Source organism: Phragmites australis, chromosome 16 (genome assembly GCF_958298935.1).
Source record: "Phragmites australis chromosome 16, lpPhrAust1.1, whole genome shotgun sequence".
In the NCBI taxonomy this organism is placed as follows: domain Eukaryota; kingdom Viridiplantae; phylum Streptophyta; class Magnoliopsida; order Poales; family Poaceae; genus Phragmites; species Phragmites australis.
This window is the reverse complement of record NC_084936.1, coordinates 15,295,262-15,439,440: the sequence shown is the minus strand read 5'-3', so window position 1 is coordinate 15,439,440 and position 144,179 is coordinate 15,295,262. Positions and strand designations below refer to the sequence as shown.

The 144,179-nt window shown below is 43.9% G+C and overlaps 6 protein-coding genes across 9 annotated transcripts in view; 2 read left to right on the top strand and 4 right to left on the bottom strand.

The window, feature by feature from the left end:
• Positions 1 to 33,662: 33,662 nt before the first annotated feature.
• On the top strand, positions 33,663 to 47,135 carry LOC133895741 (zinc finger CCCH domain-containing protein 43-like). 2 transcript variants are annotated; one of them, XM_062336243.1, is made up of 5 exons: positions 33,663 to 34,467; positions 34,862 to 35,191; positions 43,750 to 43,827; positions 43,933 to 44,199; positions 46,526 to 47,135. In XM_062336243.1, the coding sequence occupies exons 1-5, from the start codon at positions 33,886 to 33,888 to the stop codon at positions 47,057 to 47,059; spliced, it is 1,791 nt and encodes a 596-aa protein (XP_062192227.1). In that variant the 5' UTR covers positions 33,663 to 33,885; the 3' UTR covers positions 47,060 to 47,135. The 2 variants fall into 2 exon arrangements, with proteins under 2 accessions (XP_062192227.1, XP_062192226.1); XM_062336242.1 differs by having other exon boundaries at positions 43,723 to 43,827.
• A 3,388-nt stretch (positions 47,136 to 50,523) lies between these two features.
• LOC133895084 (uncharacterized) lies at positions 50,524 to 51,912 on the bottom strand. The gene has a single exon (XM_062335284.1). The coding sequence runs from the start codon at positions 51,910 to 51,912 to the stop codon at positions 50,524 to 50,526; it is 1,389 nt and encodes a 462-aa protein (XP_062191268.1).
• A 19,842-nt stretch (positions 51,913 to 71,754) lies between these two features.
• On the top strand, positions 71,755 to 75,124 carry LOC133896188 (uncharacterized). Its single transcript, XM_062336739.1, has 8 exons — positions 71,755 to 72,205; positions 72,321 to 73,007; positions 73,377 to 73,493; positions 73,568 to 73,746; positions 73,851 to 73,944; positions 74,048 to 74,125; positions 74,237 to 74,338; positions 74,635 to 75,124. Exons 2-8 carry the CDS (start codon positions 72,459 to 72,461, stop codon positions 74,764 to 74,766), a joined length of 1,251 nt encoding a protein of 416 aa, XP_062192723.1. The 5' UTR covers positions 71,755 to 72,205; positions 72,321 to 72,458; the 3' UTR covers positions 74,767 to 75,124.
• Positions 75,125 to 76,037: 913 nt separating this feature from the next.
• LOC133895260 (protein ENHANCED DOWNY MILDEW 2-like) lies at positions 76,038 to 92,899 on the bottom strand. Of its 3 annotated transcripts, none has more exons than XM_062335420.1 (19): positions 92,775 to 92,899; positions 91,967 to 92,396; positions 91,738 to 91,834; positions 90,887 to 90,934; positions 90,616 to 90,797; positions 89,191 to 89,287; positions 89,000 to 89,095; positions 87,751 to 87,998; positions 87,576 to 87,659; positions 87,035 to 87,415; positions 85,631 to 85,775; positions 85,440 to 85,541; positions 84,646 to 84,738; positions 83,138 to 83,179; positions 82,658 to 82,768; positions 81,707 to 81,778; positions 77,961 to 78,079; positions 77,796 to 77,859; positions 76,038 to 77,725 (listed from the first exon to the last, which is right to left on the bottom strand). In XM_062335420.1, the coding sequence occupies exons 2-19, from the start codon at positions 92,374 to 92,376 to the stop codon at positions 76,298 to 76,300; spliced, it is 3,819 nt and encodes a 1,272-aa protein (XP_062191404.1). In that variant the 5' UTR covers positions 92,377 to 92,396; positions 92,775 to 92,899; the 3' UTR covers positions 76,038 to 76,297. The 3 variants fall into 3 exon arrangements, with proteins under 3 accessions (XP_062191404.1, XP_062191406.1, XP_062191405.1); XM_062335422.1 differs by having other exon boundaries at positions 90,616 to 90,746; XM_062335421.1 differs by lacking the exon at positions 90,887 to 90,934.
• A 30,496-nt stretch (positions 92,900 to 123,395) lies between these two features.
• Positions 123,396 to 130,819, bottom strand: LOC133895083 (uncharacterized). Its single transcript, XM_062335283.1, has 8 exons — positions 130,711 to 130,819; positions 130,294 to 130,368; positions 127,826 to 127,886; positions 126,667 to 127,352; positions 125,843 to 125,951; positions 125,555 to 125,747; positions 125,317 to 125,453; positions 123,396 to 123,661 (listed from the first exon to the last, which is right to left on the bottom strand). Exons 1-8 carry the CDS (start codon positions 130,817 to 130,819, stop codon positions 123,649 to 123,651), a joined length of 1,383 nt encoding a protein of 460 aa, XP_062191267.1. The 3' UTR covers positions 123,396 to 123,648.
• Positions 130,820 to 131,452: 633 nt separating this feature from the next.
• The window catches only part of LOC133895776 (uncharacterized), a 17,214-nt gene continuing 4,487 nt past the window's right edge, over positions 131,453 to 144,179 (bottom strand). Inside the window, exons 5-12 of the mRNA XM_062336282.1 lie at positions 137,970 to 138,160; positions 135,669 to 135,765; positions 135,483 to 135,578; positions 134,984 to 135,231; positions 134,810 to 134,890; positions 134,193 to 134,729; positions 133,833 to 133,938; positions 131,453 to 132,298 (exon numbers count right to left, since the gene is read on the bottom strand). Coding sequence (XP_062192266.1) covers positions 131,453 to 132,298; positions 133,833 to 133,938; positions 134,193 to 134,729; positions 134,810 to 134,890; positions 134,984 to 135,231; positions 135,483 to 135,578; positions 135,669 to 135,765; positions 137,970 to 138,160 — 2,202 coding nt within the window. The remainder of the gene's footprint in view (positions 132,299 to 133,832; positions 133,939 to 134,192; positions 134,730 to 134,809; positions 134,891 to 134,983; positions 135,232 to 135,482; positions 135,579 to 135,668; positions 135,766 to 137,969; positions 138,161 to 144,179) is intronic.

The window sequence follows — 144,179 nt, the reverse complement described above, 5'->3', positions numbered from 1 at the left end:
TCGGTAGATTACAAAAGTATTTTGCTCAATAAAACTCTCACCTAAGTACATAGGCTAAGCACTCTTCTCACCTTTCCAAACCCTAGCTTATAACTCTAAAATGGCTAGCTCAAGCCTCTTCTACAACCCTACCCCCTATTTATAGGGAGGTTCCTTAGGCCTTAAGTTTTCTTGTTCCCAAAATACCCTTCACTTCCAATGCACTCCTACCTACCACCAAGGCATTTTGGTCCAAACTCTTCTCCATCCATCGAACGGCCATGGCTCCTTCACAACTTAGCTTCACCTCGATGCAAGCTTTGCGATGATGCCAAGTGCACTCCATCCTTCCACGGTTTTAAGGCCAAACCGCGAAACCACCTTTCACGCTTCTCAAAGAGTGACTCATCACCCCTTGCTTACACCTTAAGGAAGTGTGATCTTGACCGCTGGTAAGTCTCTCTAGCTCCCAATCCCTCAGGCCACCTTTTTCACTTATACCGGGATCCCTTTCGCTTGACTTTGTCAACACATCATCTTCATCCGTCTTCTCACACTCCACTTGCCCTCCATGTGTACAACAAGGATCACCCTTTGTTGGAGCAAGAGATCGTCTTACCCCCAGCAAGTACAGTGAGAGTTTCTTCTAAGGAGGAGACTCAAGCTTGGAGACAAAGTTTGAGAGGAAGGAACACCATAAATGTATTGATACTAGAAAATATGGATCAGTCTGGGGGGAGTATCACAGCGTGATTTTGTGTTTGGGCACCTCCGTGTCCTGTGTTTGCTTTGAGCGTTCTTCTTGTGACCTCTCTCCTCCCCAGATGACCACAACCCCCTATTTATAGGGTGGTATGTAGCTTAGTGTATAAGTTATCACGATGTACAAATATCTAGGATCTGACCGAATTACTGGGCTTCATACTGGATAACTACTTTTTACCTTGCATGATAAATGTCTACCATAGTAACTACTGTGGTGCCTACACCCTGAGGGGTGAGCCGGTCGCCAATTGTGACCTGGCACCACGGTGTCAGGGGTGTCAGGATAACCTCCATTGTACTGGTGTGTCAGGACGCCGTCCACTAGCCTAGATATTCAACGCCGGTCACTTCTTTGCAAGCAAAGGATGACCGGCGTTTCCCTTCTGGCCGATCTTTCTTGAGGCTTGATGACTAACTCCGTAGCATCTGGGAAGCCAGTCCGAGCCCCGAAGATGGGGGCTCCGGGGGAGGCATGGCTCCAGGAGATGGAGGCTTCGGGAGGCATGGTTCCGAGAGATGGAGGCTACGGGAGGCATGGCTCCTGGAGATGGAGACTTCAGGATGCTTGGCTCTGGGAGATGGAGGCTTCGGGAGGCATGGCCCCGGAAGATGGAGGCTTCAGGAGGCATGGCTCCATGGGCATGGGCTGGCTGAGTCATGGGGTCATCAGGGGTCCTTAACAGCGACCCCTAACAGAAGCCCCTCACAAGGGAGGCCAGCGGAGCGGTCGGGCCTGCGGTTCTTTCGGAGCAGAGCCTCTGGCAATCCCTGGCTTTGCTGTTGATGTTCATGGTCCCTAGTATCGCTTGGCTTGTCTAGAGGACTCAATCCACTTGATCTAGACTGTCCATTTGATGACGTTGGTGATAAGGGGCATTTAATGCGCCCTGTGAAGAAAGGCACGATTACGTCTTGTCAGGCGGACATGGGACGCGTGGTGTCTTGTAGTTGGGGGTCGCAGGGGGCGGTTCCGCTCCACCATGATTGTGGCCTGGTAGGCAAACGGACAGGGCATTCACCTGCTTTTCTAGGGGAGGTAATCTCTCCCTTATCTTTATAAGCAGAAGGATTACCCTGAGCGGCCTTTTTGCCTACGCCTCATTCTCGTCTGCCCTTTGCATCCAGTTGTTCTTGCTTTGCACGTGCATCCATCGGTTGCTGTTCTTCTTTCTTCTTGCCATCCAGTGCCTTCCGCCATCCTACTGCGATCCGTAAGGCTAGCTTGAGTGCCCTGGACAGAGCTGGAACTCAGGCGGCAAGCGAAGCTGCTAGTTCAGTCGCAACAGGGGGCCCTCAGGTGGTGTTGGTTCCTCCATTGTTGATGGGGCCGTCGCCAGGGGTGGAGCTCCCCCAACAGACCACCGTGCTAGGAGTGTCTGCTATCAATGATGGGGATCTTGACCAGATGGTTAGGGAAGGGAAGATTCGCTCTAGAGCCATGGCTTGGTCCCCGCTCGACGAGGAGGTCTCGGAGCCTCTAACCCATGAGGTTATGGTGTTCGAGGCTTTCTTCAAAGCTGGCGTAGGTTTTTCGTCGGTGCCGCTGCTCGAGGAGGTGTTGTGCCACTACTACGAGGAGCTCCCACAGCTCCATGCCAATGCCATCGCCCGCCTGGCCACCTTCGAGTGGCCCATACAGGCCGAGCGATGTGAAGGGAGGGCAGATTTCTTTGCGGCCCTCCACTTTGCCAGCTATCACCCGAAGGTGATCAAGGGCGATGGGACGAAGAGGCCCCTTAGCTTTGGCAATGTTAACTTCCAGATACGGCCGCAGTATCGCAATGCCTTCCCGGTGAAGGCTATTAATGGCCGGTGGTATAACGACTGGTTACAGCGATGGTTTTACTATGACATAGGCTTCTTAACCTCCCTTCGCTCCACAAAATGGGATATCACGTATGTCCTGGAGCTGGAGACGGGAATCACAAATGACTAGTTCGCTCCACGACTGGCCCTTCTTCGGAGGGTGGCTAAAAAGATGAGCATGCATGACCTCGTGGAGGAGTTCACCATGTTGCGTATTCGGCCCCTTCAGATGGGCAGGGACTACGCCTTCAAGCAAGGTGTGGAAGAGTGGCCAAAGGTGCACTCTGGCCCCCTCGTCAGCTCTGGTGAGTCCTCTTTGTTTGTATGGTTTTCGAATCATACATGTGAGCCTCCTTTTTCTTTCAGAGAGCTTCCTTCCACTGGAGTGTGCGGTGGAGATCGCGTAGGTGACCCTGGGCCCACCTACTCACGCGGAGAGGGAGCGGCGGGTGGCTTTGACACAAAGCTGGGAGTGGTACAACCGCGTTTGCTTTTATCTTGGACTGGAGGCTCCAACATGGCGAGATCCGTCAGAGCGTAAGGCTGCTAGGAAACAAGCGCGCGCCGCTCCTGTGATCTGTGTGAGGCCACTCCAGGCCCGACGACCTTCTGTCTTTGAAGGTTTGCATACCGGCTCAATGGCTGAGTCGTCCGAGGTGCCGCTGGCCCGTAGAAAGAATCAGAGGCAGGTCGGGAGCGCGGGTGACCTGTCCGGAGGTGAGGGTCAGCTTGGTGGTTGTGACCGGGGGAAGGACCTGGCCTCTTTGGATATTGCCAGCCATGGCCAAAGCCAGAGAGGAGGCATGGCCTCCGTGGAATATGATTTTGGGTTTGTTGGTTCAGACGTTGAGGACATTACGGGCCGTTCTATGAGAGGTTTTGAGGGACTTGGTGAGGCATTGTTGCTTCGTTTGCTATATCCTGTTTTGGTCGTGCACCAGGATCTTGATTTGTGTTTCTTGGTATTTTGCAGTGACCATCGAGGTGGATGTGTCTTCGTCTCCTCCCCAGAGGCTTCGAAGCCCAGGCAGGGGTCGGGGACTCCTTCGGAGGTGCCCCTAAAGGCCACCTCGTGGTACGTGGCCTTGTTTCTGTGGAGCCCCGAGTCGGCTTGTGACTTGGCCCTAGCGGCCGGTGCTGGGGGCACTGTGCCCTCCGTCGGGGCTCCCTTCGCGGCAACTGAGGGGGGCCCTGGCCTCGTGGTCTTAACTTTGGACAACTTTTCACTGCACCTGGAGGCGTCAAGGGCCTTCGTTGAGGCCTCCTCCCTTCTCTGGAGTGGAGAGGTCGAGCGATCATTGGCCCAACGTCCTTTGGAGGAAGTGGAGACATGTCTGGTAGCGGTGGCCCTGCAGGTCAGTAGTTTTAGTCATAATTTGCCGGGTTCGGAGTTGGGTCCTGAGTAGCTCATCTGGTCCTTTTTCTACTTCTATTGTGCCTCGTAGCAAGTAATTTTGATGAGGGCACCGGGACATGGGGGGCGTCAGGCCTTTGCCATGGCTCGTGACGAGGTTGAAGGCCTTCGTCAGGACTTGGAGGAGGCCCAGAAGCAGGTGGAGTCTTTAGAAGGTCGCCTTAAGGGGGAGACGACGCTATGCAAGTGTGAGGAGGGTCTCCAGTGGGAGGAGGTTTTGAAGCGAGAGGGTGCAGAGGTTGAGGCGCGGAAGGCTATTGAAGATCTCTAGGAGGCGAGGGAGTCCGCCGATGCAGCCAACGGAGCCCGTGTGTTAGCCGAAGGTGATGTTGAGACCTTTCAGGCTGCGGTGGGTGAGGTGGAGCGAGAGCTAAAGGAGGCTCAGGCATCGGAGGTGGCACTACACTTGGAGTGCTAGCAGATAGCTGCTCTTGCGTCGGACATCGCCCAGATCAACTCTGATGATATGAGCGGTCTTGGGGCCAGGTGTCCGCCACTACCCTCCGACTCAGAGGCGTCAGTTATGCCGCTTTTCTGGCTTTGATCTGCTGCGAAGGTCATGGTTAGAGCCACGGAGACCTACATGAGGTCCACCGCAAGTGTGGCTGCGGTGCTCCAGCTGACCCTGCTGCACCGAGCGAGGGTTGGTCCCTTCAAGGTACTAGAGCAGCAGGTACCAGACTCCGTGATCGAGGGTTTTCAGGCAGAGGCACCTCTGGTGGAGATTCTTGTGGCTCTGGAGAACTTCCGTCATAACTTATGGGCGTGGCATGGCCGGAGCAAGACGTTGTGCTATATGGCAGGTCAGGTGACTCCAGGCGCCCCGGGGTGTCTTTGTTGGGTTCTTCATCAGGAGGTTCGGTCCTTTATCCAGAGCCTGCTAACGCACCGCGGCCCTCTGAAGGCTTTTCGCTTTGCACTGTTGCTCTGCGGGAGCAGTCTCCGCGTATGGATGCCCCGAAGGTGTAGCTCTATCATAGGCTCTCTGTTTTTTTTTTTGGCTTTCTTTTCTTTCTGAAGGGGGTCAAAGTATTAGTATGTTAACTACCCCCTTCAATTTTATGTACTTGGGCTTTTCCTTATTTAATAGAGCCATGTCTGTCTTCATGTGGTTCGCCAAAGTTGTTCTGGAATGTTCGTTCCTTTGAGGCTAACTGGAGTCCGATCTGTGTATATAGGTGCGGTGGCCCGAAGCCGGAGGGGACCTTGCTCGTATCTAGGATGGTGCCTCCGGGGAGGGATCAAGTGCGTCCAGAGTGTCTGGGGCTATTCCGTCCATCCGACGGTGTTGTCGTTTTGTTATGCCCCGCGATTCTGAGGGACGCGTGGATCCGAAGGTGGCCGTCAATGTCTTCGTCAAGATCAAGCTAGAGGGCCCCCTTGCATCTGCTTCAGATGTCTATTTTGTTGTAGAGGACGACTGGTGTGCAGCCTGAACAGCCCGGGAGGTTGCCGACTCATGCTTCTTCCAATGCCTTGTCCACCCCCGGGATTTTGATGGAAGGGTGCCTTCGAAAATCCTTGAGCCTATTCTGGCCGAGGTGAAGATGGAGGTGGTACAGGCTGCTGAGTCCCAACTGGAGGAGCAGGGGGAAGAGCTGGATTTCTCGGCCTTCGACTTGTATCCCTTCCCAGCGGATCCTTCACTTTTCCAAGGTCAAGGGGGCTTCATTTTAGGCAGTAGCTCCCTCAATGGAGGGGATTCGTGTCGACCCCCTGTGCGCAGTTACCGGGGTCAATTCTCCAGGTCCCGCGGCATTTCTAGGAGGCGTGCCGGTCAAGTGCCATCATCCTCCTGTAGTACTTCAGGGAGGCGTAACAGGCTAGCAAGTTTGTTTGGCATAGATTCGATGTACAGTGGTTAGCTGAATGCAAACTCTTTGTATGTATTGTATGAATAAACTTGCGTTTGTGTTAGCTTTGTTTTTTGGCATTTATAATTTATCGTATCGATGCTTCATTATCGTATCAATGCTTCGCCTGTGCCCTCTATCCCAGCCCCTTCACATTCTGCGGGTGTTAGCTGTCGCAGGGTGCAAGATCCAAGGGGTACTGCATTGCATTAGGCGTGAGTAGGGAAGAACATATCATTTACTAACGTTTCTATGTGTGACGCCTTGTAGTACGGAGGCTAGGCCTTCAAGATACCAGAGGGGTCAGCTGATTTTGGCACGTAGGCTTTTAGTCTTCAAGGTGCTGGAGGATCCTTACTTTGTATGAATCCTTTTTGGCACGGAGGCTAGGCCTTCAAGATGCTGGGGAGGTTATCCCTCCGCCACGTAGGTCATCCAGGCCTTAAAGATTACAGAGGATCTTATGCCTATCCGGCACGGAGGCAATGCCTTCAAGATGCCAGAGCGGTCTGTGCCTCTCTACCACGTAGGTTAGCTAGACCTTTAGACCTTAAAGATGGCGGAGGGATATATGCTTGTCTAGCACGGATGCTAAGCCTTCAAGATGCTGGAGCGGTCTTTGCCTCTCCGCCAAGTAGGTCAGCCATACCTTAAAGATGGTGGAGGGATATACTTCTCCGGTATGGAGGCATTGCCTTCAAGATCCCGGAGGTTTTTACCTCTCCGGCACAGAGGTAATGCCTTCAACATGCCAGAGGGTCTTCATAGGTTATGTGTGGGGTTGTTTTGTAGGGTAAGGGCGTTTTTTTAGGAGGTAATACCTCTAGGTTTGGTGGATATTTGTGGGTGTGTAAACCTATTGTTTTTTGTTGTTCTGGATCCTCGCAGAGGACTAAGGCTGGGGTTGTCTACACATAGTATTTGTGGAGGGTCTCTGTGTTCCAACTGTGTTTGAGGGGGGTCCCTTCTGTATCAGCCAGGCGGTAGGAGCCGAGCCTGTTAGACTTGAGGAATGGTATGGGCCCTCCCATTTTTTGCGTAGTTTTCCCGGAGCTAGGGCACGTCGAAGTACTAGGTCGCCAGGCTCCAAGCTTCGTGGTGCAACCTTAGGATCTTACGAGGCCTTGGTTTTCTTGATGTAGTGATCGAGATTTTGGATGGCATGGAGCCACGTGCCTTGGTGAGATCGAGGGAGAGCTCTCTTTCTCTGGTAGTTTGTGGAAGTTGCACCCTGAGTGAGCATCCCTTGATCTCGGTGGGGGTCATGGCCTTGTCTCCATATAGGAGGCGGAAGGGGGTGAACCCGGTGGCTCGTGTGACAGTGGTGCGTGAGGACCATAAAACCTTAGGATGTTGCCGTTGGCCCGTTCGACGGCCCCGTTGGACTGAGGATGTTGAACTATGGTGAAGCATAATTCGATGCTAAGGTTGTCGCAGAATTGCCTAAAAGGCCTGGAGTCGAATTGCATGTCGTTGTCGACTGTGAGCTATTGTGGAACGCCAAAGTGGCAAATTATGTTCTTCCAGAAGAATTTATGGACATTTTTTGATGTGATCTTCGTGAGGGGCTCGTCCTCGACCCGTTTGGAGAAGTATTCCAATGATACCACCACGTACTGAAGGTTGCCTTTGGCACGGGGGAATTGTTCGATGAGGTCCATGCCCCAATGAGCCAAGGGCCAGACGGGAGCGATTGGTTGTAGGGGAGCACGGGCCGGTGCCTTTGGTGTCCCATCCACTTTTATCCTTGGCAGGAGTGGACGAGGTCTGCTGCATCTGACATGATTGTAGGCCAATGGAGCCCCTGGCGAAGTGCCTTGCCGACTAGGGCATGAGGCACCAAATGATTGCCGCAAAGGCCTTCATGTATCTCCCGGAGGAGGTTGGCCCCTTCTTGTCTGGTAATGCAGCGAATGAGGGGAGCGCAAACACCAGTCTTGGAAAGGGCACCTTCTATGAGATGGTAGCACCTAGTGCGATGCTGAATGCGGCGAAGCGCGATCGGGTCTTCTGGCTCTTCTGTTCCAGTGAGGAAGGATAAGAGGGGAGCTCTCCAGTCGGTGGTTTCGATGGGGAGGATGGTGGCGGCCGTCTCGTTAAGGGTTTTAGCAGCCGGTTGGTGTAGAGTTTTGAGGAAGGCGCCCAATGGTGGGTCTTTGCCCGTGGTGGCAGGTTTTGCTAAGGGATCTACCTGGCTGTTGTCCATTCGCGGTATGCTCCATATTGATACACCGCAGAAGTGTGCTTCGGCCTTGCGGATGGCTTTGTATTCGGCTATGTTGTTGGTCGTCTTGAAATCCAGGCGAGCAGTGAATTGGACTTGCTGGCCTGTGGGGGAGATGAGGACTGCACCGGCTCTAGCACTGTCAGTATAGATAGTCCAGATGTCTTGGGGAGGCGTAGCGGCGGGTTCAACGGGCGTTGGAGTCCATTCGGCAATAAAGTCTACCAAGATTTAGGATTTGATGGCGGTGCGGGCCACAAACCTTACCACGAAGGGGGCTAGTTCTACTGCCCATTTGTCAATGCGTCCCGTCGTCTCCCGATGGCCTCACGCAAGGGAGGTTGGGAGCTTGCGTGAGGCCATCAGCAGGGCGTATGCTATCTTTTTGAGCTCGGTGTAGCATGTCTTGGCTCCTGCTAAGGCCTCCAAGACATAGTATACAACCCTTTGAGTAGAGTGACTGTCACTTTTCTCCTCCCTTACCAGGGCGGTGCTGATAGTAGAGGTAGAGACGAACAAGTATAAGAGCAGCCCTTTGCCGGGGAGGGGCATCACGAGTGTTTTGAGATAGGAAAGGTGGGCCTTGGGGGCCTCGAATGCTGCCTAACACGCCAGAGTCCAGTTGAATTGTTTGGAGCCCCTCAGCATTTTGAAGAAGGGGAGGCTGTGCTCAGTAGATTTGCCGAGGAAGCGGCTGAGGGCTGTGAGGCAGCCGACCAAGCGTTGTACTTCCTTTGGATTGGTGGGAGGTGAAATTTCTGTGATGGCATGAACCTTGCCTGGATTGACCTCAATACCTCTTTGGGAGACGAAATATCCCAGCATCTTTCCAGCCTTAGCGCCGAATACACACTTCTCCGGGTTCAGCCGCACGCCTGCAACCTGGAGGCTATTAAATGTTTCTTGCAGGTCGGCCACATGGTTGTCTTTGAGCTGGCTTTTTACCACGATATCATCCACGTGGGCTTCAGCATTGTGGCCCAGTTGCTGCTATAGTACTTTGTGCACTAGGCGAGAGAAGATGGCCCCAGCATTCTGAAGATCGAAGGGCATCCAGACATAACAGTATACACTGAAGGGTGTAATGAAGCTGGTCTTGCTCTCATCCTCCAACGCCATCCACACCTGGTGGTACCCAAAGTAGGCGTCCAGGAAACTTAGCAACTCGCAGCCGGCGGTGGAATCCACTAGCTAGTCGATTCGAGGAAGGGGGTATGGATCCCAAGGGCATACTTTGTTCAACGATGTGAAATCGATGCACATACGCCACTTTCTACTGTGTTTCTTGACCAGGACGGCGTTGGAGAGCCAATTGGAGTGGATGACCTCTCGGATACACCGGCCCTTAGTAGCTTCTGGGCCTCCTCTTTTTTGGCTTCTGCCTGCTCTGGGGACAGCTTGCGAAGCCCCTAGCATACGAGCCTAGCCTTCGAGTCGACCTAAAGAGAGTGTTCGATAATGGAGCGGTTGACTCCTGGGAGATCCTGCGGGGACCATGCGAATGTGTCGAGGTTACCCCGTAGGACGGTTAGAAGCTAGGCTACCTGCCCGGAGGTGAGGTCCGCCCCTATTTGGAAGGTCCGGTCGGGTTGTTTGGATGTACAGTGACACGCTTTATGTCCCCCTCCGGTTGTGGCCTTGTAGGGCAGCAATGCCCGGGATGCGCCGACGGGGGGTCCTCGGAGCCCTCCTGGGTCACGGCATGGATGTGGTGGCTGGGGAGGAGAGCAGAGTGCTCGTACTCGATGCGCCTAGCCAGGTCTTGGTTGCCATGGATGGTTATTAGCCCCTGGGGTCCATGCATCTTCAAGCAGAGCTAATAGTGTTGGGGTAGAGCTCCGAATCTGTTCAGAGTTTCTCGTCCCAGAATGGCATTGTAGGCGTAAGGTACGTCCACAACGTCGAAGGTGATTACTTCGGTCCGTGCTATAGAGCCCTCGCCGATGATGCTCGGGTGTTCTATCTGGCCTAGGGCGTTGATGGGGGCCCCATTGAATCCTTGGAGGGGTCTGTGGCCAGGTGAGAGACGGCTTCGTGGAATTTGGAGCAGGTCGAAGGCATGTATGAAGAAGAGGTCCACCAAGCTACCTCCGTCGATCAATATTCCCCGGACCTCGACTTCGGCGATGTTGGCTGAGATGACCAGGGCATCAGAGTGGGGAAATTTCACCCCTTTGGAATCATCACTAGTGAATGTCACGGGAGCGTCGGCACATTCGTAGGCCTGCCGATGGATGCTGGTTTCTCCAATGTGGTGCACACCACGTGCATAGTCTTGCCGCTGCCATTTTGAAGTGCAGCCAGTGCTCCCTCCGCCAGTTATAGTGAGGATGATTTGTCTACCCCGTGTCCCTTCGTTGTTGTAGCGTTCTGTGAATGATTAGGGTCGAGAAGGTAGGGCCATCTACAGAGGGTTCTCCAAGGCCAGATGATCGACCCACCGGCTAGCCGATGGCCTGCGATCTTCGAATCACTCCTTGGTGGCCCCCTTAGTCAAGATGAAGGCTGCCTGCCTCCTGAGGTACTCTTCTTGAAAGGTGGTGAGGGTCCAGCAATTGTCAGTGTTATGTCCTCGTCATGTGCCATGTAGAGTGCACCAGGATTCCTCCTCGGAACACTGGTTCCGAGCGCGGCTTCGCTCTGGGAGGGGGCGTGTGATGATCCTGCATGTGAGTGTGATTTCTCAAGGTTGACACGTGAAGTTTCGGCTCGCGCATATTCCTCGAACTTGCTCATGAGGACTTTCACTATGCGTATTGGACGCCAGTTCAGCTGATCGTATAGGGTGCCTTCGACCAGGCCCTGGGTCGTGGCATCGATGACCAAAGAGTCCGATATGCCCTTAATCTGGGCCTTGGTCTGGGAGAACCTTCGGAAGTAATCGCAGAGGGTTTCGTTCGGCTCCTACCTGATAGTGAACAGGCTTCCAGAGGTTACTAGCTCGATAAAGGTGCCCTGGAAGTTGCTGCGGAAGAGGTCTCGGAGTTGGGACAAGTCCTGAATGTAGCTAGGGTCCAGTGCCCAGAACCAGCGTATGGCCACCCCTTCTAAGGAGAGAGGGAAGCATTTAGCCATGGTGGCCAGTCCGCCCCCGATGGCCTCTATGGCGAGGGCATAGGGACGGATGAACTCATTAGGGTCCAAATCGCCCTTGAACTTAAGTAGCTTTGAGGTCCGAAAGCCCTATTTGTAGGGTGGTATGTAGCTTAGTATACAAGTTATTATGATATACAAATATCTAGGATCTGACCGAATTACTGGACCTTATCCCGGATAACTACTTTTTACCTTACATAGAAAATAAATATCTACCATAGTAACTATTGTGATGCCTGCACCCTGAGGGGTAAGCCGGTCGCTAATTGCAGCCCAGCACCATGTTGTCAGGGGTGTCAGGATAACCTCCATTGTACTGGGGTGTCCTTCACTCCGCCTGACCTCCTTAATTGTTCAGCACCAAGTACCCATTTAGCCCCGATCATTCTGCCGTCAGTCGACAAGTTGCATCCATTACCTACATATCATGAGACAAGAAAACATGTATCTCCAACTACATAGATAAGCACAAAGTCCAGTTAGCCATCGTCGCAATCCCTGTTGAAACACATCACATAGAAAACATGAACACTAGATGATCTGGTGTTACCACCAGTACAAGCACCGGACCATCTGGTATGTACATTTCTCTTCTACTATGAAGACCTCCTAGAAAACCCTCCAATGAATCATCTGGTGTGTACACTATCCATAACCAGGCCATCCGATGTGTGCAACTGCACCAGACATCCCATGTTGCAACCTCTCTTGAACAAATACTCTGGTGTAGCCTACCGTGTATACACTTCTCATCATTGGACCATCCGGTGTGTGAAACAGCACCAGACATGCTTTGCAACCTCCTTAGAACAAATGGTCCAGTGAAGCATCTGGTGTTCACATTGCTCATATCACCGGACCACCCGGTGTACACATAATTTTTTTTCTTCTGCATTGAAATGAAACCTTCTAAACACTGGACCATCTGATGAGTTCACTTTTCTTAACACCAGATCATCTGGTGAGGCAAATTTTTCTGGACTCAGAGACAAAGATGACAACTCTATTTTTTCTACAACTTTAGTTAGTCATGATCGTAATTGCAATACATAAACATGCTCATGCAACCAAAATAACAACCTTGTCAATCACTCATCACATATAAACTAAGGCACATTTCAACTTGGTTTCTCAGTAGCTATCGACGAGCTCCACGTGGGGAAGTGTAGGTTTTTGGCCACCGTACGCCTCATATTCAGGCCAATGAATCTTCATCTGAAGCTGGTGTTCCATTAGTCGAGGGTGCCCCAAAAGAGTGTGGGCTACGATGATGTCCCAACAAAACCAGTATACCAAAATACCTCATCAGTGCCGGTTCAAAATCGTCATCAGTGACGGGTTTTGAACCGACACAGATTACTCGGCACTGATAGTCACTGACTATCAGTGCCGGGTATGGAACCGGTACTGAAAATCACTATCAGTGCAGGTTGGTGGCTCCGACCGTCACTGATAGTCAGTCTCGATTCAACGTTTTTCGGGTCGAAAAAGTTTCAAATTTTTTTTTTACCAGAGGCTGCGCACCCGACCACACCCAATATTCGTAAAGTCACATGATATTCGCTCGCATATAGCAACAAAGACTCAAACTCAAGACCTCACAACCTGTGTGTACGTATGATCCCTCTAACCATCTCAGCTATCATCTGTTGGTGAGTATAGAAGCAAAATAAATCATTTTGACATCTTCTGACAGAACATTTAAATAGCTATTTGGATATCTAAATGATCTCAAATAAAAAAGTGATAAACTACAAAGTTGTAGATATCTTCGAGAGCTACAATTTTCATATAAAGTTTTTCCCCATCCGACTTCGTGTGAAAAAGTTATGAATTTGTTAATGTGAGCTGTCATCGATAACTCCTGCAACTTTATTATAATTATTTGAGCATTTAAATGACCTCAAATTAAAAAGGTTTCAACTATAAAGTGGTAGATCTCATCGAGAACTATAATTTTCATATAAAATTTTTCCCTATCTGACTTCGTGTGAAAAAATTATGAATTTTTTAAGATAAGATGTGACAGTATTAATTATCAGTGTCGGTTCGTGTCTAGAACCGGCACTGATACACCTTCAGTACCAATTACTATCGAATCGACACTGATAGAGTATTATATTATATGGTGTTATATATATATATATATATATATATATATATATATATATATATATATATATATATATATGGTGTTATGTAGTAGTGAAATCGAGCAGCCCTTTGCACCCTGCTTTCCCATCCGAGCCGACTATGCAAGGAGCCGGACCCTGTGGAATTCCTTTACCTCAGACGCATGCCACACCTGCGGATAAGCGGTGTGGCCGAGAGTCTCCGGTGCTATCGATTGCCATGTCCCTGCAGCATCCGAGCGGTTCTCACCTAGGTGTTTGGAAGTCTATGCAACGTCTACCGATGGCGCGGCCTGGGCAGCTGCCGCGTCCCAATGCATGGCTATCTCTAGCACCTGACCAGCAGCCGCATACAGAGGCACTATTGTAGTTTGAAGCCTCTCTCTGCAGGCTCCCACAGAGCCGCGAGCGCAAGAAGACATCCTATGCGAAGTGTCGATGCCTGAACAGCTCGCTACATGAGAGAGCAGGGCGCAGCCGATCGGGGCCACTACGAGATACGACCCGGTGTGTTTGGTTGTCTCCCAGGCCTGTGAAAGTCCTTTTAATGTTTGTCGAAGGCACGACTAGAGCAGCGACAGTGCCCCAGTACTCTGCAACCACCGGCAAGACAACATCTACCACCATCTAGACGCCCTCACCCTCACCTACGGGAGCAGACAAAGGCACGACCGGTTTCTGTAGCACCTCCCTGCAGTAGGCCATGGCGTTTCCTTGCGAGACCGCAACACCCGATCCCTACGCAACCAAGGAGCCACCAACATTAGGCATTTCCCTAGCTGGGTAGCTGCCGCTCAGAGGACCATGTCCACCAGGATTGCCACCCGATGACAAAGTGCCTGTGCGCAGGTGTGGTGTTATCACATCACTGTGACCACTAAAGCCATCGAATCTGGAAGGCGTATGATCTAGTCCTGCTACCGCAGCTCCTATCTCTAGAACCAGGGCCTGCAAAGGAGTCGCATGCTGCGTGGCCCCAGCATTGGTAAGGGCATGACTCCTCGACGCCTACTAAAGGGCATGACTGCAATGAGTCGGGACCCAGCGTCAGCGCCCTCAAGGCGAGAATTGTCCAAAACCCCATGTGACCTGTCTAAGTTGAATAGTCCACTTGCATTGAGTAAACTTCTTTGTATTCTACTAATTATTTCTAACATTGGTGTTTTTTTAGTTCTTGTTGAATTGTTCGTCATGATGATCTTGATTGTCCTTTTCATTGGACAAGTCATCCTCATCAAAATCATGGTCTGAGCTTGGGGGCAGGGACCTGGTACATCTTGGACCTTGAAACCAGGATCTTCCAGAGTGAAGGTAATGTCATAACCTGCTAAGCTGAACATGACGTCTGATCTGAGAAGGAGAACTTTAGTGTCCAACACTGCGACTTGAAGATGAACGATGCCTTTCAGATGAAGACACTGCATATCTATTTCTTGCGGGGCATCTATAATTGTGCCAATAGCCCAAATTCCCAGATGCTGTCAGAGGACCGATGGAATACCTGAAATATGCACCCACAAATTATCCAAATTAAAAGAGGGGACAGGTTCATCCGTCACCACCCATTCACATATCGAAATACGTGCACCATGGGCTCTAAAGTGGAAATCGATATCAACCATCTTGTGAAGCTCCTCCATTGATGGGAAAGCCACAAGAACCTTATTGTCCCCATACAGATTCTCTTACCAGTTTCAGTCTAAAAGGGTGAGATATTGTAACTTAGATTGTACAATATCAACCGTTAGTTTTGCACTTGAGATTTTTACTGAAGTCGTAGGTCCGGCTGATGGAACAATGTGCTGGCCAATGAGATGTGGGATTTGTAGGAACCCTAGCTTACTTTTTCCAAAATCGAAGAGAGAAGCATTCGGCTAGGGAAATTTGACAATAGGGCATCTTACCGGTAGATTATCATCTTTCTTATCACATATGACGCAATAGAGCGCCGCTGCACACATGTCTTGCGTGTGACCCTTTGTTTTGCACCTGAAGCAATAGGGTGTTCTTGGCACTTTTGGCTTTGGATCTTTTTGTTGGGCAGCCGACTATAAAGAGTGAAAGTTTGATGATGGAGGATGATAAGGTCCCTGGTTTGAATGTTGGGAATTTGACCTGGGGCATCGACCATGCCCACGACCTTGGTCGCCAGCTCTATGCCCAGGTCCCACCCCTCACCCTCCAATCTGTTGCCTTCTTTGGTCTGCACCCTGGGGATGTCCCATTCTTTGATGCACATTAAACCTGCAATGAGAGCCGGCTTCACCAAAGGATTGGAAGACTGACACGTGCTTGCCGGCCCACCAACTTGGGGGTCACCTCCGGTACCCGTCTTTTTTGTGTTAGTTAAGCTGAAGGTAGCTCTGGCAGCTCAAGAACTGAAGCCACCATGCCTAGTGGCTCCTACTTTCTGAGGGCCAAAGGCCATGGAGAAAGGGGTGCCGGAGTGACGCCTAGCACCCCCTTGAACTTGCGCCTGGCCTGGAGCCCAGATCCTCTTCCCTTGAGTTAGCGACTCTAGAGCTGCCACCTGACATGAGAGCTTCAGCTTATTAGCAGCGATCGCAAGATGGCAGCCTACAGCGACTGTTATTAATGGGTCCAATGCCACCACCTATGGAAAGAGAGGAATTGAGCTCCTGGATGGATGTAACACCCCCAATTTCAATTTTTTGCAATAGATTAAAATTTTGTTAGAAGTTAATAGGAGTTACAATTTTGTTCAATAGAAAGAAATTAATTTCTAAATTTAATTTGGCCATAGGTTATATAAGTTTGATGCATTCATGCCGTCATAGTTGCAATAGGTTTTTATGCGTGGTAAAAAAAATTTGCAAAAATTCGCTAGAAGTCGCTTAAAACTCCTTTTGAAATTTGTTCAAAATCTAAAAAGAAAAGCATTTTCAAAATTGGAAAACTCTCCTTGGGCCGAATCTCCTTCCCGGGCCCACTTCCTCCTCCCTCCCCTCTCTCCTTTCCCACACCCGAGTGGGCTGCCTCCCTTCCCCAGCGCTGGGCCGCGGCCCCGAGCTGGCCTACCTCAGCGTCGAGTTGCCCCCTCCCGTCTCTCTCCCTACCAGTGGGCCCGGCTGGAGCCGCTGAGCCACGCCGCAGCCAAGGCGCGCCCCAAGCTGGCTGCCCTTCTTCCACCTCCCGCCGACGGCCGAAACGCCACAAAATCGCACGTCGTTTCAAAATCACCACCATCCTACACCATTAATCATCGATTAAAGTGCGTGGTCGAGATCCCCGCCCCTCCATCACTCAATCCTAACCATTTCCCCCCTCATTTAACCCTCTCAAATGCAAAAACCGCTGCATTTATTCCCATTTGGGCCACCGGCCATTTCTCTTCGAATCCGGCCGATTGCCTTCCCATCTCGTGTATATAAGCCTCCCTCCTCCTTCCTTGCGATGTTCCGCACCCATTTCACACACTTCCCCCTCGTTTTTCTCCATCACCGGTGAGAGCTCCCCGCCACCACAATTCTCTGTGTTTGAGCCGTCTTTGATCCTTTTTCTTCCCTCTTCGGCTTCAAAGGGACACCGATGGTAATATGAACAAGGGTTCCCGATCTTCCGAAAGGTTCTGGTAACTCTCGATTTGGTGGAAACGAGACACAAGTCGATCCGGCTTCCGAACAACACGATCCGAAACCCCGCAATCGCAGCACCACGTCTCCTCTGGTTATCAACCGGCGTTGCACGGTTGACCTCGCCAAGAAGGCTAAAATCCTTGCCTGCGAATCGAAGAACACAAGCAAGAACAAGGAAGAATGCAACCAAATTGCAGATGAATGATTAATCTCACGAGTTGGGGTCTCACAAACCGACGAAACGGCGAAACTGTTCTTGACAGAATAATCTAAGCAAAACCCAATCCTAATTAGGGTGGCGGCTACTGTATATAAAGGATTAGGGTCGGCCAAGGACCCCTGGACGCGTCCCTAATGGACTCCAACACGATACATGGCCCAACGGACCAAAAACGGTGACGCAGCACCGGGACAGATTCTGGATGCTGACTTGTTTCGACGTTTCCTGTTGACTCAGAAGGAATTTGGACCTCAAACCAACTCCATTGGTTTCCTTATGAAATTATCTTTCCAACCATATGTGAATCGTCGAAAACGGAGTCCGGATGCGTCCTGGGCGTCCGTTTTACTGCTCGCTGGTCCTGGAGGTCGAGGCTGATTCGGATTCGAGTTGGACTGGACCTCCTGCTGTTGTTGGACGTCCTAGCTGCTCCTCCACGCCTCCAAGCCTTCCTCTATGTGTCTCCTTGTCCTCTCCATGATTCCTAAGCAACACATAATCATTAGGTAGTAATCTATTCTCAAAATTATATAAAGAGTTGCTTAGGAACGAGCTCACCTCTAAATTTAATTGTCGTGCGCGAGCCCTTGTGATTGGACCTTGAAAGTTCAATGGAGGATCATTGTATGTATCCGAGGGAGTGATGTCCTCATCATCCTCCCCCTCTTGAATTGGAGTCGTCCTCGACTCAAGCTCATCATCGGCTCCCAAGTAAGGTTTCAAATCTGCAATGTTAAAAGAAGGACTAACCCCGAACTCTGGTGGCAACTCAAGTTTATATACATTATCATTTATTTTCTCAATTATCTTATAAGGACCAGTACCTCTTGGCATTAATTTAGACTTACGCAGCTCTGGAAACCTATCTTTTCTTAAATGTAACCACACTAAATCACCCGGTTCAAGTTTGACTTCTTTCCTACCTTCACTACCAGCAATTCTATACTTTTCATTCATCTTTTCGATATTTATTTTAGTTGTTTCATGCAACTTATGAATAAAATCAGCACGTGCACTAGCATCACTATGTGTTCTTTCAGTGGTAGATAAAGGCAAAAGATCAATAGGAACGCGAGGGGTAAAACCATATACTACCTGAAAAGGACTTACCTTGGTGGTAGAATGTATTGCCCGATTATAAGCAAACTCCACGTGGGGCAAACATTCTTCCCACATCTTCAAATTTTTCTTCAAAATAGCTCTCAACATGGTACCAAAGTGCAGTTCACTACCTCCGTTTGGCCATCAGTTTGTGGGTGGCAAGTAGTAGAAAACAATAGTTTTGTACCCAACTTATTCCATAGAGTGCGCCAAAAGTGACTCAAAAATTTAGCGTCGCGATCTGAAACAATAGTAGAAGGCATACCATGCAAGCGAACAATCTCTTTGAAAAAGAGGTCAGCAATATAAACGGCATCATCACTTTTATGACAAGGTATAAAATGTGCCATCTTAGAAAAACGATCCACAACAACAAAAATGCTATCCCTCCCCCTCTTAATCCTAGGCAATCCCAAAACAAAGTCCATCGAAATATCTTCCCAAGGAATAGAAGGAACAGGAAGAGGCATATACAAACCATGTGGATTCAAGCGAGACTTAGCCTTTTGACATGTGGTACAGCGTGCCACGAACCGCTCAACATCTCTCCTCATCTTTGGCCAAAAGAAATGTGTGGCCAACGTATCCTCCGTCTTCTTAGCACCAAAATGTCCCATCAATCCTACTCCATGTGCTTCCTGCAACAACAAAAGACGAACGGAACCAACTGGAATGCATAGACGGTTAGCTCTAAACACAAATCCATCATTGATCACAAACTTGTTCCACGTACGTCCCTCTTTACAGTTCAGCAATACATCTTTAAAATCAGGATCAAGTACATATTGTTCTTTTATTGAGTCAAGTCCAAAAATTCTATAATCAAGTTGGGACAACAAAGCATATCGTCTAGACAAAGTATCAGCAATTATATTATCCTTCCCTTTCTTGTGTTTGATAACATAAGGAAAAGATTAAATAAATTCAACCCACTTAGCATGTCTACGATTCAGATTATGTTGAGAACGAAGATACTTAAGCGATTCATGATCTGAATGTATAACAAATTCTTTAGGCCACAAATAATGACGCCACGTCTCTAAAGAACGTACAAGTGCATACAATTCCTTATCATACGTAGAGTAATTAAGAACAGGGCCATGCAATTTTTCGCTAAAGTATGCAACGGGCTTACCTTCTTGCATCAAAACACCTCCAATGCCAACTCCACTAGCATCACATTCTAGCTCAAAGGTCTTACCAAAATTTGGAAGTTGCAGCAATGGCGCGTGCGTAAGCTTGTCCTTCAAAGTGTCAAAGGACTCCTCTTGTGCCTTACCCCAATGGAACACCACACCTTTCTTTGTCAACTCGTGTAAGGGGGCAGCAATGGCGCTGAAATCCTTCACGAAACGACGATAAAAACCTACAAGTCCAAGAAAACTTCTCACCTGTTTGATGGTTTGGGGCACCGGCCAACTCTTTATGGCTTCAATTTTCATCTCATCCACCTCAATTCCCTGTGGAGTAATAACATAGCTAAGAAAAGAGACTCGATCCGTGCAAAAGATGCACTTCTCAAGGTTACCAAATAAACGTGCATCACGTAAAGCATTAAAAACAGCACGTAAGTGATCCATATGTTCATCCAAAGACTTGCTATAAATCAATATATCATCAAAGTAAACCACCACAAATCGTCCAATAAAAGCTCTTAAAACCTCATTCATCAAACGCATGAAAGTGCTAGGTGCATTAGTTAAACCAAAAGGCATTACTAACCACTCATATAATCCGAATTTAGTTTTGAAAGCTGTTTTCCATTCATCTCCAAGTTTCATTCTAATTTGGTGGTAACCACTACGCAAGTCGATCTTTGTAAAAATTACAGAGCCACACAACTCATCAAGCATATCATCAAGTCTAGGAATAGGATGGCGATATCGAATAGTAATGTTATTGATGGCTCTACAATCAACACACATACGCCAAGTACCATCTTTCTTAGAAACCAAAATCACAGGAACAGCACAAGGACTAAGGCTCTCACGTACATACCCGCGGTCCAAAAGCTCTTGGACTTGCCGATGAATTTCCTTAGTCTCCTCGGGATTGGCTCGATACGCAGCACGATTTGGCAATGTTGCTCCCGGGATCAAATCGATTTGATGCTCTATCCCTCTCATAGGTGGTAGTCCCGGGGGTATCTCAGCTGGGAAAACATCCTCATACTCCTGCAAAAGGTTAGTGGCAGCAGGAGGTATCGAACTAATAACATCATCAAGCGAATACAAAACTCGTTTGCAAACCAAGGTGTAGCAAATATCATTATTAGAAATTTCAGCAAGGTCACTTTTTAGTGCAAGCATAACACCACCCTTCAATTTTATGCCCTCTACCTTAGAACTAGGTGCAGACTTATCCTTTTTAGGTGGGTAAAGAGAATTAGCAACTTGCTGATTTTCAGATTTAGTATCACGCAAATTAGCAGCTCGTTTTTTATCAGCTTGTACAATTTCAGCAGGGGTCATAGGAACCAAAGTAATTTTCTTTCCTTTATGCATAAAAGTATATGTATTACTTCTACCATGGTGTATAGCATCATTATCAAATTCCCAAGGTCGACCCAATAAAAGTGAGCAAGCTTCCATAGGTACCACATCACAGTCAACATAATCAGCATAGGAACCAATGGAAAAAGAAACTCTGCAAGTTTGTGTTACCTTAGCTTTTCCAGCATCATTAAACCACTAAAGGTTATATGGATGGGGGTGTTGGCGTGTGGTCAAGCCAAGCTTCTTGACCAAATCTGAACTCACCAAATTATTACAACTACCTCCATCGATGATGACTCGCCGATTTTGGATGACGAAGAAAATCTGGAACAAGTTATGGCGTTGCAGCTTCTCTGGTTGTTGTACCTTTGTGCTGAGCGCCCGCTGCACAATGATGCTCCTATAGGTCGCTGTGTCATCACTGCCCAAGATTTCGTTGCTCTCCTCAACAACTGGTTCTTCTTCTTCTTCTTCCTCAATGTTAGAGGCGCTGATGTACCCATCTTCCGTTGCAATGTATGCCCGCTGACTTGGGCAATCCTTCTGCACATGACCGAATCCATGGCAGCGACGGCACTGAATACCAGAGGTGCGTCCCGTTGATGCAACAGAGGAAGCACTCTTGGAAGGTCCCTGCAAAACAGAATTTTTACCTGAGCCTGAAGGTCGTGTAGTGACCGGATTTGGTGCCGTAGCTGCTTGTTGCTTGCTCGCTGGTGAGGGAGCCCTATAAGTGGATGGTTTGGACAGCCCAAGGGATGGTCCTGTGCGCGGCGTGTATGTGGTGCTGGCCTTGTACTTGCCCTGCTGCTCACGCCCCTGCAACTCCTTCTCTGCAAGCATAGCAAACTGAAACAACTGGTTGACATTGTTAAATTCTTTATAATCAATAATATCCTGGATTTCACGTCTCAAACCCGAATAAAATCGACAAATAGAATCTTCGTTTCCCTCTACTATGCCACAACGCATCAAGCCCTTTTGAAGCTCACCATAATAATCCTGCACAGATTTATCTCCCTATTCTAAGCGCATCAATTTCTTACGCAGGTCTCTATGATAAGATGGGGGAACAAATCTATCACGCATAGCAACCTTAAGCTCTTCCCATGTACGAGGTGTGGCACCATCTGCAGCTAAACCAGTCCACCAAATAATAGCAAAATCTTTAAACTCACTAGTGGCTTGTCTAACTCTATGTTGTTCAGGAACTTGGTGGACACTAAATTTTTGCTCTACTGTCATCTCCCAATCAAGATATCCCTCAGCATCATAATGTCCCGAAAAAGAAGGTATAGTAAATTTAACCTTAGCATAAGGATCTTCAGGAGCTCGATTATACATACCTCGATGGTGGTGGTGATGTGGAACGCCACCCATACCTGTGGTGTTAGTGCGAAGACGACGCCGTAATCTGTTTTGCAATATCGCCGCTGGATCAACATTAACATCGTCATCATACAACTCATCACCGGTGTTGCTTCCATTCACATCTTCGTTGTGCACAGGACGGTTTTCCAACGCATTTACCCTGTCGGTGAGCTCAGATAACCGTTTGTCCACCCGCTCAACCGCGTTTGCGAGTTTCATCTCAATTATCGCTTCAGTGACAGCCTTGATGACTGTCTCCTTCATCTCCTTCTGAGCATTGTCTACAACAGCTTGTAGCTGCTCTTGGCTGACACACTCCTTGAAGTCCTTTGGCGTTTTATCTCCTTCAACTGACATTGTGGAAAAAAAACACAACAACAAACAGTGAAGGTTATCCCTAATAATTGTACTACAAAGGTGGAGTGGTGCCTCTCAATCAAGATCAGCAAAGGTAGACACCTTACCAAGCTCTTACCAGGGTTCTTACCAGCAAAGCAAAGGATACCTGGAAGGCGTGCGAGCGATTGCAGGGATGCAAACCAGTGCTGTCCAGAAGAATCTGTGGAGCTTGGAAGGCACACAAAGAGAACAAATATGTATATGTGGAACACAAATCAGAAACAGATAGTAATGCTGAATTATAGTCCCAAGTACTTGTTCTCGTTGCTGGCCTAAAGTGTTGCAAGTACCAAGTATGTGTGATAAACAAGGTGGAGAAACAAGTATGATGGATAGCAAGAGCAACAGAAACAAAGAACTAAACAGCACACACTAACACAGCTCACTTTGCCCTTCTCTATGTGCTCCTCTAGATATTGTTCCTCTTTTACCCCTCTCTTTTTTCTATTTTTTTGGGCTGTCGTTGTTTTTTTGGGAAAATTCGACTTTTTCTTTTTATTTTTTTGATATTTTTTTTTCACTTAGGAGCACACAAGAGGGAACCACAGAAAATTTGAGCTTAAACAAGTGAAAGACGTGGCCTGTAGAATTTTCTGAAGTTCAGCCGGAAAATGAGAAAAATATTTGGAAATTGAAAACTCAAACTTCGGAGGCGAATTTGGGAATTCTGATTTCGCCGAACCCGACAAAGCGGGGACGAACGGATCCGAAACGCCGTTTCGATGCGAAAAACTCTGTGACTTTTCTGAAAACGGAGTTCGTACGCGAAAGTTATGCCCGATTTGAGAAATGACTCCGAATTAGAGGACAAAACGGAAAGAAAGTGGGGAAAATATGCGACGGAGGCTAGGGTTTGATGGAAACGGTGGGGGAAAACACACGAAATGGACTCTAACACGACCTAACCAGCAACAAGACCTTGACCAGGACACAAACTCAACACGACGAACTCTGAAACTGAAATATGCAAAAGCTAAAGGCGCGGAAGGGTTGTAGGACAGGAAAAAAAAACGATATGGCAGTGGACTATGGAACGAAGGCGAAAACACTCGAAACTAAGGGTAGATATGAACCTGACGGTATACCTGAAGCTCTGAATACCACTTAATATGAACAAGGGTTCCCGATCTTCCGAAAGGTTCTGGTAACTCTCGATTTGGTGGAAACGAGACACAAGTCGATCCGGCTTCCGAACAACACGATCCGAAACCCCGCAATCGCAGCACCACGTCTCCTCTGGTTATCAACCGGCGTTGCACGGTTGACCTCGCCAAGAAGGCTAAAATCCTTGCCTGCGAATCGAAGAACACAAGCAAGAACAAGGAAGAATGCAACCAAATTGCAGATGAATGATTAATCTCACGAGTTGGGGTCTCACAAACCGACGAAACGGCGAAACTGTTCTTGACAGAATAATCTAAGCAAAACCCAATCCTAATTAGGGTGGCGGCTACTGTATATAAAGGATTAGGGTCGGCCAAGGACCCCTGGACGCGTCCCTAATGGACTCCAACACGATACATGGCCCAACAGACCAAAAACGGTGACGCAGCACCGGGACAGATTCTGGACGCTGACTTGTTTCGACGTTTCCTGTTGACTCAGAAGGAATTTGGACCTCAAACCAACTCCATTGGTTTCCTTATGAAATTATCTTTCCAACCATATGTGAATCGTCGAAAACGGAGTCCGGATGCGTCCTGGGCGTCCGTTTTACTGCTCGCTGGTCCTGGAGGTCGTGGCTGATTCGGATTCGAGTTGGACTGGACCTCCTGCTGTTGTTGGACGTCCTAGCTGCTCCTCCACGCCTCCAAGCCTTCCTCTATGTGTCTCCTTGTCCTCTCCATGATTCCTAAGCAACACATAATCATTAGGTAGTAATCTATTCTCAAAATTATATAAAGAGTTGCTTAGGAACGAGCTCACCTCTAAATTTAATTGTCGTGCGCGAGCCCTTGTGATTGGACCTTGAAAGTTCAATGGAGGATCATTGTATGTATCCGAGGGAGTGATGTCCTCATCAGATGGACTTTTGGTCGCTTCTCGGTGTCGCCTGACCCCTGGAGCGACGCCCGCACCGTTTCGAGCTCCACCGATTGCCTCTCATTGTCGCCGGCCACCCACCACCCCTCTCCGCCGTCAAGAAGCTCATGGTTAGACTCCCCATGTGTTTCTCTCTCTTTTGCGAGTCCTCCCGTCGAGTTCCGTGGCTGGTTGCGCACTCTTGCGCAACTATGGCGAGGTCTCGACCGCGTGCCACCATCGGCCGGCCGTCACCTGTGTTCGCGATGCCCGATCCGAGCTCCTTTGATTCCCGATCGACGCATGTGGAAGATGGAAGCCCCTCTGGCGTTGGAGATCTCTTTTGTTCCACTGTGTTTTTGTTTAGACCCTCGGGTTCTTTTGTAATAAGTTAAATACTGTTGTAATAATGGCACTGTGATGATACACTAATGATGTAGCAAATGTATGGAAACTTGATCCTAGCATACATGTGTTGTGCCCGGTTTTGTTCCTTTAAAACTGGTTGTTACAGAAGTGGTATAAGAGCCGTATTGACCATAGAATGCAGCCTAGATAGAAAGGACGTGCAAAGGACCTATATTTGTACAAACTATTTTTTTAAAATTGTTTCCCTTTCAGTTTTTCCTTTCTCTATCTATTGCTCTTTATAAAATTGTTACTAATTTTTTTGTCTTTTTCAACATTTTAGATGGCCCGCACGAAGATCACCCCGCACAAGCGTATGCTGGTTCCTGAGCTAGAGGTCGCCGCTGGTGCTGTCTGGGCGCACCAACCCCCTGCTGAGTTCTACTGAGACGGACAGCTCGCTGGCTACTTCGCCCGCACGTTGTGGTACCTGCTTCAGGGTCCGGGCTACCATGACGCTCCACTCTACAAGGGAGTCAGAGTTCCGCATGGAGGCCGTGGTTATTCTGGTCAGTGGAGGTGACCATGTTCGAGAAGTGCACCGACAACGGTCTTCACCAAGTTCATCGAGTCCACACCGTCGTCGCTCTTAGAGCTACCTTCGATGTTAGGATCAAGGACGCCGCCCGCCAGGCTCTGGCTGTTCTCTGCTGGGAGAACAGACAAGACCTCTGCCTCACTCAGTTTGGGAAGTTCTTGTAATACCCGTTCGGCTGCCTGGAGGTCATCTTCGCGCCCGTCAACAACGAGCCAGATCTCCGACTGAGAGAGCAGGTCCGCCTAACCACTACCTTGTATGCCGAGCTCGACAGAGCGCTCAACGAGCTGGAGGATATGCATCAGCGTCATGCATAGTAGGAGCAGAGCATCCGCGAGCTGCAGATTCTGTTGGAGGACCCCGACCAGTTCCTCGAGGAGGCTCCCGTGGCACCCGTGGCTGCACCGCCCCATTCCCCTCCACGCAAGAAGCTTCATCTGGCAGACGCAACAGGTCATTTAGGCACAACAGGTGAGGAGTAGAGTCGAGCTAGGAGAATGTCCCTAGTTGAATAAGTCATTTAATCTCATGCGTTCTAGTTTTCTTGTGTCGTTTGTGCTAGTGTGAGCTTGCGCTTGAGTCTGTAGTGTAAACCTTGTAATGAGTTGAATCTTTGCTTGAGTGTTGGTGTGATATGTAGTGTAAACCTTGTAATGAGTTGGATCTTTGCTTGAGTGTTGGTGTGATGTGAGGGTTTTCCCTCTACATTGCATCAGTTAATATTATAATAATAGTTGGGAGTCCCTTTCCTTCTTTCGTGTTGTATCTGTTCTTTTCTGTTCTTGTCTTATTTATCCGCCCTTGCTTTTCCCTTATGTTCCCCACTCGTGCCTTGGTTACCAACACTTGGTGAACACCAGGCATGGCAGGAATAACAATGAAAACGTCAACAACACCAACGCCAACCAGCATGATCTTCCACCTCCGCCACCTCTCATGGATGCCAACCAAGTGATGACTATTCTCTAAGGTTTGGTTCAAGCTATCAATCAGTAACCCTAAGTTCAGCAAGCACCACCGTAGCAGCCATAGTCCAGGCTCAGAACGTTCTTGAGCACTCAGCCACCCACCTTCTCTCAGGTAGTGGAGCCCATGGAGGCTGATGACTGGCTGAAGACCATAGAAAGCAAGCTGTAGATAGCTCAGTGTAATGAAAGGGAGAAAGTTCTTTTCGCATCTCATCAATTGATTGGTCTAGCTCAAGAATGGTGGACAGCTTACACTGTCGCTCATGAGGATCCCCAGGAAATCACTTGGGCAGAGTTCTGGAATAACTTCTATGCACACCATGTCCCCATCAGTGAAGTGAAGTTGAAGAGGAGGGAGTTCCTCAGTCTGAAGCAAGGACCCATGTCAGTAAGGGAATACCTCACCAAGTTCACCCAGCTCTCCAGCTATGCCCCCAGTGATGTAGATACTAATGAAAAGAAACAAGATTGCTTCCTGGAGGGTCTCAACGTTGGCTTACAGTATGCCTTCTCAGCCAACGAGTACCCTAGTTTCTAGAAGCTGGTGGACAGAGCATTCATCATGGAGAAGAAACGTCAGAACCTGGGAGAAGAGCGCAAGCGCAGTCTCTAGGGTCAGTCTTCTAGTAGCAACACCCATCTCCGTTTCATCCCTCCTGCCACCGGTCCTATGTTCTGCCATGGAGGGCAGAATCAGCAATAGAGGCCACCATAGAAGATGCCTAATCAGGTTGCAGGGTCGTACAAGCCACCAGTGCAGCCAGTGCCGTAGCAACAGCAGCAGTCTGGCCCCAACCACCAACAGCAGCAACTCAACAACAACCAGCCCCAGCAACAAAATTGCACCGGTCAAGGATCGGGCAACATTGGGCAATGTTTCAGTTGTGGCAACTTCGGACACCTGGCCAATAAGTGCCCCAAGAAGCAGCAAGGCCAAGCATAGGCCTAGAGCAACAATTAGTAGCAGCAGCCCTGACATAATGCAATGCACGGTTGCGTCAATCATGTTGCAGTGGAGGAAGCCCAAGATGCTCCTAACATAGTGCTAGGTATGTTTTCTGCCAACTCTCACCCTGCTACAGTATTGTTTGATTATGGTGCTACGCATTCTTTCATATCATCTTAGTTTGTGAATGCAATTAAATTGCCAAGGGCATTAATGAAAAAATGGGTGCTAGTTAGTTCTCCTGGAGGAGAAATGGAATCAAGGCATGTATGCCCTAAAATAAGTATATGCATAAGGGGGGTAGACTTTCTTGCAAACCTCATCATTCTGGAATTCAAGGGAATTGATATCATACTAGGAATGGACTGGTTGACCAAGTACAATGGAGTCATTGGATGCGCCACAAAGTTAGTACAATTGAAACCTCACAGATGGAACAGGGTGAAATTTCAAGCCACAACAGAGTCAGCAATGCATTGGAAGATAGCAGAGTGGTCGGTGAATTTCCAGACGTCTTCCCAGAGGATTTACCAGGTATGTCATCTGATCACGAGATTGAGTTCATCATTGAATTAGTACCTGGAATGGCTCCTATATACAAGAGGCCATATAGAATGGATGCCAATCAGTTGGTTGAGTTCAAGGAGCAAATCCAAGAGCTACTAAACAAAGGGTTTATCCACCCCAGTTGTTCGCCCTGGGAAGCCCCAGTACTCTTCGTACCGAAGAAGGATGGAATCCAAAGGGTGTGTATAGATTATCAAGCCCTGAATGAAGTAACAATCAAGAACAAGTATCCTCTACCCTGCATTGAAGATTTGTTTAATCAGTTGAAAGGAGCATGTGTGTTCTCCAAGGTTGATCTTCGGTCTGGGTATCATCAACTGAAGATTCGTGCCTCGGATATTCCAAAGACAGCATTCGTTACTCGGTATGGTCTATACAAGTACACAGTAATGTCTTTCGGGTTCACCAATGCCCCAGCTTACTTCATGTATCTAATGAACAAGGTCTTCATGGAGTATTTGGATAAGTTTGTCGTGGTATTTATTGACGACATCCTAGTTTACTCCAAGAACAAGAAAGAGCACGAGGAACACCTAAGAATGTTATTGCAGAAGCTCAGAGAAAACCAACTGTATGCAAAACTGAGCAAATGTGAGTTTTGGTTCAAGGAAGTTCCCTTTCTTAGTCACATTATTTCAGCAGGAGGTGTGTCTATGGATCCATCCTAAGTAATGCATGTTCTGATCTGGAAACCACACAATTCGAAGATCCACAGTTTATTGGGTCTAGAAGGATACTATCGTCGGTTTATAGAAGGTTTCTCCAAGATAGCAAAGCCAATGACAGAACTGCTAAAGAAAGGAGCAGATTTCAAGTGGACAGCCGCTCGAGAAATTAGTTTTAATGAGTTAAAGAAAAGGCTGACCTCAGCTCCAGTTTTGATCATGCCAGATACTCAGAAGCCATTTTCTGTGTATTGCGATCCATCTCGTCAAGGTTTGGGTTGTGTGCTCATGCACGAGGGTCATGTTGTAGCATACGCCTCTAGGTAGTTAAGGAAGTATGAATAGCATGATTCGGAGCTAGCCGCAGTAGTCTATGCCCTCAAGATCTGGAGACATTATCTGATAGGCCAAAGATGTGAGATCTATTTAGATCATAAGAGCTTGAAGTATATCTTCACTCAACCGGATCTTAATCTCAGACAACACAGGTGGTTAGAGCTCATCAAGGACTACAATTTGGGAATCAACTATCACCCAAGAAAGGCAAATGTAGTGGTTGATGCCTTGAGCAAAAAATTTTATGTCAATGCTATAACTCTTCAAGAAATGGGTCCCGAGCTATGCAAGGAGTACGAGAAGTTGAATCTGGGAATGGTGTGTAACACTGAGGTAGTTGTAATGGAAATAGACTCAATGCTTGATCAAGATATAAAGAAGGGTCAGCTTGAGGATGAAAAGATTTTGGAAATCAAGCAGCTCATCAAAGTTGGCAAAGCCCCAGATTTCATTGAAGATGAGCAAGGTACATTGTGGTACAAGCACAAGATATGTGTTTCGGACATAAAGGCTATTTGGGATACAATCTTAAAAGAAGCTCATAGTTCAGCATATTCCATTCACCCAGGGAGTACCAAGATGTATCAGGATCTTAAAGATCAGTATTGGTGGTACGGAATGAAACGTGCGGTAGCAGAATATGTGGCTTTGTGTGATATCTATCAGGAAGTCAAAGCTAAGCATCAGAGGCCAGTAGGTCTGCTACAGCCATTGAAAGTACCTGAATGGAAGTGGGAACAAATCAGCATGGACTTCATAGTGGGTTTACCTCAAACTCAATTAGGATACGATTCCATATGTGTTGTAGTTGACCGATTGACAAAAGTAGCTCACTTCATTCTAGTCAAAGAATCTTATCGAAGTCCGAAAGTAGCTGAGTTGTATATGTCCAGGATTGTGTGTCTGCATGGAGTACCCAAGATAATTGTATCTAATTGGGGTAGTCAGCTTACCACACGGTTCTGACAATGCCTACATGAATCTATAGATACAAGGTTGAATTTTAGCTCAGCATATCACCCATAAACTGTTGGACAGATAAAAAGAGTAAATCAAATCCTTGAAGACATGTTGAGGGTATGTGCATTAAGGAATGATAATAGTTGGGACAAGAATCTTCCGTATGCGTAGAATTCTCGTACAATAACAGTTATCAAGCTAGTTTCAAGATGTCTCCTTTTGAAGCCTTATATGGAAGGAAGTGTAGAATCCCATTGTTCTGGAACCAGATCGGGGAAAGCCAAGTTCTCAGTCCAGAAGTTCTGAGAGAAGCAGAAAAACAAGTGCAAGAGATCAGAGATAATCTGAAGACTGCTCAATCAAGACAAAAGAGTTATGCAAATAATCGAAGTCAAGAACTGACTTTTGAAGTAGGAGACTTCATGTATCTCAAGGTATCACCGATCAGAGGTTTACGCAGATTCAAGGTCAAAGGAAAGCTTTCACCTCAGTTTATTGGTCTGTATAAGATATTGGGAATACGAGGAGAAGTAGCTTACCAGCTTGAGTTACCACCTCAACTCTCAGGAGTACATAATGTTTTCCATGCGTCACAGTTGAAAAAGTGCTTGAGAGTTCCCAAAGAACAAGTACCAGTGGAAGAACTAGATGTGCGAGAAGATCTCTCTTACTCTGAATATCCGGTCAAGATTCTCGACATGTTAGAACGGGTTACCCGGAAGAGGCAATTCCGTATGTGCAAAGTGCAGTGAAAGCATCACTCCGAAGAGAAAGCAATTTGGAAAAGAGAAGATGATCTGAAAGCAGAGTTTCCCCATCTCTTCTTCGATCCTTCTGAATCTCGAGGGTGAGATTCAACCTAAGGGGGGTAGGTTTGTAACACCCTAAATTTCAATTTTTTGCAATAGATTAAAATTTTGTTAGAAGTTAATAGGAGTTGCAATTTTGTTCAATAGAAATAAATTAATTTCTAAATTTAATTTGTCCATAGGTTATGTAAGTTTGATGCATTCATGTCATCATACATGCAATAGGTTTTTATGCGTGGTAAAATTTTGCAAAACTTCACTAGAAGTCGATCGTTTAAAATTCCTTTTGAAATTTGTTCAAAATATAAAAAGAAAAACATTTTCAAAATTGGAGAACTCCCCAGCCCACTTCCTCCTCCCTCCTCTCTCTCCTTTCCCCCACTCGAGCGGGCTGCCTCCCTTTCCTTGCGCTGGGCCGCGCCCTCGAGCCGACCTGCCTCAGCGCCGAGCCGCCCCCTCACGTCTCTCTCTCTCTCTCTCTCTCTCTCTCTCTCTCTCTCTCTCTGCCAACGAGCCCGGCTGGAGCCATTGAGCCGCCCACCAAGCTGGCTGCCCTTCTTCCACCTCCCGCCGCTGGCCGAAACGCCCCAAAATCTTGCACCATTTCAAAATTGTTGCCCTCCCGTGCCATTAATCATAGATTAAAGTGCGTGGCCGAGATCCCCGCCCCTCCATCACTCAATCCCGACCGTTTCCCACTCGTTTAACCCTCTCAAATGTGGAAACCACTGTATTTATTCCCATTTTGGCCATCAGCCATTTCTCTTTGAATCCGGCCAATTGCCTTCCCCTCTCGAGTATATAAGCCTCCCTCCTCCTTCCTTGCGATGTTCCACACCCATTTCACCTGCTTCCCCCTCATATTTCGCTCGAAATCAACCTCAACGCCGTCGTCTTCTCTATCACCAGTGAGAGCTCCCCGCCGCCGCAATTCTCTATGTTCGAGCCGTCTTTGACCCTTTCTCTTCCCTCTTCAGCTTCGTAGGGACACCGGTATACTTCCTGGCCACTTCTCAGCGTCGCGTGACCCCCAAAGTGACGCCCACACCATGTCCAAGCTCTGCCAATTGCCTCTCATCGTCACGGGTCACCCACCGCCCCTCTCCACCATCAAGAAGCTCGTGGTGAGACTCCCTGTTCGCTTCTCTCTCTTTTGCGAGTCCTCCAGTCGAGTTCTGTGGCCGGTTGCGCACTCTTGCACAACTCTGGCGAGGTCTCGGCTGCGCGCCGCCGTCGGTCGGCCGTCACCCTTGTTCTTGCCGCCTGGTCCGAGCTCCTTTGATTCCCGGTCGACGCTTGTGGAAGATGGAAGCTCCTCTGGCATTGAAGATCTCTTTTGTTCCTCTGTGTTTTCATTTAGACCATCGAGTCCTTTTGTAATAAGTTAAATACTGTTGTTATAATGGCACTGTGATGATATAGTGATGATGTAGCATATGTATGAGAACTTGATCCTAGCGTACATGTGTTGTGCCCGGTTTTCTTCCATTAAAATTGGGTGTTACAATGGATCAAAACCTGCCAAAGATGTCCTATCAACTCTTTCCAAATGAGTGGCTTAGGCTTCCATTCACCAGGACACCAGTACCCACTGAAATTGGAATTTGAGAAGCTACCTTATTTGCATCCTTGATTGGAGGGGAAACCGAATTGGAAATCAGCGGGTGGTGCACAGGCAAGTAGGCCATTGACTGGCGATTATGAACCTCAGCTTCAAGGGCATCTGATAAGGTAACTGGTTTTGATGATCATGATGATGAACGGATTTTCCTTCCCAGCCAGAATGATCACCCTCGATCCTTGGACCTGCGGTCACTAATGATTGCATTGCCCAGAGTGGTCGAAGGCGAAGTCCTAGGCTTGGGCAGGGGTCTCTTCCATGACTTTTGCTGGGTCTTTGTGACCGATGAAGATGGCGAGCGAGATGGGTAGTACATGCCTCATGCTTAGAAATGACGTCAGAGTAGATGTTGATCTACTGAGCAATATCATCCACTATTCATCTAGCCAACAAACAGTCGACATCGGCTCCTTCTTTGGCACATAAGATCTCATCAGTTGAGAACCCTGTGATGTGTGCTACATGGATGAACTTGTATTCGGAGTGCAAATCTCTAGACTTGGTGTCGATCCACTTCCTATGACTGGAGATCCATCAAACATTGGATGCCGCCCATGGAAGAGATCTAACAAATTATCGAATCAGGCACAGTTCCGTGCACCCATCACGCAGGATGCCGAGACGGCTTATGTAGCTCCGGTGAAGTGTGGCTAGAACAGGATCGCATGGAAGCTAGACGAACAGTTGGAGTCGCTTTGGGAATAGCCTCCTTGAAATATGGAATTCAAAATTCAAAAACCGCAATTATAGATGTTCTGTGAGGGGAAGGAGATAATGTGATTATGGATGGCTGAGGAAATGGCAAGAGCCATATGGGTCAAATGTAGGAAGTGGCAACAACGGGGTGGGTAGTGCAGGGAGGGGAAGCATAGGCAATGGTGCAGGAGGTAGGGGTGGCAATGGCATGGGGTGAGAAAGGGAGGAGTGAGGAAGGAGGTGGCGGCGGTAGGTGGCACTTAAGAATGAATGGCTTTTGAGTTATTCTAGAGTTCCTATGCGAGATGGAGGAAGAGGTGGCAGTGGCGAGAGTTGGACTAGGGGATGTGACCTGTGACCTAGGGAGAGAGAAGGATGGTGCAAATTGAGGGCTGGGGAAGCTATGATAGTAGCTGGCGAGGAGGAGGGAATGTAAAACTAACTACCAAAATGAGATGAAAATTAAAATCGGACTGCTCCTATTTTTTCAGGTGCTTTATCGAGACAAATATACCTAACCTGTACATTGCAACGCTCACAATTTCTTTTGTAGTAGAAGAGAAAATATCGGCTAATGAGACCTTGCAGCATTATGTGGGACTGCGCTTCGTCTCCCCCTTTCCCCTTTGTTTGCATGGACCAACGAGCCAGCGGCAGCACAGCCGGTACCTATAATGCAAAGAAGCAAGCTTGCCCTCTGCCCTAAGGAAAGAAAGCAGAACAGAAGGACGTTCATCTTTCGTCAAAAGACCTAGTTCGTACGTTTTCTTTTCCCCATTGTCAAAAGGCACCCATGCTCCTTCTGACTGCTTTTCACTGTGTTTTTCTATAGCATTATTTCACAATATAATTTCCCTCTCTGCTTGGCCGCACTCTCCTCCCCTAAGCAACGCAGAGGATGCGAATCACCCAGACAACATCACCCAGGCTCCATCACTGCTCCTACCACTACGTGACATTCGGGAGCTGCAAGCACGGGATGAACTGCATATCCTACCACCCTCCGAAGCTCTCTGAACCAGAACGGCGTGCCCCTTCCGGCGACCAGCAGGAACAGGTGCTGGAGTACCCGCAGCGACACGGGGAGCCCGACTGCTCCTACTACGTCAAGTTCGGCAGCTGCAAGTACGGGATGAACTGCATGTTCAACCACCCTCCGAACCCCTCCGTAGCTTTACTTCAAGCCCACGAGAAGCAGGAGCCGGAGCCGGAGTACCCACGGCGCCCTGGGGAGCCCGACTGCTCCCACTACGTCAAGTTCGGCAGCTGCAAGTACGGGATGAACTGCATATTCAACCACCCTCCGAACCCCTCTGGATGGCAACGGCAGTGGCATGCCCGTGCCGGCGACAAGCCGGAGCAGGAGACGGAGTACCCGCAGCGCCCCGGGGAGCCCGACTGCTCCTACTACGTCAAGTTCGGGAGCTGCAAGCATGGAATGAACTGCAGGTTCAACCATCCTCTCCGCAAGCTGGTGATGGTAAGTACGTTTGTCTTCGCACGAACGTAATTATTCTTTATGATAAGTACAACCTGTTGCTTTTTTTGCAATTATGTGTACGATGACTTTGTTTTACTCTTGTTGTAACTTGGTGTTTGAAATCTGCCGTTGCTGTTTTTGTCTAATTAGTGGGCAAGAGTACACTCTATGTATGAATATTGCTGAACTTATGGAACAACACATTAATCTTTGATAAATACCAATCTTTGTTCACAATGACTGGAATGTGAGCACTTCCTTTTTTTCAGAGGCCATCTTATTTTATTTCGTTTGTACTGCTATAATTTTCATTTGTGTTACCAGGTGTTATCTGTCACAGTTTGACATTCCAGTTTTTCTTTTCTTTACTATAACAATTTTGCATGTTGGTTAGGTACAAACTCAGTCATACAATCGCTATGATCTGGCGGACAGCCGTGAATGGCGTTCACATTCTCCACGAACTCAGTCATACAATCGCTATGATCGGGCAGACAGCCGTGAATGGCGTTCACGTTCTCCACAAACTCAGTCATACAAACGCTATGATCTGGCAGACAGCCGTGAATGGCGTTTACGTTCTGCACAAACTCCTGTGGCTGTTAGTGAAGAGAAATCTTCGAACAACATCCATGAAGCAGAAGAATCCAATGATTCAAGCGGGAAGCAAGAACAACTTTACAAGCATGGTCAATTGTGCTTCCAGCTTGAATCTAAAGCTCAGGTACCCTTACGACAAAAGCGTCAATATTTGTGCTATCAGAAGCTTCACTAGCTTTCTTGTTCTGTAGAGTTCTGTCATCATATATTTGTTGGATTGGTGTCCACTAGCGGGGGAGGGGGTTTGGTAACGAATAGGTACATTCAAATTTTCTTCGCTCTTAAGTGGTCTTCTTAAACTCTAGCATTGACCTCCATCTCTACGATGGGGACTGGGACGATCGAGTGTCTGGATGGTCCTTTGGTCTACCACCTTCGGTCTAGATGGTCCTTTGGTCTACCACCTTCGGCAGAAGCTCTATGAAAAACAACAAACAAAGACAACTTGTAAGAGGCAAGCCTACTACTTCCCGAAGAGCTACTCGATATCGATATCGAATTGGTACCTATCTCACCTTCTTGGGTCGGGTCCATCTCAGTCGCAAACTACCAAGCGCAAGAGATCCTCAACATCAGAGGGCTCAGGTGGCACTTGATGAAATCTATGGTGATGTCGTACACCGTCAACCCCTTCTCCTTCAGATACTGGACCTTGTTAATGAGGGTCCGATGGATGGCGGTCTCCTTTGGCTCCTCTGTCCATGCAAGCCCTTGTCAATAGAGTTAGGCCCGCAACCTTGCCCTGGAACCCCGTTAAGAGGTAAAAATACCTAAAGAGGTTGACGGATGGGTGCATGCCCAGGAAAGCCTTGCACAGATGTGCAAAAATACTAAGCATGATAATAGAGTTGGGGTTGAGATGGATGAGTTCAAGGCCATAGAAAGCAAGCATCTCAAGGAGAAAGCTGGAAGTGGGAAAGCGGAAACTGCAGCAGAAGAAATCAAGAAAAACAAGGATCCATGTGATGTTTGGACTTGGGATTATCTGCCCCACCACCAGTGCGCAAGTGATTAGGGCACGAGAGGGGATTACCTCATCATGCTCCGCCTTTTTAAAGATCGGTGACGTCCTAAGAAGGGGTGAATTAGGATACTTAAAACTATTCGGCTCCAAAAACTTCACAATAGAAATCTATATCAATTTCTATCAATATGCTCTAGGTTTATCTAGTGTACTTACTCTACCATTCAAAACGATTGCAACCTACTGTAGGAAGGTAAATTGCAAATATGTAAATACGAAAATGTAAATAATATAGAGAAAGCAAACATGGCACAAGGGATTTTTATCCCATAGTGTCAATGGCATGAATACCACACCTAATCCACGTTAGAGCTCCACCAAGGATATGCTCCCGGTCGCTAAGACTATTCTAGTCACGGCTCTAAAGCCACAAAAGCAAGGCTCATACCAAGCCTCTCTTCCGATCACTTATTGTCGTTTTCACTTCGGAGCTTGAGCCACTAAGACAAAGGTCTCCGCGTCCCTATACAAACTTCTTGCTGTCACTTTACACCAAGTCGAAGGGTCAACAAGCTTGAGCCACTAAGGCCCAAGGTGCCAGCGAGTCACCAAGACTCCAAGGTGCCGACGAGTCATCAAGACTCTAATTTGCTGGTGTACCTCAAGGTACATGGTAGGAACTCCCTGATCCACTCTCTAGGTAGCAACAACATCTAGCAACAACTCTCTTTAGGTCTATTAGTACTAATCACTCTCTAATTTTGTACTTAATTGCCTCATATGATCACTTTAAGCACTTTGATGGCTTAGATATCTTCTCAGGTGTATATGAGGTTATCTAGACTCTAGCCACTTCAAATGATTGAGTGAGTGGGTATTTATAGCCTCAAACACATAGACTAGCTATTGCCCCAACAGCTCACCATTTTTGTATACGCTAGATGATCCGGTGTAAACAGATTGCACTCACCGGAACATCCGGCGTGTACACCTTCTAAAAACTAGCCATTGGAACCCCACTCAAACCATCTGTGAACACCGGATGTTCTGACGTGTTCACCAGCTTCATCGCCGGACTATCCGGCGTGTACACTTGAGCCAAACCGTGACACTTCTCTCTGTGCAAAATACTCCAGTGTTGCCTTGTTTCATCACCGGACCATCTGGCGTGTTCAACCACACCAAACTGGACTTTGACATCTTCTCTGCAACAAATACTCTGGCGAAGCCTCCGACGTGCATACCATCAAGCACCGGACCGTCTGGTGTGTGTCTTCTTTGAACTTCAACTCTAGAATGCTCAAGCGTGCACATCTTCATATCACTGGATCATTCAGTGTAATCAAAATAGCCAGACAGAAATACTCCGATGTTCAAAACTCTTTTTCGTCGAACCTTCCGACATTAATAAAATTCCAAGGACTTGTCCATTTCAAGCGATCTTTGTCCCACCTGCAGCGACTTCTTCATGTATTGCATCCATGAGATCTACTAAAGCATATACTTGACATACATGTTAATCTCATTAACTATATTATCACTAATCACCAAAATCATATACATGCCCTAAAGTAAATTCTACAATCTCCCTAAGGGTATATTTTCTACAATCTCCCCTTTTTTTGGATTGATGATAACATAACTAAAGCAATTGGCAAATAATAAATGATACCAATTGTAAAGAGCATAAAGTGTTACCAGATTGCTTGGATGCAAGTTCTTACCACTTGGTCCCCATTTGTTGTGGTTCCCTATTTCTCCAATGCCACTATCTCCGATCCCTTGATCGACCCATGCAAGAGCTTCTTCATTTGCGCGATCTCGATACCATTTACAACCTTGTGGAGAAACCACTTGTGTCCTTGATACTACTTGTGGATGTCTTGAAATCCTTGGGCACTTCTTGCATCTTCTTCTCCCCCTTTGCATCCATAAGCTTCATGCTACTTACTTTGGTCGTCAAACTTCTCTCCCTTTGTTAACAATCTCAAAAAGGGTTATAAACACATGTTAAACTCCTAGAAGAACGTTAGAGCACATGGGAGAGAGCTTCATAAATCATGATCCAATAAATAATACCAATTGACGGATTTTAAAACAAGAATATGGTACCAATAGAGATGAAAGCATATGGATCACAACACATGAAACTCACATAATATGATTTAAACTCCTATATGTGTGCACACTTATGATGAGACTTAAACATATGCGCAACTAGACAATATGAGAGATAGAAAGTTTAAGCCATATTATGCACGGATATAGCTTAAATGAACAAATGAATTGATAATAATACCAATTGAAGCCTTTAAGCATTACATACATCCGAGGACTTGAGGATCACTCTATGAGACTACAAAAATATAACTTGCAACACATGTTAGTCTTGAAATCACAACTCATAGGCTATACACCCCCTAATTGTGTGCATACAAGTGTTGAATACTTGTGAAAGAAATACACTTGTTATTGATAACAGTGGGAAATTTATCCTATAGATTGGACTCATAGCACATAAAGGATATCAATTGAAGAACTATGCCATGAAAGGAACCTACAACTAATAAAACATGTAGATTGCTCATGGGTTAGAGAGAAGCACAAGGAACATACCATATGATAAACCTACACTAGGTGTTGCAATGAATAACAATAATTGTAAGCAATCCTTGGCAAGGAAAATAAGCTAGATACAAAACAAAATGTATGAACAAGAATCTAGCTACCATTACCTCTTTTATATTTGGATGGATGATTATAATATTCATCAATGCGCTCAATCTTGTACACTTGGCTTCTTTGCTTGAACCTTCACTTTATCCTGTTAGCCAAGTCTTCAAATCCCCCGAAGACTCATGGACTTCAAGTCTTTTTTGGAACTCAAACTGATTGAAACCCCTTCATGTTGGTGATGACTTTCTTGGGTACCCAAATGGATTAGTTTCACCTTCGGTCCTTTCTCCCAACCATATGTGCAACCATTTTGCCATTATCCTTCTTCTTGAGCTTGTAGTGGTTGATCTTGATCTTGATCTTATAGTTGGGCTTGGTGTAGAGGTTGGAGGTTTTGCTGGAGAGGTTTGTCATCTTCTTCTTCTCCTTGATCTCTTTCTTGATTTAGTTGCATTGGAAAGACTTATCGCCTTTTTGATGGCACTTGAAGCATGTCACGATGGACCCCTCTGCAAGCTTGTTCACCATGTTGATACAGTTATCTTGAAGAGGTTGGACATGTTCTTTGCCCTTTAATCTCGCCAAGTCCTTCATGAGCCTTTTTCATTCTTGCTTGAGCTCATAATTTTCTTGTGCAATGAGTTTGTTAGATAGTTCTACAACAATATTCTCAACACATGTCTCATTGCAAAGGGGTGAGCTAGATAAATCAATTAAATCATCACAAGTGGTGGAAGCATCTACCTTAAAATTTAAATTAAAGAGAGACATAGATTGCTTCAAATGGACCTTAGATTGAGATTCAACGCTCTCAAATTTTGCCTTAAGCTCTTCATGTTCATTCTTTAGCAATTCGAATTTGCTCAGTAATTGTTTATAATTAGACACAAAGGTAGTATGAACTTCATTTAGGCATTGAATTTCTTTAGTCCTTTAGCTTGTTTCTTTAAGGCTCTTTGTTGCTCATTGATAAAATTAAGAAGTTCTTCTTGGGAGGGCGAATCCTCATCGGATTCATCACCACTTACATCGCTTTACATACCTTTGTCCATAAGACACTTATGTAACTTGTGTGACGACTTTACTGATGCGGACATTGAGGAAAAGCTTTTTTTTATGAGTGGATGGTGATGCTCTCATCACTTGAGCTTGAATCATCTTCACTCATCCATCTTCCTATACTTGCGTAAACTTTGCCTTTTCCCCTTGTCTCCCTCTTGTTCTTGATCTTCTTCTCCTTCTTGATATGATCAATTATGTTGACTAAGTCTTTCATGAAGATTTGATGATCAATCTTAACCTTAATCCTCTTGATGTTCTTCTCTACTTGTGAGATGAGACCATGGGATCAATCTCTTCATCACTTGATTACCATCATCTTCGATTGAGCTTAACTCTTGCTCTTGCATCCTCATCTTCGCCTTCATATCTGGCATGGAGCTTGCTTGCTTGCTTGTGACAGCAAAGTTCTTGGCGTCGGATGAGGAAGAAGCTTCAACCCCATGTTCATGGTCATCTCATGGGCAATGATCTTACTGAGCACTTAATATGGAGTCATCTTCTTGATATCGTTGTTGTTATAGATGATGGAGACTATCAACTTGTACTTTGGAAGATGAGCTTAAACATGTCATTAGCACTTTTATAGAAAAGTTGTTTGATGCCATTGAGTTTAGTAACTAACACATAATATTTTTCATTGTACACATCCTTTGTGCCTTCATATATTTTAATGAGACTAGTTCAAATATCATGTGCATTGGTGAGAGAATAAACATGATTAAATGCATTAACATTTAAGGATGATAAAAGGATACTCTTCGCCAATGCATCAGATTGTCTCTCCTTGTTGGTGACGCATTGTCTCATCCCCTTCTCGGTGACTCTTCAAACATCTAAACTTCAGGCTTGCAAATAATAAAATATTAGAATTTTCCAATGGGAAAAGTAAGTGTCGTCAAAATGTGAAGCATTATGGGTATCCATCCCAACCCCGGACATTACAACTCAAGACGATTAAACCTATCAAGAGAACAAGGCTCTGATACTACTTGTAAGGATCAGTGACATCCTAAGAGGGAGGTAAATTAGGATACTTAAAACTACTCAGCTTAAAAAACTTAACAAGAAAAATATATATCAATTTTTATCTAAATATACTCTAGGTTTATCTAGTGTATATACTCTACCATTCAAAAGGATTACAACCTACTCTAGAAAGTTAAATTGCAAATATCTAAATGTGGAAACGTATATAAGGTAGAGAGAGTAAACTCGACACAATGGATTTTAATCCCGTAGTATCGATGGCATGAACGCCACCCCTAGTCTATGTTGGAGGTCCACCAAGGATATGCTCTCGATCGCCAAGACTACTTCGGTCAGAGCTCTTGAGCCATCAAGCCACAAAGGCAAGGCTCATGCCAAGCCCCTCTTCTGGTCACTTATCACCGTCTTCACTTCGGCGCTTGAGCCACTAAGTCAAGGGTCTCCACGTCCCTGTACAAATTTCTTGTTGCTACTCCACATCAAGTTAGAGGGTCAACAAGCTTGAGCCACCAAGGCCCAATGTGCCGGTGAGTCACCAAGACTCCAAGGTACCAGCGTACCTCTAGTTACACGGTAGGATCACTCCTTGATCCACTCTCTAGGCAACAACACCTAGCAACAAGTCTCTTTAGGCCTATTAGCACTAATCCCTCTCTAATTTTGTGCTTAATTGCCTTAGATGATCAGTTTTAACATTTTGATGGATTCAATGTCTTCTTAGGTGTGTATGAGGTTCTCTATACTCTAGCCACTTTGAATGATTGAGTGGGTGGGTATTTATAGGCTCAAACCCATGGATTAGCTGTTGCCCCCAATGACTCACCTTTTCTGTATACGCCGAATGATCCGATGTAAACAGATTATACTCACCGGAACATCTGGCGTGTACACCTTCCAAAAACTAGCCGAATGATCTGATGTTTTGGCATGTTCATCAGCTTCATCACCGGACCATCCGACATGTAAACTTGAGCCAAACCGTGCCACTTCTCTCTTTGCAAAATACTCCGGCGTTGCCTTACTTCATCGCCAAACCATCCGGCGTGTTCAACCATGCCAAATTGGACTTTGACATCAATACTCTGACGAAGCCTCTGGCATGCATAGCATCAAGCACCGGATCATCCGGTGTGTGTCTTCCTTGAACTTTAACTCAGGAATGCTCAGGCATGCACATCTTCATATCATCAAATCATCCGGCATATTCAAAATAGCTAGACATAAATACTCCGGTGTTCACAACTCTTCTGTGCCAGACCTTCCAACATTAACAAAATTCCTGTGACTTATCCAATTCAAGCGATCATTGTTCCGGATATAGCGGCTTCTTTATGTATTGCATCCATGAGATCTACTAAAGTATATACTTGACACACATGTTAGTCCTATTGAATATGTTGTCATTAGTCACCAAAATTACATGCATGCCCTAAAGTAAATTCTACAATCTCCCTAAGGGTATGTTTCCTACAGCCTTGACCAAGGCTTCCTTTGAAATAAATCCTATCTTCACTAGCCTTTCGCAAGAATGGGACGATATTTTTTCAAGCAACTTAGAAATCCTGCTCGGATGGAATACCTTCTCGAGTACTTGCTTGAGAACTTGGAGGCATTTCGAACCCCAAATAGATATTCTGAAGACCCTGAGAACCCAGTTGGATGTGCCATCTTAATTGGGGACCTGAGTCTTACCTGATGACGCGGTCTAACAAAATGCTTATCTTTGCTGACCAAGTGTTTTACCCATTGAAGCCTCATTTCACATATTGGTGGGAGGCTTGACAATGACTAATTGCAACTACCATATCTGGATACTCCAGCGTTTATGTTATTCTCGGGGTAAATCTCTATCTCCAGGAAAGTGATCTCTAGATGAATGGAAACAACATGTATGCACCTAGGATATCTTATAAACTGCTAAGTTTATCTCCAAGAAAAGGAGGAAAGACTTCAAAGGACGTACGATACTCCTCTCATACGGAGCCTAGGGACTATGCGGAGGACACGTCATTATGAGAGGCAACTGAGATTGAAGCCATTACACGCAAGGAAGTCGTCCGACTAGGTTAGATCTATCTAGACTAACCACGCACCCCCCTTGTATAAGTCTCAAAGATTAATACAAGACAAACTGGACATAGAGCTATTATCCTAATGGAGGCCTGAACCTGTATAAAACCTCCTATGTGTTCATCTACTCGAAGCATCCTCCATGCATCTCTTTTACAAATTTGTAAGATCGGCGGTTCACCAATCATCGACACCAAGAAAGTATCCATTTTGCAATGGTATTTGTCAACTTGAACACTTTATAATGGTAATTTTCAAGTTGCGTATGATTGCGATGGCAGTGTACAAATTTATTCTAAAACAACAATGTGGCTCAATATAATTCATATCATTTTAGTTGTTGGATTTATGAAATGAATTAATGTAGCGGTCATATTTATTAGTAATCATTTTCTTCTTTTCTCATATTCCTACCTCACCTCAAATTGGAGGGACAACAAAACAAGTACATGGGTAATTGAACAATATGTGCAATAAGAATTAAAGATTTGAAAGTGGAACTACCCTCGTAACAGTTTCATGGGTGATAGCATTTTTTATATTTGCCTTTGTTAAATGTGAGGAAAGAGAAATGATTTTGTATTTGAACAATTAACTTGTTCCTTTATTTTATGTGTTGATTCCTTTGTGCTATCTGAATTATGGAAAACGTGCTTTATTTTAGTGTAATCTTCCCTTGCATAACAAATTGGTCTTCACTGGGATGATATATGATTCCCTATAGAAGAGAACATGACACTCCTTTTTGGTTGCAGATATGTATGTTTCCCTGAGAGGTGCAGCACAATGTATTTTTATCTATCAATAACTGTTACTATTTTGTATTTATATCAAAACTTTTGTTTAATTCATTGTATGAACATTTTAATTCTCTTCCTACATGTTTCAATTATAAGGCTTCACAAACTGTTGATGTACCTGAGGACATCTTGGAACTCAAGAAAGACATTGATGTAGAACTTCATGATGAAGATCATAGATGGGCTCACAATGACTGGAATGTGAGAACTCTTCCTTTTTATCAGAGACCATCTTACGTTGTCTGTCACAGTTTGACCATTGCAGTTTTTATTTTCTTTACTATAACAGTTTTTCATGTTGGTTAGGTACAAACTAAGTCGTACAATCGCTATGATCTGGCAGACAGCCGTGAATGGCGTTCACGTTCTCCACAAACTCAGTCATATAAACGCTATGATCTAGCAGACCGCCGTGAATGGCGTTTACGTTCTGCACAAACACCTGCGGCTGTAAGGGAAGAGAAATCTTGGAATAACATCTGTGAAGCAGAAGAATCCAATGATTCAAGCGGGAAGCAAGAACAACTTTACAAGCATGGTCAATTGTGCTTCCAGTTTGAATCTAATGCTCAGGTACCCTTACCATAAAAACGTCCATATTTTTGCTATCAGAAGCTTCACTGAGCTTTCTTGTTCTGTAGAGTTTTGTCATCGTATATTTGTTGGATTGGTGCCGACTAGTTGGGGAGGGAGGTTTGGTAATGAATAGGCACTTTCAAATTTTCTCCGCTCCCAAGTGGTCTTCTTAAACTCTGGCTCATATAGCTATGGACAAGGAACTCAAAGTCTAGAACCCAAATTAAAAAAATAGCAGAAGCAAAGCACTCGAAAAACCAAGTTAGGAGGGCTTAAAACTCTTGTTATGTCAGGTGTTCAGCTAGACAACATTTTTGTGTTTCGCCAGGAAGGTCTGCCACCTATTCGTGAAAATATGCAACCCATTTTAGCATAAAAAATCATCATGACGAGAAGAGAGTACTTATACAATTATTGGTTGGTTCATAGCTCCATGTCCCTTGACATTTGAGCTTTTTTTTTTTTACCTTCCATGAGTACCAAGAGGTATCACTAATTATAACAGGGATGTGCCAAAAAACGGTAGCTTAGGTACCAAATTTTGGTATCTCCCAAGTTATAATTTTGGTACTACCTCTCAAGGACAATGAAAAAGCTCTGGATAAATCATATAAAAGTTGGGAGCTTTATTAGTTTTACTCCAAGATCAATAAAAACGGGGTTGAGACTAAAAAATTAGGATTGACTCATGAGATGGATCACAACCGGATCATATAAGATGAATTCTCACATGCCATCCCTCTAAAAGCTTTGAATACTTCAAAACTTTTGCCTTATTGGCAAGCTGCTGAAGCAAAAAAATGGTCACAGATCACATTGTTCAGATACATACGCAGTTTTTAGGACCCTTCAATTGGGAATACCAGAAAATTGAAAGCCATTGGTGCAAGATTACAGGCTGTATGAAAAAATGACAGGCTCAGATCTCTCAGGACATCAGTCACACCAACTCCAGTCCCTTGTCTTCATTACCATAGGATTCTCGCATTAGGCCATCTCCAGCAGAATCTGCATTTTTGAAGATCCGGCTGCTACAGTGATTTGCGGGGTACTGTAGCAGCACTGTAGCAACACTGTAGCAACACTGTAGCAGTACTGTTCACAGAGGCTGACAGCGGGTCCGGAGAGAGAAAAAGAGGAGTAGAAGGTAGAAAATAAGGTAGCTGCTGGAGATGAAAAAATAAGAGATGCTGTAATAGTGATATGGGATGCTGTAATAGTATTTTAGAGGATGAAAATTTGAGGTAGCTGCTGGAGATGGCCTTACCCGGGGCACTTGCCCATCTGCACGACCTCACAAGGCCCACAGCTCTACCTGAACTATTTATTACTCTTTGGTCATCTTGTTGCCGCTGGCCTATATTTCCTTCAAAACACCTACACACCATAGACAAAAACTATCATGTAGCACCGCATAATACAAAAATAACTCATAACTAGAATAAATGGACAACATGTATGAATAAATAAAATCTGATGTGTCAGCATCAAACCATTTGTTGGTCAAATTTATGAGACACATGATTTTTTTTCTATTTTTAAAAGCAGCTCAAATTAACTCTTCCATGTTGCCAAGTTACTCATCATTAGCATGTTACGCTCACATATGTGCCAACAAGTACATAGTTTTCGCTCGAACTAATATGAAATCCAATTTCACACCAAATCCTGCACCGTCTAGAATGGAACATCTCTGGGCGTTGACTGAATCTGTTGATAGTGAGCTTGATTTCTGAGGTATTTTTCCATGAAACCTGGTTCTTCATATTATTTTGGGTGTGTATATGCACACAAAATTGTTTTTTTTTTCTAAAAGAAAAACTCCACATTGAGTTCAAATCAGCTGTTCGAAATTAACCAGTGTGTATGAGCTCCATGGCATCCCAATATTTTATCCAAAATGTATATAAAAACCTTAAGTACAATTCATTGCTCAATAAAATTGTGTAACTTTATATGGATGAGAACAAGCAAGGAAAACTACACTGGATTCCTTTTGCCAATAAAGTTTTTTATGATATTTGTGACAATGAGGTTCAGATATTTGTGACAATGAGGTTTCAGCTGGAAATCGACCTACCAACCATTCGAATGTCATGGGGTATACAACTTATGTGCCAAATTCAATAAAAAAATCATGAGCAATACAAAAAATCAGGTGGGAGTTTTGAAGAAATACCTTCTACATTGAAGGAAGTAATAGTGAGCAAAATTGGTTGGATGGATCCTAAAAAAAATATCTGCAGTGGAAAAATATGAATGCATAAATTCGTTTTCATCTATAGCTTTACTGAGCCATGTTATCCTTACAATTTTTTTTCAGGCAATGATGGATTGCGAGAAGTTTCGCTTTACACCACTAGAGAATGTCCATGTGCCAAATATAATGTTTGAGGATATGCTGGATTCAAGTTCAACAGCGCCTGAAGCTAATTTGGCAATCAATACTACTATTGGAAGCAAGCAAGATTCCCGAGATGCAAGCTTTATTGGCACAAATGATAAGGATGTTCGTAAGAAATCTGAAGAGGCAATGTTAAGAAAATCTTCTAATCAAGAACCAAATTCAACGAAGCCCGAGAAAAATTACATGCATCAAGAATTCAATCATCCAGTTGACTTTGGTGATAATGTGAGCCCAAGAAATTCTTCGGCATTATTGAGGATCAATCAAGTCGGATGCAGTATTTCCGAGATTATGGAGTTAGTTATTGAAGCTGGAGCTGTGGAGGGCAGTGATGAACATTTTATTGCTACCCAATTATTTATTAGACCAGAATATAGGGAAATGTTTCTTACTCATACTACTAAAGGAAGACATGTGTGGCTTAAAAGGATGTGCCAATTGAAGAAATAACTATAGGATCTTCGTTCAACTGTACCTACTTCTACCCTAAAAGAAGTTGATGAGACCATCTAAAAGTGATGTATTCATTAATGCTACTTAATTTTATTTGCTTGGTAATTTATGATGCGGCTTATCAACCGACCTTTATGTTTGGTTTTGTTTGATGCATTGAGCTCTTACCCTTTGATTTGTGTTGCTAAAGAGGGTGTGTTGATATCCTTATTTACCGTGACTTGCCATATGTGGTATATTCAATAGTGTTGTGGTATTGATAAATAATTTTATTTGCTTGGTAATTTATGATTCAGCTTATCAACCGACCTTTATGTTTGGTTTTTTATGATGCATTGAGCTCTTACCCTTTGATTTGTGTTGCTAAAGAGGGTGTGTTGATATCCTTATTTACCGTGACTTGCCATATGTGGTATATTCAATATGTTATAAATAGCACTTGTATTCAACATAGGGGCTCTAGGCCCAAATATATACATGTACAGGTGGGGGCAAATATGCAGGAAACCCCTTATACAATGAGGAAAATACAAATACACATATACATCTAACACCCCCCCCCCCACAAACTCAGGGTGGATCAAGAACACTGAGTTTGGAGAGATAAAACCTGTGCTGAGCTCTCGTCTGTGCCTTCGTGAAGAAATCTGCCAACTGAAGCTCTGAAGGCATATACCGAAGAGCAATCACATCATCCTGTACCTGTGCTCGTGTATAAGAAGCATCAACACCAATATGCTTAGTGAGCTCATGCTTCACCGGATCATGAGCAATACTGATAGCACCTGTACTGTCAGACAAAAGAGGAGTCGGTATAGTAACAGAAACACCAAAATCCTCAAACAACCACCGTAGCCAAGTAACCTCTGCTGTCACAAGAGCCATAGCTCACAACTCAGCCTCTGCACTCGAACGAGAAACTGCTGTCTGCTTCTTAGTCTTCCAAGCAATGAGGGAACCACCAAGAAAAACATAATAGCCAGAAAGAGAATGACGATCAGAGGAATCACTAGCCCAAGTAGCATCTGAATAGGCCTGAAGGTGTAAAGAGCTGGAGCACGGAAAGAACAGACGATGAGAGATAGTCCCATGAAGATAACGCAGAACCCGAAGAAGATGACTATAGTGGAGCTGAGTGGGAGCTAAAACAAACTGACTGAGGATATGTACAGAGTACGAAATGTCAGGACGAGTAACACCAAGATACACAAGACTCCCTACAATGTGATGATAGCGTGTGGGGTCAGAAAGAGGCTCACCATCGGTGGCACGAAGATGAACATTAAGCTCCATGGGAGTCTCAACAGTACGCTGGTCAGTGAGAGAAGCACGATCAAGAAGTTCCTGAATGTACTTTTCTTGGGACAGATAGAAGCCCTCAGGCGTGGAAGAAACCTCAATTCTAAGGAAGTAATGAAGAGGACCTAGATCAGACATGAGAAACTGCTCACTGAGGCGTGCCTTCACAAAGGCAATGTACTGAGAATCATCTCCAGTAATGATCATATCATCAACATAAAGAAGGAGAAGTGTCCGACCACGAGACGAAGTGTGGACAAAAAGCGCCGGATCATGAGCACTGGCAGAAAAACCAGCAGCACTAACGATAGAAGCAAAGCGCTGAAACCAAGCACGAGGAGCTTGCTTAAGCCCATAAAGAGAGCGACGAAGGCGACAAACCATACCCTCAGGGACGGAATACCCAGGCGGAGGCTGCATATACACCTCCTCACGCAGCTCGCCATTAAGAAAGGCATTCTTGACATCAAGCTGAGAGATGGACCACGCACGAACAGAGGCCACAGCAAGAAGAGTGCGAACAGTGGTCATGTGAGCCACAGGAGCAAAGGTCTCATCATAGTCACGACCATGCTCCTGCTGAAAACCACGCGCCACAAGGCGAGCCTTGTAATGCTCAAGAGAACCATCAGATCGGGTCTTAACCTTGTAAACCCACTTGCACGTGATAGGACGAACATGTGCAGGAAGGGAAACAAGATCCCACATGCCAGTGCGCTCAAGAGCAGCAATCTCCTCTGCCATCGCATACTGCCATTCCTGATGATGAATAGCATCGCGGTAAGAGGTCGGCTCGGAAAGAACAGTGCTAGCAACAAACCGGTCTGGAGGTCGAATCGACCGACGATCACGAAGGGCATAGTGGTGAGACTCAGGAGAAGAATCCTCTGCAGAAGATGACTCACCAGAAGAAGACACATCAGACAAAGATGCATTAGGAGAAGGTGGCACATCAGAGGAAGGCATAGCAGAGGATGGATCTGCAACACGTCGGTCACGTGTGTAGAACTATGTCACAGGCGGCTTATGATCATAGATAGTACCAACTGGAGCCTGAGAAGAAGGCTCCAAAGACGGCACCACAGAAGGATCAGAAGAAGAGGGCACCAAGCATGAGGACTAAGCAGTGACAATAGGAGTATCAGGAAAAGTCAGGAAAGAAAGTGGCTCAACTACAGATGCATGAGAAGCATCTGAAGAAGGACGAGGATAGAAAGGACGAGACTCATCAAAAGTAACATCCCGAGAGATCCTAATCCGACGTCCAATAGGACCCCAACAACGATACCCCTTATGTTCAGCATATATCCCAGAAAGACACACTCAACAGACTGAGCGGTCAGCTTGGTGCGCTCTCAAGGTGCAAGGAGCACATAGCACACACAACCAAAAAGATGAAGGCTGGGGTAGTCAGGCGTCTTCCCACAAAGATGCTCATATGGAATCCCACCATGAAGAGCTGATGAAGGCTGGATGTTAGTCAAATAAGTGGCAGTAGAGGCAGCATCAGCCCAAAAATGAGGTGGAACAGAAGAGGCAATCATAAGAGCACGAGCAGTCTCAAGAAGATGACGATGCTTGCGCTTAGCAACACCGTTCTGAGCATGAGCACCAGGACAAGAGAATTGGGTAAGAGTGCCATGCTCCGAAAGAAACTGGTGAAGGGCTCCAGAAAGGTACTCCCCAGCAGAGTCAGCACGAAAAATCCTAATGGCAGTGTCAAACTGAGTACGAACCATGGTGGCAAATGTCTTATAGATAGATAAAGCCTCACTACGATGTGTCATGAAATAAACCCATGTATGGCGAGAAAACTCATCTATAAAAAGTATATAGTATCGATGGTCCCCTTTCGAAACGAAGGGAGCCGGACCCCATACATCAGAATGAACAAGATCAAAAGGACGCTTCGACACTGACTCACTAGAATGATAGGGAAGCTGAATCTACTTACCTAGCCTACATCCTTGACACTGATCCAACGATACATCACCAGAGACGGATCCCAAAAGACCACGACGAACTAATGTAGACAGACGCGAACCACAAAGATGGCCCAAACAATGATGCCACTGAGCAAAGGACGATGAAGACGAAACAGCAGAAGCAGAGCCCACGAGACTGGTAGAGGCAGCGGAAGGAAGACGAAGCCAGTCAAGCTCCTAAAGGCGCTGAGAATCACGTCGACGAGGGCTAGTACCAACCAGGAGACCCGTGCTATGATCCTGAACACAACAAGAGTCAGAGTCGAGAATGACACGACAACCATGATCAGTGAGCTGGCCAGCTGAGATAAGCTGCATGGTCAGTTTGGGAACATAAGAAACAGCAGGAACATGAAAAGAGTCGGACAAAAGAGTGCCTCGTCCTGCAACAGAAAGGGGTGATCCATCTGCAGTATGAACAGTGATAGGGATAGATGGAGTACTAATGGAAGAAAGATTGGTACGATCATGAGTCATATGAAAAGATGCACCAGAATCAAGAATCCATGGAAAAGTACCTAGAGCGGAAGTGGAAAGTGGTCCCTCAGTGGAAGACTGAGAAGCAGCAGCAGCAAGATTTGACGGTGCAGAGGCCGGAGTAATAGAACCAACAACTCCAGGAGGTGTAGAGGCAGCAAGGCGACGAAGCAACATGAGGATCTCCTGTGTCTCAGAACCAGCAGAACCCCTCTGAGAACCTCCAGTACCAGGACTACTAGCACTACTGCCACCCTGTGAAGTACGACCACCACGACGACCCTGAGCCTTCTTCTTCATGTAACAATAATCCTCCACATGTCCATCCTTATCACAATACTTGCAATGAAGACTGCCACTCCCTCCAACCCTAGAAGAGGGCACCATTGAAGAAGGCGCCGCGGGCGGAGGAGGAGGCGAACGAACAGCCAAGGCAGAAGGAGACTGTAGCAGGCCTGCAGTACGAAGACATGTCTCTTCATTATGAATAGCAGCAAGAGCATCCATCAGAGACACACATGGCTGACGAGCAAGCAGCTGAGCATGAAGTAGCTCAAACTCAGCACGAAGACGGGTCAAGAAGTCATATGTATGCCGTACAAACAAAGCATTCTTCTGACCCCTGCAGGACTCACAAGTGGCAACTGACAACTGAGGACTAAGAGAATCAAGCTGACGCCACACAGCAGACATATGTGCATAGAACTCCTCAACTGTGGCATCACCCTGCTGTAACAGCTGCTCCTGGCGTAAAGCATCAATATACAATGACTGACCAGATGGCTCATAAAGATCATGAAGAGAAGTCCACATCTGATGTGAAAAGTCAAAGTAAACAATATCTGCAGCAAGACACTCCTCCATACTGGCAACAAGAATAGAGGCAGCACGAGCATCCTCATCCAACCAAGTCCTGTATGCAACAAAATCTGTATCATAAGCTAACAGATTATCATCATAAGAGGCAAGCAGCTGCGCCTTGTCATCCTCTGAAGCATTCTCGGGAATCACTGGCTGAATAGGGCATACAGGCTTGGGTGAACATGGCAGATCACCAGTAAGAAAATACCAAAGACGAAGACCCTTCATGTGCCACATCATCCGTGGCACCCAGTCGCGATAATTAGTGCCATTGAAAAGCACCGGACATCGCGGAACCTGGAGACCACCTGACAAAGGAGCTGAAGACGACATCCTGAAGCAAAACACCTGTCGACAGTAAGAGCGCAAGTGAAAAGCGGCGAGCGACGGCAAGTGAGCAGAATAGAAGCGGCGGCGGCGGCAGTAGTTTTTTTTTTAATCACACTACCTTTCCAGAGCCAAGCAAGATAAGCTGGCGAAGACTGTAGCAGCAGAGAGCTACGTACAGCCAAAACAGGAGAGAAAAGGTAGGTCTTTTTTTTTACACTACTGGGAAAATGCTACTGCTCTTCCTTCTTCTGGGTGCTCACGACTCTGTTGAACAAAGCAAAACAGAGGCACCGAGAGAGAGAGAGAGAGAGAGAGGAGCAGCACAGACCCCGGTGCGGTCCCGACGGCAGTGGAGGCGGGTCCCCGGTGCGGTCCCGACGGCGGTGGAGGTGGGTTCCGGTGACCTAGTGGCGGAGGGCAAGACCCCGACTGCGGACCCCGAAGCCCGACGAACCCCGACGGCGGCGGGTCCCGATGGCAGACCCCGGCGGCGGCGGAAATCCGGCAGCGACGGACCCCGACATCGGCGGATTCCAACGGGGGCGAGGCGAGGTCGGCGGCGGGGGACCCCGTCGGTGGGGAGAGGTCCAGCAGCGGCACGAATCCGGCGGCGGTGGGACTGACGAGTTCGGCGGCGGCGCGAATCCGGTGGCGACGGGACGGACTCCGACGGTGACGGCTGGAACGACGGCGAGCAGAACCCGGCGACGCTAGAACGACGACGAGAAGATCTGGCGGAACAGTAGCAGATCCGGCAGAACAGTAGCGGATCCCTCTATTCAGAACAAAGAACAGACGGTGGTGGTGGTAGGCACGCAAGTGCAACGTGCGGTGGAAAAAAAATCGACCAGGGAGAGAGAGAACAAACCCTAACCCTAGTTTTTGGCTCCAGATACCATGTTATGAATAGCACTTGTATTCAACATAGGGGCTCTAGGCCCAAATATATACATGTACAGGTGGGGGCAAATATGCAGGAAACCCCTTATACAATGGGGAAAATACAAATACACATATACATCTAACACAATAGTGTTGTGGTATTTCTACTATTTATCTTAAGGTTGAGACTTAACTAAGGGTGATGTTGAAGAAGTTGCTGGAGATATCTGAAATTTCACTTGCTAATGACAATAGTGCATCAGTAACACTCTCAGGGTGTAGTGGTGGGAGCAGAGTGCTGTGAATTCGCCCATGCATCTAGCTTCAAGTACTGCTTCTCTCATTTGTTTAAGCCCCTGTCCAAATTTTTGGGAAAAAAGAATAGTGCATCTTGCCAAGATTCTATGAAAGCTTTAACCAAGGAAGCACACAACCACAAAACAACACAGAGAACTTGGCGCTTCAGGCAGTTGTTGCTCCACTTGTTTCAGTTCCCCTAGTATAAACCTGCAAGTGCTCTCTTATTGCCTCACTTGAGTGCCTTCGAATAACCAATAATTTCAAGGTTTCAGATTTTCTAAATATAAGCATATAGTGCTTAGTGCCTTGCAAAGAGCAAAGGGATTTCTTAACGGCCTCCTAGTGGTCCGGTCCCAGATTTGATTGATATCTACCAAGCATCCCAGTTATAAAAATATTTCAGGGCGCGTACATACTTGCGTGTACATACTTGAGCATACATAATGCTTCCGACAGCTGAAGGATAAATAATTGACTTCATCTAATTAGCTTCATATTGGTTCCTCGAACATTGAAATATCCCAAACTTATCGCCCTTAACAATAGGAGCTGGTGAGGCAGAGCACTTATACATATTGTATTTCTTTAGTACTTTTTTATGTATGCCTTTTGAGACAAACCTAATACTCATTTCGAGCAATTCGTGGAATCTCAATGCCAAGAATGTAATAAGCTTCACCAAGATCATTCATATCAAAATTAGAGGAAAAAAATCTCTTGGTCTCAAATAGCATATCCTTATCGCTGCTGGTAAATAAGATATCATCCAAATTGTTGGAAACTTGTGTAACCGAACAAAGTGGTGCGCCTTCAGAATCTTGAAGTGATCCGAAGGTTGGATGGAAACACCCCAAAGTGGGGAACTGTTCACTGATATTAATTTCACCCATCTATTCGGTTACAACATCATCCTATTTATAGGTTGTACACATTCATTCTTTGTTACTGATTACAATATTGCCCCTTTAACTGCCACATTCTGGGCATATTTGTGGTTATTTTGCTACTATGCTAAGTACACCTGGCTTATTAACAATCTTGCCCTTCGTCGTCTTCAGTTGTCAGTAATGGTCCCCCCTTCACTTGGGCTCCTGAAGGTCTACATTCGGTGGCACCTTCGGCTTCCCTTCGGTCATCCTCCTTGCGATGCCTAGCGAAGGTCCTTGGCTGGCCCCCAAAGGCTCGATGTTGGATTCGCCTGTGACATAGTCTCCGGCGTCTCTTTTGTCGACTTCCTCGCACCATTGTGCGAAGGGCTTCTATTGACATCCAAAGACCTGACCTATGCTTCGTCACTCTAGGCTGTTGGAAATGCTTTAGCGGTGCCGAATATCTGAAGAGTACCTTCAGAGTGTTGAAGATTCTTTGTAACATGATAGATCCACGACAACCGTAAACTTTGTTAGTAAACAGTGGTCACAGAGGTCTTTAACAAAAGACCTGAAGGGGGCCTGTGAGACCATTCCCCACAACAGCCCCCCACAGGCAAGGCTCCACTTCGATGGGTTGAACATGTGGATTAGATGGTATCACGAAACGCCGTCTCCTTTGGCACGTCAAAGGACTTGTGGTACACAATTCACCTTCAGCAAAAGAGCCCCCCTTTCCTACCCGAAGGGTCTGACTTTCTACTACTAACAGTTTCCTGGTGAGACGGTTGTATCTCGAGGAGTCGGTTACTATTATTTTTTCTTAACTGCCAATAAAGAGACGATTCAAATCCCAATAGACATCTTTTCAAATGCCCTCAATGTTTTGGTCGCTATATATATTTCACCCGGCGGTTCACTTTTACTTCTCGCTGCCTTAAAGCCCGCTCACACAGCTCTCTATGCTTTAACCAAAGCTACTCGCAATCTTTCGCAACTCTTCGGACTTAACCCGAGGTTGCTCGGGCCGATGGTTTTGAAAGGCAAGATTGGCAAGCCAAAGATCTACTGGATCAGGAGATCAAAGGTCGATGATGAAGTTATGGTTGGTATAAAGAAAGAAGGCCTGCCAAGTGATGTATCGAAGATTAGGCTTCTGAAGGACCAGGAAACCCTGACGCCACAGAAGATAATGAGGCGATTGTCTTCGCAGACTACTTTAGTGATAGACTTCGCCTACCCTGCGATGAGATGGTGGCGAAAGTCCTTAAAATTTTTGAGGTTTTTCTCCTTCTAATTTCCATTTTTATTTTGTTATCTCTTTCATGTTGGTGATATGTAATTAGTAAAGTCATACGAAGGAGCTCTTTATTTTTGGGAAAAAAATATAGCTAAATTTCCAGTATATATCTTGACTACCGAGTCCTACAGATGTGTCAAATTGGCTTTTGATAATTTGAACCTCTCTCACTCACACACATCAGTGATGATTTATATAACTGATAAGCTACACCTCTCCTAGTGTTTGACCAAATCACCTTCTAGCGGTGTAATAGTGTCAATGTCAAGGAGTTGGTATCCAATGGACAAACGAGCAATGATGCCACGTGCTTTAGGTGCGGTGCTTTATTTTATATATACGACTGACAGATCAGCTGCAGCCGTGGTACTGTTGTAACTTTAGGTGTGGTGCTTTATCTTGTGTCGAATCAATTAATGCTCCAGTACAATTTCAATGTACCTCCAGTAGAAGATAGGTGTCCTATTGATAATATATGCGGTTAAAATTAATTTACTTTAAATAACAGCGTTATGATGAATATTTAGGTAGGCCACACAGAAGTGGTATTAGTATGCTCATATTACAACATTATTAGGTTTACAAACATGTTACGTACTATTTTGTTTCCTTGAATATTATTTCTTAGACTATGATATAAGTAGCAACAGGCACAAAACCTGTGGATAGGGATTATATAAATTCATACTCGCGAGCTAATTTCTAAACTATCGTCCGAATCTATTACCCACCACGGATAAGAAATATCATCTATGTCCACCACCCATGCGTATCACATACCCACGGAGCACACCCGTATACCTGCGGACAAGGGTGAACCACGAGGTGGGTGGACGGGAGCGAACAATGAGGTCAGCGGACTAAGGTGGACAAACGTGAGGTGGGTGGATGGGGTGTTTGCCGACTGGGGTGTGTGTGGTGGCTAGGCTAGGTGTGGGTTGGAATGAGATGAGAGAATGAGAGACTCAAGTAGTAAGGACTCTAGTTTATATACTATTAAATGATTTGGGTCTACATGTTAGATACGTGGAGTGAATACACTGGCGAAACGGGCACGGATAAGACTTATTCCTGACTTCAACAGGTGCTTTGCTATTGCATTATAGAAGAAAGCATGGATTATTTACATCAGGAGGCCTGACTGCTGACTTGGTGACAAGCGAACTCAAAGCTTACAATAACTGAATGTTTACTACTACTAGTCCAGATAGGCCATTACTACTACATTGTTATGCCTCTAGTTCTCATCTCCTTTGCGTAGTACCTCCACGTCCTGTTATATCAGGTTTGACAATTGATTCTCCATGAGAGATTTCCCTTGAACTATTCTCCGACACCTTTCTTTCCAGATGTTCCAAACAACATATGTTTCTTTCCAGATGTTCCAAGCAACATATGTGACCACCTGCACTCTTTCCTAAATATGCATCATGTCGACCGCTCCTATCTTTCATGTCCACCATCTCTGAAGTTTTGTTTATTGTGCCCCATGTCGTATTCCTTGTAGGCAGGAGTATCTTGCCGCTTGGTTCCAGATTGTGCCTAAGTAGGTGCAATTGGCAACCAAGAGACCAACTAGCGAAACAACATTAGCAAGAAGCAAAACACCCATTCAGCGGCATTGTATCAAACACCTTCTATGCGCCAAACAGATAAAGCAACAATCATGGGGAGGGCAGCATATACCTCGAGGGCCTGGTAGTGTTTTGGTGTCCCTTGCAGAGTGCCTTGATGACATGTTGGAGCTCGACCGCGTGGATCAGTTGGTGGAGGGGATCCTGTATTGACGTCGGGGACATGACGACAACATGGGAGTCTCGAGGTCCTCAAGACGCTTGCGACAATGGTGGAGATGAGGGATCATGGTGTGGGAGAGGTGAATTGTGTCGGTGGGGAAGAAGCGGTGGGGGAGGAGGTGATGAGGAGGGAGGGGTGGGGGAAGGGAGGCGCTGCACAGACCGAGCTGAGGTACTAGAGCTAGGAGATCCATGGGAGGGCTTTGCTTGTTGGTGGAGCTGCGCCTGGTCGATAGAGCCACGATGTGCCTCCTCAATCCGAACCGAGCCATGGCTACACTGATTGGCGGCGTCACTTTGAGATCTTGAGCAAGGTATCGTGCTTGCATACATGGTGCATTGTTTTTTTCAGATATTAGAGTAGGGATGGCAATGGGCATATTTTATCCACATGCCCGCAGGTAAAAACCCTAATAGGCGTGGGTTTATAATGTATTTTTTGCCCATATATTTGGGTGCGGTTTTGATGTTAAACCCAATGGGTAGAGAATGTAATCGACTTACCTATAATCTACCTTTTCTATGAATAAAACTTTCAGAGCTGGTCGATGTTCCATGAGTGCTCGAGTATCTCACCGTTCGGAGTAGATAGCCGTACTGATCCAGGTCGAGTGACTTTGACTACTATGTAAGGTCCTTCCCACTTAGGTGATAACTTGTGGCGTCAGGCCTGTTTATGCACCTTTCGTAGGATGAGGTCCCCAGCAGTGTGTTCTCTGGGTTGAATTCTCTGGCTTTGATATCTACGCAGGGCCTGCTGATACTTAGCCGCTCGAATAGATGCTCGATCTTGGTACTCCTCAAGTAAATTTATGTCATCCGCTTGTAGTTGCTCCTGCCCTTCTTCAGAGTAACTTTCCACTCGAGGTGATCCAAACTGCAACTCAGTCAAAAGCATCACTTCCGCTCCATAAACCAAGAAAAATGGAGTTTCACTAGTAACTCTATTGGTCGAAGTACAAACAGCCCATAGTACTGAGGAAAGTTCTTTCACCCAACATTTCAAGTAGACTTTTAGCCTATCGAAGACCCGAGTTTTGATGCCCTGTAAAACTATTCCATTAGCATGGTTCGACTTGACCGTTACTTTGTGGGTGAGCTACTGAGGTGAAACGAGTTTTGACACTGAATTCTGCACAGAACGCAATAAAGGTCTTGCTTCTGAACTGGCTACTGTTATCTGTAATTATCCGATGCGGAATGCTGAATCGAGTAATTATGCTCCTCATGAACTTTTTGGCTACTTCTGCGGTTATCTTTCCTATGGGTTCGGTCTCTATCCACTTGGTGAACATATCCATAGCCACAAATAGGAACTTGTAACCGCCTTGGTCCCTTGGGAACGGTCCCAGGATGTCCAAGCCCTAGATAGAGGAAGGTCAAGAAAGAGGAATTGTTTGCAAATCTTGGGCTAGTCTAATGGTCTCCCTTCCAAAAAATTGGCAGCTCTCGTACTTTTTGACCAGCTTGGAAGTATCTGGAGGGTAGTCGGCCAATAGAATCCCTGGCGAAAAACTTTTCCGACCAAGGTGCAAGAAGACGCATGATTACCACACATGCCTCTATGGATATCAAGCAGTATTTTACTACCCTCTTTCTGAGTGATGCACTTCATCAAGATTCCGTTACTCCCCTTTTGGTGAGCTTGCCGTTTACCGAAATGTAGAGCTTGGATTTATGAGTAATTTTCTCTGCAGATGCATCATCATCAGGGATGTCTCGACCCTCGAGATAGGCTTAGTATCCAAGTCGGGTGGCGTTCGAGTAGTGCAGCATCTGTGTCTGCGGGTTCTACCTCGCTGACATGGCCAAACTACTGGTCGGGTTGGGCAGCATCCATTCGTTGAACTATCAGGATAGATGGTTTAAGGAGTTTCTCAATGAAGACTCCTACGGGTACCGATGCTCGAGAAGAAACGAGTCTAGCAAGTTCATCCGCACCAGAGTTATCACTCCTTTTGATATGCGTCACTTCTAGCCCTTGAAACTTTTGCTCAAGCTTTTGTACCTCAAGTAAATAAGCCGCCATGTTGTCGTCTGAGCAACGGTAATCCTTTTGAACTTGGTTCACGACTAGCTATGAGTCCTCTTTCACAAGAAGTCGTTTAATTCCAAGAGACGCAGCTATGCGGAGTCCGTTTACTAGTCCTTCATATTCTGCAACATTGTTAGAGGCTTTAAAATCTAATTGAACAACGTACCTGAGTTCGTCGCCCGTTGGAGTTTGAGTATAACGCTAGCCCCCACTCCCTGGAGCGTGAGGGATCTATCAAAGAAGAGCGTCCAGTGATCTTCGACCATATTTAGCCTTGCTTCTTCAACACTTGTCCATTCAGTGGTGAAGTCAACTAACAATCCGGATTTCACGCTCGTGCATGGTGCATAGCTTACATCGAACTCGTTTAGTTCTGTCGCCCATTGCGCGATTTGTCCAGTAGCTTCCCGATTACGTATTAGCGGATACACCGTCATGACGGTAATCCTGTGCGCTTGAAAGTAGTGCTATAATTTCTGGGAAGACATCAAGACTGCATATATCAGCTTCTGTACTTGCGGGTATCGTAGCTTTGCATCGTGTAGAACCTCGCTCACGTAGTAAATAGGTTTCTGGACCTTGGCCTTTCTCTCAGGACATTCTCGTTCGACCACAGTACCGTGCTTACAACTTGTGGGGTAGCTGCAATATACAAAAAGAGCTCCTCTTTTTCGTGAGGTGATGTAAGGATTAATAGAGACGATAAGTACCTTTTTAAGTCCCGGAAGGCATGCTCCACTTCTTCCTTCCACTCGAACTGATCTTGTTTCTTCAACAGCTTAAAGAAAGGCATCCCTCCCTCGCCCATCTTAGAAATGAATCGACTAAGAGCAGCAACGCAAACTGTTAGTTTCTGGACCTCTTTTAGTGTTCGAGGTGATCGCATCTGGTCGAGAGCCTCCATTTTGCGCGGGTTGGCCTCAATGCCTCGACTTGATACCAAGAAGCCGAGAAGCTTACCGGACGGCATGCCAAACATGCACTTTTCGGGGTTGAGCATCATGCGATACTTCCTAAGGTTGTCGAATGTTTCTTTGAAATCACCAACCAATGCGCTTCCGGCTTTTGATTTGACTACAACATCATCGACGTACGCTTCTACATTGCGCCCAATTTGGGGTTGCAAATAGTTTTGAATACACCTTTGATACGTAGCACCAGCATTTTTTAAACCGAAAGGCATCTTAACATAACAAAATACACCGAAAGGAGTAGTAAAAGCAGTTTTCTCCTCATCCTCTGATCCCATGCTAATTTGGTGATACCCCAAATAGGCATCTAGAAAACATAACAATTCACAGTCTGTCGTAGAGTCGACGATCTGGTCGACGCGGGAGAGGAAAAAGATCCTTGGGGCAAGCCTTGTTGAGGTCGATGAAGTCGACGCACATTCTCCATCTGTCATTGGCCTTCTTGACGAGGACGGGATTCGCAAGCTATGTAGGATGACACACTTCTCGAAGCCCACCTTCAGGAGCTTATCGACCTCCTCCTAGATGGCCCGCTTCCTATCTTTTGCAAATCTTTGCTGCTTCTGCACCATAGGTTTGGCATCGGGTTTAACAGCCAGTCTATGCTCGATCACCTCCCTGGGAACCCTAGACATATCGGACAATTGCCATGCAAACATGTCTTGGTTTGCTTCGAGGAAGGTGACGAACTCGAGTTCCGATTTGGGATTGAGGTTGGCCCCAACCTTAACCGTCTTGGATGGTTCAGACGGGTCGAGGGACATTGCCTTGACACAATCATCGGTCCTTTTGTTACTGATGCCATCATGGGTCTTACCTTGGCGTCGTCGGATTTTGTAGCGCCAGCAAGACTTATGAGCCTGGAGTCTATGGCCTCGACAACACCTTGCTACCTTTGACACTTAGAACTTGTGTCCTTAGGAGAGATGGCCGCTCGACTGAAGTGTTCGACCATATCTAGGCTTTGCTTATCGCATTTGACCGCTGCACGTTGATCTCCTTTAACCGTAATGGCCCTGTTGGGACCCGGGATCTTAAGCGCTTGGTGGGCATAGTGAACCACTGCCATGAACTTGCCCACAACATCAAAGGTCAGCTTTTTTGTACGGAAGTTGTTGGGCGTACCAAACGTGACCGGCAGCTCGATCTGGCTGAGAGGCATGGTTGATGAATTAGGAGTTATACCGTGGAAAGGCAAGACTCCAGCTTTAAAGTCCGACCTCTTGATCCCCATCTTGTCCAAGGCTTTGGAGAAAATGAGGTTGAGTAAACAACCGCCATCGACCAGAGTTCTGGAAACCTTGATGTTGAGTATGGTCGGCTGAACTATGACCAGTTATTGACGAGGATGTGGTACCATAGCCAGATGGTCAGTTTGATCAAAGGTGGTCGGCTGTTCAAACCAATTGAGATACCGAGTGTCACGTCCCAAATTTCATAATCGCGTGATTAAGCTTAATCATGCATCATTAGCGTCATAATTAATTTCGAGGTAAATTATTTTGGCGTACTAGAGCACTTCGATTGAAATCAATTGGATGAGAGAGAAAAAATTCGGGAGAGAAAAGAATTAAATTCGCGATTAAAATGGACCTCTTTCTCTCTAACATGTGGGACCCACTGGGCCCCACACCTCCTCCACTCTAAAAGGGCAGCCCACCTACCCTCTCTCTCTCCTCCTCACTCTCCCTCACGTCCCCACCCGAGCGCCATCTACCTCTCACTCCCCTCTCAAGCATTCTCTCCCTTTCTCCCTCAAATCTGCGCTCTAGGAGCCGAATCAAGGTGAGCATGTGGTACCATTCCGATCACGAGCTCATAAGTGTCACACCCGATTTTAACGGCCAAAACCAAGTGCGGCTTATGTGTGCCCAGGAAGTTTAACACACATAAGGACGTCATAGGTGAAGTAACAAAAGCAATACTTTATTTAATTAAACGTTCACCTCTTACAATAAAAGACTTTACCTAAGCAATCTCAAAATTAACCTAAACGACATCATCTAAACGACGGCAGTGAGACGAAAGCATTGGCGACCAAAACTCCACAGGCACCGACTGGAAGACACGCTCCTTAGAACACCAGGTCGTCGTCTTGGAAATCCTCAAAGTCTTCCACTGAGCAGCATATATTTTTGTAGGAGAAAGCAAGGATGAGCACATAATGTACTCAGCAAGTGTGGGAAAACAATGGCATGCAGACTTATATCAAGAATAGGCTGACATAAGGTATTATTTGCGTAAATGCGAGTAATGAAAACACATTTGGACTCAAAAGCATTAGTCAAGAATTAAATGAATGTAACCCAACAATCCATCATCTAGCATACAAGGTTCCCCACCCTGCATACCACAACCGTCTAGTACTCCCTGTACTAAGACTAAAACCACACCATCTAGTACTCCCTATACCAGGACCAAACCAAACCACCATCTAATCATGTGAGGATCCAAGTCTCTCATATCCATGAGCACGGCTGTTATAACAGTTTTACACTCTACAGAGGTTGTCCAACTTTACCCACGAGTCAGTGAATTCCATGTTGCCGTGTTTACAAGACACTTAACACACGTCAGTGGTGTGCTGCCAAGAATCACTCTATGACACTAATCAGTATGTCACGCCTTACCCATATCAGCCTCATGGTTGGTACGTTACTTCTTGAGTTGTCGCTCCATGAACCGGTCCTTACTTAGGTTACTTGAGTAAACACTAATCCAACGTCATAACCATGACAACTATCACCAACATCCCTATGCTCAAGATCAAAGGTTCCATGTTGCTAAAACATCATCTTATTAACCATCATTACTGCATATGTTCATTAGTCAAAATTATGACACTTCCCAAAATCCCAAAAGCAAGGCTAAGCAATCTATCCATAAAAGACTCCTAACCATAAACCATCTAGGTTCCAAGGGATGATAAGGGAATATTTAGGGAAAAACCCTAACATAGGTGACTACCCATCATATTGACAGATATTGCATGCAGTTTTGTAAAACAAAACATTTAAAAATATAGGTTCAATATGATCAAGGACACTTGCCTTCTCCTTGCTGCTACTCAGTGTATTCTTGCTCCTGGTCTTGATGTTCTTCAAATTGATCCGGAACGTTATCGGCTAATCGCACAATCACCGGCAAATAAACAAACAAGATACACTAAGAACAGAGCACAAAACAAAAGAACAACGAGATAAAAACTAGCTAAAAAGAAAGAACACTGAAAAATAAATCCATCGGCGCAAGAATCGCTTAAATCGGAGTTACGATGAAAAAGTTAGGGCTAAAACAAGTCTAGGGTTAAATCTGGAAAAAGAAAAGGGCCTAAATTGAATTAACAGAAAGTTCAGGGACCTTTTTTGTAAAAATAGAGGGACCTAAATGTAAATATGAAAAAGCATAGGGACCTAACTGCAAAAAGACAGGGCTCTTTTTGTTATTTCAGAAAAGTTTAGGGGCTAAATTACAAAATTACCAATTAAAGAAATTATCAGATTTATTTTTATACTGAAAAAGATTTGAATTACTGACTTGGTAGCTCTGGCTGACGTGGCATGGTGACAGGGATGACACATCAGCATATATGATGACGTGGCATGATGAGGTGGCAAGGTATTGCTGACTGGTTTAAGTGGACAGGTGGCGGCATGGGATTGGTGGCCGAAGGGGTATGAAGGGTGATCTAATCTGGGCCGTGCGGACTAGATCGGACGGCTCAGGACAGATGGATACCGACGGGGAGGGAGTTCACGGCGGAGCCGAGCTCGGGCACGGCGGCGACACGCCGGAGACAAGCACTAACCTCGTCGCCGGCCTCGGATCACGACGACAAGCGGCGGAACACGACAAGAAGGTAACGGCGATCTCGTTTTGGAGCTTACCGAGGGCGGCGCGACACGGGAAGGTGGTCGGCGACGGAAGGGGGCGGCGGCTGCTTCGGGAACTCGTCGGAGAGGGTGCTCCGGCGATCAATCAGCAGTGGTGAGGGCTGGAAAAGCTTCGGTGGGGTCACGTGGTTCCGATGGTGGGCTCGGAAGGCTCCAGGATGCTCGGGATCGGCGGGGCAGCGAGCTCGTGCAGAGGCGGCGGCTGTGGCGTCGGCAGTGAGATGAATCTCGGCGAGAAGGCTCGGTTTCGACAAGTTGGCGATGGGAACTGGTCAAGGGGGATCGGGCTAGCTATATAGGCGGGTTCGGAAGGGTGAGGTGTGCTAGGACTCCAGGGCAACGTGGATCGACTCGGACATGGCGGCGGGGAGATGCATTCGAGCTCAAATCCGCTATTTCCTTAGAGATAAGGCCAGCTAAAGATAGAGGGGATCCCGGGAATTTGATTTGACTGCTTTCTAGAAGTTCTCGGGTTCGGTTTGGGCTCGGATTCGAACGGAAATCGATGGCCGGCACGTTCCCGTGTCTGCGTCGGAATCCGACTGAGGAGGAAGAAGGTTCTGACATGCGGGGCCCGCATGTCAGCGGCTCGGGCGAGTGGTTCGGCGCGCAAGCTGGCGCGCGGAGATGGGCCGAGGCAAGCGGCCCGGGTGGGAGGGGAAGTCGGCGGCGACTGGGCCGAAGCCGAGGAGAAGCTGGGCCGAAAAGGGAAAAGGCAGCCCGGTAGAGGTTTTATTATTTTTCTTTTTCCTATGAATTCAAAATCCAAATTCAAATTCAAAATCCAGGCAAAAACTCTTCAAATAAATTCATCAAAAATCAAATAAAATACTACTTGCCTAATTCAGCATGAATGCAAAATATTCACTTATATCCTATGTCATTCATATCTTCTTTCATATAAAATAGGGTTTTCTCTCTTTAAAAAATATTTAAACTCATTTTGAACTTTAACAAATATTGAGAAATTTTAGAATTGGAAAAATTAGGGTGTTACAATAAGCTATCCATCCCTCCAATTCATTTTCATTTTCCTGGAGGATTTGAGTCGAATTTGATGTCTCTTGGTGTTTAGGGTGGAAACGTGAAGAACATCGGGTTTTTCATCTTCCGAGCCTTTCCTCCTTCAACCAACGGTCCTCAAGCTCGGCAAAACATTTTGGGTGAGTCTCCTAGGCTCCCATGGCATGGATGCGCGAATTGGTTGGTCGAAATCCAAGAATTTGGAGTTAGGGTTGAAGTTCATGAGTTCTTGATGTTTTGGTAGCAATAGTTGAGTTTTGGTCGATTTCGGCGTATGCGTGTGATCCTATGCGGTAGAGGAGGTCAAGGTGATGTTCTAGGTCCAAATCCCCACCCCAAAGGTCACTGGAATCATCGTCGGCGAGCTCGCCAAGTTTCCCCGGCTGTATACAGCGATCTGACTGCCAGCTCAGGCCGGTCAGACCGCCAGTGGCCAAAACCCTCTATACGCGGGTGGTCTGACCGCATTTTTGGCGGTCTGACCGCGACTCTAGGCGGTCTGACCGCCCATATGCCTGCGGTCTGACCGCTGTCAGCTGTTTCAGCATAGTTTTCTATTAGTTGAAACTTGTAAAATTCATAATAAATTCTTTGTAACTCCAAAAATTATGAAACCAATTTTTTTTTCATAATAAACTATTCTATCTATTAAAAATATCCCCAACCATTAAATGTTGAATTAAATTTCTGAGATTAATTAATTAGGTTAAAGCTTCATTAATTCACCAATAATGAGTGAATCCAATTTTGCTAGTTTTCTTATGACTTGTTCTAGCTAGAAACAATATTTTAATGCATTTTAAAGCATATCTTTATGGTATTTCATCTTGTGCATATTGTGGCATGCATTGTTGCACTTTATTGCATGCGTTATTCTTTTTAGAGAATGTCGAGCCGATGATCCAGGAGAGTGACGGAAACTTTGGATAGCCACCTAAATAGCAAGGCAAGCATCTAACATAATGCACCCTGTTAGTTGAATTGAATGAACTCTAAATATTGATAAGTTATGCTTATGTATAGGTTTGCATATATAGGGAGTCGATGTCGGGAACAAATGGGTAGAACCTACGCCAATTGCATTCTTCTATCTCGATGACTTGTTCATCTATGTTCCTTGTAGCTTTGAGATGATGTTATGTCTAGGTACAAGTTCGACTTATATGCTTAGCCATGCTTAGGTCTTTCGGTAGAAGTCGAACAACGGTGTTTTCCGTTGTTCGCGAGCATAGGATTTACTTTTATCGCAAAAATACATGGTTGATGTTATTATTGTTGGTTGAGTGGTGAGTATGAGATGAGATGTAGGCGGTGTTAGGGATGTCATCTGCCCTCAAGGAAAGTCCAGGGGCAATTCGGGAAGGGAATCCGGACACTGTAGGCCGCTTGCATCGTTTAAGACCGTCCGTCGGTACAGTTGGCTTTAGCACTTATCTTACTCACCACATGCCGATCTAATGGTAAGGCAAGCCGAATAGCTTCGCAGTTGTGGCTTTGTGGGGCCTAAACATCGACGGTGTGAGCGGGCAAGCTTGTAAGTGGTACTAGTTTGCTCCAGGAGTAGTTCTAGTACCGCCGCGCCGAGCGATGCATGCCACACACGGTTGGGACTGGTTGGGAAAGGTTGACATGGGTACCCCCTTGTGTGCACTTTAGCGGGTGGCACAAGCCGTATGGTCCCCTAGTCATGTGGGTCCAGTAGTATCTCCCTGCAGGGTCTAAAAACAGTTCAAATTGCCGCACTCTCGGTCATGAGCATGCTATGGTTTCATTTGTATCAGTCGTAGAGTTCTTGCTTGTGGATGATTGTTCAGATATATGGTTTGTGGTTCGGATATGTGGGAGGTGGTTGAGATGGCACTTGTTATACATTGATACTATTGTGGTTACAGTTTCATATGATCAGTTGGTAGTTGTAGGGTAATTTCATATATGTTGGTTAAGTTAGTTTCTCACACATATGTTTAGGTTGCTTACCGCTTTAATTAACTTAACTGCATGTTTATATTCTTGCTAACAGCTCAATGCATAATCTTTGGAGTCGGGATATTATATACCCATATTGTGTAAGTCTTGTGAGTACCTTCGTACTCAGGGTGCTGCCCTTAAGTTGATGCAGGTACTCCGGCTGCTGAGGGAGAGGCGGTGTTCGACTACTTTGTGCCTGCCGATCAGGGTGGTGGGCAGGAGTAGTGCATCCTACTACGAAGCTCGAGCTTTTGGAGTGGAGCCTAAGGGTGTGTGGCTCCACTCTCTTTTGTTGTATAGTTTATTCTTTCCACTGCGTAGATCTTTGGATAGTTAGGAGTTGGGAGTTTTTTGTCTCCTCCTAACTCGCTTTTGTTATAAATTATTGGAATCAGTTGCATGCTTAATTTTTGCAATATAAATGTTTATTACTTGCTCTTTATTGAGCTATGTTGTGATGTACTATGTTGGAGGCATGTGTTTCGATCCTTTGGCACAAAACACATGCCGGGACTACCGAAACAGGATTCTGGTTCATCATTGAGGTTGGATTATGAACAATGATCCTCCTGATGATTAATTAGAATACTGTTTGGACTGTTCTGCACACCGATTAGGCCCAGTTAGAGTCAGGTTAACTTCTCGCTCGACCGCCTTGTATTGTCTCTTAGACTCATACGCAGTGGATCCTCTGAAGATGTGCGCCAAGCTGTGGTCAGCCTCGTGGAACTGGGGCTCGTCACCCTCAACATTAGGCTTAACCTGCTTACTACCATGCTCAGCATTTGCCTTAATCTTCTCATCAAGTTTCTTCTTGAAGACAAAGCACTCATCAAAGTCGTGCTGGTTGCTCTGATGGATGGGACACCACTTTCCACCACCTCGGCTAAGGCCTTTGTTGTCCCTAGTGTTGCACGATTTGCTCCCATCGACCGCGGCTATAGTCGTATCGGGACCCTTATGCTTGTCAATGGGTTTGTTCTTCTTCCCTTCGTTCTTCGAGGACTCGGGTCTGTCCTTGCCAGATTGGAGTTTTTTAGCGCGTAACTACGCTTCCTCTAATTTCGCGCACTTATCGGCCAACTCGAAAAACTCTTTGACCGTGCGGATCTTCCTAGTAGCCATCTTTCCACGTAAGTCTATGTCCTGAACACCTCGTTTGAAGGCGAAAATTACTGATCCATCTGAGATGTTCGGGATTATGTTACGCTTGTTGCTGAACCTATGAATGAAATCTCAAAGAGATTCATTGTCGCCTTGGTGCAGCTGGTGGAGGTTGTTCTCGGTTCCTGGCCATTCAAATGTGCCCTGGAAGTTGGCTATAAACTGAGCCTTGAGTTCTACCCACGAACGAATCGAATTGGGCGGCAAGTTTAGCAACCAATACCTTGCGGGTCCATCAAGGGCAGTTAACAGATAATTGGCTATTACTTGATTGTCACCGCCAGCTGCTCGAATTACGGTGGTGTAGATCTGCAACCACTTGTTGGGATTGATCTTCCCGTCGTATTTTTGGATTGGGTCCGCTTTGATGTTCTCAAGCCACCAAATCGACCGGAGTTCATGTACGAAAGCCTCGTAGCCCCTGTCGAACTCTTCAGGAGGAGGTGGTGGAGGACTGTTACGCCTCTCTCTCCGAGAAGGGGAGCCATATCGACCAACTCATCCTGTAGATCTGCAGTCGTAGTAGCGGCGATCGTCTTCACGGAGTTCCTCACGGTGGTTTTCGATCGCCATACATAGATCAAAGCTTCCCATCTGGGATTCCCCTACTCGAGAGCGTTCTCACACGTGGCTCCTCGAGCTAGGACAGTTCCGACTGGGGGGCCTGGAGTTGCGGGGATTGTTTGCTCAAGCGACTTGGTTTTGAGCCGCATCGAGTAGGATCTTGACTTGATTAACCATGGGAGTTAGTGGATTTGCCGAATCCAATTTTGGAAGGATTCTGAGAATCAGATGAGCTCCTTGCACGTTAGCATCTGGAGTACTGAATATGTCGCTACCGAGGCTCGGTTGCGGTCGAGCTGATGAAGCCTCACGATGACTATTCGGGGGGATCTTGTCCCTTAAGCTGTGGGCTATCGCGAGCGTAGGTACACCCACTGGAAGTTGTCGGGAGAGGCCAGAAGGCATTTGCCGTCTTGTGGTCCGCCGGTGGAGGGCCGTGTCAGGTGTACATACAGCTCCAGATGCAGATGTTTCAAGTGGTAACTCAGCGTCAGTACCGTCGGCATCGACTGCTATGGCTGGATCTCCAAGGATTTTCGTGCCATTATTGACCACAACATTTGGATTTACTGCCAATGGGTCAGCCGATGGGGGGTCATCGCCTCTAGCCATAAACAAAAATTGATCTGTTCGGCTGCTCTAGCTAGCGTTAGATTCACCGTCGCCACCCTCGTCGCTGTCGATGTCCATCCAGTAGAGAACATTAGGCCCCGCGGGATCCCACTCGAGATGTCCCACCTCACGGTACGCATCCAATGGTATGGAGTCGAGGGTACCGGTGTGGATCAGTCCACCTTGATCGTCCCAACAGAAAACCATAGTTTCGAAGATGATTTTCGAATCGATGGAAGGGGACTCGAAGATGTCCACCGTCGACTCAAAGCAGTCGTAGAAGCTGGTGTTGTAAAATCCGACGCAAGAGTCCTAAGACATGATTAATCCTACAAAACCGAAGAAGGCCCCTACATGACGCGCCAACTGTCGAAGATTAGTTCCCGACAATATATCTGTAAATTGACTGGGTATCTTCGAGAGTAGGGATGAATCACGAAGAGAGACAAAACGATGTATACAGGTTCGGATATCTGATTGAGTAATACCCTAGCCCTGTGGGGGTGTTGTTGTCTTGTATTGATGATCTCAAGTACAAGCAAGGTGGCTAAGACTTACAAGGAGTTGATTGGATCTAATTTATCCTAGGGCTAAAGTCATCGAGTAACTCCTCTATTGTTGCCTTTCGTGTTGCTCGTAGTTCCTTGTTCGTGTGTTCCCGTTCTAGTTGTCTCCTCCCCCAGCCTTTCCGCCTTATATAGGAGTGAGGTACCGACTCCTATCCAGCCGTAGTCGATAGTGAGTTGTTTTTCTTGACGTCTAAGTAGATATACCTGTTTTAAATACAGATCATATTAGTTTGGGTAACCAATCTAATCCTTCTCAGTATGTATTTTCTTGATTCTGGGTGTATCAGATATCACTGATTCGGTTCCGTAATATCTGGAGCTACCGAATATGCGTCGTATATACCTTGTCTATATATGATGTACTCTTTATACGCATATCATAGTTAAATACTCGACACCGATCTTCCTAGCATACGAGTTATATATCTCATATGCATTGGCCTCTCATAGTAGCAGCGCATGGATCACGATCCCATCACTTGTAGCAGTAGAGGGCACGATCTCGACGACCGTGGCCGGCTTGGCAATCGACAACGACAGTGACGGATGCTGTGCAAAACTAGGGAAGCGGTAGTTGGAGCCGGTCGCCTGGAACGAATCTTGGAGACACTCACTGGTATTTGGTGTCTTTTGCTTTGAGATTTTGGGTAAGGACACGCGGCACTATCGGACGCACGTACATGGTGCATGTAATTTTTTTTCCTAATATCCGTCCTTATACGCACTAGCCCAAAATCTATATCTGATATATTACGAGATACAGCACAAACTTGCACAGGATCAAGAAACTTCGCAGATAAATCTCAAATTGGCGGCAGTGAAACAATTACGATGAGGAATGATTTGGTGAAGGGAATGAGGTGTGCTCATGTATTCGTCATCCTTCTTGTCGCGATGTGGAGTCACGGCTAATAAACCAATCTGGCAACTAGGTGTTTGCATTGGCTTTTATCCTCCTTTTGTTGATTGTTTACTTCCATCAAAATTAGTGGAACATAATTCACAAACAAGATGCATTTTTCTTCGCTTGTACTAATCACACCAAAGCCGCATGTCCCAAGAAACCTGCGTGGAAACTAAAATCTCTCGTAAGTTAATCCGACACAATTTTTTGATAAGTAGTGAACATCTCTCAGAAAGGGAAAGTGTTTTCAAATGTTTACATCTTTCACATCTACCGCCTATCATTTTGCACACTTGCATCATAAGCCTCCATCACCATCCAACTTCAACCTCGCCAAGTTTTCTTTGTAGTCAAATCTCGTTTGTACATTTGCACTTATGCTCATCCTGAAAGATAAATTACAAATGACTCCAACCAGGTTTATTTGCCATGACACCGTCACACAACGTTGAGGAAATATAAGAATGGAAGTACAAAGATTGCATTCCCATAATAGTGCTTCTTTGTAAGATTGCATTGAGATAATATTGATTTTCATTTTCTTTCAACGAGGTGAGGTTTTATTTTTTTATATACGGGTGCAACAGAAACATGCAGAGCTGCATCAAATTGAAAAATGACATTTTATTCGCGTGTGTATAATAAATTCCTTTCATTTCGGTTATTTTGGTTCACAAAAAGTTGGTTTATCGGTCTAATCTTTCCGTCCTTGATAATGTTCAAATTGCTTATTCTTAGAGTAAGTGTAATGTCCTTTAAAAATTAATTCCTTAGAGGGGAAAACCTGTAAAAGGGCCGATTTGTCCTATTCAATATGATCACATAGAACAATCCTTTTATTCTAAAGAATAAAAAATAGAGCAATATTTTAAAAAAAATATCGGTGATCAGGACCAGCTGACACGGTCACAAGAAGAAGCTATCCACCATAAAAGCCAAATCCCAAGCTGCTGCTCCTCCAAATCTGCAAGAAAACCCACCGCCACCATTGCAGGAACCTCAAAAAGATCAAGTCTTTCGCCATTCCATCATCCTGGTGATCGAAATGGAGCTCCCAATCCTGCTTTAATCAGAGCCAACAGGCCTCCCAAAATAGGGCTCGAAAAGGGGGAAACAAGGAGACCTTCCATTTTTAGCCGTTGCTGCAGCTTGTCGTCGCTGATGCTGCTCCCAATCTGAGCGGCCGTCGGTGTTGCCTTCGCCTCTCGGGTTCTTGCAGCTGCAGGTTTCCCAACCCTTTATCCACAGGAGCAGCACCGGCCGATCCGCTCGTCTTCTTCGTTCTTGAGCGAGGAATCAGCTTAAGTAAGAAAGATCCGTGAGGGTTCTTGCTGTCGGCAGGTGATTTGATCTCTCTTCTCCTAGTTGCGTTGTTTCGCGAGTACTTGGTCCTGATTGCTGGCCGTTTGATTCGAAATGTGATTAATTTCTTGGTTTTCCTTTTAAATGGTTGTAGGGGTCAATGATTAGGAAGGAAACCGAGAACGGAGAAACACCAAGAAATAGAGGAATGGAGATTTCGGAGTAGATTGATAGATTAGGAAATAGATTTTTCTGAGGAAAAATATTAGCGGGTAGATTGGTGAGGAAGAACATGTTTGGGACCCAGACCAGGGATGTGGAAGGTGATTTCAACCCGAGGAGGAGGACATTGTGGAACACCCCTACCGCATCGATGCCCACCACCACCCACACCATCAGGTACAACACAGCCAAGAAGGGCCTGTTCAACGCGCACCACTTGTCGGTGAAGTTCGAGGACCTTTACGGATTCATGGTGGAGGGCAATGTGGACGATGTCAATGTGCTGAACGAGGTGAGGGAGAGGATCAGGGGTCAAGGGAGGGTGTGGTGGGCGCTGGAGGCGAGCAAGGGGGCAAACTGGTACCTCCAGCCGAAGATATCCTCCAATGCAGGTGAGGGGGTAATCAGCGTGACATCGCTCAAGCTGTCGGTGCTCACGAATACGATTACGCTGAGAAGGTTGATCAGGAAGGGTGTGCCGCCGGTGCTGAGACCAAAGGTGTGGCTGTCTGTGTCTGGGGCAGCCAAGAAGCGGTCAACAGTGCCGGAGACGTACTACGATGAGCTGATCCGGGCAACAGAGGGGAAGTCCACGCCAGCCACAAGGCAAATCGACCATGTGAGTTTTGTAAAGTTGTTAAGGATTTGTTATCTACAGATTGAGGCATTTTTTTATCTTATAACTTGTAGAATCCATGTTGCTCTAGAGTAAAGGTGAACGATTTGGTGAATGCTTTATAATCAATGTTCAATAAATGTTTAAAGTAAAAAAAATGACTCTTTCAGATTGTAATTTATGTTGGTATATCTTGCATGTTATCACTAGTTTACTATATTCTGCCAGGAAATTAACTCCATTAAAAAATCTAAAGAGACTGCATTAACACAAATTTTACCTTAAGTACAAGTGTGAGTGATTTCATTATATCCTTTCCTATTTCTGTAAAATGGTGTAGATAATGGTACTGATGGTGAAGTGTTTTTACAGGATCTTCCTCGCACTTTCCCTTGCCATCCTTGGTTGAACAGTGAGGAAGGCCAGGCATCTCTTCGACGAGTACTTGTGGGGTATTCGTTCCGTGATTCAGAAGTTGGATATTGCCAGGTTAGCATAATGTCAAGTTCTTAAAATCTGATTATATCAGCAGGCACCTCCATTACTAACTGCATCTACTGCAGGGTCTAAATTATGTAGCTGCGCTCTTGTTGCTCGTGATGAAGACAGAGGAAGATGCATTTTGGATGCTCTCTGTACTCCTGGAAAATGTACTTGTCAGCGATTGCTATACTGACACTCTTTCCGGATGCCATGTTGAGCAGAGGGTGTTCAAAGATCTCCTAGCTAAGAAATGCCCAAGGTATTTTTTTGCCCTTTATGTTTATAATATGCCACCAATAACCAACAAATGATCCAAGCAGAAAACATCATTGCCAACTATATTGTATCGGTCAATTGATGTAGGATTGCTGCTCATCTTGAAGCAATGGGCTTTGATGTTTCACTTGTTGCTACAGAATGGTTCTTGTGCCTCTTCTCAAAGAGCTTGCCGTCAGAGGTCAGACAACAGTTCTATCAGTATCAATGTTTACCCAGTCCATGTATGATTTGCCCAAACTTATTTGAAGTCCTTTTCACACTTCTTGTCATTGCTGTGACAGACAACCCTTCGGGTGTGGGATGTTTTATTCAATGAAGGAGCAAAGGTTTTGTTCCATGTTGCTCTGGCAATTTTCAAGGTATATGCTCATGAAGTCTCCCATGCTTGAATCTCTAGCCTACATCGGTTCAAGAATACTTTCTGTTTCATTCATATTACTTTGTTTTTCTTATGCTCTCCAAATTTGCAGATGCGAGAAGATGATCTACTATGCATCCAACATATCGGTGATGTGATTGATATTTTGCAAACAACCACTCATCATATATATGACCCTGATGAACTCCTCACGGTAAATTTTCCCTCTTCCCTGTCATATTCATAACCTTTTTTATTTATTTTTTACCAACATGTTAGGTGTAGGCAGTGATACATATTGCTTACTCATCTATGCAAATATCATATCGTACTAGTTAAAATATTTAAAAGTAATAGAAACAAAATGGGTTGCTGGGGAAACCACAATAACGTGGTAATCAGTAACTCTAGAAATGCCCTGTACAATTTATCTTGTAGATGTCGTGCATGCCTTGAAGCACTCTTTTACCAAACACTAGTTGATGATTTTTTTTACCCTTCATTGTCCAGTTCGCATTTGATAAGATTGGTTCAATGACGGCAAACACGATCACAAAGGAAAGGAAGAAACAGGAGACAGTTGTCATGGCTGAGCTTGATCAAAGAATCAGACGGCTGAGTTCACTCAAGATGGATGGATAGTGTTCAAAATATGAGCTGGAAAGTTGTAGTCTTGTAGGTTTGAAAAGGTGAATGACACAGCGAGTCGACACCTTGTCAGATAGCGCTTCAATGAGCGAAAATCATGGACTACCAGAAGATGCGGGAAGATTCGAAAGTGCATTGTGGGTTTGTTTTTGACTTCAGACTTCAAGATACGGCCATGGTTTCTCTTATGGTTGAAATTTGTATAGATTTGATTTTGAAGTCTTTTTTGGCAATGAGGCCAAACAAGGGTGTGCTTTTGAAGGGTGCTTGCTGCATTTCCTTTTCTTGTAAATTACTACAGAGATGAAATGGAGCTCATAAAGTCCCGTTTTCACTTGATACCAACAGATAAGTGATTTTCACGCGGCACGACACAATTCAGCAACACAAAAGGGTAAAGGGATTATTAACGTGAAAGGAATCACGAGATCTAATGCATTAGAAACCTTGCGGAAAAATAACGCATAAAGGCGTTTCTGTTCTTCCAGACAAGGCAATTGCAGTTACTGAAGATACCTTGGATGCAGTGGTGCACTAGGACAATACCATGATAATCACCGAATTCTAAATTAAGGATATTAGTGCCGGACACGCCCTGATCAATGTTGCTCTGTGATGCCGATTTGTAGCATCGTGGTGCAGTGATACGTTGTGTTGCACCGAAATACTGAAATCTAAAAATCCACGTTATTTTTATGTCATTGTTGCACTGCACCCATTGCTGAATCAAAACAAAACAGAAAATGGCGACACTGTTTTCCAATGTGCATTTCTATTTTAGTACAAAATCGCAATGGCGCAAATAAGATAATCAGACTTTGATGTCTAAAATCAAGGTGGAAGAATCCGATTGCATACTTCATCAGATCCTTCTTTTTATCTTGACTTTTCTCCATTGACTAGTGGCTCTGCACTAATACGTTGTGCTATCCAACACTTCTGAAATTATGTAAAAAATATTAGTCTTCGTTGATCTAGCCTTATATGCTTTTAACAATCTACAATACATAACTCATTTAGTTTTTTATTATATGAGACAGAATCTCATTTAGCATTATTTTACTATCCAGGAACTAACAAATATACTTGTTTTGCTAAAAACCATGGTAATTAAAATGAACTCAATATAACTCAAATTTACAAGTAGGGCCCATGTAAAATCCGTACTGTAGATACAATACGAATGGGGATGGGAAAGCATCAAAGCGCTATTGCGGAAATGGCCTATAGCTACCGCTGACCAGTACCAAAAATAGCCCATCCACTTGTTCACAACAAAATTATATTTGCAAGAGAAAATAGTACGTACAATTAGCCCTAGAAAGTTAGCTATTCCATGGATTAAGCTCAAGATTACAATGACGAACCGCAAATGGAATAACTAATCAGCATCTTCATTCATATACATTAACCTTTTAATTTGAGCATCCTTAGGGTTATCTCTTAGCTTCATGATTATATTACATCTGCCGACGCAAGCATTGAGTTAGAGCATGATCCTATGGAAATTTCAAAGGTCCAGTCACTAGCCAAGCCAGCCACCATAGGAGCCCTGGTGTGGGTATGGATACTGCTGCTGGGAAGCAATGTTCAAAGGATCAGGTGCCATATCCCTTCTATTGTCAGGAACATTGTATGGGCCTGTAGTATAGTTTGTTTCATGAAGCCGCAGAGTATACTTATCCATAGTGGACCTCCCTGTCGAACCCAAAGATGAAATTCCATATGAGGAATTAAGAGCAGACTGAAACTCTGAAGATCCAGTGTATCCACTTGTATGTGTACTCTGCCGTCCATACATTCTTATTTGTGCTCGAATATCATTGGCAGGGGGGTTCATGGCTGTTCCGGGATGATCGTCCCCTATGTGTCCACCGTACATTCTTATCTGTGCTCGAGTATCAGTGGCAGTTGTCGCTGATAGAGTATGATCGTCCCTAATGCGTCCATCATTCATTCTCGCATCCTCCACATCTCTACCAGCAACTGCATTCCTTTGAGCAGAACCAGTATTTTCCATGCTGTAATCCATTGAGCAATCTTCTAAGTTCTGGTTCCTGTAAAAGCTGACACCACTTCCACCAGATGCTGCACTGTATAAACTACTATTTGCACCACCAGCATAACCCCCTGGCAATTCTTTGAGATCAGGACTGTGCATCCTCAAGCCAGCACCAACATTATCAGTGGAAAAAGCAACGTGCTTTTCTACAGATGCAACTCCATATCCAGCAACATTTCTAATACAGTTCTCATAGGGTACCCTCTCAAAGGGAGGTGGGCAGGGCTCCGGTAGAGGACCATTGAAATAATTATCGGGATGCGCCATCCTCTCAGAGGGATATTCACTTGCCATTGGGGAATTGCTCCTTGATTTGTACTGAAAATTCCTGCAGTCTGAGGGTGAGATGCTCATGTATGAATCTGCTTTCATAGCACCACCTGTTTTCTCTGGTTTCATTGTCCTTCTAGAGCTATTTGAGACTATTTCTTCTCTGCTGTCATAGTAACGACTGATTTTGAAGCCAGAATGAGCATCTCTCTCTTCATGAAGAAAACCACTTTGATTTGCTCGACATGTATCACTTTTTTTCAAAGTAACCTTTGTTTCCTCATATGAAACCTCTACCTGCTTTTCTGGAGGGAATTCGTTAAATTTTTCTGCTTTCCCAACAAAGTTTGTGTTTTCAATCATGTAGGTTTCATTCCCATTTCCAAATCTGTTGTTCTGCTCACAAGGGACTTCACTATGATTCTGTGTAGGGAAATCACCCAAAATATAATCCACTTCTATTCTGGAGGGATTCAATGTAGTGTGACCATGCTCCTCAGCTATTCTCCTGTGCTTCTGCGTCCAATCAGGACGGCTCCACAAATACAGTGGGGGTGGGGATACATTCCATTGGTCCATTTGTTTGTCAGTCACATCCAACGAACCAGGCAAATAGAATGACTGCAACACATAAATAAGTCAACTACTTCATCAAGCAGGAGAGCAGTTGTTCCATGGATAAGTTCCATACCTTCCCAGAAAGACTTCCAGTATCCTCCCAAACCAAATCATAAGGTTGTCGCTTTTGATCCAACCTGATAATGTCCAGCATACAGGTCAAATATAAACAAGGGGAAACGAAGTGACAATATAAATATGTCTATACGCTATGTTTTACAAAAACGATCCCCATTACCTTTCAGTTTCCTTTGGAACAATTAGTATAATGAGCTTCGGCTTGAAGGTGAGCGCCTTGTCAATGAATTTGTTTGCAAGCGTTGCTTTTAATCCAAAAGGAGGATTAAGGCCCATGATCTACACAATATAATTTAAATGACTACTTGTTAAATATACAACATGTACCTTTCTTAAAGTAAAGAAATGTTTTTTGAAAAAAAAATCAGCAGTGCTATATGTCCCAAAAAGATATTACAGTAGGCTTCCTCCAAAGGCCCCATGTAATAAAACAATATGTAGTCTCTTATGGGAAATATTTTGAAGCACGCAATCTGAACTCATTAACAGCATCATTTTAGGAGCATTTTTCATCCAGATCTCACTGTTCTATTGAAATACTTTATATTCACGCATATAGAATCAAGAGAAGATGAGAAAGAACGAAGTGACAAAAGGATCTAACAATAAACGCCTCGAGCACTTATTCCGCGAATGCATGATAGTCAATCACATTGCCAGTTACTTCTTGTCATGTTTCGAAAATGGACTCAAGTAGCACTAGGCATTAGGTAGTGCCTTGCCGCCCTGATTATGGGGTAATTGGCACGTCTAGGCAATATCCCGCCTAGGCGGGACCTAGGAGGTCCAAGGTTGTCCAAATTTACTATTTTTGCTATGATAGCTAATTGATGGAGCGTGTAATGGTCCGAGGACCAGGATAAGGGTGAGATGACGAGATTGCTCTCGTCGATGCCAGGCTTAGTACATGGAGCTTCTGCCTCATACACTCTAGGGATGGGGGTAGGCCCAATCTTCAGGAGATTCTAATCATGCCGGACCAACTTTTGTATTTGCTTTATTCATGAATAGCTAGGACGAATGGACAGCCTTTATAGCTTGAGGCACCAGCCAACAAATCAAACGGGATACAAATCCAAACAGACTAGGACTCTGTATCTTGCGTAATACTGACCAGATAACTTGCCTAATCCTAGGAGATAACATGCTGGTATGATTCCTAATAAACCATAGCTAAATACAACAACTAATTAATCTCTTTCCTTCCATCTATCTTGTGGCCACGGGAACTGTTGCTGCATGCTGCCCACAGGACCCAAAATCCATAACATTACACTGCTCATCGAAGACAGCTCGACCTCGAGCTGTGGCTGTGGCCAAGGCCATAGCCCTAGCTAGGCCCACGCCGACGAAAGTACAAGGGTCCATGCAGTTCTTGAAGACATCCACGTTTTGAAGGTTGGAAACTAGCACACGGCATATCTATGCATGTGTACAATTAGCTCATTTGACTTGTCTAGAATTGCATAACCATATTTCAATTAATTACAATGCCTAGTGTAAGTTTTCATATGGTAAGTTGATTGTATTTCTCTCTTTCTTATGAACAACCTATATAGTTTATTAGTAGTAGATTTTTTTTTTTGCACTAGTTTCACAATTAGTATCTTTTATGTACCATGAATCAATCTATAGAGTATCATTCTCATTATTATTAATAACAAGTGCATATATCTCGCAAGTATTCAAAACTTGTATACATACATTTAAGGGGAGTATATCCTATAGGCTGTGATTTTAAAACTAACATGTATTGTTAGATGTATCTTTTGTAATCTCATGGAAAAATCAACACGTCCTTAGAGGTATACAATACTTAAAGGCTTCAATTGGTATCATTATCAATTCATTTCTACATTTAAACTACCTCCATGTATGATATGACTTAAATTTCTTACATCTACTTATTGTTTAGATGTGCATATATTGCTACATTCCTACTAGTGGTATACATACTGGCTCTCATTATATGTATGCACATATAAAGGAAGAGTTTAGATTATATCATGTGAGTTTTATAAATTATAATCCTTGTTTGTCTTTTTCAATTAATTTCAATGCCTCGTATCCTTACAATTGGTATATCATTTCATGAAGCTCTCTCATGTGCTCTAACGTTTTTCCTTGAGTTCAACATATGTTTGTAGCCCTTTTTAAGATTGTTGACAAAGGAAAAGAAGTTTGATGACTAATGCAAGAAACAGGATACAAGATATCTAGGAATGCCGAAGTTGACAAAAGAAGAGTAGAAGATACAAGAAGCAACATGAGACGCCGAGGTTGACAAAGGGGAGAAGCTCTTGTATGGATCGATCAAGGGAGATAGTGACAATAAAGAAAGGAGACACAACATAAGAGAGCTAAATGGTAAGAACATGCATCCAACCAATGTAGTAAGGCTTTGTGCTCTTTACGATTTGTATCATTTATTATTTGCCACTTGCTTTGGTTGTGTTGCCATCAATCACCAAAAGGGGGAAATTGTAGCGAAAATGACATTATTAGGCCATGATTGTGATTCTAGTGATTAATGACAACATAGTCATTGGGATCAACTTGTTTGCCAAGAATATATGTTAGTAGATCTCATGGATACAATACATCAAAAAATCACCGCAGCCGGAACAAAGTTTGATCGAATTGAAGAAGTTCCAAGAGAATTGATCTCACCGGATGATCCGATGTTTGAGGGTTGAACTCACAAGAATATTTTGTCCAAAGACAAAGTGAAGGTTGATGACTAAACCCATCAGAAGGTCTGGTGCTCTGAGGATGAATACACCAGAGCATTTTACACAGGGAGGCTGGAAATGCTCGGATGTCTCAAGATAACTCACCGGAAGGTCCGGTGATGGATTCTCTGGCACACCAGAGTGTCCAGTGCTCACAGAGACATTGGGTGGAGCTCCAATGACTAATTTTTGAGGTTGTACTCACCGGATGATACAGTGTTAGTATTACTATTCTCACCGAATCATCCGGTGTTAACAGCTTTTCTAAGCCATTGAAAAAACAGCTAGATGTTTGAGGCTATAATTGCCCTTCCACCCAGTTATTTGAAGGTGTGACATGCTGCTGGAGTCTTAAAAAAAACTTATATACACTTGAGAAGATATCCAAATCACCAAAGTGCTTAAAGTAATTATCCAAGGTAATTAAGCACAAGATTAGAGAGTGTTTAGTACTTATAGACCTAGAATGAGTTGTAGCTAGGTGTTGCCATCTCTAGTCCATGTTGTACCGAGAGGTACGTTGGTACCTTGGAGTCTTGATAACTCGCCAGCATCTTGAGCCTTAGTAGCTTAAGCTTGTTGATCCTCCGACTTTGTGTGAAACGACGACAAGATACGTGTATGGAAACGCGGAGACTCTTGCTTTGGTGGCTCAAGCTCCGAAGTGATCACAACGGGAAGTGACCGGAAGAGAGACTAATGGTGAGATCTTACCTTGGTGGCTTGTGACTCATCGTGCTTGATATCTTATCTTAGTAACTTGGTAGCTCAAGAGCCGTGACTGGAAGAGAATTGACTACTAGGAGTATATCTTTTGTAGAGCTCCAACATGGACTAGAGATAGCATTCATACCATCAATACCACGGGATAAAAATCCCTTATGCTGAGTTTGCCTCTCCACCTTACTTACATTTCCGCATTTACATTCTTGCAATTTACCTTGTTAGGATAAGTTACAATCCTCTTAAACGGTAAAGTAAACACTAGATAAATTTATAGCACATTTAGATAGAAATTGAGATAGATTTATCTTATGAAGTTTTTAGAGCCATTAGTTTCTAAGTATCCTAATTCACCCCTCCCACTTTTAGGAGATCACCGTTCTTCATAGTTCACACAAGCTATCAAATTTGGAATTATCCATAGCTTTAATTAGGGTGGAAAGATCCATACTAATTTAGATCCATGTGGCAGTTCCTTTGGACGCACAGTCATCCAGTCCCTCTTTTCAAAACCGATAGAGTTCTGCAAAAATGCCATACTTACTATGTCAGATCCCATGTTGAAAATCAAATTATAAATGATAGGCATAATTGTTCTGAGTGAGCATGCTGATAAATCATGAAAAGTGATAATAAGAGAAGTCCAGTAAGGGCAGTTCTCACAGGTGACATAATACATCCCAGGATATCACGAATTGCAATGCATCGCATCAATCAGCTCAGTCACAAGTGATGCAACTCGGTTGAAATGAATCCACTAAATTTTGCAGTTAGTACCTCCTATGGAGATAGATTTAATATATTTATCAAACTCAAAAAAGATTAAAAGGAATGACCGTGTTAATTTGAAGATCTGTAGTAACAATGAGAATTTTTAAAAAAAATATAGAAGCCAAAATTTAGGAGTTGGGCTAGGTAATGACTTGAAACCGGACTGAATCCAGCTTATACTCTCAAGCATTACAGCCTAACCAAAAAAATATACTTATTCTATAGTCTAACACAACCCAGATTATAGAATACTATTAAAGCATTTCAACGTTAGAGCACAAGTTTCTGCTGGGTTCAATCAATTTCACCTGTTTCTGACCTAGCAAAATTGTTGAGTAATATCATCTAATTTGTGCTAAGTGGTATAAATTTACCACTGGGTTTACCCATTTCAGACCATAGATAACACAGTTGGAGTAATCTACGGACCTACTCTACCAACATATCAAAAGTTCAACAAATGAAGAAACATTGCTACTGGACCACTGTTTTCTGAACCCACTATTGAGCCACCCCCTGACTGGCTCTAGTCATGTAATTGCAAAAAGTATAAATGAATTTTCAAAGGGTTCTTTAGTAAAGCATGGTAATATATAAAGGAATAAAGGACTCCATAGTTTACCGATTTTACCTTTGGTCGAATAACATCATAATTCTTGAAGTTGCATTTTTTGCCAACTTTATCAAGCTTTTCTTTCATAAATTGACTGAAGTCATTTAGACCACAAGAGAAATCCACAATCTGGTACAATAGAAATTGAAGTACTGAGTGAACAACAACAACAACAAAAACCTTCATGTTCCAAGCTACTCAGTTTAAGTACCAAATAACAAATAAAAAATATAACAGAAACCAAAGATGCCTATGCTATTACAATAATTGTAAACATTTACGTATAAATGAGGTGAGCCCTGCAAATTTAACAAGACGAAGTCCTTGCTGAGTTGGTCCATTGCCAACAGTAATCAGTAGGTTTTCATCAATTTCTAAAAAACTCACTATATGCTACACTGCTTTACATTTGTGATTTACAGACTACCTACTTTAGTTAATGATTTACGACATGTCAATGCAAGCATGTGTGCCTTTAGGGCTACAGGATGAACATACCGTGTCACCAGGTTGAACATACCAATGAAGTTTATCAACAATCTGCATTAAGAAAGGCAGAAATTCATGACATACAACAACATGCAAGTACGAAGCAGGTTAAAACAACAAAAGAACGTTAAGAAAGACTAAAATGAAAATACTCAAGGACATGAAAGTGATAAGAAGTTTCTGTTTGCTTTACCTACAGAACCCGCTGGAGCCCGAATACAGCCAGGCAACTGTTATTAACATGCCATAGATCAGTGTTCATAAGGCCTCGCCTAGTCATCGCCTAGGCAATAAGGCGCTCGCCAAGGGGCAAGGCGTTGCCTATGCCTAGCCAAAAGAGGGTGGGAGAGAGGGAAGGAGGGAGCACAGAGGAGAGGAAGAGCAGGAGGAAAACCAGTAGGTGGTGCGGCTCGCCCTCCGCCTTCCCCATCCTCGCCGGCTCCTGTGAGGTGGCCGGCGCAGCTCTGGATAGAAGTAGAGGATACTCAACTGTGGCAGCAGCGATCTGGAAGGTTGTGGCAGATGGTGCTCCATCTGGATAGAAGTAGAGGAAGGGGACGATTCAGGGCTGACGGGGCTCGTCACTCATCGCAGGGCTGGTGGCGTTGGGGGACTGTGGAGGCAGCGTGCAGCAGAGGGCATCAGGAGACTAGGGCACATGAGAGGGGAGGGGAGGGGAGGGGAGGGGTTGTTTTATGGGCCGTTGACTTCGACTGGGCTTTAGTAGGCTAGTGGGCTAACTGCTTGTTGTGGTTGTGGCCGATTGATGCTCATATTTTCCTTTTTTTTTCTCTAATATATATGTGCAAGTATGGTGTTGGCCTCACCCACCTTACTGCCTCGCCTTAAGCGCCTAGGCAATAAGAAGGGGTGGGTTGCTCCGTCTCACCTGAACACCTTAAGAACACTAGCATAGTTGCATTTGCATGGACCCACACTTTAAACTAAAACATACATAGATGCTGGGAGGATTATTAATAATGAGCCTGCACAAAATACAAAACTTTCAACCGGAATGAAATTTTCACAATGTATACTCAATCCGAAAGCCTTCTTTAAAAACTGAAACTCAATCCAAGAGTCTTTGAAAAGGATGGTGTGAAACAAGCTTAACTAGACATATGAAAAGTGCTTCTATTGAATGCACACATTCACTCGTAGAATATTATTGAATGAAATTTGCAAATTGGTGTATTCCATTATTTACCGCCAAGCTAGTAGTCCCCTGTTAGCGCAGACCTCAAGGAGTATGTGAGACAGGGCAGGGAGGGCAAGACCATGGTCACAATAGCCACCTCAATAAATACATACATTTTGGGAATGTGCACTCTGGGGTTTTTTTTCCTATCTTTGACTTGAATCAAGCATCTAATATTGCCTTACGAAAGCAGTAATAACCAAAGTACTTTCATTTTGGACAATACCAATGTACAAACCAACATATATTTGAGAATCAAAGTGTAAAAAGGTCCCCACTTATCATGCAATCTCAAAATAAGCTTCGAATATAAATATACCTCAATGAGCTTCTCCTTCTTTGTAAAATGCCGACCAAAAGAAGTGTAGCGCATGCCATGAATGAAAGGTGCAAGATACACTCTGAGCTTATTCTGGTAAGAGAACATTATAACCAATTAGAAGATTTGATCAGTACAATAGGCAGCGAAAGTTACAATAAGTTGTAACTCATGAGACTTGCACTGGCCAGCTACTGTTAAATCTAGAGATATATACCCATCAATCACAAACTATGATGTTCCTTTCTTTTAATGGTATCCCGGAGGCAACTGTGACTATTATTTCTTATCACAACATATTTGTAAAAGTATTATGAAATTATTTCTTATGACAGAACGATACATATTGTTTCAGCGTAAGCAATCCAAATACTTTTACTATATTATCTGATCAAAGATCAAAAGAAGTTTCACTACATGTTTCATATGAGAATAGGTCTTTTACACCCGTATGATAACAGTTTGTGAGCAGGGGAGTAGCTACTGAAAGTGTTTGATGCAACATAAATGTCACAGTAACTCATTGTTTGCTCCCTGTAATGCCTAAATCCATCAAAAAAATTATTTGGACACCACAATTATTATGCTTAGAAACTCAAAAAGGTTAACACAAACCTATTGTTGGCTTACTCTTTCATAAGTTATTTCATTGAATGATGGAAATGCATGAAAATTAATATATGTATGCTACATCTGATCCAGAAAGGGAAAAAAATCCTCAAAGAGAGCATGGAAATTATTGACTAAAAATAACTACTATCAAAAGATATATAAAGTGCTTAGTATCTACATACATTCCACCGTGTTAACTGCCGCAAAACATCAGGTTCACATACTGCTTTAGCATCATCAACGGTGCCTCCATTTTCCAGTTTTTGTAAAGCAGCTTGTACAGCCTACAAAAGTCATAGATCGATACATGAAGAATGACTATCAATGGATATTCTAGTTAGGAGTCTTCCACTGCTTGAATTTTTGGAAGTACCTGAACAGAGCGCTCAAGCTTGCCCCATACAATGATTTTATCAATATGCCTGCCAGAGGATGCATAAGTTGAAGGAATGGCACATCGTCGAGAGATATTGTCCAATGTCAAGGAAGAGACCTCCTTTTCTACCAAAGCTATCACCCTATCATACAATAACAAATATCATGACCGACACCAGGAGTCTGAAATGTTTTATTATAGTTTATATCAATGTGAATACATCATTATTAGCAGTGCAATTGCAAATGATCCTCAATATGTTATGTCGCAAATGTTTTGTGTTGAATACTCTACCGCAAACTTCCTCCACTCTCGTAATTCCAGTTAAAACAGCAACAGATTCAGAAATGGCCTCAATTCCTTGATCATCTTGGTATGGGAGATTTGGAAACACTGCAACGATTGCATCTTCAACAATGCTGCTACGAGTGTATCCTTGGTGATGCAGACAGTAGAAGAAGGAGCCCTATGGTGCACAACCGGGGCTCAGGGCCTCTGGGGCCTTATCTAGGGCTTGTGTCCTTTTTTTTTGTCGTCCTTTTCGCCTGTGTGGCGCGTATGCGTGCTGTGACCTAGTGTGTGTGGCTTTTTGCGTGTGTTGTGTGTGTGGTGTTGCACATTTGGTACTCTTTCTTTTTAATGAAATGACAAGAAGCTCTCCTGCATCGTTCGGGAAAAAATAGATTCAGAAATCATAAAAGGGAAAACTTTCTCGTATTTTGTTGCCTGAGAAAAAAGAGAATTGGCAGGTTCCACTTTAGGAAAGACAACACTTTCCCCTTTTATTTCATGTATATACCCTATTACCCTTGTAGCCAACAAATCCTAGATTAGAGGTGTTAATGAGCTAATTCACACAATTAAGATGTGCAAGTGGTGTATTTGTGAAAAATATAAGCACACATAGGAATCAATTATACATGGGAACCAAATAAAGATAAAAACATCTGAAAAAATAAACCAACCACAGGTACTCTCACTTATTTTTCCATCATATGATAATTGTATAGTAGATCCTAGAAAAACAGGCTCGGCCAGACACAAACCGAAAGGCTTAGAACTATATGTATGGTGTAGCACCGGGCCTGGGTAGAAATATCAAACTCATGGGGTCGCCGAATTACTTTCATTTTTACTTGGTGTTAAGGGGAGGCAGCCTAAACTTAGCAGTCTATTGGAGCGAATTTGTGGTCTGGACAAATCCAGAAGCTTTTTTGCTGATACACGGAAGGGGAAAGAGGCTTGAATTGTTGGATTATGTCAACTATCTAAAGGAGATTTCACGAGCTAGCCATCCCAATAATTTAACCAACATATTCTCTTCGAAAAGAAAAGAACATATTCTGATGTTTTGCTATGATAATTTCTTTGTACAAGAAACGGTGGACCTAAGTTACTCACCTCTTCTCAGTTTCACTATCAACAACAGGAAATGAGCTCTGGGGCGTTTTCCCTATTGCCAGTGACTTCGCAGGTTGTTTTGGACTGCTTACAACAGCAGCACACTCGACTAGAGACTCTTCGGGCCGCATCATCTCTTTGAGGCACTTTGTTTTTTTCTTCTCAGGTTCAAAAACAGGTTGTTCAAATGAACTTTTTATACTAACCCTTCTTGAAGATTTCTGCCTAGGTTCATCAACGTACAAGTCATCAAAAGTCCGCCTTTTCTTCTCTGCCAGTTCTTTGACTTTCTTCTTTACAGAATCCACTGGTTTTGCAATACGCGGAAATTTTAAATGGTTTCTGGATGGTGTTCCAATATCAAGGTCCATATCATGGTCCCTGTAATGGTAAATTATATGTTAGTATTTATAAGCAACTATGGCAGAAATTTGACGACAAAGCAGTTATGGCAGTTAAGAGCAATTATGGCAGAAATTTGACAAGAAAGCAGTTTTCATGTGCAATTAGGACAGAAAGTTTGACGAGCATGTTTACATACAAGCAGTAGATCAAAATTCTCTTTGAAAGTTCCCAAGCCCGGGTTATGATGCCCTCCTCATCAATGTCTTCAAAGGAAATTTCCCTGTGAAATAATTTCAACTATCAGATGGAGTACACTGTTTTATGTTACTAAATAATAAATTGAGCGAGAGACCAAACAATACAAATAACACCTTGGCAAACATTTTCTGTGGTAGGATCTTGGGCAACGTCTGCAAACAGCAAATTGCAGCGGCTCCTGAGTCCTGTCCTCTAGGCCTTTACATTGAAAGCACCAATGCACAGGGCATGTAAATGAAAACCCAACCACAATATTTTTCTCCAATTCCGAGGCTTCATTCCTGTTGTTAGGGTGAAGCAGTTGTGCAACACACTTGGGGTGGTAAAAGTGCCCACATGTTGCATTATTACAAGGAAACACCTAAAGAACAATGCAAATGTCAGAGGCTTAAAAAAAGAATCTGAATCCAGTAAGATACACAGAATAAAGGACATATGTGGAAAAATATAGGCATCTCATCAGCTTGCATGTTCGTATCCAGGCTAGAACAGTTCCATTGCGCAATACCATTTAGCATTTAAAACTTCTAAAATTGCAAGAAGATATTTCACATTTTATAGTGTAAAGGTGTAGTGCCCTAGTTCAATTAGAGAAGAAGTGAGCAATAAATGCAAGGTGCATACTAAACAGACATAAGACACTCTTGCACCTGAGCGGGTGTTAGAAGCATTAACACCAATATGCCTGGTGAGCTCATGATTCACCGTCACAAGCAAAGCTAATAGTGCTTGTGTTGGACCCAGAATAGTAATACCAAGGACAGCAAGGAGCCACGGCCCACCACAAGTAGGTAATCTCAGCAGCTACCAATGTCATATCAACTCAGCCTCAGCAGTCTAATGGGATACAGCCGTCTGCTTCTTAGGCTTCCAAGCAATAAGAAAGGAACAAATGAAAACAATAGGTAGAAAGAGGTCGACAGTACAAGGGACAACTAGCCCAGGTCATGTCAGAATACACCTAAAACTGCAGCAAACTAGAGCAAGGAAAGAATAGATGACAAGATGGTTCCACGCGGACAGTGAAGGAGTGGACTTCAAGAAGATGACAAGTAAATAACAGTAGGTGCAACAACAAAATGACCGATGGATGTGAACAGGTTAACTAAAAGGTTGCAACAAAACGCCACCAGCTATAACCAGATTATGAAAACCTCAAGTGCTTGCTTGGTGCCTATTGATGACAACTAACCTTATCAACTTAATAAAAGAGTAACATGATGCAGTACTTATAATAAAGGATATGAACAAGATCAGTATGTTCCTGGTTGATGCTTCTATGATGATAACTACCCTTTTCGACTTCAAAGGAAGATAGTTGTAGTATGCTCATAATGCCTTCTGTTTTATGATGCCAAATACCTTCACATTTGGTCCATCTGAAGGCTCCAACTCTCCACAGACAAAACACTGGTGCTGCTTATACTTGCAATTCTTGCACAGGAAATTTTTTATTGCCTACAGTGAATCACAAATAGATATTTGAAAAACAGGGGAAAAGAAGAAACAGCAATGGAGTCGAGTGCTCTTTGCCAGCCAAAGCTCAAAATTACCTTGACTTCTGCCTTTGTGTACCCTAAGGTTGCACAATAAGAATCTTCTCCATCTCCTATTTTTGCATGGAAAGATCTCATGCACGAACCTTCACAGCTACAAGAAATAGAAATATCATGCAAATAAGAGAAGAGTAGAAAATTGTCGCAAATATTGTACAGTCCGTCCCTCGGGAAAGGTGAATTTTACATGTAACTGATTAAATACAGAGAAGAAAGGTAACAATACTTCATATTCATGGTATCTGACAAAAATACCCTTAGTATAATGGGAAACAAGAAGGAATCGCACATATAATATTTCACATACACAACAGCTGCAACAATATCGATCAAATAGCATGATGGCTGAATGCTAATGAACTACAATCTACTATTATCAACTGACTAAGAAGGAAAAGTGCAAGGCATAAAAGATAGAATCACTGAAAAAACATGAACATCCTGACCAACACAAAGCATAGGACAAATAAGCATGAAATAGAAGCATAAATGCAATTCTGTGGGTGAGGTTGCTACAGACGAAAGAAGCATTGTATTAATATATTGGGAAAAGCAGAACATATGCACACTAATTAACAAATTTAAATGTGGTATTCTCAAACTGGGAGGCACACAAAAATACTGGAAGTGAAATAAACTCAACTGTACAAAAGTGGAACCCTCATTCAATTAAAACGAACATTTGGTACAGCTGATGCAGTCGTTGTCTCTATGTAGTTCCTAAACATATGTTGTCCGTGGAGAAAGAAGCTTCTTTTCATTTCTTTTAACTTATTTCTTTTAGTTATAACTGCAGTCACAGGATTAACACATAAGCCCACAGACAATATAATGATATAGTTTTTTTTCTACACCTAATCATAACAAATCCTGACAGAAAGTGTGGATGCCCAATTTGTCACCCATAACACTAACATTTCGTATTTTTAGTGCCAGCTCGATCTTGACTAACTGATCATTTTCTCACTTTACAAGAACAGAAGAACTCTTCCTACACACAACTCATTCGAATGCATATAGAAATTGTGAACTATTAGCTCATCATGCGGACGAATTTAGTTACAATCTGTCATCTTGGGTCTAAGCAGAAATGGGTGATATTGGCAACTGCTATTAGTAACGAAATCATGCATCTTGACCTACAATAATGCATAGGACCATCAACTCAGCAAAGTCAAACAGTTGATGTATGCAGGCATTATATGTAAGCAAACATAAGGAGGAACAACCATATGTTCCTCTGACAGAAGCCTGAAAGATCATGAAGTGCAACGAGTTATTAATAGTCTTGCACGACATACATCTGGTTACTACTAGTATGGTTGAAACAAGCCCATAAGCACCTAATTAACCTAAACATCCACGCATTTCTCTCTTTAGAGGGGAATACAAATAATTCTGCCAAAATAGAAAAGTGCTTACAGTAAGAGCTCCCCTCCGTTGTCACAGATAGCACAAACTGAATCAAACAAATCTTCGTTTTCCTCATCCTCTTCATCATCATCGTTACTGAGCTCATGCTTACTGTCATCTTCAACCATGTCCTCTCTTTCCTTATCATCAGCAATGAACATATGTTTAACTTCCAGATCATCTGAACCAACCTAATTGAAATTCGAAAGGAAAAAGAAACAAAGATGAAATGCATGGTTTCAATTCTTAGAAGTACCAAAATGGAAATAGTCTAAGCTACCTTGTCGATCTTCTCCATAGTTTTCTCTTTAAAAAATAGTTGTAAAGTCTGAAAATTCAAAATTTTAAGTCATCACGAAACACAATCTTGCAAGTACTAGCAATCAATAATAAATAATACTGGAAGAGATACACTATGCTAATATTATAAAATTGGTAAATGTTGCAGCAAAGACATGTTTTTTTAGCAAATCAAATAATTCAATCTTAGATTATTATAAAACAAAGTCTAAGATCATGACTTAAGCTGATATTACTCTTTCTCATAACAATTGAATCACCAATACAAAAACAAATAATGTTAGCTTTCTGGTATCACAATGGCAAGCTAAATAGATTCAAGAGTTAAGGTGTGCGACCAAACAATACAACAGCAGCAGCAGCAGCCTTTGTCCCAAGCAAGTTGGGGTAGGCTAGAGATGAAACCCACAAGATCCAACTAAAAAAATGATGTGAAAACAATGATGATAATAAAGTTACTAGTAATGCAAAAAATAAAAAAGATGATGTGCAACCAAACAATATCTAACAAAAATGCAAAAAAAAAAAATGAGGGTAGAGGAGAAGTGATAAAATTCAACAGCATGCCAAACAAGGGCAAAGGGTTGACAGTGATCCTGAGATAAGACCTATTACGATGGTAAAGCAAAGTAAATCCGACAATATGCAACAGCCTGATAAAATTGATTCCTTCTGTTCAAGATAACAGTACCTTGCAATCGTACCAGACTTTTCCTTTGTACAAGTGTACAAGAATCTACCAGTACATATTCAGGACTAAAAACACTGAAATTTGTAGACAACCCCAATAATCCCAACTAGCTTATAACAAGAATAAGAAGAATATCGTACCTGTGATTTTGCAATAGCCGGGTCTCTCTCGGCAAACAATTTAATTAGCCATACATGATTCCTAAAGTCATCCTCTAAGGGCCTAACCTCATATTTACTGTGACACAGAAAGGAACACTTTTAGAATCTTTTTTTTTTTTTTTGCGAATAGCACTTTTAGAATCTTAATAGATTTATAATCACCACAAGCATAAAAGAAGGCAAAGAAAACAAAAGACTTAGTACGTACTCGAAAACTCCGCGGAGGTGATCCCACATTTCCTCCTCAGAGACCGTGGGGCTCCTCCTGACAAAGTGAAGCATCTCCACGGTGACCAGCACAGACCGGACAGTCTCCTCGTAGCTCGACCTCGGCTTGAGCAGGACGATCCAGCTCCCCTCCGTAGAGAGCGCCGTGATCTCAGGCGACTCGCCGTCGAGGCCGAGCTTCCAGGCCACCACCTGCTTGTAGACCTTCTGGAGGCCGCCGTCGGCGATCCCGCGCAGGTACACGTCCTTCTTAAAGGAAGGGACCTCCTCGGCCGCGTCGAACTGGAACGGCAGGACGTCGAAGGGGACGGGTGCGTCGTCGTCGTCGACGAAGTAGTAGTTCTCCACCGCCGTCAGCCGGGGCTCCACGTCGTCCTCGTCCGACATCATCACTGCCGTACACTTCCAATCTGAAATCGGAAAAACGAAATACATCAGGCGCGTGGTAAGGGCTAAAGTAGATCTTCATCTACAATCCCGGAAGAAATTCTCCAAATAGAAGGGGAATTCGCCCAGAATAGTCCCCAAGTGGAATGCGAGTCGACCAGATGGCACTCAATCGAGAAATTTCCAGGAAATGAGCACCAACTCAAGAATTACATTTAGAGAGGATCAACAGCTGAATTCTAACCCTGGAAAAAAATTGCAAATGTTACCCCCGAATTCGCAGCGAAACCCCCCAAAAATCCCCGAAAAATGGAGCAAGAACAGGACGCCAGAAAAGGGATCAAGCTTAATCCCGGGGGAACAGGCGGCAAGAGGATGGAAATCACGAGAACTGAACGAACCCTAGGAGGCGGAAGCGTTTCTCGCCGTGGCTCGCCGCGCAGGAGAGGGGGCGGGTGGTCGGCCGCCGCTTTTATGGGAGAGAGTTCATGTGCAAATGACGTGGCGGTTTTTCCGTTTGGGGGAGTGATTCGTGACAAATCGTTCGTGCTTTTCGATAGAACACGTGCTGGTTGGAGTGGGCTGACTGGGCTTTCGACCCAGCCGGTGCTTAAGCAAATGGGCTGGGTCGGGCTGGAAAAGTGGGCCGCAGGGGTTGCAAGTAGACCAGGGTATGTGCCGGGCTAAGGCTGGGCCCAAAAAAACATGATTCATTTCGATTTTTTATTTATATATGTTTAAATTTAAAAATTACACGCCATTTTAAAATTTTGCTAAAATAGGCTACTCCCACACATTCATTTGGCGAGAAGACCTTCCAGCACTTCCAACATGCGAGAGGCCTAAAATTTTGAAAAATATTGTGTTTCCAATACTCTCAACGTTCAAAACACTATCAGAATAGTTATTAAAAATTCTAAAGTAAATGTGTGGTGCAAAGGATGATATCATATAGCACTCCACAAATATTCAGGCAAAAGTATAACATCTAAGATAATAAAAAAATGATAAATTTTAGCATCATTAAAATTTGTCTTTTTTCTGTTTCTTATTGTGCAAGTAATTGTTTTAGTTGAAATTTTCTTGAGCCCTGGATTGTAGCATCTTCTACACCACAAATTTGTTTCAGATTTTTTTTATGACTCAGCATTAGAACGTGTTTTTTTTTATTTTTAAATCTCCCATCCGTTGGATGGGTTGGAAGTTCTTCTCGCTCACTAAACGGCGGCATGAGCCTATTTTTTGCAAATGTGCAAAATGGTCACATAGTTTTTGTAATTTTTAATTAAAAAATTATAATAAAAAGAGGTCATTCATTTCAAACCTAAAAAGGTATGCCAAGACCCACATAGAGAAGGTCATCGAGCCACACAAAGAGGGACCAAGCTCGAGCCGCGCGCCTTCCTCTGATGTGAGGAGGAAGAAGGTGTTGTGCACCGTGGGTCCCGTACATCAGCGACTGAATAAGGGAGATAGAGGAGGAGGTTTGGGCTAGATTTGTGAGATGGGATCTGGTTGTGATCAATATGGGCTGAAGCTGGGCTTTGCAAAGGAGAAGGAGGAGATTGTTGAGTTGAAGCTGGGTTTTTTTTATTTATTTTTAAAATTATAGAAATATATGATCATTTTAGAAATTTGCAAAAATATATGCTTCTCGCCCGTTCAATAGGCGGGAAATACATATCGTACATCCACTCGCGCGGTAAGTTTGAAAATCACCCATCCACCAGGTGATACGTTTAAAAATCATAAGTGTTCCAATGCACTCAACCCTTAAAATACTATCAAAATAATCAGAAAATTGTGGTGTACAGAATGCTATCATGTAGCGCTCCATAAAATTTTAACTCAACAATTACTTGTACAATAAGAAAAAAAGGATAAATTATGAAAATGGTAGTTTTATATTTTAGGAGTTTTGAATTACAGATAAGAAGTCTAAGCTACTATTACTATCAAGTTAAATTTGAGCCACATTTATCAAAAGTTTTAATTTGGTCTGGTTATCATGACAAGATCACATCAATAAAAATATGGGGTGTTACAAAACAACCCGTTTTTGGCTTCCATGCAGTGTATTTGCATGGGACTGGATCGATGGCTGAGTTTCATATGGCTAATTTGGTTCAAAAACAGTGATGACAAGGCACCACATGAGATTATCATCGGCGGAAGCGAGCCACTTTGGCACTGTTTGATCTCGGAATCACCATGGATGAATTGAATTGGATCTCAAATCTGAATCTAGATGGAAATGGAAATCGGACCCGATTCAGTGTTCTTGTTTGGTTAGCAAGAAAATCATCGAAATGAAAACTGGATCAAATCATTTTTGGTGGTTGTTTGGTTGTAAACTTTGAAAAACCCGAATCCAAATGGCATGAACATACCGTCTCTCGTAGGATCTCCCGTGTTCATCGAGCTCTTCCGACCCCCACGTCGATTTGTTGTAGCGTTGGTTTGTGTATTAGACTTTGCTGCAAATTTTTTTAATGTCTGAGTACTTTCTTTGCGAACACCGGAGCATTATTTGAATGCCAGAGTATTTTCTTTGTGAACGCCGGAATATCCGGTGTGCATATTTTTAGCCGACTAGTATTTCATATTTCGGGCATAACTTTTCGCTTCAAACTCCGATTTTGATGATTTTGGACTCTATGAAAAGCTTGTGAAATGCTCTATATGATTATCGAGAAATCTCTTTGTTCCGGCTTCGGTGACTTCTTTTTTGTTTCATCTATGAGATCTACTAAAGCATATACTTGACAAATATATTAGTCTCATTGACTATGTTATCATTAATCACTAAAATCACATACATATCCTAAGAGGATCATATTCACTATAATCTCCTTCTTTTAGTGATTAATGATAACACAACCAAAGCAAAACAGAAATCATAAATGATATCGATTGTAAAGGATACAAGGTATTACCTCTTTGCTCGGATGTATGGTAAGAACAACCAATTGATACCAAATGTAAGGTAAAGATCTCATCTTGTCCTACCTTATTTTTACCTTCACTTTGTCCCCCTTTTGTTGTGGCCGTCATAAAGATAATTCTCCTCCTTGCTATATCGCCACTATATTTGGTCACCAAAATTCTCCCCCTTTTATCAACATTCTCAAAAAGACTACAAACACATGTTGAACTCAAGGGAAAATATTAGAACACATGGGAGAAATTTTCATGAACTATGATCCAATAAAATGATACCAATTGTTTTAATTGGGTTGAAATGATCTATGTGGATACCATTTGAACTGAAAACACATGGATCACAATTAATAAAATCACATATTATGTGCATACATATGATAAGGGTGAAACATATGTACAACTTAGACAATATGAAGAGATATAAAGTTTAAGCCATTATGCATGGAGGTATCTTAAATGTATGAATGAATTGACATTGATACTAATTGATGAATAAGTATTGCATGCATCTGGGACTTATAGATTACTCTATGAGACTACAAAAGATATTACTTTTAACACATGTTAGTCTCAAAATCACAACCCATAGGATATGCTCCTCCTAAATGAGTACATAGAAGTGTTGAATACTTGTGAAAGATATGCACTTGTCATTCATAACAGCAGGGAATTTATCCTATACATTGGTGTTAAGGGTTAGTCCCTGACTATGATTCCAGGGTGTACCGGTCGATGGACGCGTGAACAATGCTTGCGGTGTGCATATGTTTGTGATGAACTCAAGAACACAGGGGTTATCTAGGTTCAGGCCTCCCGAAGAATAATAACCCTACGTCCTGTGTATTTTGTTATCAGTGTTTGTGAACTGGTTACAGATGAGTCCCTTCAATGCTAGACCCGTTCTCCTTTTTATATATAAGAGAAGGGGAACTTACAAGTGGACCCTTTTTCGTTGATCCATACCTAGCTAAACCTTGCACCCTTAGACTATTATAAAGGGTGGCGCATGTGCCCCTTTTGCTCTGATCAAGTTGCCGAGCCCATCCCATCCGCTGGACACCTCCATGCCCACCTCACCTCGATCAGCCAGTCTGCCCTGTCCCATCATCGGTCTCGCACGTGCGCTTGTGAAGTAGACTAACACGCCTGTGAGCCCATTCCGTAACGTTTAATGCTACAGCATGGGGCATGGCACCTTTGCGCTGGCCACGACCTGTTCGCTGAGGAGGAGTGCCAAAGGAAGGAAAACACTTGAGTGAAAAGCATTTAATGAGAATAGACTAATTTGGTGAGTACATGTCTTGCAACCACCGAAGGCTGGTCGTTGGATTCCCTTAAGGGGTAAGGATCCTGGTTGCGAAGGCGCTGACTAGTCGTGTAGTGGAATCCTGGTCTGGGGAAAAAATCTTCTAACAACTAATATTGGTTGGTGTGGGCCCTGAAAGTGCCTAGAGCGGGGTGAATAGGCTTTTCTGAAAATTAAAACTGAAAGAGCGGATTAAAACTGCCGGATACTCCAGTGAAGGTCAGATACTCCGGTTTGGTCCGAAGTATTCGGTCTAGTCCGGAGTCTCCGGTCTATACAGGAAATAAAGAACAGCTGTGAATTAAAGTGAGCAGCTAGAATCTAAAGGTATGGCTATGTCTACTAGTTATCACAGAGCTAAAACAACAGTTAATACTAGCAAGATAATCACTAAGGCAACGTATATGTAAATTCACAAATTCACACGATTAAGTAAATCACACAAATATGAACGCGAGAGATTTATCCCGAAGTCTGGCCACCTCATAAAGAAGTGCCTACGTCTCCGTTGAGGAGCTCACAAAGAGCCAGGTCTTTTCCAACCTTATCCTCTTCTAGTGACCGCAAAGATCAAGCTAGAATTCCCTTACTCAATTTGAAGTCAATTACAAACTTCCCGTGGCACTCTACAAAGATTGGGTGCTCTACGGGCGACGCCTTGCCGTCTAGAAGCACAAAGATTCAAGAGTAAAGATCACAGCGAATGCTCGAGGATGAACTAAATGCTCAAGTGGCTTAATCTCACTCCAAACCCAAACTCACTAAATTTTGCAAACTTTGCACTAGAGGTGGTTGGAGGGACTTTGAATGCTCTTAAAATGCTCAAAGAGTCTAGAGTTCACCAGCAACAGCAAGCATTTAATGCCACGGATTGTGGGAGTATTTATAGCCCTCTCTCAAAAACTAGCCATTACTGTTCTGTCAGACCTGACCGGAGTATCCGGTGAACACCGAAGTATCCGGCCCCAAATCCAAAAACGGCGTCAGAACGGTCACAGAATGTGTCAGAACTAGCCGTTACAATTCTGTTAAGTTACCGGAGTCTCCGGTGAACACCGGAGTCTCCGGTCCTGATAGGGCTTTCGAAAAGACTAAGTCCGGAGACTTGCCGGACCCTCCGGCCTCTCCAGGTACCGGAGTATCCGGTGAACACCGGAGACTTCAGTGTTTCTATCAAAAAGAATAAATGCTAATTGAGACACCCCTGCCGGAGTCTCTCTCGGAAACTCCGGTTAAAACATTTTCTCCTACCGGAGTATCCGGTGAACACCGGAGACTCTGGTCGTTTTCAATAAAAATAAAGACTTAACTGATTGACCTCTGGCAGAGTCTCCCTCAGAGACTCCGGCCATAAAACTCACCAACTATCGGAGTATCCGGTGAACACCGGAGACTCCGGTCTTTTTCAACAAAAATAAATCGGAACCGAGCACCCTCTGCCGGAGTCTACCTCGGAGACTCCGGACTAAATACTGAGTACCGGAGTATCCGGTGAACACCGGAGACTCCAGACTCAGTTTTTTGCAAAACTAACCTGGTGTCCGTGGGTGAGTGTGTCTCTCAACTTATTGGTTCTAAAGGATATCTTGAGCATTGAGACACTAATCAAGCAATCAAATTCAACCCTCTTAATAGAGCGGCTATCCTAGACTCAATCTCAAAAATAAAAGAATTTAAATCCTATTGAGTACTCCTAGTTTCTTCTCTTCTCTTTTCAACGGGCGTCAAACGTCATATGTCTTCTCAATTAAGACTTAAACCTGTTCATGACTTAGATAAACATATTAGATCCTTAATCGTTTTGTCATCAATACGCCAAAACCCACTTAGGGGGCCTAGATGCACTTTCAATCTCTCCCTTTTTGGTGATTGATGACAACACGATTAAAGCTTACAAATAGATATTTAAAACAGAATTTTGAATTCTAAAAGATATGGTGAGCTCCCTCTAAATGTGTGCATTGATTTAAGATTGAGTTACACTCAAATGCACATATTCAAGATTTAAATTTGCAAGAGCTCCACCTATATCCTAGGATCCGTGGGATGCAATATTAAGTAAATAAGATGCATATGGCAAGATATGAATCACACTTAATTTAAGAAAAACGACAAGCATCACACTAACATAAAAGTCTTACAAATTCAAATAGAGCACATAGTTCATCACACAAACAATAGAGTCCAAATGTCCAACAATGATGAAACAAAGTCCAAAGCTAGAAAAGAAAGAAACTAAGGAAACTACGAATTGGATAACTCTCTCTCCCCCTTTGGCATCAAGTACCAAAAAGAGAGAGAACCTAATCGCTGCTGGCTTCTTCATCGTTATCGGCGTCATCATCATCATCTTCATCATCACTTCCATCATTGTCGTTGCCAAGAACGACGTCGGAGGAGTCATCTTGAGCTTGAGCTTGAGAGCTCTCTGCAGCTGCTTGGGCTTCATCATACCATGCCCATGGATTTTCAAATTCAACCAGTGCACTTTCCGCTTCATCCAAAGCGATGAGTGAACAAGGTGGCTGAAGGTTCATAGAGGCGTACATAGCTTTCTGACGCTTCTCCATTTTATTCAAACGAACACCTTGCTCCTTAATCTGTGTAGCATTATGAGTGCACACTCTAAAAATGGCTTTGAGAGTACTTTTGATAAAAGATGACCCTCGAGGCAAACTTCCTTGAGCTTGGTGGAGCATGAGGAGGTGATGGCGAGGGGGATGGAGCTCGGATGTTAAGGGGTCTAATCCGATAGGGTTCATACTTTATCTCCTTCACAAAGGTTTTCTTGATACTCTCTCAATGATAGACATGATATAGGGAGCGTATCCACAACTCTTGATGAGCGATTTGGGTGTGAACACAATTTCTTCCCAAAGAAAATACGCCACACTGAAGGGAGCATGATCATTGGACATGGTGGCGAGGAGATTCCTAGAGATGCTCTGCACAGTTGTCGCATCCCCGCTCTTTGGTGCCAAAGTGAGTCGAAACAAGGAGTTTAAGCAACGGTAGAATGGTCTCATTCCTGTAAGTTTTCCAAACTCGACTCATCCATGGTTAAGATACAAGAACCCAAGCTCTTCCAAAGTAAGTTGATTCTCGTTATGGATTTGATCCTTGGATGTGTCTCGAGTATCAAAATGAAAATGATGAGCAAATCCTCTGAAACTTATTTTGTACTTGACTCCCTCTGTCATCCAATGCATAAAGGGATTCTCCGATCCCTTGAACCACACGGTGGCATAAAATTATGCGATGACTTCCTCGCACCAATCATACTTGAATGCCATTATGTTCTTGACTTTCTTGCTCTCACATGCTGCGATGACTTCATTGGACACGAGATCATTTTTCTGAGCCATGTAACTCCAATCAATCCACTGCATATGTGTAATTGGCTTCTTCTTTGCTAAGATCACCGTTTCATAAAAATCTGCTTGGAAGTTATTCCAAAAGCGATGATCCGTGACGTTCTTCTCATAGTCATACGGGTTGTTCAATCTTTCATTGACCACCCTGGATACATGCCTCATATAATTCATCGTTTGTTTTGGAGTGTCAAAGATAGTGGCAGTCCTTAGTGGTCTATGGAGTTTCAAAGGTCCAATTACTTCATCAGCTTCCTCTTCTTCCTCATCTTCCTCGGACTCAGAACTGTTTTCCGTGGCGATGCCTTTGCCTCTCTCTTCTCGAGAAGGAATCCCACCTCTTCCCCTTCCTGCTGTCACCCGGGCTACACCTTTTCCACGACCACTTTCGCGGCCTCTCATTGCTTGACTCTTGGTCCGACACAGAGTGACAACATCTCTTTGATAATCTTCAGCAAATGTCCCTTCTTCTATGTGAATTCCTCTTCTTGTGGCCACTTTGCGGATTCTCTCACTGCTTGCATGCCCACTCCCACTATCCTCTGAGTGGGCCGGTGCTCTCGCCTCTTGAGCATGAGGATCACTCTTTTGTTTCTTCTTCCTCTCAAAGGTGTGACCCTTTACAAAGTAATCTCCGGCCATAGCAAATTACCTGAGAGAGATAGAAGGAATAGGAGGATATGAGGGAACACTAATGAAAAGAATGCTGCTAAAAATCAGGCAGACACCGGAGTATTCGGTGAACACCGGATACTCCGGTCAGCTCGAGAAATCCCCCAAAACCTAGGGTTTTGGAAGATTCGGCCGATAAGAGTTGAATCTGTTTTAGGGATAAGTTCTATGGAGTATATGGAACTATTCTACCAAGGGAAATCGATCCTAGACAAGGGCATTGATAGATCGGGAAGATTTTGGAAAAAGTACCTTTTGGAGCAAAATACTTCGGGGATTTTGATGAATAGAGTTTTCCGAAGATTCCTGCCTTGAATCCAAGTGAGGAACTATGAAAATCTTGAAGCTCCTTGGTTGTTCCTCAAAAATTGCCAGAGAGAGTAAGTTTGGGATAGAGGAGTTGAGAATAGATGAGTATGAGGAACTGTTCGGGAAAGGGGTTATATAAGAAATCTGGAGACACCGGAGACTCCGGTCCTGACATTTTACCGGAGACTTCGGTGAAGATCGGACTATCCGGTAACTGGAACCTGGACATGAATCAGCTGAAAAGAGAACAGTGTCAGGTCCGGATACTCCGGTGTACACCGGACATTCCGGCCCCTGGAACTATTACAGAATAGATTGAAGGCTGAAATTGGGGAGGAATTTTTCAGGAGAAAACCGTTGGACATAAAGGACTAATTTGCTAAATGTGATCAGCCAACAAGCATCATTACATAACTATGATCACAAATTGCAAATTATGATCGAGAGATCAAAGAACCAAATAATTTTGAGCAAATCACTCAAACATGCAGTTTTCGCAAACTCCTAGCTAAGAAAGCTACAAATCTACAACAAGCAAGTGTATGCAACAGTTCAAGCCACGTTTCGAGAATCTAGGATATTTAATTCACTTCTCAACTCGCAAAACCTTTGCTCGTCTAGTGGCTTAGTGAGGATATCGGCTAGTTGTCTTTCGGTTCTCACATGGCAAATATCGATATCCCCTTTTGTTGCATGGTCTCATAAGAAATGATGTCTAATGTCTATGTGCTTGGTTCTTGAGTGTTGTACGGGATTGTTGGCTATTTTGATGGCACTCTTATTATCACACAAAAGTGGAATTTTGGATGTTTTGTGGCCATAATCTCTTAGTGTTTGCCTCATCCATAGGAGTTGAGCACAACAAGCTCCCGCGGCAACATATTCGGCTTCGGCAGTAGATAGGGCTACGGAGTTTTGTTTCTTAGACGACCAAGACACTAAGGACCTACCCAAGAATTGGCAAGTTCCCGAAATGCTTTTTCTATCTACTTTGCAACCGGTATAGTCGGAATCCGAATCGCTGATAACGTCGAAGGATGACCCTTTAGGATACCATAAGCCAAGGTAAGGTGTATGAACTAAATATCGAAGAATCCTCTTAACGGCCATTAAATGACATTCTTTTGGAGCGGCTTGAAATCTTGCACACATGCACACACTAAGCATGATATCGGGCCTAGATGCACAAAGATAAAGCAAAGACCCTATCATGGAGCGATATACCTTTTGATCCACGCTTTTGCCTTTTCCATTGAGATCAAGATGTCTATTAGTTTGCATTGGTGTCTTGATCGGTTTAGCATTCTCCATCTCAAACTTCTTGAGCATGTCTTTGATATACTTTGTTTGGCAATTACAGGTTCCTTCCTTGAGTTGTTTGTTTTGAAATTCGAGAAAGAACTTCAATTCCCCCATCATAGACATCTCAAATCTCTTTGTCATAATCCTACTAAAATCTTCACAAAATTGTTGATTAGTAAAACCAAATATAATATCATCGACAAGAGGATTGTGCGGGGACGCAGAGGCCCTTGTCTTTATGACTAAAGCTTCGAAGTGAAGACAACGTTCAAGTGACAGGAAGAGAGGTTAGTGGTGAGACCTCACCTCAGTGGCTTGGTGGCTCATCGTGCTAGAGGCCTTGTCTTGGTGACTTGGTATCTCAAGAGCCATGACCGGAAGAGACTTGGCGACCGGGAGCATATCCTTTGTGGAGCTCCAACGTGGAGTAGGTGACTTGTGTGCCACCGATACCACGAGATAAAAATCTCTCGTACTAAGTTTGTCTCTCTACCTCATTTACGTTTCTGCATTTACTTACTTGCAATTTACCTTGCAATTCTCTTAAATGGTAGAGTAGACACACTAGATGAGCCTACAACACATTTAGATAAAAATTGAGATAGACTTATCCTGTGAAACTTTTGGAGCCAATAGTTTTTAAGTGTCCTAATTCACCCCCCTCTTAGGACGTCCTCGATTCCCTTCAGCGGCCCGCTCGGGTAGGGGAAAGGAGAGAGGGGAGGGGGGGGGGAAGTGGGCCGGGGAGAAAAGATTCGGCCCAAGAGCATTTTTTTTCTAATTTTGGAAATCCTTTTCTTTTTAGATTTTGCTTCAAATTCAAAAGGGGTTCTAAACGAGCGACTTCTAGGGAATCTTTGCAAACTTTTTCCACATATAAAAACCTATTGCAACTACGACGGTATGAACGCATCAAACATATATAACCTATGTCAAATTTAAATTTAGAAGTTAATTTCTTTCTATTGATTAAAATTTTACAACTCCTATTTAAATTCTAGCAAATTTTAAACTATTTCAAAAATTAAAAATTTTAGGGTATAACAATGATATAGTTGGTGTTGGGGGATGATCTCCCATACCCCTTCGGATGGCAATTCGAAGTACGCCGGTGGTTGAGCACTGATAAATATTGTAGTTGTGTTTCAGGAAGTGCAGGCGAATGCTCTAGCGGGCCTTCGGTTGGAGGCTGAAGGTCGATCCACGACGCCATCTTCCATCATAGAAGAAGGCTCTGGCAGGCCTTCGGTCGGAGGCTGAAGGTCGATCCACGATGCCATCTGTCAGCATAGGCGAAGGCTCTGGTGTGCCTTCGGTCGGAGGCCGAAGGTCGACCCATGACACTGGGGGTCAGGATAGGCGAAGATCCTGGTGAACCTTCGGGTGGAGACCGAAGGGTGACCCACGGTGCAGTGTCGGGACTGGCTGAAGGTGCCTAGTGGGCATCGAAGTCCATGTAGTCACTCAGGGTATAGTTGTAATTATGCAGATGTACTTGATGGTACCATAATACCCTCGAATATGCCAGGAATGTGGCAGTTGGGGGTGAAACTGTAAATCCTAGCGTGGAGTGGTTGAGTATGGGCTATAAATAGGGTAGTGCTGTAACTGAGATGACACAGGAATTAAGATTATTTCACCCTCTAAACACGTGTCACACTCTAAAGCCTTCGGCTTCTCCTCTAGGAGAAGGCCTTCCGTGTCACACCCTTTGCATCGTTTAAGGCCGTCCATCGGTGCAGTTGGCTCTAGCACATTCTGCACCCACCGCATGATGATCTAACGGTAAGGTAAGCCGATTATCATATGCCGTGCCGACACTTGCCTTGTGGCTCTATGACGTGTAAGACAAAAAGAAAAGGAGAAGCAAGGTGTCGGGAGCCAGAACATGGCCGGGACTTGCTCGCGGTAACCCTGGTGCCATAGGGGCATTGCAAGTGGTGGTTTCGAGTATGAAAAAGGTTGACACGAGTACCCTCTTGTGTGTACTTTCGCGAGTAGCACAAGCTGAATGGTCCTCGAGTCATGTGGGTAAAGTTGTACCTCCCTACAGGGTGTAAAAACATTTCAAAATGCTGAGCTCTTTGTCATGAGCATGCTTCTGTTCATTTGCATCGGTCGTAGAGTTTACGAATGTGGGATAAGGTTATGGTATGATGGAAATGGTCGATGGATATTGTTGATGAGATACTATGGTTCCTACACATACATGCTCAAGTTGTGGTTGTAGGGTACAGTAGTTCGTCGATTAAGTACAGATGCTTACACCTAGGTGTCCAAGTTTCTTACCGCATATGTTTTACTTAACCCTGTGGTCTTACTCTTGCTAATAGCTCAATGCATGATCCTTGGAGTTGGGCGATTTATATGTGCCCTATATGGATTAAGTCTTGTGAGTACATTCGTACTCACGCTGCTCTTTCAGATTCTGCTGGTGAGGTAAGTGTGGTGTTTGGCTACTTCGTGCCCACCAATGCAGGTGGTGGACAAGAGTAGTACATCCTACTCTGGTGAGGCGTAACTTTTGGGGTGGAGCCTAAGAGTATATGGCTCCACTCTCCTTTTGTTGTTGTTAAGATTTTAATCTTCCGCCGTAGTTTCTCTTTGTGTAAACTGTTGCAAATGGTTGCATGCTTAAAAACTTGTATTATAACTTTAATTACTCACTCTTTCTTAAGCTATGTTGTGGTATACATGTTGGAAAGGCACGTAATCTGATCTTAGGCACAAAACACGTGCCGGGACTACCAGGATGGTATTCTGGTTAATCACTGATGTCGTGATTGTGAATAATGATCCTCCTAATTATTAATTAGAATACTGTTTGAATGGTTCCTCACAACCACGACACTTGAATCTACACCGGCTCAGCTCCAAAATTGTTGTGCATCTTCATCAGATAACGATCTAGATTACATGCTCGATCAACATGACTTCCCTATCGGCATATTTGAAGGTGCCCCCCTCTCAGCGATGACATAACAAAAGAGGTCCCTAGCGAGAGATACCTCGTCGATGACATAGAGGTGGCCACCAAGTGTAAACTCTTACTACCCACCACTGTTTACTCCGATAACATCATTGAGGTTGGCACGGGCTTGGCGTTCCCATGTGGCGGGGAACAAACAATCCACGGACTCTCGCTAGAGCCTAGTTACACTAGGGTGTCAGTGGATATGGTATACAAGAATTGCACGCTCCTCCCACTTCCTAATCCCCTATAGGATGATGTTAGGAAACTTGGGGAGACCGTCCACTCCTTCATCTAGTGGCCGAAGAAGTTTATAACACTGGTTGCCTCTCCACCACCTCCGTAGCCTCTATCTCCAGTACGCGACAGCAGCGACTTCTCTTTTCGTCATGCTTTATCGAAGGTCAAATCTCCTTCTACACCACATGAGCAATAACAATTGTATAGCAGAACTTGCCAATAGTCTGCCAAAACGGCACCTCTCAGAAACGCAGAGCCAGCAAACAGAAGGACAAGAGCAAGGATGTAGAAGAAGAACCTCTATCAAACACCTACATGGTAGGCCAGCCGTTACTGAGCACGAAAGCGTTAGAGAAATTGGGCTGGGCAAGTATGATTCTGCACGACCAATACATGAAGAGGTTCCATGAGGAGAAACATCTTTCTCCTTGTTTCAGCGCCAAGTACCAGCGGCAACATTTTCTGAACCAGCTGGATCCTTTCTCATGACCTTCGAGGATTTATTCCTCCTCTACCGTCTTGACAAGCTGATAGTCTGAGTATTAGTGCCGACTAGTGTGACAAGCCGACATTGATACTTCTGTAAGAACAAATAAATTATGAATTCAATAATACAACATTCAAAATACGATTTCAAATTTGTATTCAAAAATGTGTAGGCGTTCATCATAGAAAGATACACTAGTAGAAAAATGATTTGTACAGACGGTTCGGAAACCCCATGCGGGACACTTTGTGAACCGTCTGTGAAAAAGAGTTTGTACAAATCAGATTTGTACATACAGTTTTTGAACCGTCTGTACAAATTATTTGTACAGACAGCTCGTTATTGGAACTGTTTGTACTAAGTTTCTTGAAGCTAAAAAATCTGAAAAAAAAATTTCTACCCACACCAGCCCCTTATATTATTATGTAGGCGCGGTCGCAAGTCACACGATTTTTCATGCGAAATACCACGAGTGCATTTTCTAAGAGGCAAACCCGCAATCTCTAACCTAGCACGAACCTTCCTTACCGTCTCACCTATTGTTCATTGCTGACCATTATTTGAAAATAATCTATATAAGATTTACACTCAAAATGAGTAAGACACTATTAGTACATACAGTTCTAAAATTAGAACCATATGTACTATTCCTTTTTATTACAAACGGTTCTAATTTGGAACTGTCTATACTATTACTATCAATAGTACAAATGGTTCTAATTTGAAATCGTCTGTACAAAAAGGAACAGTACAGAATAGAACCGTCTGTACTATTAGTATAGACGGTGTAGTTTGTAACCATCTGTACTGCAGCGCCCCGCTTTGTTGCAACTGCTCGTTGCCATTTTCTCATACAGTCCTAGTTTGGAGCCATCTGTGGTACCCTTTGTACAGGCAACTCCATAGATCTGTCTATACAGGGGCATCCCACTAAATGGATTTTGTAGTAGTGATATATGCAAATGGATCACAAATAACTCGTCCACATCCACACATAATCATGTGTTCATCAACATCCATACATAAATATTATCATAGTTCACATCATAGGTTAAACACATTTTTAATGAACTAATCCTTAATTCTACGGTGCGCATCGAATCATATAGTCTTCATACTTGACATCTATCAACTCCATATATCTCATCCAAATGGCGTAGTGCATAAACGAGCACATTATCTCGAGCAAGAAAGGGCAGATCCATCACAGTTCCATAAACATTGAAACCTCATTCACCGAACTCCACGTAAGCTGATACCTGCCTTCACGAATTCTCCTGACTTTCGAGCCAATCATTGTGAAACCTAGCCGCTCCATGACATAACATAAGAGTGAACCCAAGCTAACATCCAAATGCATCCTGTTGTTCTAGTAAAAATTCGACAGGCAAAGAGCATAAATATGGAGAGAAAATTTGATAATATATAAAACAATACTATAGACTAAAATTCATGGCACCAACCATGTCAAGTGTATGTAACCACGGCAGACTGATAGTCATTGAAGCCACATCCTTCACATTCCGCTTAAGTGCTTTCAATTTGAAATAGCTGCAGTCAAGTAAAATATACTCAACTTGATCCTCAATCTCTTGCAAAACCGCTACCACCACGTTTTTTTTTAGCCACATGGATCTCAGGTGATTGGATGCCAAAAACAATAATATTGATAGATTCTTCATTTACCAACATCTGAAAACTAATTGATATTTTCCTTGTACCAATATCACCTATAGTGATAGTCATAACAAGTTGTGTACAACCCTCTATGTGGGCAATCATTCCATTTAACCAAACCAGAGGAAGAATCACCTATATCAATACATGCATATCTTTAACAACTACACAATTTTCAATTATCTATTATCCAACAAAAATAGATGCAAGCTATACCATTTTGATCATTCCTGAGGGCGCCGAGGAGGGCGGGGCATCGAGTTCGTAGAGGAATATGCCGGGAGGACAGGGGGGCACCACGCGGCGGGATGTAAACGCTACTTCGGATGCATCCATGATACCTACTAGATCCACATGAAATCTACAAAGAGTAAGATATATGTAAACCAACAAATTTTACTTCTCTGGAAGCCGACCCTAGGGCACGAGCTACCAGCGGCCCTCGGCCGTGGGCCTAACCAAGGAGGGGTGGAGCGGGCCTGGAGCATGGGGGTGGGCATTTTGGGCTGTGCAGCACTGCCATGGTGTGACGACGCGGCTACGGCTACACGTGCGTTGACCAAGCGGAGAGCGGTAGCACATAGGGAGTGAGAAAGGAGTGACAACGCTCACTGACGTCGGGGATGGTGGGGAGGCGACGTTAACGATGGGGACGAGGACGGGGATGGCGGGGCTCCGGGGACGAGGATGGCGGGGCTCTGGGTATGGTGACGGGGCTAGGGACGACGACGGGGATGAGGATGGCAATGTTGTGGAGAAAGTAGGGCTCTGAGGACAGCGACATCGAGGAGACAATGGATTCAGTAGACGCACAAGGGATTAAGAGGATGTGGCTAAGTCTTCATATATGTAGGGATCGAGTATCAGTGTCGGCTCATAATACAAACTGGTACTGATACTTAGTATCAGTGCCGGCTCATAATACAAACTGGTACTGATACTCAGTATCAATGTGAACTCATAGTTACCTGTCGACACTGATGAATCAGTGCCAGTTTGTTCCAAGAACCGGCACTGTTACTGAGTAGTGGTACCGGTTCCACCTTCTCAATTGATGATCGAGCACGGGATGGTATGAACCAGCATTGATACTTCATAAGTGCTGGTTCTATCCTAGCCGACACTGATAATCTGGCTCGGATAACTATTTGTGTTGCAGTGTTGCCATCGTCGTCATTATAATCATCATCATTGTCATTGCTAATTGCACGGCCTCATCACTGTTAATGATTTGCACTTCGGTGCCAGTAGTCTTGGGCTATTTTAAATCAAAAGTAAAAGAAACCCAACAACGAAATCTTTTTTCAGCCGTTGAAGTGCATGACCTAGTACCCGGGCCCATCTTGCCCGGGTTATGCGAAAATTTCTTCATTGTTGATCTCGGGGACCGGTGTCCACTCCGCCACAAAGTCGGACAAAGCCTGGCTCTTGATTGCCTGACGGCTGATGAAGTGCAGATTAAACTCTGCCAGCTTTACTGCCCACTTGACGACACGCCCAGTGCCTTCTCGATTCCGGAGGATCGGCCCCAGTGGGTATGTGGTTACCACTGAGACCTTGTGCACCTGGAAGTAGTGGCGCAGCTTCCTGGAAGCGATGAGCACGGTATAGAGCATCTTCTGGGCTTGAGGGTATCTTGTCTTGGCGTCTCAGAGAACTTCACTGACGAAGTACACCGGTCGCTGTACACAGCGGGCCCGGACAACAGCCTCGCCCGAGGGTTTGACACAGCCCCCGAGCTCGGCGCAGCAGTCGGGGCCGGCCGGGCTCTCGAGCTCGACTCCCTGGTCGGGAGGAGCCAAGGTCTCGAGCTCGACTCCCTGGTCGGGAGGAGCTGTGGTCTCGGGCTCGACTCCCTGCTTGGGAAGAGCCCCGAGAACTGAAGGCTGCTCGGGGGCGGTTGGGAGCTCGGACCCAGCACCTTGCCTCGAGCACTCGTCACGCTCCACCATCAGTACCATGCTCACGACCTGAGGAGTGGCCGAGACGTAGAGCAATAAAGGCTCACCCTCGGAGGGGGCCACCAGTACGGGCGGTGAGGTGAGGTATTTCTTCAAGTCTTGGAAGGCCTGCTCGGCCTCCGGTGTCCAGTCGAAATGACCGATCTTCTTCAGCAGCTTGAAGAGTGGGAGCCCTCGCTCCCCGAGCTTGGAGATGAAGCGCTCCAGGGCCACCATGCAGCCAGCGAGACGCTGGACTTCCTTGAGTCGAGCCGGGGGACGCATCTGTTCGATGGCCCGGATCTTCTCCGGATTGGCCTCGATTCCTTGGGTGGAAACCAAGAAACCGAGGAGCTTGCCCGTGGGTACCCCGAAGATGCACTTCTCGGGGTTGAGCTTCAGGCGGGTAGTGCGGAGACTATTGAAAATCTCGGCTAAGTCCTCCAGCATGGTGGCGCAGTCTCAGAATTTGACCACGAGATCGTCGATATAAGCTTCGACATTATGGTCAACCTGCGAATCAAGGGTCATGCGCACGGCCCGCTAGAAAGACGACCCAGCGTTGCGCAAACCAAAAGGCATTGAGACATAGCAGTAGGTCCCCACCGGGGTAGTAAAAGATGTTTTTTCCTTGTCCTGTTTGGCCATGCGAATTTGGTGATAACCCGAATTTGCATCTAAAAAACACAAAAGATCGCATCCCGCAGTGAAATTTGATCTATACGGGGTAAAGGAAAAGGATCTTTCGGGCAAGCCTTGTTCAGGTCGATGTAGTCGACATACATGCGTAGCTTGCCGTTGGCCTTCAGGACGATGACTGGGTTTGCCAACCACTCTGGGTGGAGGACCTCTCAGATGAAGTCGACGTCGAGGAGCTTGCTGACTTTCTCCCGGATGAACTCCTGGTGCTCAGGCGCTTGTCACCGGACCTTCTGCCTCACTGGCCGTGCGTCTGGTTGCACAGACAGGTGGTGCTCGATCACCTCCCTAGGGATCCCGGGCATATCGGACGGCTGCCATGCAAACACGTCGACGTTAGCCCGGAGGAAGGCGACGAGCGTGCTTTCCTATTTGTCGCCCAGGTCACCGCCGATCCAGATGACCTGGGACAAGTCTTCACCCACCACGACCACCTTCGTGGGGATGGAGGCATCGGCGGCGAGTCGGGGTTTGGATGAAGAGGGTCCCGGGCCCCCTGGGTGTCCTTCGACCTCAGCCCGAGCATGGACCAAGGCCGAGTAGAGCTGCTCAGCGCAGGAGACGGCGCTGTTGATCTCGGCGGGCACGGAGATGGGGCCTGCGGGGCCCGACATCTTGACCGTGAGGTAGGCGTAGTGCGTGACAACCATGAACCGGGTGAGCGCCGGGCGCCCGAGTATGGCGTTGTAGGGCAGGGGGACTTCTGTGACGTCGAAGACGACGTTCTCCATCCGGAAATTGTCCCGACTCCCGAAAGTGGCGGGCAGCTTGACCTGCCCAAGGGGTAGGGTGTGCCCAGGTGTCACCCCGTAGAAGGGGAGCGACGGCTTTAGACGCCTAGAAGTCACCTGCAGCTTCTTGAAGGCCTCCTAGGACAGGAGGTTTAGGCCTGCACCCCCATCGATCAGCACCCTGCGGACCTTTACATTGCAGATGATGGGGGACACTACCAGAGGTAGTCGCCCCATGCCTGCAGTACTCGTGGGGTGGTCCGCCACACTGAAGGTGATCGGGGTCTCCGACCACTTCAGAGGCCTTGCGGCCCCAGTGCTCGGGGTAGCCGAGCACACCTCACGCCACATTGTCTTGATGCAGCGACGAGAGGAGGGTGTGTACGCGCCTCCGTCGATGAAGGTGACAGTGTGCTCGGGTTCTTGGAACCCGAGCTCTTGGTTTTCGGGGGCGGCACTGTCGTCGCGGCCCCTGCGACGCTCCTCATGCTCCTTCTGGCGCCGCTCGACGAGCCCTTTGACCGACCGGCACTCAGTGAGGTCGTGCCAGTCAGTTTGGTGGATCTCGCACCACTTTCCTGGCTCGGGCCTCACGGGAGCGGGCACCCTCGCGAGAGAAAGAGCCCTCGCAGGAGCGGGCTTCCTGTCGACGGTTGCCCAGCGTGCCGGCCTGGAGGCAGGGCACTCCGCCGGCACGACAGGGGCAGCGTCATGCCTCCCTCTCTTTTTCTTTTCCCGCCTGTTGAAGCGGGAAAAACCTGGTTGGTCAGCAATGGGTTGCTCAGGGCGCGGGACATGCCACGCCCGAGCTTCCGCCGCCTTTGCGCACTTGTCGACCAACGCGAACAGCTCCGCAGTGGTTTCGACCTTGTGCGTACCTAGCTTTTCAAGCATCCGCTCATCATGGATGCCCTGCCAAAATGCGACGATGATGTCATGGGGGGTTATCCGCGGGATGGTGTTGTGGACCTAGCTGAAGCGCTGTATGAAGTGCCTCAGCGTCTCCCACTCCTGTTGCTTGACAGCATAGAGGTCGCACTCCAAGCCGAGGCGTGTGAAGGTGCCCTGAAAATTGGCCACGAACTGGTGGCAGAGATCATCCCAGGAACTAATAGATCCCGGGGTAAGTTCATAAGCTAGGAGCGGGCAGAGCCCCTCAAGGCTACATGGAAGTAATTGGCCGTAACCTTTTCACTGCCACCTGCCGCTTGAATGGCGGTGGTGTAGATCTGGAGGAACTCGACGGCGTCGATGGACCCGTCGTACTTCTTCGGTAGTTCCGGCCTGAACTTCGTGGGCCAGTTGACCCGACGGAGCTCGTTGGTGAATGCACGGCAGCCTGTGCCATATCCCGCGGCGCAAGCAGCGCCCTTGGGAGGCGAACATCAATGTGCCGGGGAGCCCCGACGGTCACGGGGCGGCACAAAGGAAGCCTGGTCCTCTGCCTAGGCCTCGTGCCGGGACTCTCGGTGGCGCTCAAGGGTGACGAGCGCATTCTTGACGGCCCTCCACTCATTGAGGTGTAAACGAAGTTCTTGAGCTCCTGTTGTGGCCAGGGGGCGGCACTCCGCTAGAGGCCCCCGACCGGTTCTGCCGCCACCCGAGGATGGACCGGCCTTGGTTGCGACACGGTGGGAGGTGGCACGGGAGCTTTCGGCCAGCATTTGCCGGTGAGCTTTGACCACAAGGTGGCCACCTCCTGCAGCCAACGGCCTTTTGGGGTTTCCCCCGCTGCCTAGACAGGCGGGTGCCTGAGGAGTGCTTGCGCCGCAAACAACGCACTCCTAGGGCTGGTGTCACCAAAGGTGAGCCAGCGCCGTAACGGTGCCCAGCGCTGTCCGGACATAGATCTCACGGCAGGGGCGTCCGCCGCTTGCTGAGGGTTAGGCGGCCCAACTGCAACGGTGGTGGCGGCCCTGCTGGGCCCAGAGCCGTTGTTCCCATGGGAGGGGAGCGCCGTATGGGCGGACCGCTGCTGCTGTTGAGGAGCAGCAGAAACTGGGGCCTCCTAAGCGATGGGCTCCACTTCTTCGCTGGAGTTGGAGCCGGTGCGTTGGAAACGATGTCCACCTTCCATCTTTTCTGAAGAAAACAAAGCGGACTCAGAGATGCAAGCCCCCTACCTGGCGCGTCAGCTGTCGGAAGTTGAACTCCACAAGTGGGGATCCGGAGGGACCCCTTTTGAGATTCGGCCGGGGGGATGATTCTGAATCTACCTCGTACGTGAAATAAATGAGAGTAAATAAGATGCAGGTGGGATGGATGATTGGATGCTAGAGGAAATAAATGCTCAGGGGATTTTAGACAGGCTCGGGCCGCACGGAGCGTAATACCCTACTCCTGTGTGTATGCTATAAATGCTCTGGAAATGCCTCTCTGAGGATCTCTTTGTGTTACAAGGATTTCTATCTAAGTCTAGAGCTTCGTGTGCCTTGTTCTTCGTCTGTTGGGCTTCTTCCACTTCTGTCTTCCAGAGCCTCCTCTTCTCCGGGGACCCGCCCCTTCTTATACCCCGTCGGGGCAGCCTAGCGTGCCCAGAAAGGAGGGCGCGAGTTCCAAGGCGCCATAAATGGAAAGCAACCATCATGGACTGCAGCTTTACGTTACGGGGGGGGGGGTTGAAAACGTGCCCCCGTCCGGTCTTGTCGTCATCATCCCGCTTTTCAGCAGGTGCAGCAGGGAGGGCCCACCGGGCAGCCACCGAGCAGCCTCGCGTGCCCGCCCGGTCAGAGAAAACCTAACACAGCATGGCGGCAGGCGATATGCCTCGAGCCCTGCGATGATATCCCGAGGCGCGACGGGACCCGCTGTATTAAATGTCCCCACGCCTCCCTGCCAGGTGGTGGCAAGGACTGACAGCAGGTGTGGGGGGAGTGGTTGGAAGTGACAGGCCACACTCCCTCTTAAATGCAGCATCGGGCCTCTCACCAATTGACACCTCACCGCTGAGCCCTTTTAGGGACCACCGGCGAAGGACTTCTCAGGTCCTCGGGGAACTGTGAGTGCTCGGGGACTACTGTTCATAGCCCCGAGCACTTTCTCCCGGATATGCCTTTTCTTGGTCCTCGGGGAACTCGGGCACTCGGGGACCACTTTTCATGGCCCCGAGCGCCCTCTCCCAGAACTGTGTCTGCTCGGGTCATCGGGGAACTTGGGTACTCGGGAACCACTGTTCATGGCTCCGAGCGCCCTCTCCTGAAACTTGTACTTCTCGGGTCCTCGGAGAAACTCGGGTACTCGGGTACTCGAGGACCACTGTCTATGGCCTCGAGCACCATCTCCCGGAACTTGGTCTTCTCAGACCTCGGGGAGACAATCCCCGAAGGAGGGTGCCACGTGGCACTCTGCTGTCCCGGTCTCGGGACTCGGGACCCCTGGGTCCCATGTCACCGACAGGTTTAAAAAAATATAGTTAACAAGTATGTTTTTCTAGCCTCATAAAATTAAGAGAAATACCCGGCAGAATAAAAAAGAATGCAAGTTTGTTTATGAATGAATTGTAAACGTGTACCTGTAGTAGAGTTGGTCATTCGGTATGTTCACCATATTTGGTAAATATGGCTTGATATCGATAATTTCTACATAATCTGAAAATACCACATTTGCTAAAGTAAACGCGGATTTTGAAACTTGAGACAACCCACATCCATTGCCATATGTCTGCGCAGTTCCAGCTTGTGTAGCATTTACTATGAGCTATAAGCCAATTAGGCAACACCGAACGAACCAACAGGAGCGATAGGAAATAACTAAGAGACAAGACAGATTACAGAACTGCATAATTACCGGTTATATTCTATTAAAAACATACCAACTGTATAATACTATATAAAATATAAGTTGGTTCTCGTGTCATCTCTTCTCTTATTCTCTTTTTATCTAATAAAAACCCTTAAAATTTAAATAATTTACCTATTTTTATCATCCACCCTCAATTCTCTAGCCTCCTTGCCTCGTTAACAACTACGGATATGAGACCCATTTTACTAATAAAAATAAATAAAGACATTACAAGAGAAATTAGCAGATGATTTTATCCTCTTTTTTGAATCCCATCTGAAATCCAACTACGATATCGCTCATGACATATTCGTTCAGTGACGCTCTCATGAGACATCCACATCTACATACATTTAGTCTGTGCTTGATAATATAGGATCTAAGATACCGATTAGAGGAGGGTGAATAGATGGTTTAAAAACTAATTGCCAAACGATCAATAAAACATATGAAAAAAACTCGATATCACTAGAGCAAGATAAAATAATCACAACTATGTCGAATAAGGAGAATGTTTGCAATCCTAGATTGACATAAAACAATTCAATTTCTAAGAAAATAATGCCTTTACAGGATAGCACAAAGAGAGATAAAGATTTTATCCTGTGGTACCGATGGCTCGCCGATCACCTCTAATCTGCGTTCAGGTGAGTTGAAGTCACTAACCACTCCTCTATCAAGTCACTGATTTTCATATTGAGATGGACTTGATTTGCACCGGATTAGTATAATGAACTACTTAATACCTCTTTTCACTAGAGTTACAATTTACCTCTCCAGTAAGGTATGCACAATACCGTTCACAATTACCATTCTAGCATGAATTCATTACCATTTTAGATGGATTTTTCCATTTCTCTCAAAGTGAATTCATCATTCTAGCATAAAATGCAAGTTTGAGGAGAGTAACAGCTATAGATGATTCAAGCAAATGAACATCAGTCCTTCTTAATAGTACGACATCTTTCTTCTCTAATCACCTTATGACTGGCAAAAGAAAAATGCCCTACTTTATATATTTACCTTGAGCTAGCCATCATCCAATGCATTACATATGCTTCATCTAGCTCATTCATTTTCACAGGGACTAACCTTTTTACATCTCAAACAAACAAGTTAGTCCACAAGTAAAAATTGTCATTAATTACCAAAACACGCATTAGGGGCTTAGATCCTTTAATCTTCCATTTTTGATAATTGATGACAACCATAATAAGAAGTGATGTGATTTTAGTTTTGAGTCCACTTTTAGTACAAAGCATAAGGAAGACTCGGGGTGAGTTTCAATAGCAAATAATTCATAGGTATGAGATTAAGTAAAGATAAATGCTATCAAACCGTAAGATATAAGGTAATCTCCCCCTGCACATGTGCCTAAATGACTAGAAATGAGACCAAAGCACAATTTAAGAATTGATTAAAATTTTGGTGGAGTTTACCTTACATTCTTGGATCCAAGGAAAAAGAGATATTATCAATAAATCCATAATTTTGCACATGACATGAAATAATTCTTCAAGGCATCCAACAACATTATTAGAACAAAATACTAGAGATGAATCAAAATAGATAAGCAAACCAACGTAGTTCATTACATTACAATGCCATAAGTTCTAGATCAACATAAATATTACATAAGTGATAGTTCAAAGTAGTTCACACAAGCTACCAATCAACCCAAAAGAACCATACAAGTAGTAAGGTGAGACACAAGAGAAAAACAAATAAGAACAAGTCTTATCCTTACATAGCTAAGATGAAATAGCAAGAAAGGGCTCTGTTGTTTGTGCTGGTGGTCAGACCAGCACAACCCGCGGTTTGACCGAGACTAGCGTAGCAGATCCAATTTGATGGATTTTAAAGGAATTCAAATATTTGACCAATGAAACTTTGAGAAAATTCTATTCAAGATGCTAGCAACCCAATCCATCCATTTTTCACTTAAATCCATGCCTCAAATTTAGATCACATCTGCTAAACCCTAAGAGCATAGAACACCTAAATCCATAGGAAACAAGAAAATACCGAGAGGACATAATGGAGGAGTCGACGGTGAGACCAGGGATACTCTTGGTTAGACCGAAGATGAAAGAGAGCACTCCCCCTTGAGATGGCACCATGCTCACATTAAGAGAGAGAGAGAGGGAGGGAGAGAGAGCTATCAGTTTGGGATAGATGGGGACCAAAGGAAGGAGAAGGGAAATAAAAGGATTATGTCCCACATAGTACAGACGCTGGTGATCAGACTGGTAGAAGTCGTGGTCAGACCGCTGGCATCAGAAGACTCAGAAACATCTCTATATAAATATGGCGTTAGACCGCTGGAAGAAGATATTCCAGAAATTTGGAGAGAACTTGAGACAAGATTTGGATTTTTTTTTTAAACAATTCTAATTGGATGGTTTTTTATAACTCCACTAGCAACTCAAATCAAGCATAACCATAGGAGAGTGCATCAACTTGGCATGATCATGAGAGAATCATATAGGAGAAATATGAGCATATAAGTCATGATATGATGCTAGAAAAGCAAAATGCACAAACACCATGTGTCCATTATTTTAAATAATATTTGAGAAGTCAATGGCATTGTGCTTATTCCTTGATGTGCAAAAACGACTCTCATCAAGTGATTTGGTGAAGATATCCACAAATTGATTTTCAGTCCTTACACTATCTAGTAGAATATCACCTTTGCTCACATGATCTCTAAGAAAATGATGGCGAATATCTATGTGTTTGGTTCTTGAGTGTTGAAACTGGGCTTGTGGCTATTTCATAGCACTCTCATTATCACACAAAAGAGGCACAATTTTGAATTTTATCCCATAATCTAATAATGTTTGTCTTATCCATAGAAATTGTGTACAACAACTACCCATAGAAACATATTTCGCTCGCTATTGAATTTTATTTCTTGGATGACCATGAAATTAGCAACCTACCTAGAAATTGGAAGCTCCCGAAGGTGTTTTTTCTATCTACTTGCAATCCGCATAATTAAAATCTAAATATCCAATTAAGTCAAACTTAGCACATTTGGATACCAAAGCCCTATACTAGGAGAGTATTTCAAATATCTCAAAATACGCTTAACAGCCATTAAGTGGCATTCTTTAGGAGAAGATTGAAACCTTGCACACATGCACACACTAAACATGGTATCGAGCCTAGATGCAGTAAGGTAAAACAAACTACCTATGATTGATCTATAAAGCTTTAAATCTACCAATTTACCTCCTTCATCAACATCAAGATGTCTATTTGTTGTCATAAGAGTTTTGATTGGCTTTGAATCTTCCATGCCAAATCTCTTGAGTAAATCCTTGATATATTTACTTTGGCTTATGAAAGTCCCATTTCTGAGTTGCTTCACTTGAAGACCAAGGAAGAAACACAATTCTATTATTATTGATATTTCAAATTCCCTAGATATCATTTCTTCAAATTTCTCGTAAAAATCTTAGTTAGTAGATCCAAATATGATATCATCACCATAAATTTAGCATACAAAGAAATCACTTACAATAGATTTCATGAACAATGTAGTATCAACTTTCCTAACTTTGAAGCATTTTGAAACAATAAAATCTCTAAGTTTCTCATACCACGCACGTGAGGCTTGTTTAAAACTATAGAGAGCTTGTACACATGATTATACCTTTTAGGATCTTCAAAACTGGGAGTTTGCTTAACAAAGATAAGTTCATTAATTTTACCATTTAATAAAGTATTCTTCACATCCATTTGATATAATTAATATTATGAGATGAAGCAAAATCAAACAAGATTATAATAGCCTCAAGTCTAGCTACGGGAGCAAAGGTTTCACCAAACAAATCTTCAACTTGAGTGTATCCATGTGCAACCAATCTTGTTTTGTTTTTCACAACCACTCCATCTTCATCTTGCTTGTTTTGAAAGACCCATTTTGTATCAATAACATCATGGTTCCTTGAATTTGGTCTTTCCACCAACTCCTATACATCATTGCGGGTGAAGTTATTTAATTCTTCATGCATTGCATTGACCCAATCCGGATCACCAAGTCCTTCTTCTACACGTGTTGGCTCAATAGAAGAAACAAACGAGTAATGTTCACAAAATGAAGCAATACAAGAATGAGTTTGGACACCCTTACTAAGATCTCATACAATTTGATCGACGGGATGATCTTTGGCAATGGTATGATGAATCTTTGGATGAACCACCAATTCTTGTGATGTAGTGGGAGTGGAATTTGTTGTTGTAGAGGTTCATCTTCCTTGTCTTCTTCATCAATTTCTTGAGCTTGATCATTTGTAGTATAAGTTGATGGAATAACTCTAGTTGAGGTCGATGGATCATCATATTATTCATCTTCTTCCTTTCGCTTGATATCTCCAATTGACATATTCTTGATAGCCCTTCACAAGCCCTTGTTTCCTACATCGTCTAAATTTTTCTGCTCTTCTTGAGAGCCATTAGTTTCATCAAATCTAACATCATGTGTCTCTTCAATCAAACCAGAATTTTGGTTGTAGACACGATAAGTTTTACTATCAGAATAATAACCAAGTAATAAACATTCATCGCATTTACTTTGAAATTTTGATAATCAGGTACCTTTTTTTAGAATGTAGGATTTGCATCCAAATACCCGAAAATATGAAATGCTTGGTTTTCTTCCAATAAAAAGCTCATATGGAGTTATCTTCAAAAATCAGTGACAGTATAATCTATTTGTTGCATGGAAAGTGGTGTTGATAGCTTCAGCCCAAAAAATATCTGAGACATTATATTCCGAAAGCATTGATCTTATCATATTAATTAGAATTTGATTCTTCCTTTCAGCTACTTTATTTTGCTCTAGAGTATACTTGGTCGAGAATTCATGCTTGATTCCCTTCTCATCACAAAATCTTCAACTTTTGTATTCTTGAATTCAGAGCCATTTTCATTTCTCACCTTCTTGACCTTGAACTCAAATTCGTTTTCAGCCCTCTTAATAAAGCTTTTGAAGGTGTTAAATATAATGATATTATCATGTAAAAAGAATATCCAAGTATATCTAGAAAAAATCATCAATAATGACAAGATAAGATAATAATTATTAAATCCAATACTTATGTATGTTACTAGACCAAATGAATCCAGATGTAATAATTCCAGTGATTTTGAGGTTGACATGGTGCTCTTGTTTGGATGTGAATTTTCCTCTTGCTTTTGGGCTTGACAAGCACTACATAACTTGCTCTTCTCAAATTTCACATCCTTCAAGCCAATCACTAGATCATGTTTCGTCAAACGATTTAATTGATTCATACCAATATGATCAAACCTTCTATGCCAAAGCCAACATTTGGATGACTTTCGTTTGCTATTATCTCCAAATATGATCATATCATATTCCGATCCATCATTTCTAATATATGTGAACATCCTTTGATTTCCAGTCATATGTTGAATGCACTCACTATCTAGCACCCAATATCTCCTACCGGCCTTGTAGTCCAACTATAAAATAAAGTTAAGCTCTTTTAGGTATCCAAACTTGTTTGGGTCCTTGGATGTTAGTTACCAAGACTTTATACACCCAAATGGTATTCTTCTTAGCACCAATTATAGGAGTGCCAACAAATCTTGCTTTCACACTACCATTTGAGAGTCTCTTAAGAAACATAGCATGAATCAAAAGATGCATATGAATTAACTTTAGTACTCTTGCAATCTTTTTCAATATTCTTATTTTTCTTTCATTTTGCACAATAACCGCTACCCTTCAAAAAAGTGGTTTTGTGATGGATAAAAGCTTTCTTACCCTTCTTGATAACATATCCAAAACCTTTCTTCTTAATGGAGAATCTTTAACTATCCTAGATTTTTCTAATCTTGGATTCTCCAACATAACATCTTGCCAAGTCATTGGTTAGTTTTTGAATCTCTTCCTTTAACTCATTGTTTTCATCAACAAGAAAATAATCATTGTAAGAAAGAACTTTAAGATAAGATGGCAAACTAAGTAAAGCATCATGAGAGGTAGATGTACTCATAAGAGATAAATTAGACATGTCATCAATAATATTGCAAGAAATACTCATATCTACCTTGGTTTTGTTGGCTTCATGAGCAATGAGAGAGTCATGAGCTTCCTTAAAAATATTATGAGTTTCTTTTAGACACTCATGAGTTGTCTTTAGCTACTTATAGGATTCCTGAAGAGAAGTGCATTTTCTCTTCAACTCCTTAAACCTTAATCTCTCTTTGCTCATGTAGTCATCAAAATAATTTGTCAACTGAATAAGATCATCATATGAATATTCATCTTCATCACATGATACCTTAGTGTCACCTTTTGCCATGAGACGGAGAAGAATGAAGGTGCCACTTTGATGGCTACACCATCAAGACCATTTTGAGATGGCTTTTCTTCATCGAAATCAGAGTTTGAGCTTGCATCTAGATCCCATTCTACATAGCATGCTTGGTCATCTTTCTTCTTCTTGTAGAATTTCTTGAAGATTTTGTCGTCATTTTTCTTCTTTTTCCTGTTATATTTCTCTTGTTCTTTGTTCTTGCAATTCGTGGTAATGTGTCTCTTTCACCACACTCAAAACACCTTCTTTCTTCAAAGGGGTTCCTTTTTTATTATTGTCCATTTTTGCTATATCCATCTTGATATTTTTTCTTCTTAAAAATTAATTGAATCTCTTCACAATTAGAGCCATGTCTTCATCATCACTCTCTTCATGATCACTTTTATCTCTTGATGCTTGAGCCTTCAATGCAACATTTCTATTCTTTGCTTTGGTAGCATCATCATGAAGATCTTCTTATGACTTCTTAAAAATATCATGAGTGAAAATTTCCATTGGAGTTGTATTCTTCAAATTTGATCTCCATTGGAGTTGTATTCTTCAAATTTGATCTCACAAGGAAATTCACAATAGTATCATATTTGCTAGGTAAAGCTCTAAGAAATTATGAGAAAAATGAGCATTGGATACATCCATACCAAGCCCCTTGATCTCATTTACTATGGTGTTCGAACAATTGAATATTTCGGTAATGCTTTTGATTGGTAACATAACAAATTTCTAAAGTTGCCCTTTGTAGACAAATTTTTTTTTTTTTTGCATCATTGACCATGATTATCCCTTCATGAATCTTCTTGAGCCTTTCCTAAATTTCATGAGCGATCTCAAGTTTGCAAATGCAGTTGAACTCATTAAGATCCAAAGCAATATAGAGAACATTCATAGCTTGAGCATTAGCAAAACTATTTTCTCTATCTTTAATGATAAGATTATTAGGATCAATAATAGCACAATCTTTATCTACAATGTCTCATAGCTTACCACCCATAGCCTTAAGATAAACGGTCATTTTAACCTTCCAATATGCCTTCAAAGAACGATGGAATCCCCACATTGACATTAGTGTAACTAGCCATAATCCTACTCCGAGATGGTTAAATCTGATATAAAAGGAGTCCTAGGCTCTGATAATATTTTTAGAATCTAGGATAGCGACTAGAGTGGGTGAATAGGCGATTTAAAAACTAACTAGTTAAATACCCGTGCGTTGCAACGGGAATCGAAAATTTTCACAAGATAATACAGATGACCGAAACATATTCCAAAATAACATAACGAAGTCCTTGTTCTTTTTGTCTGAATTCAGATGATTAAAAAATAAGTTTGATAGCTAAATACCTGTGTATTGCAACAGGAATAAAAAAAATCACGATAATACAGATGACCGAAACATATTCCAAAATAACATAACAATATTCTTGTTATTTTTGTCTGCATAGTTAGCTGCTCGTGCGTTGCCACATACGCCAAAAATTTGCGAGCTGGTATTGTCTCGTCTAGTCATCAGACTAAGTACTCAAGGCATGCAAAACAAGCTGATACTTGCGCGCGGGGCCTGGTAATTTCTTCTCCTAGAAAATATGCATATTTTACAATTAACTTTTCAAAACAAATATGATAAATAATCATTTACTACAGTAGAGACAGGGTTTGTTATATTATTAGAACGTAACGCTTGAGGGAAGAAAAAGAACAAATAACAGGACATTTGATTGGCAAAAAAATTAAACCGAAAAAAGCAAATCACCAACACACTTGAGTAATTTATATGGAACTATCTAGTTATATAGCCACATGATAAATAACAAAATCGCTTTTAGATAGAACTTGCAACTTGGATTCTAAATACAACTATGACTCAACTTTGAATACAAATAAATAAGTCCATATAAATATATTTATTTTCACAACTATCTCTTTCAAATCGTGTTGCCCATGATGCAGCTAAGATATTCTCATACACCTGCACATATTACATATCGACGTGAATTCCCATCGTACGTTAATAGACTGATCAAGAAATACCTCCTCAGTGCTTGGCCATCATGCACATGCATCATATATAAATGTAAATATATCTCATATGTAAAGTATAGTATTGTAACTTGAAATGTACATACAATGGTGCAACAAAGTAATATGCTCACCATGTAGATTAACGTGTATAGCTTTTTACCATTCCATGCGTACATGAATTGCAAAACGAAATAACCAGATAAATACCTACGGCAGAATGAATTGTAAATTGTGTTAGATAAACATACTTATTACTTATTGTTTATAGTGACGTTCAAAGCAAGTTACCCATATATATTCATTAGAGTACCAGTGTGGAGTATATGTTGCCATCTATAAACATCGTCGTTCCAGCCAGGGCGTGCTACTCTCATGGCAAACATATAGTACTTGGAAATATGAATTATTTTAGGTGTGTACTGCTTGTATGGCATATCTTTACATCAATGTGGAATAGGATTTGAGTCAAGTACGATCAGAGTTCTATCCTGATCGAACACAAAAAGCAAGAATATGTTAATTTGTGCAAATGACATAAGAATCTGCAAAAAGGTAGACATTAGGATAGCGAAAACAATGGCACCAATGGACAAAGGGAAGCATTCTTACAAATTTGCAACGTGAGACATCATAGTTCATAAAAGGCTAGCTTTCTAACGATATGGCCAACTCTTGAACATCGAGTTCTTTTCTATACTTTGGGTCTCGTCCAAAATCAGACGTTTGGGAGAAAACAAAGATAGTAAGGTGCCCGTGTATTACTACGACATCCATATTTCGAACATGTACTCTATTATTACAATAGCATGAAAGTAGTCTTGGCTAAGCATCCGTGTTTTTAGTACAATCTTTTCTTCCTTCAATTTTGATGTAATAATATATGACCAAAATACACTCCATATAAGCAAGTCTTTATATTTGTATTACTCATCTATCATTATTAGAACCAGCATCCTAGATCCTCAAGCCTTGTCCTCTTTCGTCTTGACTTCTCTGACAGGTGAGGTAGTGTATATATCTTCCTAAACAGAAATTATAATTAGTCATTAGGCATTGAGTATGAATATTTTAGCTGATGGGTTGCATCTTCCAAAACAAAAATTATAATTAGTCATTAGGCATTGAGTATGAACATTTTAGCTGATGGGTTGCATCAAACAAACAATCAAACACTCTTTGCCTCATTTTTAACCATCTGGAACAATCAAGAAGTATCATATATGGTCTCTAACATCTACAAGACTCAACCCGGTCTCATTTCTCAAACCAACTCTCCTCATCTAAGTCCTAATGTAATGGCAGTCTTCTAGTTGGGATATAATTACAGAACACACCAGGGCATCAGTGGGTAAGCACAACAAAATATAGTGCATTAACACTTAACAGGCAAGTCATCCAGTATAGGATGTGTCAAAAGTAATGCAATATCTAGCATATAAAACTAAGATGTGTACAGGAAGGTAGGACGCATTGTATATATGATGCAAAAGCACTACTTGTCTTAAGATATTATTGGTCCAGACCAATGATTCATTTCTCTGCCAAGTAGAAGAGGAAGGGAACTGAGCGTTACTTTTTTGTAATATATATATATATATGTATATATATATATGTATATATATATATATATGTATATGTATATATACATATATATATATATATCTGCATTTTATTTGTAGTACATGGCTTGCTGCTCGATGTGAGGCTACTCCGGATACAACTCTCATGACTGGTGGCTTATTTCGATCACCAACGTTCGTGCTGCCATACATAGAGAAGGTGTTCAACAGAAATCTGAGCAAGGCACAGCCTCCAAAAGACTTGGAGCGTACAAACCTAGGTTCGTGCTCAGAATCAGTAATTTGTGTATGCCAGTTTATTATTCACTGTTCTTCAAAGCAAAAATAATTAGAAAAATGCCATCTAAAGGTAAAGCATCGCATCTGGGGATTATATCACTCAAAAGGAACTTCTGAATGCAAGGTTTCTTGCCAGTGTTTTCTCAAGTCAAGCATTAAAGGTGTTACTTGTAGATTAAGCTGAAGGCCATATGATAAAAAAGAAGAAAGAGGAAAGGTAACCATTAAAGTTCAGGATCTTGAGGTGTAAAGTTTAAAAATACTAAACAGAATAGGAAACAGACCTTATCTCATACGGCTTCCCATCAGGAGGTTTCTGAAGACGAATGTCATCCATAATTGAAAAATAGGAGTGGAAAAGCAAGTCTTTCACATCCGTGACTACAGTACAACTTCCAGTGATAGTACTCCATGTTCTATCCTGCAATTAGGAATAGCAAGCAATGTCTTCAAGAAATTCTAACAAACCAACATGGAGATAAACATATAACTAATAAATTGATCATCAAAAGAAAAATCTACCACAAAACAATGAACAAACAGCTTTTCTTTGCTTTCTCCAATTGCACTGAATGTGGCCATTATGGGCGCTAGAAAACCATATACTAATCCAGAAAGGACGCTTCCTGGGATGCCAACTATCAACCATAGGATCAAGATTGCAGTAGCAACAATAAGAAGCAGAAGCTTTACTACAGGTCCCACCAGCTTAGTTCTGCCTTCGAGAAAAGGAGGATGCAAAATGTGAGCACTTTGGTTAGTAATTTGATTAACTTGCCAAAAATAGAATGCAGAACATGCACACTGTACCTGATAATGCAGTAGTATGTCCAAATCAGATGCATGGGCCATAAGCCTAGAATTAGTGCAGATAATCCAATTGCCATGATAAGACATGCCCAAGGGCACAACAAAACACCTGGGATAGAAAATAATGTGAAATGAGGAGTGCATATCATGTCAGAGTTTAAAATGAATAGATAGTTAGCTGACCATATAGCATTGCATTTTTGGAATCTACATATGTCAATATTCTGTGTCATTCCATCATTCATCTGCAAAACATTAATTCCATGGATCACAGCTATTTGCGATACTGGCTGTGGTAAATTAGTACATAACAAAATTTGCATTAATAAACCAGAAACAGGACATTGAACTAAAACCTAAGTTTGAGGAATTTGATAAATTCTTATAAAAAAGAGAAAATTACATATTCTGTGATTAGCCTTCAACAATGCCGTGCCAGTTCTAAGCAAATCCAGCCCAGGATTTTCCAAGTCGAAAAATATACATAATTAGCCATTAAATCAACATAGTTAATTGAAAGCACGTTGACCATCGGTTCATCACCTAACTTCTTGTATTGCAAATTGATCATTCAAATCAAGTCGAAGCAGTTTGGTCCTAGCATAACTAAAATTAGGACAACACGCCAATTATTTAAACAGGTCCTAACTAAAATTCTCCCAAGAAAAGAGAGGAAATGATGAATCAATCATTCCCTCTACAAGCATAATAGGAAATCAAGAGAAGAAACCGCTTAAAAGCAAGAAAATGTCACAGTTGCACACATAACCCTCCCAGTTTAACACGCTTGTGCAGTGGGATGCTAAGCTGCCGCGCGAGCATACCCAGCGGGTTGGCGTGGATGCCGGTGATGACGCTGTCGCCGAGCTCGACGACGGCCTTGTCCTCGCCGAGGCGGGATGTGTAGACGCGGCCGCCGGGGTGCGAACGACCCTCGAAGACAAGCACGCGGAGGCCGAAGCGGAGGAGCTGGCGCGCGGCAGGGATCCCGGCGCGACCCGTGCCGCCGACGAGGACGAAGGCTGTTGCAGCGCCCTGAGGCGGGGTGTCCAGGGGCGGGGCGGTGGGGAAGGCGGCGGACACGCCGAAGTTGATGTGGCCCTCGCGGACGAGGAGCCCGTGGGCCGCGGCGACGAGGTGGTCGTAGGTGGCGGCCACGGTCTCGAGCACGCGCACGCGGGGGAGCGGCGCGCTCGGGTCGGCGCGCCAGGAGGCGAGGATGTGATTGCGAACGACAATGTAGTCGTTGGGCGCGTCGGCGATGGGGGCCGGGAGGAGGGGCCGCTCCTCTGGCCGAAGCTCGTCGATGGGGAACCCGAGAGATAGCACGATGAGCGCCTCCGTCTCCGTCTCCCACTGCCGTTCCTCGGCCGAGAGGCATCGCAGCCGGCGGATGCGCCGTGACGGGAGAGAGTAGCGAGGGAGGTCGGGAGATGGGGGCCAAACGAGAGGAGTCAAGAGATGGCGGGCGAACGAACGACGCAGATGATTTATGCGATGGACGGCGACGCTTCGTGCGGGCTAGCGGGCGCGATCGGACGGGCGATGCTGCGTCGGCCGTCCGGCTGTGGCAGACGGACGAATTCATTTGGTTCTTTTTAAGTAGTAGAGATTGTCAAGCAATCAATAAAACATGTAAAAAATAACTAGAGATCACGAGAGAAAGATAAAACAACCACAACTATGTCGAATAAGGAGAAGGTTTGCAATCCTAGGTGACATGAAATAATTCAATTTGTAGGAAAGTAAATGCCTTTAGAAGACAAATATTTTATCCCGTGGTATCGATGACTTGCCGATCACCTCTAATCCATGTTGATATGAGTTCAAGTCACTAATTGCTCCTTTATCAAGTCACCATTTTTCACATCGAGATGGACTTTATTTGAGCCAGATTAGTATAATGAACTACTTAGTACCTCTTTTCACTAGAGTTGCACTTTATCTCTCCAGCAAGGTGGGCACAATACCTTTCATAATCACCATTGGTGCTTCTTCACAGTCTTCTTTGAAGAGCTCACCGATTTGATCACCTTCAAGCCATCTAGGAGTCGGCAAACTCCAAGATTAACAAATCAATGATGCTTGCTTGAAGAATCACTAGTGCCACAAAGCTCAAACGCTTAACTCAATGCACTAGAATGATCTCACTCTTCACAAAGATGCACAAAAGAGCAAAGAGAGGTGAGGGGACTCGGTTCAAGAGTATGAAATCCAAATGAGCAAGAGAGTCTCGTTGAACCAGCAAGGGGACTATATATAGGCTACTTGTCGAAATATAGCCATTGCACAAAGCCTGACACCTCTGAGTCCCTAGGGTCCGACTGCCACTAGCCCAACAACTATGTCAGAGCATTAAACGCTCTGATTCTGAACATCATTTGAACTAGTGGCCAGACCGCCGCTGGCCATGGTAAGACCACGAGCCAGAACAGAGACTTCAAATTCTCCGTTCGCTATGATAGTCAGACCGGCACTGTCGACAAGTTAGACCGCGAACCAGACCAGAGACTTCAAACTCTTTATTTGCTATGGCGGTTAGACCGGTAGTGTCTACAGTTAGACTGCGAGCTAGAATAGAGACTTCAAACTCTCTGTTCCCTATAGCGGTTAGACCAGTAGGCCCAACGGTCAGACCGTCAGACCATATTACATGGTAAGTCACAATAACCTTACCCTTGCACAAAAGCAATCAGACAGCCGATCCCTAGCGATCAGACCGCCAGTCACACATAACTCACAAAGGGCTATGTTTTCTATTTCTCTCTAAATGAATTCATAATTCTAGCATGAAATGCAAGTTTGAGCAAAGTGGCAACTATAGATGATTCAGGCGAATAAACATCAATCTCTCTTAATAGTACATCATCTAATATTATCAAATCCGGTCATTTTCTTCTCTAATCACCTTATGATCGGCAAAAGAAAAATATCATACTTTATACCTTTACCTTGAGCTAGCCATCATCCAATGCATTATATGTGCTTCATCTAGCTCATCTATTTTCATAGGTACTAGCATTATTACATCTCAAACAACCAAGTTAGTCTACAAGTAAAAGCTATTATTAATTACTAAAACACACATTATGAGCTTAGACGCTTCAGTTACCGCGCCTAATATTTTTATTTTTTTTGCTACCGTGGTACTTATCTAGTTAGACTTAAGAGTATCTTCAATGTATAGGACATGTTCGGGCTAATAGTGGTGACCCATTAAACTTGTGGAAAGTACCGCAATGCTTAACATTAAAAGAGACCCTAAGGTGGATCCCACATCACATAGAAAATATGCACCCAACCATACATCCTCTTGCACAGGTTCTCTCTCCCCGCCTCCCACCATCCATCCGGGATATAGACAATGAGAATTATGGAGCTGTTTGGTTATGGGCCAAAGGGAGTCAATCCAAAATTTGGTCGTGCCTTAAAATTTTGGTCTCTGTTTGGTTTGAGGTAAAATTTGATAATTTTTCTATAATATTTCTGGGCAAATCTCAGGCGACCAAAGCGTCCGCCAAAATTTTTGGCTAATCAAATTTTTACTTGACCTCAAACCAAATGCTATTTTAACAGCTAAAATTTAGCACTACCATGATTTAACCTCTAACCAAATTTTGACTTGGTCTGTTGGGAAAAAAACCAAACAGCCGATATATCTCTATTTCTTATGGTCAAACCACAAGCACATGGTCGAGACTCCTCGAACAACCATCACAATGATTTTGGACGATCCAAACTTGCCCCCTAATCCTTAGTGCACTTTCTTGTTTTCCATTGGGCCTCTGAATAGTCCATGTCCAACGTCAGAAAGGTTTTCAGGTAAGAGTTTTCCTATGCAGAGGAGAGGAGCGAAAATTTATATACTATTTGGTAGTCAGTCAATAACGCACTTTAAGTCACATGAAGACATTAACCACTATTACAAGCGAATCCATATTACGTTTAGAGAGCATGATACAACTAGCCCATTAGACTAGCCCGTGGGCACCGGTGGATTGATTCTTTATGGGAACGAATATCTTTGTTTCTTCTTGTTTGCTAGATTTGGTTTCCATCTTATTTTTACTAGAAAAATAGACTCACTTGGAATACCAAATTCCAAGGTTTGGTTTTCTCAGCATTTGTGCACCACGTAGCGATGTGAACTGTTTATTTGTAGCTTAGAAACGGAATTGTGTAGTGTTGTAATTTTAGAAGAAAAAAAAAATGCCGCTCATGCCTCACGTGAGCACTGTTGCCAGCCCCATTATTCTCTGGATTTAACTAATTCTCAGGGCATGTTTTGTCCAATCTTTTCCACTAGCTAGCTATACCAAGCAAGGCTGTGCATGAAAACCTTTTTAGTCGAGAACCAATTTGGCTCTCCCTCGGTAGCAAGGAAATACTTGCCAACCTAGCACAAATTCAATCCAAGCAAGAGAGCCAAACATGCTTTCTTGTTCACTTACCTTGCCAGGCGATGCTAGCAAGAGGCCAGTAAGTTCTAACCTTGCTAGGCATTGCTAACAAGAGGTTAGTAAGTTCTGCAAGTGAACACAACAAAAAGGAAGATGCACAGGGCATGTTAAGTTCACAGCCCAAACAGAAAACGAGAGAACAAGATCATGGTGACACAATTTAATTTGCTCGAGTGGCTTGGACACTATTCATTTCTAAAATCCACCCGAAGTGGGTGGGACATTAATCTCCTGCGAATATCTGATAACCGATACAGAGCGAACAATGTAAAAACTGACATCATATGCATTTTGGTTCAATAGAGCACATCACTAAGAATCAAACAGGAAAAAATGTACAAGCTTCACCTGTCACCACTCTTCAGTGAACAATCTAATGCGACCGGTCCAGAAAGCCAAGAAACCTGCCTCGCGAAGAATAGCTAGCAACTGGATCAATGTCCATTGCCTCATATCCACCATACTCATAGTGATCATATAGGTCATAGTAGATATTGGGCGAACTGTTCCAGTCCATTGTGTAGTCTACATATTCTGATCTTCTTGGACAGCGAGGGGGACTATGCCTTCTATTGGTACCATATTCAGGTATTCTTGGGAATGGAGGAAGATCTGGATTTCTTGGAGGGAAAGGGAGACTATGCCTTTTACTCTTACCATAATCAGGTCTTCTCGGATATGGAGGAGAAGCACAACTTCTACTAGTTCTATATTGATCATACTCGAGATCGTGCGAATTGTTCCAGTCCATTGTGTGGTTTACCTCCAGTGTTCTTGGACGGAAAGGGGAACTATGCCTTCGACTAGAAACATATTCAGGACCTCTCGGACTGAACCTTCTAGCAATACCATGTTCTTCTCTGCTCAGGTATGGAGGACTGTGCCTTCGACCAGTACCAAAATCAGCAGGAGAAACCGCTGACTCCCGGGGACTCCACGGCCTCCTATCAACATAATCATTGCAAGAAAAATTAACATGGCGCTGTTGTTCATATGTGCGTCTGTTGTTGGTTCCATGATAACTGTCACGGTGGTCCATTCTTTGCCCTTCCGGTGAATAGTTCCTTGATCTCTTTTGAGCATTTCTCCACACAGATGAGTTAGATGAATTTGCTCTAATATTATGCATTGTCTCTTCTCTTCTATTTGATCATGTCCTCTCTCTGGACTTGTATTTAGAAGTCTCTCCTGCTGCATTCTCATCGTTACTCTGTGGACCGTTGTGTCCACTACTTTTTAACCTGCAATCCAGAACTTTATCTTCATAACGAGCTTCTTTTCCATCTATTTGATTGTATTTTCTGTTATTATCCAAGTCCGCTTTGTTAATACCAGTAGCCTTTTCCTTGTGTTCAATTCTCTTTCTCAACTTTTCACCTACAGTATCTATTTCTATGACTTTAGGATTATCATTGCACTGCGAACTATTTTGCTTCTCTTGGCAAGCATAGCTTTCATTAACTTCTCGGTCTTCACCACATCCATATTCTGACTGAGTATCTGTTCTGTTTGCAATAGTTGCCTTATCCACACGTACAACATGAAGTTGCTTTTCTGTAGGGTGGTCATCAATATTATCTAGTGTCACCACACCATTCCCTGAACCAGATTTGCTGTAATTCCTAGCTATCTTCCGTTTTTCTGATCTTGAATCTTGTTCGCACGTACTTTTCCCTATTCGATTTTCTCTCCTGGAGATCTCTTCTGTTTGTCCTGATATCGAGTTATGTCCATATGCATTCTCTCCTCGTTCCATGCCCATCCCTTTTCCTGATTTTAGTTTGCTTCCATCCTCTTCAGCATGTTTCTCCACAAAGAGGTTGTCGAGCACAGCATTCTGCTCATGATTTTCATGGGAGGTGTCTTTGTTGGGGGCACCACTTTCTTCTCCTGAATAATGCTCTGATGTTTTATCTCTTTCGCTGACATATTTATCCCCTTTAGTTCTGTCCCATTCAGCATTCTTGTCTACAAGAGAGTTCTCCGGCAAGATGTCCTGCAGGTTGACATAAAATGTGTTTCTCAACAAGATGTTACAGCTATCATGTCATTTTCACAGGATGAGCATAGCTAACTTGGCCTCGTGGGCCACATAATCTAAGGTCGGCATGTGACACATTAACTTTTATATATCTATGGCTTAACGGAATAAAATGTATGGTTGCCGATATTTTCAACTCCCTCAAATTTATTAAGATCGAGTATCATAAGGCATTTTGAAGACACAACAAGACACAAATATCCATAATTAACAGTAATAACTGTACAGTTCAGGCTACCATGGCTTATGAGTAGAGCATGTCCCAAGGACCTATACAATTCATACTCTAGTAACAAACAGCTTACTGTGAAGCTAGGTTGCATGTGCCAATGAAGCTTATCAGCAATCTAGAACGCAAAATGAGCCATAATATGACAAAAGCTTCAGTACTAACTGACAAAAGGACCATAATTCATAAGCCACAGGATATTACCTTTTTCCTAAATTGGGTTGACAAGGTCAAGTCAGACCAAGACCAAATGAAATGTGCACTGTTAAGGCTATTCATCAAATATTGTGCTCCTCTGCTGCCTAGATTGTTCCAAAATGATTTTATGTATACTAGCTGACTCATAAATTACTAAAGGTCAAAATGGGAGTGCAGATTCATAAGTTCTTATGGGAGTGAAGATTGCATACATGCCCACTAGGACTTTTCAATTTGCACATTTACCATCACAAAAAAACTAGTTCTCGCTGTACCGCTACAAAGGTGACAAATTGGGTTGACAAGGGTCAACAAGTCAGACCAGGACCAAATGAAATGTGCATTGTTAAGGCTATTCATCAAATATTGTGCTCCTCTGCTGCCAGCCGTTACTGTGGTACACACCACAGTTGTTTATTGTTGAGGACCGCAGTTCCAGCACTACGATAACATGGCACAAACCATGGCCAAACAGATGTTTTACTTTTGGGCTTACAACTTACAAGGTAGGTTTATGACATTAACCATCCACAAAAAATGCAATTAAGATGAAGCTAAGTTGCAAAGTGATTTTTTTAGCATAAACGCTTAAGCAGCAACAGGCTAGCTTAACGAAGCAACTTGGAAGAGAGGACTTACAGGCTTCCACACATGAATAGGGAAGCCCAAGTTTTATCCTTCATTCATTTAGTTTAAGATTACATCCAATGCACCAACATGGCTTGGAGTATGGAGTCGTTTGGATGCACCATTCTCAGCTACCAGTGTATGGAAAAATGTGAAATAGCATATAGGGCCAAACAAGCAAAAACAAGCTAATCATCATAAGCTTATTGACTATTAAAGGATAGCTAAGTTTGGCTATGAATGGTCTGATTCTACAAACTCGTAACAAAATGTGAGTACTTTATAGCCTATTATGATAGTTTAAGCACCTGTTAATCCGTAAATACAGCCTCACAATACTGAAGTTATAAAGCAAAAGTAATTATTAGATGTAGAACCAAGTTACAACATATGAGTGTTTATAGGCTTTAGGCTATCTGCCGTAGTTTGAAGTACCTGAACAGAAGGACCATAAATGCCCTTAGTTGATGGCATAACACGCTTCCTAGCAATATCATGGGATCTCCCTGAGGATGTTTCCTTATTGTCCTTACTCGTAACCCTGAAATGAGAAAAAAAAAAGATCCCAGCCACTTGTGAGGAACATTTTTGTAGCACACTGCCTCTTGCACTATGCTACAACAAATTGATTAAGGACAAACCCAAAATGAAGTGCAAAAGAAATCATAATGTGGCTTTCAGTAGTTACAAATACTGGCTATACCAAATAGCTTAAGAATCTAAACTTTTTGAAGATAATCTGTATATTCTAGTGGGCAATAGTTCAAACAAATTAGAACAGAATCAGTGAGGCACCTGTCTTCCGCTTGTCTGCCCACAACACAGGATGAGCTCATTCGTACTCTAGTTCCTGTAACAAATGGTGATGTGCCAAATTGCTTTTCCTGCCCTTTTACAGCTTCTAGACCACTTAGACTAGAGTCATCCCCAACCACAGATGGTTCAAATTGAAGGTCCTCTTTCAAGCACTTTGTTGTACGCACAGGGTTTAGGACCATATGTTCTGACAAGCTATCCACAACTGCAGTACCAACCATAGATGGTCCAAATTGTAGATCCTCTTTCAAGCGCTTTGCTGCACACTGAGATTCTAGAACAATGCACAGCGATGAGTTATTCACAACTACACTATGGGTTTTCTTGCTTTCTTCTATAAATAGCCTGTTTGTCTTGGTAGATTTTGTTGAACTTTGATCAGTATTGTTTCTCCTTTTGCCAGTCATCCTGTCTTCGTTCTTACCAAGATCTCTTGATTTGCTACCTTCTGGAATAGCTGGGAATTTTATATGATTCCTTCTGGCTGTTCCAGTAGCCTTGTCAATTTTATGGTTCCTGGGAGATTTTAATAGAAGTTAATAGCTCTGAGAAGAAAGTGAAGAGAAATGTTGGGAAACAAACCAAGAATTACTTACAGGCAGTAAATCAGAAGTGTTCCGGAAAGCTTCCAAGCACGTTTGTTGACATTGTTGTCCTTTGTATTCAAGGAAAATTCCCTGAGATACAAAATTAGATGACATAAGGACATGAGAACAAACAACAGTGCAAGCTAAATAAGCCAAGAGGCCAATCTGGATGCTACAGAGCACCTTGGCAGACAATCTCTGTGATATGCCATTGGACAACGTCTACACACCGCAAGCTTAAGTGCTCTTTGAGTTTTGTCCTCCATGTGTTTGCATTTGAAACACCAATGTATAGGGCATGTAAATGACATCCCTGCCAAAATCCTTCTCTCCAATTCACAAGCTCCATCAGTGGCATCAGGCTCTAATAATTGCGCAATGCATTTCGGGTGGTAAAAATGTCCACAAGATGCGTTATTGCATTGAAACACCTAACACAATGTACACTCCGGATTAGAAGGACTAGAAGATGTATTAGCAAGTAAGAAACTCAAATAGCAGAACAACTTTAATAATCAGCATTTGACAAAGTTTTTTGTCGGCTTTTGTCCCTGCAGCAGTTAGGCATTCTCTGTGCCATGTGGAAAGGGTGCTAAAATTCAAAAACATAAAATAGGAAGTTGAATGAAAAATGAATTTACTACAGTGAGCATAGTAGTCACCAAATAAAATAGGTTAATACCTTAGCATTTGGCCCATCGGATGGCCCAAGCTCTCCACATTTGAAACATTGGTGTTGCTTATATTTGCAGTTTTCACATAAATAAATATCAATTCTCTGTAAATATGAAAATATGACATGTTACCCATTCAAGCCAATAAAATGACAAAGCTGCAGCACCAGTGAGTAAAAACTTTGAAAATCTACCTTTACTTGTGCAGATGTGTAACCAAGAGTTTCACATTTAGATTCTCTACCATCTTCCATTGTGGGATGGAAGGACCTCTTGCATGAACCTTCACAGCTGCATCAAATCATTGCAAGAATCAAAGTATGTAACCAAACCAATTCAACCAATCAACAAGAGATTCTGCATAGGAAGTTTTATATGCTAACACAAAATTAATGCTCCGTGGAAATAAGGAAGATATCTCATTCGATACTTGTAAGGCATGAAGAAAGTGATATCAAAAGTTAAAAAGGAAGATAAGTTTTCACTCCCGTTGTTAGTAAGAGTATGCATAATTGAACACAAATGGTGAAATAAAAGATATTGTCAGGTTCAAATCTGCATGAAAAACACTTGAATTCCAAAAAATATAGCATAGCACAGGAGCTATTGTTTAAAATGCTACAAAGAGGGGCTTATAGCGATGGTGAATCATGTGGCGACTTTTCATCTTGTGACCCTATTCTTGACTCTTCACGAAGCGTCACGAAGGAAAATCGTGGCACTTAAAAGTGTCTCTAGGAAAAACAAAACCCTCTAAATGTATTTTTGCTTATAGTGCAGTTACCATCATTAAGGACTTGAGAACCCAAATGCCATTGTAAAGAGCATGTAAGTTGCAAAATACCATGAATAAGGGTTATTTAGTGCTAATGGGGATATGAGTATATGACACCCGAGAATTCTGTTCATCCAATGGAACCGATTAGACGTATCAGACGTGTAGCGCGGTGTGTATGGGTGTTGCTCCTGAGTCCCTATCTGATCTGCCCCGGGATCTAGGGGGACGGCATGCCACACATCAACAAACATGAATGTAAAACCCAAGATGTCGTGTTGAATAATTTTCAAGAAGGATACATTCAAAATATAAATGAGATCGTGTGGTGTCTTTCAACTAGACATGTCACAAGAATCAGTATACATGACATTTCTATGGGCTATGACAATATTTTTGCTGTAGAGCAATCTAATCAAAGCTCTCCACTCCACGTCACACATATAAAACCTTCATTGATGTATCACTCATGTAGAAGTTTACCACTTACTCATCCCTATGATTCACCTCCCATAGTTCATTAAAACTTTCCGATCCAATCTTTTTGTTAAGTGATAAGTGCTAAAGCTGTCTTACAAGCAACATTCCATCAGCAAATTGCCTCACTCATCCCAAAAGAAAACCCTTATTCATGACATTTCTATGGTATATTCATCTTGGATGAAGTACCTTGGTCACCTCACATGTATACTTCCTATTAGTGAAATCTATTTAGTTTTTTCTACCAACACAAATAAAAGAGTGTACTTTTTTGTTAAAAAAAAGCACGCATTGACACGACATTACCATTGTCCAATTAGTGTTTGATGTTCTTAGAAAGACCCAAGTGGTTTTGCAATAAGTCAATGAATATGATATGGAACATTAAATAAGCCAAGGTTTACAACTTCAAGGTTTGTAAAACATAACATCATGATTATGAAGGTGTCACTTAGCCATTGAGGTGCCTAGGGGAAGCCACCACACTTGTTGTCTTGCCTTGCTCTAGCATTGCGTCATTTAGGTGTCACAATAGACCTGTTTAGTGTCGCTAGGGGCAAGGCAGACACCTTAAGGAAGTTATTGGTAGGAGATTGAAGAGAAAGAGAGCATGAGTGATAAAAGAGAAGGATAGGGGAAAAAATCTAAAAGGCAAGATGACTACAGAAAGGTGGAGCGTGATTGAAAAAATAAATAGGAGAGGGAAAGGGAGCTCAAAATTTTTCTAATCTACGATACCCGTTGTTGTCCACCTCTCTTCTGGTCCGATACTTCAATGCCATCTTCGTGTACAACTCGCCGATGACAATCGTGGTCAAATTGAATCTTTGTGAGAAGATTTAAGAGAGAGAAGATGCTAGGATTAGGGTTTGAGACTTAAAAGGTTTAAGTGATAGGGAGTTGTTGGTAACTAGGATGACTTTGTGGACTCGGTTAGGCTACATTCCCTTTTCTTTGCTATCATTTTCTTATTTTTCCCCTTTACCATTTAACCTTATTTCCCTTTAGCGTTAACCTCCTCATGCTTTTGTTCGTGGTCACTATGGCATTGCCTCGGGCGTGCAAGGCGTTGCCTAGGTGTCCAAGCGGTTACTAGGCACTTTGCCTCACCTTAACACCATGATAACCTTGATCATGACGCAAATTAAAATTAGAGCACAAGCAAAAAAATTGAATAAAGGGCAAAAGAAAAATACTAATCTAATTTGTTGAAGTCAATCAAGGGTTGATGTGCACTTACCTAAGCAAATCTCCTCCATCATCACAAATCGCACATATTTGATCAGTGCCATCATCATCATTAGTGTCATCACCACTACTATCATCGTCGCTATCAACTTCGTTGTAGTCATTGTCATCATCATTTTTGCTTGCACACCGCTCATCACTGATGAAGACTTGCGCTTTGGTACCCATGGTCTTCAAAATAGGCTAAATCAAAAGAAAAGTGAAAAACACGGAAATATCATACATTAAACTTTTAAAATAGAATGTTAAAGCATGGGGAGATTTAGTAACAAGAGAAGCGCATACTAGTCATTCAAACTATCAAGGTCATCTAATTTAACCTTAGACCTCTAAGCCATCTAACTTTCCCATAATTTAATCTTAAACCACCAAATCATCCAACTTTAACCTGTAAACTATCAAAGCTTGTTTGAATAAGCCCACACTGGTTATTTCACCATATTCGATGCAAACTGTTATGACTAGCACTTGTATTATATTGAATAGCCCCAAAAGAAATAGAGTACATGAGTGCGCAACAGAAAATGACTACTAATGAATTTGTATCCTATAACACATAAAAAATTCTATACTCTTAACACCCCGCCTCAAATGTAAGTCGTATGCAATAGTGTTAGATTTGAAAGAATAGACACTAAGTTCTAAACTTAGACAATATAAAATTGATACATCCAAAATCTGTCGAATCAACCGAAAAAGTGCAAAACGAAGCACATGAGTAGTCATGGTTATGACTACAAAAGAATGACCTTGATCAAGAATCGTATACAAAGCAATGACGAACAGCAAGACGATAAACGAAGTAGTCACTAAAGCTAAAAAAGATCTAGATGGCACTGCTACATCAATAACAATAGGAAAATATTAGCGAAACAAAAACAAATTTTGGCTAACAACAAAAGAAATAAGTAGATTGACAAAGGAATATGTGGACTCACACAAAATAGAACTCAATGAGAGACTTCAACGTGTACTCAGCGGAAGTAAAGACTAAAGAAAAATAGAGATACTAGCAACGAAGATGAAAGTAACAATACTAGGAAAAGCAGCGGAAGCACGCGGAAATACCAAGTAGCAAAACTAGCACAACATGGACACAAACAAAAGCCTTGCAGCGATCACCATCAAGAACTAACATGTATAGGCTCCAGCCCAAAATCAACGGTCCCAAATAGCACAGAGATGAAGCCCAAAGCAAAGTCATATCCAGAAGAGAGCACTACCCCATGTGATGATGAAAGGCCACCAAGAGCATAGAGTTGCAGCATCTGTTGATGAGGAAGGCCCTCTGTGGCCATACAGATAGACAGCGATGAAGACAAGCGACGAGCAATGCTAAGGCACAAGTTGAGCAGAGGTATGTAGCCCAACGATGGCCTAGTGCAAATGATGTGATGGCGGCAACCACGAACGACGGTTGAAGACAAGACCATCTGTGAGAGGATTCGACAACGGGTGGCTCCGATGGCGAGATTCGGTTGGCGGCGCTAGATGAAGCACGGCTACAGGATCCAGCAACAACGCCGACGCATGACGAGGCCCTGGTTGCTGAAGGAGATCCCAACGGCCGACAGACCAACAACAGATGCAGCGACATGCAGATCCACACCTAAGAGATCAGATGGCGGCGACCTGAAGAGCCAGCGACGGAGGTGATCTAAAGAGCGACAGCAATCAGGAGAAGAGGTTCGCAACGATGGCCACCAGATCCGAACGTCTGACGACAAAATCGAACAACCTTGAAGGCAGCCCTCGAGCAGACGACTGCAGATTCGATCCAAATCCTCAACGGCTGTGGAGTTGTAGATGACAAGATCCTAATCCTCGAGCAGACAACAAGAGCAAAACAAATCCCGATGATGGAGATCAGCAGCGTGAACGAGAAACTGGCGACGTGCGCAAGACAAAGAGAATTGCGACGGCAACAATTTGGTGGCATGCAGACAATCCAAACGAGGATCGATTAGGCGGACAGCGACTCAGCAGCTTCCTTTATGTGGTGGTGACATAAAAACAAAGATATGTAGAACCAGACAGAAGGACGAGGCCGCCCCCAGGAGTTGAGCTTGCTCCCCCGGGGGGGGGGGGCAGGACCATATCCGACCATGGTGGCTGCTAAAGGAGAAAACCCTAACCTTGGCTCCGGTAACATGTTATGAATAGCACCTCTGTTGAATAACCCCAAGGGCAATATATAGAGTACATGAGTGTGTAATAGAAAAAGACTACTAATGAATACATATCTAACATGTAAAGGACTCTATATTCCTAACATCATTGAAGTTTCATGTCGGTAGCTCATATCATGCCTTTCACGTTTATGCCTAAATCATATTGGGCGCTGTTATTAGTGAAGTTGTTAGACCATAATTTTGTTGGCATAGCCACGTGAGTATATGTGGTTGCAGCGGTTAAGACTTAAGATTGCAAAGCATCGTTGATAAATGCAAGAACCCTTCACCCACAAGTAGATGGCCTTATTGATTGTCGTACTCTAAATTCTCATATGGCGAGAAGATAATAAATTTTGACATGTGCTAACCATGGTTTAGAAGGATATTGGGCACTCCCAACCTTAGTTGCATAGTTATTACAACGGTGCGGCGTGGCGATGTCATACACACATTATAGTTAGGATATTAGGAAATTATATTGGCAATGTAAATGTTAGCTTCGGGGACATTTGGTTCCAAAAGGGTTAGTAAAGTTTGATTGCCTCGGAACGCTCAACTTTTTAAAAAGTGGGACTAAAATTAAGAGCTTTGTCCAACGCTTGCACGAATATTGGATGTTGCGTCCGACTTGTGGAGTCCCATGCCTAAAGAAATAAAATTGCAGGTGATGACGTGTGCCATTATCATCCATATGACTCAACTCCCATCTCCTCAAGTCCCAACCACCTCCATCTCCTCTCTCCAACTATCTCCATAGATTGAAGCTCTTGCTTTCTCCCTTAAATTAGGCTCTCGCCTTCATATTTGAGCTCATTCCTTCTCCATGTTCTAACGACCATGGCCAGGAGCTCAACTCCTATTTCTTCTCTCCTCCCTACCCAATTAGGTTATGCATGGAGGGCATGCACATGGCTTGGTGGCAGAAGCGCAGGGAAAGCACGCGCCCGGCTTGATGGCAGGCCGAGTAGATAGCAAACGGGCAAGCGGATGGCGTCATAGGCATGGCGGCTCAGCTTTGACCCGCGTGTATTGTGCCCGCCACACCACGTCCCCACAACAGCACCACAGGGACGCTCCACCTATATGGCAGGCGCCATATACTTCCACGTCGTGGCATCACCATGGAGAGGAGCAATCCAACGCCACGATACTATATCGACGCCCTCATAAAGGATGATAAAGGTGTACATATTGCAGCTAAATACACAAGGCAACAAGCACCAACTACTAGAAGGAGAAAGTAACATCTACTCAACCTCCCAGCTGGTGCAACACAAAGTAGCAGGCCACTTGCAAGTTTAGTTGCAAGGGAAGGTAGCTACGTTAGACTCTAAACAACCACCTCGCCAACACAAAAGTAAAGCAAAGGATGCTTGAATGACTAGATGTCACATACCCGAGGGATCTCAGCACACAAATCACACACGCCAAGCCCTCCAATCAACTCAATTTGGGAACTCACAGCCAACAAGTCACCACGCAATCTGGGGAACAATAGAGAAGGGGTTACAGACCCGGTACAATGGAGAAGACAGGTCAAAAGAACAGTAGGAGACTGGGAATGGTGAACAGCAAGGGAGGGAAATCAGAGAAGAGAAGCCTGGAGAGAAGAAGACCAAAGGAGGAAGAAAGGAAGTAATATGTCTGCTCTTCGTTGGTCCCAGTTGCTCAGCGTTTCCTCCTTTTGCAACATCCTCCCTGAGTCTTGGGGCCTACCTATCATTACCGGTTACCTGACATCCCCCCCGCCTTGAAATTCGGCTTGCCCTCAAATTGATATTGCGATAAACTCCTGAAGCCTAATATCACTGCTTGCGATCTGCATCTGTATCACGATGCTCCTAAGCACCATCTAGATCACGATGCTCCCGATTACCGTACTTCCACTGCTTCGTGCTCCACCATGCGTGCTGCTGCTATTAGCCATAGCCATAACTTGGTTGTGCCTTCCTCTATCAAACACAAACGAGCCCCTCGAGCAAATGGTGCGTGCTTGCACCTCCATTTTGTCGAACCTACCCGGCCCTACCATCGGATCAGGAAACAGTGGTGGCAACCGATTGGAGCGCCACAGCTAAGGCAGAGGCTAGCAACCAGGAGGCGACGGCCATGGCGCCTACAAATGTTGGAGTAAAGGCCCAGAGCCGTGGCACGGGGAAGACCAAAGCGTCGCGGCGCGCGGCAAAGTTGCCTCGAAGTGGCTGAGGTCTTTCGCCAAACACCTTGTAAGCGTGGCTACCTGGTGCACATCCCGCTCAGTGACAAACTCCTTGTCCGCTAAGAGCAGCACGACGCCTCCCTCGAAGTAGCTAAGGCCTTCCGTCGAAGGGTTGACGAGTGCTTGTCCACGGGGATCGAGGGCCGTGACAAGGACAAGGTAGTTACTCTCCATGCTAAAGACGTCAGGCTGGTAGGGGCCATTGCGGCCAGACACGAGCCCAACGGCATCAAGCTCGCCTTGGCCACCGTCGCCGCTCGAGAGGGCGCACAGTCCTCCATCCTCGCGCGCAACCTGGTTCACCTTGAGGAAGCGTGCGCCACCTTCAGGGCCGTCACTAGGCATGACATCCACATCCATGCGACTGGCGTGCAGAACATCGACGCCGTGGCGCAGGCACTCGTGAAGGCCGACCCCGCCAACGTCCTGGTCCACGTCCACAGCGTGTTCGCGCCGCAAAGGCTCGAGAGGCAGGTCGTGGAGGGGGTCAAGCGGATGGTCGACCTCCACCACAGAGGAGGTAGCACCAACCCCGTTGATTCGGTACAGCTTCTCATGCATCTGGCGGAGCATCGCCTCCATCCTCGCCATGGAAGCCGAGAGATCAAAATCCTCGCCCATGGCTTGCTCGGCATAGTCTGAGAGAGGTGATGGCAACGGTGAGGTTGTGGTGATGGCTCTGATACCAATTGTCATGTACCCGAAGAATCTCTGCGCACAAATCACACACACCAAGCACTCTAATTGACTCAATTCGGGAACTCACAACCAACAAGCCACCACACGGTCTGGGGAACAATAGATAAGGGGTTACAAACCAGGTACAATGGAGAAGACAGGGCAGAAGAATAGCAGGAGACTGGGAATGGAGAACAACAAGGGTAGGGAATCAGAGAAGAGAAGCCCAGGGAGGAGGAAGATCGGAGGAGGAAGAAAGGAAGTAATCTGTCTGTTCTTCGTTGGTCCCAGTCTCGGTGTTTCCTCCTTTTGTAGCATCCTCCCTGAGTCTTAGGGCCCACCTATCATTACCAGGTACCTGATACTAGATGACATGATGATGAGTTCAATAAAGGAGTGGTGGTACAACATGACATGATGATGGTCCAACAAGTAACGAGCCTAACAGGTGTTTGCCTTGATGAAGATGGATGAAGTTGGAAAAGAGAGAAAGGAGGGGATGGTTCCCACCATCTTTTGGCTAGTCCAATAGTACCATGAATATAGTTGTATGGCGCCGAATGTTGACCAACTAAAAAACGACATGTACAGCAATTAAGTGTAGTAGAGATGCGTATGTTGCAATGGATTTATGGTCATACAAGAAAGGATCGGATCTGAAATAATGATATACATGATAGGACAAAAGTAGCATCAATTGAACAAAAGCTTGTCCAGCATCGATTGAAATGGTTGGTTTAAGCATACCCAACGAAGGGCACCAGAGTCACCTACGCATAGCATGATACTAAGGCGCGCTAATAATCTGAAGAGATGTAGGAGTCGACCAAATTTAACATGGGATGAGTCTGTAAAGAGACTTGGATGAATAGAATATCCCCAAAGAACTATATATGGATAGAAACTCGTGGAAGTTAGCAATCCACGTGCCAAAATCATAACTTATGCATTAGTCTCCTTACCGTTATTAGTGTTGCTATTTTTTACTAATACATTATTATTGTTGTTGTTTTATCATCATCTTTTTAGTTGGATTTTGTCGATTTTATCTTTAGCCTACCCCAAATTTCTGGGGACAAAGGCTTTGTGGTTGTTATTGTACTAGTAACATGAATATACTTCCGATTGATAT

Excerpts from the sequence above, each read along its gene's own strand:
- LOC133896188 (XM_062336739.1), top strand. The coding sequence starts at position 72,459 with ATGTTTGGGACCCAGACCAGGGATGTGGAAGGTGATTTCAACCCGAGG. Across the intron at positions 73,747-73,850 it reads CTAGCTAAGAAATGCCCAAG|GATTGCTGCTCATCTTGAAG; the intron begins GTATTTTTTTGC and ends CAATTGATGTAG. Across the intron at positions 73,945-74,047 it reads CAAAGAGCTTGCCGTCAGAG|ACAACCCTTCGGGTGTGGGA; the intron begins GTCAGACAACAG and ends TTGCTGTGACAG.
- LOC133895083 (XM_062335283.1), bottom strand. The coding sequence starts at position 130,819 with ATGGACTGGAACAGTTCGCCCAATATCTACTATGACCTATATGATCAC. Across the intron at positions 127,353-127,825 it reads ACTGTGAAGAAGCACCAATG|CGTCGCCGTCCATCGCATAA; the intron begins GTGATTATGAAA and ends GCCCGCACGAAG. Across the intron at positions 125,454-125,554 it reads TGTTTGTTCATTGTTTTGTG|GATAGAACATGGAGTACTAT; the intron begins GTAGATTTTTCT and ends TCCTAATTGCAG.
- LOC133895741 (XM_062336242.1), top strand. The coding sequence starts at position 33,886 with ATGCGAATCACCCAGACAACATCACCCAGGCTCCATCACTGCTCCTAC. Across the intron at positions 34,468-34,861 it reads CTCTCCGCAAGCTGGTGATG|GTACAAACTCAGTCATACAA; the intron begins GTAAGTACGTTT and ends CATGTTGGTTAG. Across the intron at positions 44,200-46,525 it reads AGTTTGAATCTAATGCTCAG|GCAATGATGGATTGCGAGAA; the intron begins GTACCCTTACCA and ends ATTTTTTTTCAG.
- LOC133895260 (XM_062335420.1), bottom strand. The coding sequence starts at position 92,376 with ATGATGTCGGACGAGGACGACGTGGAGCCCCGGCTGACGGCGGTGGAG. Across the intron at positions 90,935-91,737 it reads CGGCTATTGCAAAATCACAG|ACTTTACAACTATTTTTTAA; the intron begins GTACGATATTCT and ends TTGAATTTTCAG. Across the intron at positions 85,542-85,630 it reads AGCTTGAGCGCTCTGTTCAG|GCTGTACAAGCTGCTTTACA; the intron begins GTACTTCCAAAA and ends TGACTTTTGTAG.
- LOC133895084 (XM_062335284.1), bottom strand. The coding sequence starts at position 51,912 with ATGAAGGGTCTTCGTCTTTGGTATTTTCTTACTGGTGATCTGCCATGT.